At 39.4% G+C, this 132,778-nt stretch overlaps 1 protein-coding gene across 5 annotated transcripts; it reads right to left on the reverse strand.

Moving 5' to 3' along the window:
• Positions 1–18,142: 18,142 nt before the first annotated feature.
• On the reverse strand, positions 18,143–116,523 carry KCNC2 (potassium voltage-gated channel subfamily C member 2). 5 transcript variants are annotated; one of them, XM_030238050.2, is made up of 4 exons: positions 115,851–116,523; positions 27,061–27,991; positions 24,518–24,685; positions 18,143–18,710 (listed from the first exon to the last, which is right to left on the reverse strand). In XM_030238050.2, exons 1-4 carry the CDS (start codon positions 116,481–116,483, stop codon positions 18,601–18,603), a joined length of 1,842 nt encoding a protein of 613 aa, XP_030093910.2. In that variant the 5' UTR covers positions 116,484–116,523; the 3' UTR covers positions 18,143–18,600. The 5 variants fall into 5 exon arrangements, with proteins under 5 accessions (XP_030093910.2, XP_030093911.2, XP_050839951.1 ...); XM_030238051.2 differs by lacking the exon at positions 18,143–18,710 and adding an exon at positions 19,773–19,834; XM_018910433.3 differs by lacking the exon at positions 18,143–18,710 and adding an exon at positions 20,311–20,663.
• Positions 116,524–132,778: the final 16,255 nt, after the last annotated feature.

Raw genomic sequence — 132,778 nt, forward strand, 5'->3', positions numbered from 1 at the left:
TCAAAGTCTAGCAATTAGCTACAAGCCTAAGAGCTAACCTCCTGTGCCTGCAGAGCCGTGGCAGTGGTACCCCTGCCTGGCTGCAGCCCTGGGCCCGTGGAGCTCTGAGTCAGCTCACAGGTTTGCATTTGTCCTTAGGCTACCCCACGGCCAGGGGAGACCGCAGCAAATCCCCAGGTGAGGGATCCTGCAGTGACAACACAGCTCACTTCATACACAAGCCCTGGAGGGAGGCAGGGCTTTGTTAGAACATCACCAGCATCCCTCTTACAGGCAGCAGTGCACGGTCTCATGTGCACACAGCCACTGCCAGGCTGCATCAGGCGTTCTCACCATGTGAAATGGCTCCTGAAGCTTCTTTGGTCCCTTCCCAGCACTACCCATTTGCTCCCACGGAGAGGAGTTTAATAGCCCAGTTACCACCTGGAGAGGATAACAGCTGTGCAATGGGACATGCAGAGCCAGTGGGACTCTTTTTGGAGGCTGAGAAATGGGGAATTGAAGCCAAGAAACAAGCACAATGCCACACACTAATATTTCCCTTTGCAGAAATCTAAGGAGCTGTAGAGAATTGTAGATTTTAGAAATGGTTATCTCTTTTCAGGAGCACAGGATATTTTGCTGCTGATGTAAAAATTCCATTTATGACTGCTATCTTGATATCCAGCTCCTGTGTGTTGTTCAATAGGCACCCCTCAGACTACTTCCTCAGGCAGTCAGTAAAACAGTGAAAATCCCACAAGTCACGATTTGCTACAGAAGCACAGACACTATGAGCTATACAGCAGCTGGAAGGAGTCCATAAAGTACATCAAAGCATCCCTTTTGAAGTTCTTTGAGAACATGAATGGCAAGCTAGTCCTGAACAACTTTGCATCCAACCATGGCAAATGTGAGATTGCTTTACTTGAAAGGAACAATCTAGCCAAATTTTCTTTCAAACCTCTGAAAAGAAAAAATAAAATTCATGTGAGTAAGCATTTCAGAAGAATGAGTCTGAGCCAAATAATCATCATTCTGACATTCATAAAACTCACTTTATTAAAGACATCAGCACATATTACAATACTAATGCAGCTATAAGAACTGGGGAACAGACTGAGCCAAACATATCCCAGCAAGACAGAAGAAAACCTGGGAAGACAACTCAAGCACTCTAACTTACAGGCCTCTTGTGTATCAGGATACATCTCCCCTTTCAAAGAGCTGTCTTGCTATCTCTGCACTATATCCCTGGGTGTCACAAAGCAGGCTGCAAGCCCCAGAAACCAAGAGAGAAAAGCAGTTTTCACCCTAAGAGTCTGATTGCTTTCTCTAGAGGTGAGCCCATGAAAGGGCAACCAGGTTACATCTACCTGCAGGGCAGACACCTTCCAGGCCCCATCCTCATCAGGTCTGTGCAAACTGAGCCAAGATCTCGTCTGAGGAAAGACATGAACAGACAGGAAGTCAAACTAAGAAGGAAAGAAAGAAGGAAAAAATACTACCAGTAAGGTAACAGTGCATTTACCACAGTGGACTGTGAAGGGGTACACAGAAAAGCAGATCTTGGGCAACTGATATTTGATTAGTATAGAATACAGAGTAAATTTTAAGAGGTTGCATTCCACTAATAAGGTTAAATTCAGAATTGCACTCTGAACAAGGTAGAGAAAGCACAGCACCAGCTCTTCCTTAGCTGCTGTAAAAATGTTTCTAAGGAAAGAGATGAATCAGTGATCACAGCAGCAAGCCTGATAGCCTGTGAGTTTCCCTTATGACTGTCTGAGAGTTACGTGCTTTCCATGCCTGTGAATCCCTTGTGCCCAGCCAGCTATTCCCCAAAATAGGCCAGCCTTATCACCTCTTTTTTTCCAAGCTAAATTTCTGTTCATGAAAGCCAGCTGTCACTCAGGTGTTCCTATTAAATTTGCAGTTCAAAATGGTGTGAGTGCTTAAATTTACTAATGTTCTATTTGTGGGAAATAGCTCTATGATATTCTAAGGAATCGTATTTTAGTTTATAAATATTTTATTTATGCAGCTTCTGAAATATTACCTTATCAGCTTTTTCTCTATGATACACACCCTTATCAAGGTTTTAAGATCAAAATATAGAGAGAATGCAATGTCTTTCTTTAGAGAGCATAATGTGGGGGCAAGGAAGCTCAGGGAAGTCTGAAAGGATGGATACTCAAGGACATGGGTGACGCACTTCCATGGGCACAGAGGCAACTTACAGTCCTCAAAATTTGACAATCATACCTCCATCCACAAATCTGAGCACATGAAGCCCTCATTGCCAAACTGGGGAAGGATTGCAGCCTCCCAGCTGCTGCTCTGCCAAAGACAAAGAAAGCAGCTGGCACACCCAAGGCAGCTGGGCAGGAAGCTGTACAGATTTACTTGTGGTAGTGCTGGAAAACTAGACCCCTTTGGGATTAGGCAATATTAAGAGATGTCTTGGAGGCTCCGGGGGTTGGATGTAAGTGTTCATGGTGGAAGGGGCAATTCAGGTGAGTACCTAAGTCCTTTCATGCCCCTGAGCTACAGGTGAGACCAGAAAGGGGTACGGAACAACACCCTGAGGCAACGGGTTTCATAAACTGTGGATAAAGGTATGAGATTTCCCAAAGAAAAATTTTGTTGGACAAAACCTTACAGATAATTATGGTAATGAATAACCCAAAGATGTGCAGTCTCCAGAGCCATTCAATATTTAATGCTGCTATTTTCAGGTTAATTTATGCTGGTTGTTTGGGACTTTGTTCCTGCTCTCTATCACTAAGCAAAGGTGACAGTGTCTTTCAAACCTGCCTTTGAAATACAGATTTAGTTTGAAGCTGCCAGAATTTTCCTGAACTGGTTAAAGATTTCCAGCAGATATCTGTGAATCATGAGAAGGAGCTGAATCACTTTACTGAAGAATTAGAAAAGGAAATAATCTTTAGCAGTTTCTCACAGAAATACCTAACAAGATCTTTATCTGCTCAAAGGGCATTACTTTGAAATCTGGATTTTGATCACAAAAATAATTCACTAAGACACTCAAAGACATGGTTTAAACACATCTGAAGTCAATGGATCTTGCATGAGTGCATGCATTCTAGTGTACCTACTTACTTTGCTAGGAAGGGATCATTTTTCAGAATGAAGGTTTAGCTATTAGCCCTGACATTCATCTCAGTGGTCTGCAGTCATGACCAAGAGATTCTGGCAGAAACATGCACAGTGAAAAGCACTCACACATTCAATCTCAGAAGCAGGTTGCCTTATACTGGAAAAAGTTAAATGAGCCAAACCTTTACAAAAAAGGATAAAGCAGACAGCTTCCAGATTGGCTGTGAAAACTGATAAACAACATGGGGTCAGGACTGCTGTGAAGAAAAAAATCCATGGTGGAAAAATGCAGAGGTTAAAAGATTAAAATTCTGGCACCCTCACTAGAGTGTGTGTCACCCAGGAGAGGAAGGATGCCAAAGACTCTAAATTAGAGAAGTGAAGGATTTGGGGCTAATTTCCTTGCTCAGATTGCCAGCATTAAGAGCAATTACAAGGCAGAGGCTTTAAGTGGACTTGGGCTGAAAACCTAAGCAAGAGTTCAAGCTAAAGAAGTCCTGAAGTTTTGTGACAGCAGAATACAATGACAATGACACAGTAAGTGATAGTGAGATGCTGTAGAAATTCTATCAGGTGCTGGAGGACATGTAATTGCATTATGCCAGTCTCCTGAGCAGGCTAATCAACCCATGTTGACTGATTTCATTAGATCTTGAAAACACCAGATAGCACTTTAAACACCAAGACGTGCTTTGTAGATAAACTCTCAGCTTTCCATGGAGAACTGGACAACTTTTACAACACTGTGAAGAAAACCTGAGATCAGAATGTTTCTGGATACTTAACCATACAGATAATGAAGACATTTGCAGATCATATTAAAAATACTGGGGCACTTCCTAGCAGTGAAGTATGACCAGGAAATGACCAAAGCATTCCCATTTCCAAAGGGCAGTACTGACTCCTGCACTTCCAGACATGGGAGAGTTGAAAGTGCAAGAGGGGCCCAGAGGTCACAGATACCTGTGCTTCAAGTGCAGCCAGCAAGGACCAGTACAAGATTCTGTACTGTCTGATGAAAACTGAGCCTGAGCTCAGTAAAAAGAGTGAGGCTTGGCAGAAGGAAACTGAAGCAATTACCATCCTTATTTCATCCTTAATGCTACCTGGGCTGTGTTCTCAGCCCCTTGCAGAGGTCTCAGTAGTGGAATTTCTTTGATTTTTTCTTGTAACAGAATAGTCCATCATTTCTAAATGCTTACAGGAAAAAAAAAATGCATTCAGAAGGCTCTGTGAGGGTTACTCAGGGATTGAAAAATTTCAGAGGGGAACCAGACATGTTTTAGATTGACCTCAGTTGACCGACCTCGGATGAACTGTGGCATTATGGAATGTCTAAAGGTTTCTCAATGTGGCAAAATACAAGACAAGACAAGTGAAATAACCCATATTGGTGGTACAGAGAAGGCAAAAAAACTTGCTGCCTGGAGCAAAGTAAGCATCAATTTGTTTAATCTGGTGGAAAAAAATGCTTTCTATTTAGAAATATTTTTCTAAACTAGCAGACATTCCTTTCTTGTCCGAACACATGCTTTCAAATATTTTGCATGAGTCATCACATATTTTGTAATGCATTTATTAGAGTCATACCCATGAGTATTTTTGAACTGACAAACACTTTTGTCATTGAATATTACTGGAACCTCCATTTAATTTGAGTGAAACCCATCTCTGCACAAATTATGATTTGAATTCAATGCACTATTTTAACTATCACAAAAGAACAAGCAGGGCTTAGGATTCTGAATATTTACTGCACTGGCCTTTGACAAAAAAGGTTGTGCATGTACATGACTGTAGAAAAACAAACTTTCAATTCCCACAAAGTAATTTTTATTACAGAAATGCAAGTCCAGTAAGGGATATTATTGTTATAATCAATTACAGATGACCACAGACAGATGAAACATGGATCACTTACAAATACCAGGGACTCTGCACTCACAATAAGCCATATTCAGATGGGCTTTCATATGTTAGACAGTATTCCCAAATTCTATCAATATGATCATTTTTGGAGGAGTAATCTTATGAGAAGAAAAATGAAGAAAAATAATAAGGTCCAGAATGTATGCCTAAGTTTTAATTCAAAGATTTTAAATACACTAAAAGAATATATTCCCCCCCACCCCCACCCCAGATCCATTCCCAGAAATCATTTCCTGTATCCACTTATCAAAAGCAGTAAAAAAAGACTAAACTTTCTAGCTTAGTCCTGAATTATTATTTTGCCATTTATTCCTTTACCATTTTTCACTTTCAGAGCTGGGCAGATAATCTAGATTTCCCTTCATAGTTAGAGTTCTAGGACATTAATCTTTTCAGGAGCAGACTTTGGATGAGTGGATTGCAGTAAACATTTGAGACTCAGCATGTTATTTTTCTCTTGCATTTTTGCTGGTTTTTTCTGGTCTGCACAAAGACACCTTCATACTTAAAAAATGCCTACTCTTGGCACACTGCATATTAACCAGTGGCTTGTGATGCCTTTACATGATGGCATTCACTAAGGCTTTTTCCATCAATTACATTATTTCTAATCTTAAGGTTCAATCTTCTATTATAATGAATAGATAGCTATTTCATCTTGCACTAGCACTCTTCATACTTGTGCAATTTCAAAAGAGAATTTCACAGGGTCACTCTGGTTTGAAAACATGAAGGCAGATGCCATTTTGATGCTTTTTTGGGTAAAAGAACAAAAATGTGCTTGAGGCCAATCTGCAAACCAGTGTGCACTTCCATGTGAGTTTTCTGGAAAAGTCATATTTCTAAACTTATCTTGCTGCTGGTGAGGCATACATGAAATGTGGGCAGAAGCTCAAAGGCTGCATGTAAAGCAATATGGAGCATTCACAGCCCATCACTCTGACTGATTCTATCAAAACCATTTATATCCTTCCTCTGGTGGCCCAGAGAGCTACATTTGTAAGTGTCTTACATGCTGAGAGGCAGAGAGAGACATAAAACCACATAAACTGAAGAAAGATTATTGTCCTTGTACTTCCCCTTTTCCTTATTTTTTAGTTGCTCCTTTTGCAATTCAACTTTCCCCTGACCACGAGCATGATGCAGCAGTCTGGGTCTTCTCACACCTTCAGAGGCCAAGGAAAAAAGGAACCATGGGCATCCCATGTCAAAGGCAGGGATGGACCTTAATATGATGTATGTTGCAACTGGTCTCCAAGTTTTCTAGGCAGAGGGCCACAGCCAACTCTCTCCACTGGCCAGGAGTTCACCAGGTTTCTCCTTCATCAAACTGCAAAAGAACTCTTGCTGTAGCCAATTTACATGACATAATCTTCATAAAGTTATGAGAACAAGCTGCACTGAGAATTGAGCAAGATCAACAGAAAAGCAAATCTTTTTAAAGATTTTCACAGGTCCCCAGCTTGAGGGCTGGGATTTACCTTTTTCTCTTTTGACCCCAGACTACATTGACAGGTTTGTTGGCATTACTCCATGGCAACAACCCCACCTATGGTTGATTGGGGGTTTTTGTTCTGCCCTGTCAATGCTCCCCTCATCTTTCACCACTCCTGTCACTGAGCAGTGGGCACACACTGTGTGCCCTCATTGTTCCCATACCACTTTCATCTGCAAATTCAATTCCTCAGTTTGAAACTGTGCTCCCAGTCCTACTTGGCAGGAAGATATATCTTCCCTAAAATGGGATGGGCTATGATATGAATAGAAGAAAATAAGAGGAATTCTTTATTCATGTCAATTAGGAGTGTTTGAATAGCCTTTGTACCATTTGGGTTAGGTTGAATGTTTTAATGACTGCTGGGGTGTTCTTGTGAACATGTTGTATGTGCCACACATTTGCAGCAGAAAAAACTCTCTCTCTGCAGCACTCATTGTCTGCTCAGATCCATCCTGTGTGGAGGGTCAGTGTGGCAAGTGATGTTTAACCTCTGCTTGCTGAAACAGGACTGATGTGCTGCTCCTCTTCAGAATGTGCACCTGTTAGCAAAGGCTACCATGTCAGAAGCAACTTACCCAGAAACTAAAGCAGATCCAGAAAATGTGTCTTAAGGACAGCTGAACATGGTCTCAAGGAAAAGGACTAATAGATATGGAATATGGAATCTGAAAGCAACTTCGTTGAAACAGAAATTTGACAAAGACTTTTTACATAAGGTACTTCTTTCAGTTTTCCATCATAACTTGTTAAAATTATGGCAATTATGGTGGTTCATGGTAACACCACCTTACAATGGCATTCACTAAGTGTTTGATACAAAAGGGGGGAAGCCAAAAGGTCAAGAACCCTTAACTCTGAACAGGACCCACACAACACAACTGCTAGCATAATCTCTTTATTATTGTCCAGTAAAAACATTATGTTTTCACTTCTCCACATGCTAGAAGTTCAAAGTTAGTTCTAGAGAAAACTGTATCTCTCCAACATATAGCAGTCTATGCACTCCACAAGAGAAAATCATATTTTGATAGTGTTAAAAAAAGTTTAAAAAATTTCTAGTTTTTACTGAGATGGGAAAAACTAACCCAGTGTGATCAATATAACAAAAACACAGAACCTTTACACAATTAAATCTCTCTATTGAAGAGATTTACTTTTCTATTACTTTAGTTTTATTGTTTGTAAAAAGCAAATATGAATCTTTTTGATTAATGACTGAAGAAACAAAAAGTAAGGAAGTGCACTAATGGACATCTATTAAACTATATGAATTTTTCCAAAGTAATTTTTTTTCCGGGATTTCCTTGACAACATTATTTTAGGACAACTATTGTATTAGTGTTCTAAAGATATACAATAAAAAGATATAAAAGATATAAAGACATACAGTACTGCTTTGTAAGTATAACTTTTCATCTTTGTTACTTTTTTAACCAATCCTTGTTCAATTTTCTCCAGGAAAAAAAAAAAAAAAAGAGTGCGCTGGTAAATAAATTTGTAATCCAGGTCCACAGACAAGGGCTTCCAAATGCAGAAGGAGTGTGTCTGAATTAAAGCCAGTGGAAGGCTGTAAAGTGCCCATACACTGAGGGAAAGGAGCCTGTGGGGATGCTGCCCAAGAGACAGCATGATGAGAGAGCGTGTCCTGACCATTAAACTCCTTCCCCCAGAGCTGAAAGCCAGCCTGCCACAGCTTTGCTGGCTCCAGGCACAAACCCAGATTCAAGCTTGCAGACAGAGTCATGTCCTCTCTGTGCTTTCCAGGCAGCTCTGTATGATATGATGGTAGCCAGTGGCACAACACACTAGCCCAGATAGCTCTAAAAATTCAGTGCTGAGCTCTGAAACATGCAGTCCATCCAAATATGCACACATATTGCTCACTGCAAACACGCTCACAAGCATTACCTGCAGCAGCATCTGATGAGAAAGATAACATTCCCTTTCTTGCAGGGGGAGGAGAGGGTGATGACACGTTTGGGGATTTTTGCCTGCTAGTATAGCATGACTAGGAGTTAGTGGTCTCTGGCAGTGCCTCAGCACCCACAGACCCTGTGCATATTTGTCACCTGCATCTCAGTGTGGGGAGCCTCAGAGAGGTTATCAGCCACCCTCCCAAGCCACCTGTGACCAAAGAGATGAGTTGCTTCTTCACAGCACGTGTGCCTACAAGGAAGGGCTTTTCCCAAAGTTGAGAGTAATGTTTACCCAAATCCCAGCTCCCCCCTGCAAGAACCTTATACACAAAGCACCTTTCAAAAGCTCCTGAGATCCTTCCTTGAATATTCAACAATGAGTCTGTTGTCCATGAAGCTCCAGCATGCCAGTGAAAGGATAGAATTCTCCTTTAGTTTTGCTTAGAATCCTTTGTGGGGGGAAGATGGTCATTTGTATTATTTTGTATTGTAACTTACTTGATGTTACGTAAAATTTATTTCAGAAACACTGGTGGCCTTGTAATCCAATGAGGCTAAAGACCACATGCAGCTGTGTCAAACCAGTACTTGCATTTCAATACCAGCTGCTGTGCTTTTGATGTCTCCTTAAAACTGCCTTAAGTTGGTCTTGAAAGAGAAAATAGTGTTGCAAGAAAAGGGAAAAAAATTAATTTTCTACGTATACACTAAATTCAATAATTAAGCTTAATTGGATGTAAAAACATCCAAGCAAAACAAACAAGCCCTCTTATCACCTTAAATGCAACCATAAGCAGGTTCTGGGAGTATATGTAAATTGGAAAAACTCATGAGATAAAGAGGGTTTAATAAGTAAAATTCAAACTAACAAAATAGAAAAAATAAAGCCAAGAAAAACTATCATGGAAAAAAACCCCAAAATTATTGCTCATCACCAGCTGACCAATGCTGACAGACTCCAAGCAACAGCAGCCCTGGAGAGTTCCCTCCCTCACAAGCTTTTATAGCTGAGCATCATGTCATATAGTCTTGGACATTCCTTTGGTCACTTGGGATCAGCTGTCCCAGCTGTGTCCCCTCACACTCATCCTAGTCACTGGCAAGGTAGTCTGGGAAGCAGAAATGGCCTTGAATCCTGTGTTGGTGCTGCTCAGCAAGAGCTAAAACGTGGGTGTGTCATCAACACTGTTTCGTTTGAAGATCAAAAAAAATATCCCACATGAGCTGCTATGAAGAAAATTAACACAGTCCCAGCCAAAACCAGTGTAATCCCTCAAGCAAAACGCAAAATGGCAATTGCATCTCTAACAAATAGCCCTCTGGAGCCCACACCAAGCCCCCAGAGCTATCTAACAAACCCTGACCACTCCATGTTGGGCTGGTTGTGGTGATAAACATTGTCACCACCTTCATTGTGACAATGCATTACACAAAGCATCAGGAAGAAAACTGCATTAGGACCAGAAATGCAGAGTTTTTTCTAGGTTTCCAGCTGCTGAGGATGCATGGGGTGCAAGATGGCCCAGGAAGGAGAGAAGCTGGTGGATGTAGTGATGCCTAGGAAAGGAGGATCTCATGACTAGAGCACCCAAGGAGCAAATGCTTTTCTGGGCATGCATCCTGTGGGGGTGCTCTGTGCATTCCCTCAGTGTGTAGGAGCCAAGTCAAGCCCTAAAAGAGAAAAGAAGGGGACTGGGGAGGAGAGAGGCAGAACGTGGTGGCAAAGGGGCCAATGTCTCTGTCTGTGAGCAGGAGAAGACATGCAGTGGGTGATGCTGCACCCCACCAAGGTGTCCCATACTTGTGCCCAGGCCCTGGCACAGCTCTCCCCACTGACCTCCCCTCTGCAGTGTCTGCCTCCCTGTGCAACACAGCTCATCCCCTCCAGCTCTCTCACTCCCTACACCCCAGCATGTGAGGACCAGCAGGATCTGGCCACTGAGACTGATTTGGGGTAGACTGTTCCAAGCCCTCACAGCACAGTCTCCATCCAACAATCCCTGGGGACTTGGAGCAGACAGGCCAGTGCACAGACACAGGGACCATCCAGTCCACTCCTGTCCTCCTCCCACTGGGACCTGCATAATCCAAATCCATCCACCTACTCAATGGGCAAAAACACGAACTCCTCTATCTCTGAAAATAAAATCACCTACAGCTGAGCTCCCACAGAGAGATTTGGAGCAGATCCCCTGCCTCCCACTGCCTTGTGCCATGTGGTACAATTTGCAGCTTATACCAAGCACATGATATTGTTAAACACTGAGATGTGCATTATACAAATATTTCTGTGATGATGTGGCCACTCTGCAAAGCCATGGAGGCAAAAAGGAACGAGGAGGGGGCTGTGACATGCTTGGCACTCACTGCACAGCTCCACTTCCCTGCCAGCAGCCCAGTGAGTGAAGCCCACCACAAAGGGAGAATACATCCTTGTGAAATCCTGGGGAGAAGGGGACATAGACACATGCTGCAGCACAGCAGCGTGGTGGCTGTCACATAATACTGCTTCTTGGACAGGCAGCATGCTCCATCTGACTCCCTAAAACTTTTGTCAGGAATTGCACAGCTTAGTATCAAGGTTTGGACGCTGCTACTTACCCCACACACACTGCTGGGTCCCAACCAAGGCAGCTGGCTGCAGGGCTGAAATCAGATACAGAGCCCAAAAGGGAGTTGGCAGTGCTGCTGGCAGTGCAGCTGTAACACCAGGGCTGTGTCCTGCAGAGGACAGCCACACTGCCCAGTGGGCTGGGCTTTTTAGGAAGGCAGTGAATTAAATTCCAGTGCTGGCCACAGACAGATGCTCGCACCTCTCTGCTCTGTGTGCTGAAACTTCTAGAGGGACTCAGACAGCTGCAGTTCCAACCCCTTCCTTTAGCTTAGACATGGCAGTAACAGCCCCACTGAGTCAAAGCCAGGCCAGCAAATTTCCCCAGGGATCTACTGTGAACTACAGACCACGGCCTGGAGCATATCTGTTGCTAAGCATATGCCTGCCTGCCCTGCCAGCTGTTACAAAACATCTCATCTGAAAACTTGGATAAGCATATAACATAGTTTATTTAGTATTTTTAAAAAGACACGGGCAATGCAGGAATGATTGAATAAAAAAATTGCCTGTTACTGCCTAAAGATTTAAACATAGATAAGTGAAACAGGCTTCCTACTAATAAGGACAATAGAAGTCTAGAAATTATGGTCTAGTTGAAGGGTACTGAGGATTATGAATAAAACTTATGTCAGAGCTTCTGTCTAGGACTAGAATATAAAAACTTTTATTTAAGTAACTTCTTGTAGCTACCTTTGAGGAATGTTTAATTCCTGACATTAATTTAGCTAATGCATCTATTTTTGTTATATTTATCTTTGGATCTGAAGGAAATTCACTATTACAGTAAGTCTTAAAAAAGGGCAGAATCATATCAGGATTTGTCATTATTTTGATAGCTTATGATACATATTCTGCACTCCAATCATTCTGCTCAGTACTATCATATTGATTAGTAAATGAATAGTTCAGTGAATGTGTGGTTGGAAAATCTAATTTCTGAATTTGGTTTCTAAGCAATCATCTCTTTCTGGTTTTTTGGCATGTCCCTCTGCAGTGGCCCAGGCACTGGACATATTCCAGTTGCAAACTGCTTTTCATTGACAGCTGTGCTGCTTTTTAGACAGCATTTTGTGATTCCAGAATTTAATGTTCCCAACTGTGGCAGTGATACAAAAGATGCTGCAGAGAGCTGCAAATTCATTCCAAGCTGGGCTGGACCTAACTGCAAAAGACATCTCCAACAAGTTTTAGCTGGCTTAAAAAGAAGTCTCAGTCCTGTGCTCCTGTCCTTGTGATTCAGGTCCCAGTTCACTTACCTTCTCTCTTCCCAGCTGCTCTCATGCAGGCTACAGCTGCACTGTAATGAGGAGGCAGGCAAAGGAGCCATGGGGGTAAGTCCTGAATACAGGATGGGCAGTGTTGAAGCTAGGAAAAGTGCAGAAGACAGAGAGCAGTGAAGGCACATGCAAAGAAAACAAGGGAATAATCTACACAGTGGGTTCAGTAGCCTGCAGAAGGAAAAAAATAAAAGCAAACTGGTAACATGAACTCTGCTTAAAGCTTCTGACATAGCCAAATGCTCTTCCACCAAGAGTTCTTGAAGGACAGCTGGAGCTCACATGACAGGATGGTTTCACCAGAGATTTCCACCAAAAAATGAGAAGAAAGCTCAGGAGTTAGTGTGGGAACACGTTTATCCCATGTGCACCTGCGCATGAGCTGCCTCCCAGGCAGGCTCTGCTTGCACACTTTTTTTTCAGAAGAACACAAGTGCAGAAAATGAAACTGTTTCTGAGGCAGTGGAGGGGAAACATCCATGTCTTGGCACTGCACATCTGCAAGAGCAAGGAAAACACTGTGAGAGACACTGCAGCCGGGCCATGTTACTTCATGTTACAGTCCCCGTGTGAGGAGAGAGACAGATCTGGATATTTTTTTGTCGCCAGGCGCTCACAAAGATCAATTTATCAATTTGACCCATAATGAAAGAGGCATCTAAGACAAAGGTAACATCAGTTTCTAGACAAGAACCATCTGTCTTCTTTATCTCTGGAGAAAAAACCCAAGCAGCTTGCTTAGAGTTTGCACCAGGTGTGCACAGAGCAGAGGTGCTGCCAAACACTCTCCAGTTTTAGATGTGGCACTTACAGGTGATCTAGTGCTGGATTTGGACTTGCTGTGTAATCAGTAGGATTCAATGATCTTAAGGTCTTTTCCAACCTAAACTATTCTACGATTCTGTGATGTTGATGATAAACATCCTGGAAATGCCCATGCCGTAACAACATTGCTTCCCAAGACCTAGTCTTGCTTAAGTAAGCCAAGGACAGTTTTGCAATTCATGTTAGAGAAGTTTTTTGACGCTAGGACCTTGTTCAGATAATGTCCTGTATTGAGGAAACGCATCAGTAATTAAAAATGGAACTATTAAATTTGTGCATGTGTTCTTCTCTGAGCACAGTCCTCATGCTCTTAAGGTCTCTAATTTCTCCATTATTCAGAGATACAAAACATAGTTCTCAAAGTTTAAGTAGAGGTTATAAACAGCAGTACCTAAATTTTGTTGCTGTGATTTCCAAACAAAACTAAGAGGAGTTTCAGAAATGTAAGAGTTACAGTCAATGTTATGACACTGACATAACAAGGAAAGCTGTGTATTTTTACTTCAATGTGGTCACAGCTTCACGTGGCAGATTTCATAAGTATTTAAGAAAACCATGCTGTTCAGTGCTCCCTCTACCCCGCTTTCCAGTGTTCCAGTTCAGAAAAAAAGCCTTATTTTTTATGCTAGAAAAATGCAAAAAATTGCATCTAAACAATGGCATCATCTGAAGTCAATCAGATTACCAAACTTCATTGCACCAAAAGCATTCAAAGGCATGAAGAAAATAAGATTTTAAAACCTTGGTGCTGCATTTAGTCACAAGCAAGGAAATCCCTGCAAGGAACTGAAAATCCTTTCTATATTTAGCATCAGCTTAATAGGATAATGTGGCTACAGTTTAGTAGTCCTCAGATTGATGGAGTTTTGCATTGTTTCACTAAAAAGGCCAGGCTTCTTCAGGAAGTCTGATCTTGCTACTTTTGCAAATAAGCTGTCTTAAGGTAAAGAAGAACAACTTTCCTCTTTTGGTATTTCATTGTCTTATGCAAGTCTAAAACTGCTCTGAGGAGGCCAACACAAAATTGCTCTCCATGTTTTAAAAAGGTGCCCATACCGTTCTGCAAAACAAAGAGTTGTTAAGCTACAGCCATCTTTTACAGCTTCAGTATTTCCCAGGGTCTATCTCCTTCTGCATAGTACAATTCATGTTTACAATCCTATAAGAATCAGAATTACTATGCTTGAAAAAGACCTCTAAGATCATCGAGTCCAACCATTAACCCAGCACTGCCTTGTTCACCGCATCCACCAGTCCCACATCTACATGTCTTTTAAATACCTCCAGGGACAAGGATCCCACCACTTCCCTGGGAAGCCAGTTCCAATTCCAATTTAAAACAGTATTCCCTGACTTGCTCTAGTATCTTATCTCAAAATCCCATTTGAGGAGTAAACTGAGAGCTTCACGTGATAAGAAAATCCAGCAATGCTCTAACCAGATGCAGAACAGAAAAGGAACACATCCTCAAAGTTTCAGAATAGCCTAGCTGTGCCCTGGGTTTAATCTGATCTCCAGTCTTCCACCTGCAAATAATACAGGAGATGTTAAATGAAATGCATAACATTTTTTGTGCCAAATTTTCAGAAGGTATCCACCTCCAACTTCATTTTTTTAAAATATGCTAGAATATTGCCATCTGCGAATGTGAAGCTGTGAAAGCATGAATCTGAAATCTGTCAGCTGTTCATCAACATGCTGGTAATAAAAAAATGCAAGTAACAGAAGGTTGGGTTTTGGGGAGGAGGTTGCAGAGGGTGAGGGAATTGTGCCTAATTTGCCAGAAGGCCATGAGAAGCTGCACCTAGACCAAACTCGGGATGCTTCTGCAGGCTGTGCTGCAGAGCCAGGAGCTCTGCACCACTCATGCCTGGCTGGAGAGCACCCCAGCCTTCCCATGGAGACAGCATGTGACATATCTCTGTCTCTGGGGCTAGAAATCAGGCACCTCTGCAATTTCAACATGTCCCAGGGATATTCACTTGAGTAGGAGAGAAATGCTCGTAGTGGCACACCAGCTAGGTACCCAACACCCAGCACTAACAGCTCAGTATCTGCTCTCAAGCCAACTCTTGACTTTTAAACCCACCATTGTTAAAATAACTTTTCTCTTGGGCAATGAAATAAATGAAGTTTCTTTCCAAGAGGAAGATAATGTATTATAAAAATATTAATAATTCTGATAAATTTGACCTGGTAGAAACCTTTCTGCTGTTATGTATTTTTTTCCTCACTCAGTAGTCAAAGGCTTCATTAAGGAATTGTTCAAGCCATTGCTTGTAATACAGCATATTAATAAATTAATTTTCTCTTTCTAATAGCAGTTTTCCATTCCAATTTCCTTTATCTGACTTCTGCATGGTTTTTTTAGATGATAAAATGCTCTCTTTCATATAGTTAATTTATTCATGACTTTTAAAATTCATATTTCACATAACTATGCTGGCAAGTGTGTTCACACCAGATTGATCCCTCTCCCCTACAGTTTTCAGTTACCCATCTGAAGAGATTCCCTAAACTTCCCTCTCTTTTACAAGCTTTAATTCAATCCAGACCTTTTGTAAGAGAACGTTTATGAATATCAATTTTTTCACACATGAGAAAGCCCCATTATTATACAGGATTATATTAATTATCATTAGCTGCATGTTTCTTAGCAATTCTGGCACCAGTTTGCAGTACACACCTATAAAAACTCATAATGCAATGTCTCAAAATTTGCTGGAACAACATTTTTTGAGTGCTGAATGAGACTTCATAAGAACAATAAATGCCTTCAAAGTCCAAACATCCCATAATCTGCTCATCTCCAAAATATATCACAGCTTTTGATCTCTGCACAAACCCTAATGTATTAGCTCATCTTTCAAAAGGATGCCCGTTTTTGATATCTTGACTTTACAATTTAAAAAGGCAAATGAGTAACAGTTTCTCCTAAATTATCTTAGTAGATGCATTGCTTGTAAATTCACAGCTGTTTTCTAGTTTTGACTTCTAACCCTTAAGTTAACCCTTCAATCCTTAAACAAGGATTGAATAAGTTTTTAGACTCCTGAGTCAAGCTCAGAGATGGCCACAAGCAGCCTTTGGTGGGTATTTGATCTCCCTAGAATACCCACATAGCATCTTCCTGCTTGCACCAAAACTCCTCTCTAGGTGCTTCTCATCATTCACCTACTTTCCTTTAAAAGATGGCCAAAACCAGAAGTGAATGAGAATGTGCAGCCCAATCTTCATATTGTATCTGAGACACAGGAACTGCAGTACCCTGAAGAGTGAGGCTTATGTTCAAAGCCTTCCTCAGCCTGAGAAAGTTAAACCTTGGTGTCCCACCTCTCATAAAAATGCCCTTTCACCCTTTCCTGGGCCCAGAAACAGGTGAGGAACAGGAGGAAGCTGGTGATTAAGCCATCTTTTTCTTCTTAGAATAGTCAGAGTTGGGTTGTAGTTTCAAAACACACCAACAGTTACCAGACTCACCATCAGCTTGTCCTCCAAGTGTATTTTAAAAGAAAGAATTGAAACATGGGCTTGGTTCTCTAGCAGAAAAATAATACCGAGTCCAGGATAGTCTGGACTCAAAGTCCGGTGTTGGTGGAGATCCATCCAGGCTCCTCACCATCCAGAGACAGTAGAAGATGTCAGACACCATCTGGCCATCAGTGTCTTCTACAATCTTGACCAACAAAATGCCCCCCCCTTGTCTGCATCCCATCTGGGGATCACCAGTGCCCCTGTGTAGCACTGAGGACAGCCAGGCTCCTCTCTCTACATGCTTGGAGCAGACATCACCCTGAGTGACTGGGGCTGGCTGTGAGCCTCATGCTGGATGATCACTACACCTTTCTTCCCTGGGGTACAGCTCACAATCACAGCACAGGCAACTTTTAACCCTTGGGCAGACAGCACAGTGAGCTTTCCTGACATATCGTTATAACACATTTTCTAAAATTGAACACCTGTTTTCTGATCCTGTTTTCTGGAACTTTTCTTACATTACAGCACATATGCCAAAATACTGTGTTACAGCTTCTCAGATCATTTGTAAAACTGCACTAGCTAGCTCACTGCTCTCAATCTGCTTGTGTATTTGGGGATTTCTGGTTGCCACAAATACAGTATATTAGAAGCTTTAAGCAACCATTTATCACCTCCTTTTTTAGGTTTGACTTCACACCAGGATGCAAAAAAACTCCCATCAGACTTAAAATACCCAGCCTGACAGAAACTTCCACATGAGGCACAGGGTCATTAAAAAACTGATAAATTTTCAGTTGTTGCAGAAGCCAGCTTATGCTAGCTTTTGAATTAGCTCCTCATGCATTCCAGGAGGCTGGTTTGGGAACTGGGATGGCCAGTAGCAGGCAGGGACTGATACAGCTAAAGAAAGCTCACGAGCCAGTTCAGAAGATAGGTTCCAAGTTCCTCCCCAGGTCTTTTGCCTTTTATTCTCCGATTCAGGTATTACATTTCCACTGGTTTCCACCAGCATTGTGCATGCACCTTGACATGTTCACAGAAGTTCCACGATACAGAGTTTCACAACTGGGACAGGTCCCTACAATCGGGACACCGGGGTGACAAAACAGATTTTGGAGAATTTCCCACTGAATAGGATGGAGAGAACATGATTACCACATCGTAGCACTACAATGTCTCATAAACATAGAATAGACTAGATCCATTTACCACAAAAATCACAGAAAATAACTTATCAAAGAATATATATATATATATATATATTTTATGTAAAATATACATTTGTAGAATATAATTTTAATACAATTTTTATACTTGATGTTGGGTTTGCAACACTTCGAATTAAAAAAAAAAAAAACCACAAAATATTCTTGCTGCCAGAATTTTATTTCTGATAATACTTATAGTTTGAGGTAACAATGAAAGAAGACTGTGTGCTGTGAACAAAGTCAGTGATGTTTGTCTGCAGTCACATTTTTGTTATCAAAGTGAAAAGTAAACTTAGGACTTGGCATGTACACTACAATTCATACCAATTTAGGTCATGGCAAACTGAGAAAGCAAGGACTTATGCAAACCTACTCTGTTCAAATTTGTGACTTTTGCAATAGATGCCATTTGTATGACAGAAGTCAAGACAGATGTAGTTTACATCACTATCATTATTAAGCGTGTGTCTTTGTATGATCCACAGCACAGCTTACTGCAGGAACCAGGAATAATAAACACAGGGGTGGGGGTCTTTGCATGGAACCTTAGCAATGATGACATGAATTCAGCTTTCCTTGATATAGATAAAAACTGATTTTCCATGCACACACGTTTTATTTACACTGACTCATCAACCGCGACTAGTCACCCCTTCCTCTGGCAGCAGTAATTGCGAGCGGTCTTTCATCTTCTTTAACAAGCTCTGCTTCGCACGCAAAGTCTCAGTGACCTCCTCAAGGTGTGAGTCGTTTATCAGGGCCCATTCAGCAGCAGCAGTCTCTTTCCAGTACAGTCCTTGGTATGGCTAAATTCCATTGTCCCTTTTTCAGCAGTCAAAAATCCATGATAAATTCTGTACAACACTGTAGTTAATATAACAGCAGCACCAGATATTGTATTAATTCATTTGCTAAAAGCTGTTTGCAATTATCTCTCTATTGACAATATTTTACCAAAAGTAAATCAATGTACATCTCTAAATATCAGAAATGTATACTTTCATAACTACATTATTGTACAAGAATTCTGACATGCAGGTCATGCTATTGGGCTTGGCTATATACAGAAGAACATGTTACATGGTCAACAATAAATTTAATTTCTTTTCCTAACAAAAAAGTAAAACATGACAGTCAGGTATTATTCAACAATTTCAAGGATCACTTAAGATTTCAGTCATTATGGTCTACCCCGTGTAGTTCTAAAACTCTACAGTTTAAGGGTAATTTTTCCTCACCAGCCCAGAACCTCAAATTTGCCATTGCATTTGTCCTGTTGCATAAACAGAGGTTAATATTGAATGAAAAAGCCACTAGAGGAGATACAGTTTCAAAATTGTAATGAATGCTGGTTGCTGGGAGGCAGATTGATGCAATAGGCAACCGGTCAGTGCTGAAAAGCCGCTCAAAAAACCTTAGGAGTGCACACGAGTTAGTCTAGACGATACTAGCTGCACTTGAAAAATATGTATATTTCTATCTATACATGGATGTAAAGTCCATATGAAAAAAGAAAAGGAGAAAAAAGTGTTCTTAGTTCAACTTAAAAGAGGGGGCATTTTAACAGTATCTCTGTGCTTTATGGAGACAGATGGAGAATACAAGGAGACAGGTTGCAAAACAGACAGACAAACAACACGTAGGACAAAGCACCTCAAAAAACTTTGACTGAAGAAATTTTTGAAGCCCACTAGCCAGAGGTATAAGGCTGGTCAAAAACCCAACTTGAGAACTACTGCCCTCTTACAATGGTAAAAAAAAGCCCCCAGTAATTGCTTCAATTTTACTTGGTACTCAGCTTCTGAAAATGTTGAAGAACCCTGAAGTAGAGAAAATACTACAGTACCAAGCAGCACTTGCTAGCTTAAAATTGCAAGTCTGGATGGCGTTTACCTTTCTTGCATGTTTTGGGCCTTCCCCAAGCCATTAAGAAAGAGATCTGGCTTCTGCTTGCGTGTAACCAGTAATGACAACCTCTTTGCAGTTATCTGTGTGCAAACAACCGGAGACATTCAGAACTCTGATACAGCAATCCAGTACCGAAATAAGTTAATCGCAAAATAAAGTCGTTCATAAACAAGTAGATAGTTAAGAAATAAAGGAAAAGGTTAAACACAGAAAAACAATCCCACATGCAGACCAGTTTATCAGTGCTTTCATTTCAGCAGGATGGTAACAATGTGAGAACACACATCCAGAGCCCTCTGTGGTCTCCACGATCCGCAACACTGCTTGTCAGGTGATGGAGACAGGATGGTCCATGCAAATGAGCAGACCCTTCAGAGCAGACATCTTCAGAATGGATTAGAGTCACAAGAAATGGAGGTTCAATGGAGTGACTGATAATTACTTGGAAGCACATTATTTTAAGTAAATCTCCCTGAAAATATGCTTATTTATTGAATATATGGACAACAGCATCCACTAACTGTCCTTTTATTGCCACAGGAAAGTAGGACAATATAGTAGATAAAAGGAGAAATGCTACCTGAAGTAATCTTTAAAAGCCAAGGCAGGCAAAAATCTTCAGGTACCCAAGTGGCTTTTCTTACTACTGACAGTTGTATCATGCAGGAGTTAGACCATATTTGTGGAGCCTATGCTTAATGCTACATTTATTCCCAATATGTGGTAAACAGTATTTGATTTAATACTATGTAGCCGACTGACGCCATCTGGTTTACAAGATGGAAGGGATGGGAGACCGAGAGCGCCTTAGAGGACAAGGTGAGCTGTAGGGTGATGTTACTGGAGACAGTCGCAGAGCATTGCCTGTCAAGCCAGCTATGTTGTTTAAGCTTCGAGATTTTTCATAGCCTTGTATGAGAAAATGCACAGACATCAGTTGAATTCAGCCAAAAAATAGACAAAGACAAACAGTACAATGTAATGTAATCCAAGGAGCTATCAGGGACTCAGAGGGAATCTGCCTGCAAAAGAACTCAGTGCTGAGACACATTACTACCAAAATATAGTAATAAATAGAATTATTTACAAATTAATGCATCCACTTTTGCCCAAAAAAATTAAACAGACCACCACACAAGAGGTCTGACCTGCTCTTCCACATCCCATCTCACACTTAGTATCACACTGTGGGCTTCAGCAGGGTTGCACAGAGAGTAAGATAAGGGATCCCACCAGGGTGACTGAGCTATCTGGCTAAGCATAATCAAAAACTCATTAAGACAGACTACAGAAACTGTCAGAATTACATAATCTCTGCTACATTCAATTCCTAATATAGTACATTTTTTCTCTAAAATAAATAAACCAGAAACCAGATAAATTTTATACAGTATGTGTAAATCAGTTTTGCAGAGGACTGAATGATAGCATAAGAAGCTTTATCTTCAAAAATATTAACCCTTAGGCTTTGCTTCTAAATTTGAAGTCTAATAAGACAGCAGAGCTTGACGTATTTGTAAATGCCTCCTGAATGGCAATCTTAAACATTGAATTTGTGCTTCTTTTCCAGATGATTTGAACAAAATCAATGGTATTAATTCATATAAGCAAGTAGTAAATTATTAATCATTAAATGAGGCAACCACATAATGCTTCACAATTTGAAGGGAACATTGCACTTGCAGATATTTCTGTTCACATACACTGTGAGCTCTAGCTACCTACTTTTTGCTACTGTGGATTGTTTTCACTTCGTAGAGGCTATGCTGTAAACCAACAAAAAAACCATTGCTCTTCACTGCATCACTATCTTCATACTCAAACCTTTTCAGCAGCTGCTGAATAACCCCATTTGTTAGGAAACAGATCTGCTCATCAGCCTGAAGATATCAGCAAGGAAATACAACAAAGATTGAGCCAGGCAGGACCTTGCTCCTGAAGTGCATGGGTACATGCTTCAGTGCTAGCATGAGAAGTCTCACTGATTTCAGTGGTACTACTTATTTCTTTGAAGACAAGTATGCATTTAAGCATTTGTCAGGTTAAAATATTCATGTCTAATTGGCTTATAGGGAAATAATGAGACTCTTTTCCCCAGAAACCTTAAAATACCAACGACAGTAAAGCTAAACACCGCATGGAATGTCAGCAAGCTTTTTTTTTTTTCTTTCTGATTGAAACAGTGACTGGCTCAAATTCCAGGTCTCTAGGTAACAGACAGTTAATGGCATCTTTAGGAAAAATCATATCTTAGGCTCTCCCCTTACAACAATTAACATATTTCTTACCCCGAAATCTGCATACTTAAACCATACTTAAAGCAAATGTATAACCTCATGTCTGCTAAAACATTGTGCAATGTTCTCTCCAGATGGCAAGGGCAGGCTACACTGTGATACCACACAGAATTCTGATACATTTCTGAAACAGCCTACAATTTCTGAGTTTCTATCAGTATTTACACCGACTAGAAAGAATTAGGTTTGAAAAGGGAATTAAAGAGAAGCACAATGCTAGTGTATATATTTAAACTCCCTGTAAACATAAAGCTTATTAAAAAATCAAAATAATCAGGTAGCTTTTTCACATAGAAACTAGGAAAGTAGTTTTTAAGATTATTTTCTTGCTACTCTTCTAATGATAAAAGGAAAGAACTGAGAGAGGAAGGTGGTAATGATTATAAATAAAGTAGAAACTCCTCAAAAGTGAAAACCAGATGCACAAGATGAATAGTGAGAGATGCATGATCCAAAATCAGTACTTTTCAGGTATTTTAATGGATCAGGTCTGAATCAGTATCATCTTGGAGATGGAGATGCAAGAAGCTCAGAATAAATTATAATTGAACAACCAAGAATCAACCAAGGAACAAACCAAACAAGAAGAATGTATCAAAAGAAGGAAAGAAGGAGAGGGTAAAAATAAAATGTGAAAGTAGTAGACTTGATGTGTGAATGACATTCAAGCATTCAAACCCATTTGTATATTTGAAGATATTTTCTGCTTATGGGCTAACTTCCCCACTCTGTATAAAATACACTCCAAAGCCAGTGACTAAAACATTTCAGCCTCAACCGAGATTATCATCAGAGCCAGGCAAAGAGCACATTTCTCATCAAAAAACTGTCCATTCTGAACTCAAGCCCCAGTTTTCCAGTAAAAACTACAAAACCTACAAAAATCTCAAAAAATTCTTTTAAATCTATTTTTACAAATCAAAATGTTCCAGGATAAAATAGGTCTTACTGTTATATAAATATGTCTTTAGTAGCTGATGGGTAACTTCTTTTATTATTTCTGATCTGCTCTAGTCATGGTTACCACCATAACTTTGTGAGTGAACTCAAAAAGCTGATCATGCAAGATGCCATGGTACTCTACCTTTTTCAGGTGCACTTGACCTCCTCAAAGACTCTTAGCATTAGAGATATTTTAAATAATCCTGGTTGTTGAGAAGACAGTGAAATATATGCTCAGTGAAAAATGAAGTAAATTTGTGCAAAAACATGCTTGCAATGATTTCTCATTTAAGCTAAACATTATATACAGGAGTATGTAAAATGTCAGGGCATGGAATCCTACTCTGCAAATGCCATACACGTGGAACTGGTTGCATATCTGCCTTCTCAGCTTTAACCTACTGAGCTTATGCTTTGAAGTGCAAAAAGAGCATTGGCAGAACAACCCAAGAGAATTCCTTTAGATACATGGCTGGCTGGGACAGCTATGTTTGCTAAACACCAAGCAAGTTTGAAAAAAAAAAAAAAAAGCCAGAAAAATCTTGGGCAAAAATGTTTGTCCAGTGCCACACAGCTACTTCAGATGAACTCTGAGGTGAGCAACTACAGTTCAGCACTCAGGAATGCAAAATCTGTCTGAATGATACAAGGTCAGAGAAATATAATGCCAAGAAGCAAAATTTGCCAAGAAGCAAAAGCAGTTCCTATCTAAGGAAATGGGAAGATTACCACTGGCATGCTGATCTTAGGGCTGTGTCCTGATGTTAGGTTTGCAGCCACAGCCAGATGTGGCCTGCTGGTGTAGAAACAATGTGGGAGATGAAAGCACAAAACAGTTTTGCAAACTCCACCGGGGCGCTCCCATCCTACAGAGCAACAAGTAATCAGATTTGAAGAGGCTATATAACTAGAAAGGCATTTTTAACACCTTGCAAGGTTAAGCACTGTTTTACCACATAGCTGAATTATGAATTATGGCTGGGGTAGACAGTAATCTTTTAGTATCAGTGGCTGGTATTTCCAAGGGAAAAAAATAGTTTTTGGCATCATCAGCTCAAAATTTTGCTTGAAAGAAATCTAAATAGCATCTCAGGATATGCTTTTTTGTGTTCAGAAATGTTGCTTACTTCTGACAAGTCAACCTTTAAAGTGTATTCAGCTGTCAATTTTATTAAGAGCAGACCACAGATATAATATGATTAGTTTGTCTTTCAGAATGACAAGTTGTATTGAGTGATGAGTGGTTGAATGAGCGAGGTCTGAATTGCAGGTTTTTCCACTAGAGATTACAGGCAAATGAAGACACAAGCGAAATGAGGGTCCAACATCAAGCACATTTTTTGAAGACTAAAGGGGATGAGTGTTTCTAAAAGGAAAAGAATGACTAGGAGTAAAGAAAAAAAAGGTACATTGTGAATACAGTCTTTCCTCTTAGAGCATTGTGCACATCATTTTACTCTAAGGTTGTTTTTCACAAGCACATTGCTGAGTAACCTTTTATGATCTAATGAAAGAAGTCCATACCTTTCCTGATCCCTCCATCAGTAGCACACGTGTAATCACCTGTTGTCAGTAGGAAACATGTTCCCCCTCTTCTGTTTTTGTCTCTTGTACTAGAACGTCTGATGGGAGGGAGCCTTTCACCAGGTGAGAGTGGCTGCTCACTTCCTGCACTGTCTTCACCTGATAACACTGGTTAAAGCACCATGCCCATTTACAGACAATAATGAATGAGGAAATGAGACATCACAAAGAGCTTACGCTGAATGCCAGATATTCCCATCACTCAAAAAGTAGATATAAAGTAAATCATTAGAAGAAAACAAGATTGCAATTCATCATTAATCAGTACAAAATGGCAAAATACATACGTTTTGTTCAAGAATAAGTGATCTTTTGACTTTCCTGTTCTTCTTCTAAAATTTGTATAAAATTAGATCACACTAACATGAACTAAAAAATAACCAAACCAAGGCTCAGTTATTCACCTGCTCTGGACTGTAACTGGTCAGAATACAGTCAGCCTTGGATATTACAAACACTTATTTACTATTTTGGCTATCATTTTTGCTAAACAAGAGGTCATGTTAGGCATTTTTGTTTGGAATATATAGTTTAATGTTTTAAAGACAAGCCCTCACCCAGAAGGACTATATTTTCAATATTTGGCACTAGACACTTTATTAACACACTTGGCTTTCATTTCCATATTTATTACACTTGCACTGCTTGTCATCATAAGTACCCAACATTAAATGCTGTCTTGGTCTCTGTACTTTATTTGTCAAATGGCAAAACTTGTACCTCTCCTGATTTGTCACTCCCAAAGGACTCTCTTTTAAAATTATCTACCGTTTCAAATTCAGGCCACACTTCAGGAAAAAAAAAAATCTCTTCTCAGTACAGCACATAACTTCAGCTTCACCTTTGCATATAAACCTCAGCATGTTTTTTTTCTGAACTGGGAATGCAAAGGGCAGAATTCAGCCTTGAAGTTTTGCACAGTAATTCATAGTGACTCTAATAACATTCTCTATCAGAAATCAAGCTACAGTGCGTGATGTGAGCAGTGGCGCTACTGAAAAGGAAGATAACACTTTAAAATGGCTCCTTCTTGCATGTCTGCTTTCTCTCTAACTTCAAGGATTATAACCCCTTGTAAACAGAGTGTCTCTTAGTGAGAGACACAGCGATCACACTGAGCCATCTCCATTGAGAATACCTTTGGCAGGTCCTGATGGCATGAAAAAGTTGTTATCATTCACAGTTTAAAGATGCTATCTCAAAGTGGGTATCAGTCAAAGCACTGAAAAACTAACTATATTTTATTGTCAGTCTGAGTCTTTTCAAGTGTTTCCATCCTTTTAAATACATTTAGGATGTTCAAAACTGTGTTAATTTGGGAACAGTAACTCGGAGAGTGAAGCCGAGCTTCTCTGAACATAAATAATCTTCAGTAACAGAGCAACAGACCGAAGAAGGATATTGTTCAGAGATGGATTTTCCAGACTCTTCTTTTTAAAATCTATTTCAATTACTGAATTACACCAGTCATGAGTGGTTTTGCTATTATTATTCTTTAGCAGCTTTACAGCTGGAGTCTCATGACTGGTATGTGAGCTTTTAAACAGATTGTGTTTGGCTCAAGAATAAATACACTTATGAAACAAACAAAAAAATATTCTTGCTGCTGAACTATTTAATTATACTGAGAGGTAAAATTTACTCTTTAATTGCAACAGATTTGGAACATGGAGCAGTGGCTTGGAGGGACTGAGGCTATCATTTTGTATGCAATTTCACTGAGTAAAGCACAAAATACTCCTTATTCATCATTTGGAACTCTAACAAATAAGGTAATAGAAATCACAAAAATCAACTGTAATAGCGATGATGGTGCTAAGGGCTGTCATTTTCTTATTTCTTGACAAGATTTACATGAGCTATGCTAGTATAATTTAATGAATAGTAAATATCATGCAATGTCTCATCTAACACAGATGAAGGAGATTCTTTTAGCCAGGGAAGCAGAATGCCAAATGGAAAGAAAACTAGAAAGAAAATTTCTTCCTATTTCCTTTGAGTGCTGGGCTTTGGATGTAAAGCACCTGCTCCTTTTAAATGACTGCTTCTTTGTAGGATCTTGCTTAACAGGCCACGATGTGGCACAGGCAAAGCTGACACAAGAGACAGACACTGAGGCAAAACACCATGGAGTCCAACAGGGTGGGACACGGTGGCTGCTCAAATAGTCACAGTCATGCAGAAAAACAAGAAACATCCATACAACGCAACAAACAACAGGCAAAAGAAAAGGTTGATATCATCAGCAGGAAAGCATTCTCAACAGAGCAAGCAAAACTGTATAGACCAGCTACATAGAGGTTTGGGAACATCACTATACCTATTTTTGTCCTCTATGAGACTGACACACGCAAATGTTGGAGGGGAGAAGGGTGGGAGCTACATCTTCTCCTGGCAGAAAGACTGGCTGCTTTCTGACCCCTACCAAACATACTGGTCTATAAAGTGTTTTCAGAGGACATGCATTTCCAGTGGGGTCCTACCTGATGATCTGTTGTGTTCCATCAGCTGGTTGTCCTTGCCCAGGCAGATGTCACCCTGCGTGCTATTGCAGGCCATGTTCAAGTCTGTCTTGCAGAAGGTGGGTGAGCTGGCTTGAGGAGCAGGAGGGATGTGCTTCTTTCGCTTCCTTGGCAGTTTCTGCTTTGCCATGGCCAGGGAGTAGTACATCCCAAAATTGTTAACTATCACAGGCACGGGCATGGCTATGGTGAGCACTCCCGCCAGTGCACACAGGGCTCCCACCAGCATGCCTGACCAAGTCCGTGGATACATATCCCCATATCCCAGGGTGGTCATGGTGACTACAGCCCACCAGAAGCCGATGGGGATGTTTTTGAACTGCGTGTGTTCACTCGCTGACGGGTCGTTAGGCTGGGCTCCCACCCGCTCTGCGTAGTAGATCATAGTGGCAAATATCAAAACACCAAGTGCCAGGAATATTATCAGCAGCAGAAATTCATTGGTGCTGGCTCGCAGAGTGTGGCCCAGCACCCTGAGGCCCACAAAATGCCGGGTCAGCTTGAAAATCCGGAGGATCCTGACGAACCTTACCACCCTGAGAAAACCAAGCACGTCCTTAGCAGCTTTGGAGGAGAGCCCACTCAGGCCTACTTCTAGGTAAAAGGGCAGGATGGCCACAAAGTCAATGATATTCAGGAGGTTTTTGACGAATTCAAGTTTGTTGGGAGAAAAAATAACACGTACTAAAAATTCAAATGTAAACCATACCACGCAGACTCCTTCCACGTATGTCAGTGCAGGATCTGTCTCAATCTCATACTGCAACACAGCTTCTGTCCCGTTGAGGACCTGCTCAGTTTTGTTTATAATAGTGTTGAAAGCCTCGTGTGTTTCCAGGCAGAAGGTTGTGATTGAAACTAAGATGAAGAATAAAGAGGCAAAAGCGATGAACTGAAACACAAAGAGATAAAAGAGACATCAGAACCACACAGGTCTTCACATTACTACAAATTATGTCTGCGTTTATAGTAAAACTTTTTTATTTATAGTAAAACTTTTACTCATTCTTCCCCAAATGGCTGACAAATTCATATGCATAAAAGTTTCCATCCAGGCCAGACAAGAGCAGCAGACAGCTCTCACACACAGGTCAGGAGTCCAGGAGCAGGAAAGGTCTTGGCAATGGATTTTGTCAGTCACGACAAAATGCAACTCATTAGGGAAGTGGCAACGAATTCTTTAATCTGTGCTAAACTATCTGAAATTGCTTCAGTTGTCAAGGTTCCTTTCAAGCAGTCCCTGTACACACCAACCACAGCAGCACTTACACACGTCCAGCTCTCTCCCAGTGGAACATGTGGGCTGACCCTAACAGTCCTGAAATTATGGTTCAGAACTCACGCCCGTCTTGAAGAGCACCTCACAGGGATCTAGGAGAAGATCCAAACTCTGGGTTTCCTTTAGATTTTCAATGATTTACAAATACAGGGTATTTACTGATAGAAAATGCATTCTGTGTTACAGGTAGAGGTGGTTGCACAGCAGGTTTGTAGTCATCCATCACTGATTCTCTCAGGCTGCACTAAAAGTAAGCCTTGCAGAGCCTCACACACTGTGGTGGCAGAGCTTTGTCACATTCTTAGGATCCACAATCTTGCTAACCAGGTTACAAATTCAGGGCAGTCCAAACAAAAAGGGAAATATAAATGCAGTTCTAGTAGAGGCACGTGAATTGATAAAATACAGGTAAATAACCTGGAAACAGCCATCAGAAAAGAATATTTAGGACTTTAAAAGGACAGAATGCCTGATCTTCAACTCAGCCATCACAGACAAGCATTGAATAACAGAGAACATCCAGGACAGGATCTCAAAAATTAACACTGAGCCAAACAGCTAAGCAGGAGAGAGATTTTCTTACTCTGAGGAATATACACCAAATGAAAAGGTGTTTTGACGTCAGCTGCTCCTTTGCTACAATATGACATCACAATGACATTACAAAATATTAGCTAGCATTCAAAGAGCAGTGGTGTGGTACATAAATAACAATAGTTTTAATTTTGAATTTCCATCTTAATACACATTTTATAGCCAATTTTATTCTGGGGGAAAAAAAGCTTTCTGGAGACATGATGATTTTTTAAAGTGTTAGGGGCCCAAGGAGGCAAAAACCCTCTTTAGATGTCTAAAGAGGGTTAAAAATATCTAGTAACTAGTTACCACACTGAAATCTTGAATGTCATTGGAAAAATCTAGTTGCAAGGCAGACAAAATAACAGCCATAAGCAGGAATGCCTCTGTTCTGCCACTTTAATCCAAGATACAGCATTGTGGCAAGACTGATTTTGTGTACATTGGATATCAGTGACTGAGTTTAGTATTAGCATTCATATTTAGTGCTGTGTGCCACAGGAACTCATTGGGGCTCGTACAATACTGAATGCTGGTATTTTTCTAACATGGAACACTTGTTAGACAATAAAATATTGTCTCCACAACCTGTAAGGAGAATTCCTTTTATTCTGGAAACAAGCTTAAATTCGCAGTGCAGGTCTGGCAAATTTATTACATTCAGATTCACGAGCTGGATCTATGAAAAATCCCACATAACTACCTATATCAGATATTTGCAGGTTATTTATGGCTTCCTTTTCCCAGTCAAGGAAACAAAAGTTATTACACCATGCCCTACAATTGCAAACACTCTAAATCTGTTACCTTTCAAAAAGTACTGACTCAGAGACTGAACTGAACACTTATCACCCAGTCTGGACTTCTAGCCACAAGCTAAGCAAACAATCTTACACTGTCTGATTTTTACTGAACAGGCTTTTCTGCCTTTGCCTTCACTACAAAATTGCTGCATGCTCATAGCTCACAGCACCTGACACCAACAAACACAAAAAAGCCTCAGCCTTGTATGAGACAACTTGTGAGAGTCAGCAAATACAACCACATTTATAAAACCTAAGTGAATTAATCTCAGCAGATCTTTGCAAAACTTCTCCACAAGAGAGACAGAGAATGTATCAGACTCTAAGCCACTGGTGGGCTAAGAATGACCCTTGGGTGTCTCCTAGAGCATCCTCCAAAATCCTTCTACACCGTCAAGGATGGAAAAAGCAAACAAATCTTTGGAGGCTGAGTCACTGAAGCTAAGTCAGCAGCGTAGTTTGTAATTTGGGAGGGAACTTTTGACAGATAAAATTTTGGGCAACCTCTTCAACAGCAACACTGGTGATTTCAGACAACTGTGAATTTTTTTTTGTCTAAAACTACATTCAGCCTAACCAAAATAAAATTTACCAGCAACTAAATAATTTAGCAACAACTCAGATAAGACAAGGATTAACTGTGCATTCAACAGTGCAGTGAACCGAAGAGTATGTAAATAATTACCACTGTTTTCTGGACTGTATTTCAGAGTCCATTCAGGTTCAGAAACCTTCTAAAAAAAGCCAAATACCACGAGAGTAACTACAGGTACAACTGCCTGACAAGCTATCTATTACTGTTTTGCTTAACATTGACACTGCATTGACATTGCACTTGGCAAGGTAGATTGAAATTTTTAGCTGTGCACCTACATTCAGTGTTTGATTATCCCTAAAGGAAAAAAACATTCAGTCATGCCCAAAATCTGTCCTAAAGACAGTCATGTTCCAGAGGTTAGAACAAAGGCAAGAAAACACTATCAGTCTGGTGACAGATTTCTTGGTAAGCCTGCAATAAGCATTCATAGAAATGTAAAACAATAAGATGCACATATTTTGCCATGCATATACACGCCACCACTGATTTTGAGCAAACACACACATTCCTGTTATCTCTCATTGCATTTGGTTTTAAATTGCCCTTGGATCAGGACAGAGCTCGCATAGCACCTAGCAAGATGAAGCCTCATCCACAAGAGACCCACACTGTTGTTGCAATAATTAGAGGATTCAGAGAACATGCAAGAAGCAAATGCAAGGACCAATGCAAGCAGGAACATTGTGTCAGTCGAACAAAAAATGCCTAGGGATTAACCTTATATTAACAAAGATGATTTGTTAGTATTATGTTACATATCAGGCAGTGTGTTGAAAAGATTTTCATACACAGCTGCAATGATGGAAACTAAATGAAGTCATGTGCTATCCCCATTTTATGCTTTCCTTCTCCTTCATCCTAATTCCAGCTTCTCTAAAGTAATTAGCCTCTAAAAATACCTCCATTTTTGTCATGTGGGCAAACACCACATTTCAGAAAAAGCCAATACACATTTGAACTCACAGATTCTTTGGTGGATGTGACCAACCAAGTTCTATTCCTCAGTCCTGCAATAGTTCCTCAGTCCACAATAGCTAGGGTAGTGCACACAATTTTCTGTTTGTTTCCTTTTTACTCTTATGAAGCACAAAAATCTAAAAGGAGTTAGCTTGATCATTATTTCAGAAAGGTTACACCAAGAGACAATTTTCTGTTTGAATTATTAGCAACCTTTCACTGTGAGAAGTTCTGAAAACTTTGGTTTTGACTAGTTGCAAGACAAGTTCAGCCTTGGTAGAGAGCAAAACATCTTATTCTCCCCTTTTTTAAACTAAAGATTGTAGCCCTAAAAACATTTTTTGACAGTCTTCAAAAAAAAAGCTGAAGAAAAATTTTCAAATAGTATCCAAGTAATTATGATATTTTTCTCACTTCTTAAAAAGGTTTTTTGGGTTTTTTTTTTAAGTAATTGCTTCTTGTCCGCTTCAACGGATGTGATAAAATTAACTTTCTTCATTTAGGTTTTCTTTTTTCCTCCTGAAGGAACCATTTTTCTAAATGACAGAATGGTTGTAGACACACTCTGGGGCCACTGTTTTGAAATTGAAATTAACACAAATTGAATGAATAAAAAGTTCAGTCCATTTCTGCCAGAAGAGAGCAGTTAAAAGTTACAAAAATGTTCAGTATGCAATAGACAGCATGTAGAGCATTCCTCATTGAGCAGTTAAAGCTCTCAGTAGGCTGCTGATTCCCTCTGCTCACAGTTTGAAGGCAGTGTGCACCCAATTTTGTTCTTGTGTGTCATTCAGACAGCAGAGATTCCATCTCCCAGCTTGTCTAGTTGACAGGATCACCAGCCAAGCTCTGTTGCTAAGTTCTACTAATGTTCACAGGAAGTGGATTAATCATCTATAACTTGATTTTCAATGAAGCACATAAATCTAGTGTGAGGTGCCTGCAGATACCTTGTTGGAAGTTATAACGAAAAATTTATGATTTTTACTCAGAATTCATTCAGTGTTTCATGGGGGACTGAGTAGCTCAGAATTTAAAGCAATTTCAAAACTGATCACCAGCTCCAGAGCACCAAATTGAGGAGTCTGTAGATTAGCAGAACTTTAATGAGTCCAAAGTCATGTTTTACCTTGCACATGGCTCCTTAAGTGCCTTGAAAAGTTAAGGTCACTAAAAATTGTGGCTGCAAAAGACCTGACAGCAGTCTTACCTGATAGGCCATGTCTGGATTTCCCAGTAGGAAAAGGCACAAGGTCAGAGGATGCTGTGGCTCACATCTGACCCACAAACACACATTTCCTTTCCAAGCAAACCCAGTCATGGGACTGGTCATTGTCCTGGGATGGAGCCAGGGCCTTGCTGAGCCATTCTAAGGCTCAACAGCTTAGACAGAGCCCAAACAAAGCAACAGTGCAGAGAGAAATTGACCCTCACACTCAGTGTACTATACATAGTCATAAAATCAGACAGACCCTCGTCCATATTTAAAATAAGTTTCTTCTGTCCATCCCATGCCCTTAAATAAGCAATTATTTCTACTCAATTATTTAGTGCTCCTAAATGGACAGGTCATAGTCAGTGAAGAGGTTAATGCACAGCAAAGTGTTAATAGTCACAGTCATCCTTACTTCTTGCATCATATTTAAGTTTTGAATGAAATCTCTCACCATATTTCACTGTTTTCCCAAAAAAATATAACCCAAAAATAAATATTTCCAAAAAAAATAGATATATGTATCTTGTCTGGATACAACTTGTTCTGGGGTTGGATCTCAACACCTCCTCTTTCAACTCCCCTCACTGTGTAATGTATATTTTCTATTGTGAGCATTTAATAGCAGCTTTTAAGAATAATTTAGTTTGAGTTACATTCCAGGACACAGAAGGTTTGCCCTTGACATACTTGACAATGGAAAAAGAAAATGACTGAATATTTAACAAGCCCCTGAAAATACACTTAATATTCTCTAATGCAGGTACAGAACTGCCTTTAAAGAACTAAGATCAAAATGTTGCCTTAAATGCATTTCTTCACAGGCACATTATGAGATTTAATACATGTGTGTTGCTAGAACTTGAAATGATTTTAAAAAATCAATATTCCTCCCCACCACTCTCACAGACTAAAATACAACTATAAAGCATCCAAGAAAAGAGACTTTGATGTATTTTTTCCTAAAGAAACTACCTCAGAGGGCTTGCTCACTATTATAACCAAAATCCTACTTTCATTACAAAAGGTAAGAGCTTACCGAACAACTTATTTCTTCTGACCAAAACAACAGTGGAGGAGTTTCTGCTCATGGGTTCTTTGCTTTCCCAGATCATTCATGTTAACTAGAATCCTCAAAACTGGGAAACTTCTGTTGGGCAACAGAAAACTGGAAAGCAGTATTTTTTTGTAACACCATACTCATTTTGATAAATAAAAAAAAGTCCAAACTTTGGAGACTTAAAAATTATTCCCAGTGATGTCTGTTGACATCTGTTAGTTTAAGCCTCATCTTTTCATATTTCAGAATATAAAACAAATTATTTGAAAAAATAACTGATTGAGTTTCTTCCTCACACTAAGCCTCTGACCATAAAAAGTAAGCTGATCTATGCATTACATGCACCCAGTCTCACTGACTGCAAGAACTTAGTCATAAATATGCATTACAAAATTTTACTTTACAAGTTTTCTTCACAAGTATTTTAAGACTCATAGAGCTATTTCTTAGGCTAAAACAGTTAATAGTTGCTATACCAAAATTATATACTTCCATCATAAACATTATAAGCTGATATTGATTTTTTTCTTTTTCTCTCTCAAGGTTCAGGAAAGAAAAGCATTTTTTCCTATAAATATTCCACAATTTTTTCCTGTAATATTTTCCAGAAAGCTTTTTTATTCTTTCTGGAATTCAAACTATCAGTTTCTGAAATCCCCCCAGCTCTGCAGGGGGACTGAATGAGACCCAGTCAAACTGGGAACAGAGCCAAAATCACGTACTGCTTCTAATCAGTCCTAACTAACTTGCAATGCTGATTTTTTAATCTAGTTTTATAGCTGCTTAGTCATATAAAACCAAAGTCTCAAAAAAAAAAAATCCCATAAAAAATCCAATACATTTGAGGCATTTGGGCATTCAATGAGAATATGACTCAACTGTGAATGTTACTTATGCAGAAAAAGAAGTTTCATTTATAAAGTACATGGCATGCTTCACTCAAAGTAGCAACTAACCTTGGCAATGAAATCACAGAATTAGATACCACTTCCAGCTTTAAATAGAGTTCTTTTTGTTTAGATTTGACAGATTTTCCTCATTTCTGATTTCAACATGATAGATTTTTTTCCCTCTGTTCAATTCCATCTGGCTATCAGGAGACTGTTAAAAATCATAATGTGATTTCAGAACGAGCTCCTGTGATGAACTTACCTCTCTATATAGTTTAATGCTCTGTGTGGCAGAACTTGGAACTTTAATGTGCATTTTACATAAACCCAAATACCTCACCAAAAATATCATCAGTCTCTTCACAACTCTTTTTCTCAAAGCTGCTATTCTTCCTTAGCTGTGAGTTGCCTTTGGAAAACTATCATTTCATGAAAAACTAAAAAGAAGGCAAAGTCACAAGTTTTTATGGCATGATGCATTTTCAGTGCACTGTATCTTGATATATTTAGTAAGAAAACAAATATCACCAAAGGCTACTAACCAGCCTACTGACATTTAAACTATAAACTCAAGACAAACATACTATCAATTAACTTCACCACTCATAAATCATAATCTCTCACGTTACTTCTCTCCAAAGATTAAGGAATTGATAGAGACATAGCATTTTAAATAAACCATCAAAGGACAAAAAAAAAAACCATGATAAATGAAGTATCAGGCACTAAGACCAATTTTATGTCTTTAAAAATCCGTAAGACATCCTCCTTTTCGGGAATAATGTAGAATGTCAGCATTAAACTGGTTATTTTAATGTCTCCATAAAGATTTAACAGCCCAACCTCAGCACTCTAATTGAGAAACTCTGGCCATGACAGTATCTCAACCAACATCAAGCCACAGTTAGAACAGTTCCTGCCAATATTTTTGTTTTTATCCTACAAAAGATAGGTCTACTCTTTTCAAATCCCCAGTACAGTTCTACCTCATTTGTACCCTCTCCTGCTAACAGCATTTGGCATTCAATTTAGCAGTTAAACTGCAGCTGTTCCAATTCTACACATAGTCATAACTGAATGAAAAAAAACCCTGTATGTCAATACATTTTTATTGGTACACTGTCTAAGAACTGCCTATAGCTAATATCCTATGTGTAGATTTATAGTGCAGTTGTATTTATAGCTAAGTGGCTACTCTCTGTATGTAGTAGGGAAAACACAAATGTTCTCTTGCTTGCTCATTCTTTTCTCATTTGTTATAGTTTTAAAAAACTGTCGTTCTTCATTACCAGCTGGAGCACCAATAAAAAGGTTATTAATGGATCCTTTCATATTTAGAAATCCAGGCACAAAAGTCACTCTAACTAAGCTGTTAGGTAAATCAGCAGTCTAACACCAGTTTGACCCAGATATATGTCTGACTCAACAAATCTTAGTCACACCTACATTTTAAAGCAGATCATACAGAAAACCAGAGTTACAAATCATTCTGGATTTTAATTGCATTTACTTGATATATATCTTTCTAAAGAATTCAAAAACTGATTTACAAAGCTACCCTGATTTAGACATATGCTCTCCTGCTCAGCATGGAAAACTTTTTCCTCTGCTAAGTAACTGGAATGAAGACTTGAGCATGAATTTCAGTGGCAGGACCACACCTCATGCAGTGGGATTCCCGAGGACAGGACTGATCTGCTGCCCAGGACATTCCCTCGTACTCCATCCCGCACTGCCTACCATCCATGAAGATTACTAATTTCCTAAATGACCGCTGTTGTTTCCCACTAGGCAAATCAAAATCATCTGACTTCACTGTCCCATGAGCAGCCAAGTAAAACATGTCACACCAACACACAACATACATCCCACTGCACCTACTGCCTCTTGGAGACTCAGCAGAAGCCCTTGAACAGCAATTACACTGCCTCCAGAAGCTTCCGCTTCCTTTCACTTGAATTTATGAAGCTGGCTTCACTTGTGATTTTTCTGAGCTGTGACTGTTGCAGCAATGGTTTTGGTTTAACATCTAGCTGTGTGCATTATTTTAACTAGACTTGGCATTCATGTTCTAGCAATCATTTTTTAAAAAGGCACAGCAAGGCTCACTTTGCCCTTGTCTTACTGAAAAGGTCTGCACGGCTATGCGGCTTGATAAGCAAACCACTGCCACTCATTCATTAAACATTGCTATAAATCAAACAGGCAAAATATTTATAGCAGCTGCAAAAATGCAATGGATGTTCTTCCCAGAGTCAAAGCAAAGGTGAGAAAAAGAGGAATTCACAGCTTGTATCCTGGCCTGGTATAAGACATTCAGAGGTTTCTTATTGCTAAAAGAACATATTCCAAAATGAGCTAAAATTGTCTGAAGGGAAGAAGAATGCAGATTTTGAAGTGCGCATTTCAGCCAATCCCTAATTTACATAATGTGTCAAATTAGCCTCTCTGTTTGCTTTGTTGCCCTTCTCTAGACTACCTGCTGTTCACATCATGACAGGAGAGATTAGGCTCTGGGACATGGCAACTTGAAATACTGCACAGGCAGTATCTTTCTGCACTTGATTTATCATGAGAAGTTCTCATTTGCCTCAATGGGTCAAAACTGGAAAAAAAATCTTCAGTATAATACTATTTATTATTAATAGACTTTTACACCCATGCAGACAAATGGAGAAAAGAGAGGCATTCTTAATATAAATTAATGAAAATCCTATTATAATGTAGTTTGCCTAGTACATAAATCTCACATCCATTAAAATTACAGAAACATTTTCATCTGTATCATTTCCATCTCACTTAAGCACTCAGGCTCATTTATGTCTATGTTTCCTCTCCCTGAAAACAAGTCTGATGGCCTAATTTAAAATTACACTTGGGTGAATTCAGAAGAGATTTTGAAGCTTGACGTCCATTAAAATTTGTCATAGAGCCCATCCCAGATTCCATCAGAGAAGCCTTTTCACTAACTCATGTAACCTCTTTTTGTTATCCTGAAGCTAATCAAAACATTCTGGAATTACTTACTAGTTTTCCAGGCCTGTGTCTTTCCTGTACAACATAATAAGACTTCTACTGCCAGTGCTGGAATGAAAACTACTAAACTACTTCTTAAAAATTGAAGGGACAGAGCCATTTCCTAGCTACTCAAAAGTGTATGCAAAATCCTCAAACTGCTGATTAACAGGTCTCATTTGACTGGAAGCTTTTCCTTCCATACACTATTCAAGTAGCACTGGGTTAGTTTTTCATAGTAAAAAAATAGATTTGATACTAGCTAGTACCTTTGCTTCATGATTGCAACTTAGTTATGGGAAAGCAAAACCATAAGGAATAGGATGCCCAGAGTATGGCATTGCCTAACCCTTAGTTGCTTGGTAGGACAGTCCTAATGATGAGCTTCCAATGCAGCAGGCTTTGTGGAGTAATCCAGGCTTAACAAAAGCAAATCATGACCACAGAGACTTCTGCCTGTGGCTTCTTGCAGGAACTGCCACAGTTGCAATCCTGTAGAGAAAACCTCCCTGCCACTTGCACTAGCAGGGCGACCATCAGCAGGAGCAGCTTGACTCGTGGCAGAGCACACAGTCCCAAGACTCAGCAGTCTCCAGCCCCCTGGTTCTACCTTGAAAATCCTCTTGCAAGTACAGATTTTTTTTCCTCCCCCCTCAGATGTCATGAGTTTAACTCTTTCTGCATTTCCAGCTCCAATGTGTCCCTGCCCTGGTACTTTCTCTTCCTGTCCTTCCCTCCCTTTCTCAGCCCCAGCTCTGTTCCTCAGGTTCACTGCTGGATCCCAGATTTCCTTCCTCTCTTCTTCTGAGCAACCTTATTTGTATATATCTTATTTGTATATCCAAGTCCTATATCTCTAATGATAATTATTCTTTAGTTCCATATGCAGCTCTCCTTCCAGAGCTGATGTGCCTCTGCTCTTCCAGGCCCCAGACTCAGCCTTCATCTCACATGCTACCTGGCTGTTTGTACCCAGGCCACTTGCTCAGTTACTTTGCTCAGTTTGTTAGTCTCAATCTCCTAATCTTTCTACCTCACTCCACATTTCTGGACCTTCATGCTCTTGTCCTTTACATAAATCACAAACACCTTCCTGTTTTCCATCTCCAAAAGTAAGGGATTTTCCTTCTGCTCCAGTGCTGATACCACTCCATGGTCCCCTGGTCCAGCCATCCACTGTCACATGTCTTTTCTCCTCATTTCACAACCTCATCAGGATTTTTATGCCAGCCTACACTCCCTGTGCAGCTTCTGTGACTTTATATTTGTATCTGAAGGGCACATGTGCCTGGAAACTCATCTGATTTTTCCAACTGAATTACTGGTCTAATGAAAGATATTTTTTCTTTCAAACCTGGTTTGACTTTGAGATCAAGGCTTCCTCCCCTGCATCAACTAGATTCCAGGAAAATGGAAGGGAGCATATATGCTGACCCTAATTTTAAAACCCTACCTTCTAATAAAATTAGAATAGCTCCTCTTCAGAGAAATATTTATGTATTTCTATAGGTAAATCACTGGACAATGTATAAAATAGAAACAGTATCTCATCTTTACCCTTTTCCCAGGCCAGACAGGACAGCATCCTTGCAACTTCTCCATGAACTCACACAACCCTCTGAAAAGTCTCAGTATTTTTTTTTTAAATAAATATTTGAGATACTTAAATCAATGCACCTTAACACTATGGTACAGGTGAAAGAGTACCAGAAGTACCTGGAGAAAAATTTCAGGTCAGAAGGGTGTTTTTATGAGAGAGGGAAGGGTAAGACTGCTGAAACTCCTGAGCTTGAGGTATGTGAGTATGTTTCAAGTTCACAACACAATCACATAGATCAAAGCTAAATTTAGAGACCGTGAATTATTCATTGCCACTGTAGTCAGCTAGGCTTATCTGAACCCTGAGAAACCAAGCATATCACCCCAGACAACACGAGTTCACATGTTTTTTTCAGATCTTTTGGCTCCACGGTGCAAAAAAATTGCATTGGTCAACCAGTTACTCAGAATCTTTTGAAGGATTTTTGAAAGATAGGTAAATAACTATATGTAGCCTGCTTCTACTTTTTAATGCATTAAAATTCCATTTAAACTTGTCTCCAGGAATGAAGAAGTGACAGCTCAATTGAGCAGAGAAAGCAAATGTAAGAAAGAGAAAAGCCACCAGTGAAACAGTTATTAGGATACTCAGACAACTGTGACATTCAGATTTCAGTCTCTGTTCAAAGCAGACACTTGAACTGAGATGAACGATAGTTCAAGGCTCTCCTCTAGAACCTGGGAGAAGCATATGAAAGAGATTACACAAGTTTATGAGAGGGATTATATGACACTGGGCCTGTGATAAGAGAGGATTGGACTCAGAGACCCAAGAGGTTCCCCCAGCCCCTTGTCCCCGTGAATATTTCCAAATCCAATTTACATATCTATTTAATACACAGATTATGTTCTAAGCTATTGCCATTGCAAGCATTAGCACCGACTCTGAATAGCACCATTTCAAATGTATTCCTCTTATTTAGCTTAAACATTCTCTTAAGGCTTCATCACCAGTTTGCCCGAGGGACTGACACTAATACTGACACTCAGGGCTGGACTAATCAGCACAAGGACAAATTCCATCAAGGCTGTGCATTATCCTGCTGAAGATTCCTTCATTCAAGAGCTTGCTGTTGATGAGCAGAAGCTTGCTAGGAACAGAGGGGAACCATACAGGACTTGCTTTGTGACCTCAGGAAAACCCAGGAATGAATTCCTGTGTCAGATCTGTCAAGCCACCATGGCATATTTCTTCACAACCAGGTTCTGATATGGACAACAGCATTCATCCCAATCCAGCAGGCTTCAGAAGAAGCCTTCCCAAAATGCCAGGGAAAGCTGCTGTCTGTCTACTGCTTGTGACAACTCATTTCTTTCAGAGGTATAACAGCTATTCAGAAAATAAATCTTTGTCTTTTTGCTTGTGATTCCAAATGCCACTTATTTTTTTAACTTACATTATTAGCTTACTTAGGAAAAAATAATACTGAAATACACACAGCAGACCTATTCCAGGATCTTTTCATTACATTCTCCACACAAAGGAGTGTGGGAAGTAATATAAACTTAATATAACATAGAAATTGGATGTTCTGGATGTCCAAAATTCACCTACAGTAAAGTAACCAGCATTAAGAAGCACTCAAATTATCATGTATGGGTCAGAGTGAACACACCATTGAGCTGCTTGGGGGAGATGTTTTTCTGTGCAACTAGGGTTTTGGGCAAGCTAAAGGCAAAGAACTCTGCTCTGGTTATCTTTACAATTGGCTGGTATTTTTATTTATTTATTTATTTATTTTATTTATCATTTTGGCTGGTGTCTTTCCAACGATTGTCACAACAATGAAAGGCAATATTTGCAGCATTCAGTGGACACTTTGCATTAGGGGAGTTCTCTGGAGAGCATTTCTGTGGTGAAACCAGAGTTAGGAAATCAGGCAGTAAAGGAGAACTTTGACATGTCTGGAGACCTTGCCAATGATTATGCACAAAGGGGACCATGGGAGAATGAACTGCCACTGCTCCCACTACCAGGCAGATTATGCTCACTAGAGACCTTCTGTGAATGTAATCTGCAGAAGGAGTGGCACGCAATGCTGCACTGAGGCACACTTTGCAGTTTCTATTTCCAGTTTAAGTTCTGCATGGCTTATTTACTGCTGGCACTTTCCTTTCAAGACTAGTTACATCTGCCTGCATACTTCCCGTTAAAAAAAGAGCAGGTTACTTGTACATGGAATTAAAAGTGATGTCACTGATGAAATATGCATGTAACATACCAGCAGAAGGTGGTCACTGGTGGTGTTCATGGGGCAAACCAAAAAAATTAGCAGGGTGCCAGTGTACTTAACAGCCTCCTAAATCCACTTCTTGACCATTAAGACTCTTTGTTCCTTAAGATGTTCCTTCAGAACTATAATAAAACTGCATTAAAACATCAGCTGTGGGGTTTTTCTGGAGAGGGGAGAGTTGTTTATGGACTGAAACTACTTGGACAGATGATGATCATTAAAATTGTTTAATGCTTATCACTTGCAGTGTTCAGGATTACTTTGTCAAGCAAGAGCAGAGACACATTAATTGACTGTATGTAACAAACCATAAAGACTGTGGGAAACAGGAAAACAAATGCATGAAAGGATTCTTTCTAGTTTGCAGCACACAGCAGACAGTATTCATTTTTAGGAACAAAAGGCTGATTCTTCCTTTACTGAAGGAGATGCTACAATATAAATGTTAGCCCAGTCAGTCAGATGCTTCCCCCGCCCTCAACAGATGAAGAGCTCAGAACAAAATCATTCAAGACTTTGTGTGCAAGATTTGCCAAGTATTCTATGTCTATAATTATATTTGCAGTACAGGTTACTTACAAATCTCTGTGTTTGACCCACAGTTTTACATCGCTGCCCTGGGGCATGTCTCTCAGTTCAATTATGAATTTGGCCCCTGGGGAGACACAGGGTGCCAGGTGCTAGGTGAGCAAGGTACCAAGACTGAGAGTATCATCTCCACCCAACAAATGGAAGAATCTTGTGACTGAGGGAACTTTATCACTGCGATAAATACATTCATCTGATCTCACAGCAGCTGTAGTGACTCCCATCTGTGAACCCAGTCTTCTCTAGAGGAAAACAATGAAGTTACTTTCTAAGTTAGTACATAAAGAGTCAGCTATACTGAATACTTTTCATCCTCCCCAGCTGAAATACTCCAGAAAGATTCATGATACCACTTGTACTGAGTGGGCTTGGATTTTGAATCCCATGTGCCCATAGTTCTTCCTGAGTCTGAGCTCAATTCCATCCCACCAGAGAAAGAGCAGGCAGCTCTCAGGCCACAACACTATTACAGATCGTACCAGTACCAAAAAGAAGGACTATTTCTAGCTTCCTCATATAGAACAGAGATAAAAAACATTAAAGTTCAGATAAAAATAACCTGTCTCCCACATCTCTGCAGTCTGGTTGCATTCGAGACCTTCAGGCCTCTCACTTCTCTGTCACTGCATTCATTTAATCTGGAAATGAAAACTCCCTAAACTGTGAATGACATGAAGTTATAAGTGAGGGTGTTTGGATACGTCACTGTGCTTCAGTTGTTGTTTTTTTTTTCTCTTGGTCCTTCACCTTCATTCAAGTAAAATTGAACCCTCAGTTTCTGCACCAGTACCACACAGGGAGGACACAAAAGCAGTGCCTGGTGAAAGCCATGAGCAATTCCAGTACATTTCCAGCTCACTGTGAACATTTGGAGGGACAGCACTCTGCATGGCATGCAGGATCTTTCACTGCCAAGTTCTTGTGTGGAGACAAAGCTTCTGTCTCAGGCAATACAATGGATGCCCTCAAACCTACAGACACGAATAACTCTCTTCTAGTAATATCTTTCTTTAAGCTGAATGTGGACATTGATACAGACTTAATGCATGAATAAAGCACTTAAATATTTCAAAACTTTCTGTGGCAGTGGATCTTCCAAGAACACTAAAAACTGTCAAACCTTTTCCTCCCGTAAGTCTCAATATATTTCTGGGTGGGAGGACATAAAGAAGTGTTATACAATACCTGGAAATGTTCCAGTTTGAAGAATTATAATGTCTGGTCAACTCCCTTAGTTCTAGCACATCCTCTGCACACTGCTACTTCAATTTCTAGAATCATGTAATACAAGAGGTGAAAAGCTGCTATTATTAAGACAAAAACTGCTCATGACATTTTCATGGGGGATTCCAGTCTCCTCAGGAAAGAATTTAATTTCTTCTCTCCCTCTCACCCCCCACAAAAGAGGTGTCCCACCAAAAAAATCCAGTATCCAGGAGTCCAGATGCTCATGGGGGTGATGGAAGATCATGTTAAAGTCTCTCAGGAGTCAATGTGTGCCCAAACTGCAGCCTTCCAAAGTGAAAAGTCCACCCAGCTGAGAGGTCCACCCTTCCCTGCCTTCCAAAGAGCTAAACAACTTCAAACCACAAAATTTATTTCTAAAATGTTTTTGTTTTCTAGTCAGCCATAACCATTATTTTATCCCAGTTCCCAGTGAGTAAGATTTTCTAACTGTAGCACCCCAACATATTCTCTCTCCATCTCTTCTTTCTGCATCAAGCACCATCTGAAGTGACAGACAGGCAGACAATGCACCAGCCTTTTCAAATCCTACTGGGAAGCACATGTGAAAGAGAAGTATCAAAACCATCCAAATCCACACACAAAATATAATAGCAAGCAATTAATTAACCTGTCAAGAGAGAAGCAGACATTACTGTTCTGATGAGCTTTTTAGATTGTGGGTTGTTTCCTCTTGCCAGGTGCAGCAGCTGCAGTACTAGAAGGGGGGAGCTCACAAAAATACTACACTGCCAGTCCAGAACAAAATCTGGCCTTCAGACAAATGGCCTGGCCAGGCACTCAGCTCAACTCAATACCAGAGCTTCACTCCAGAAGAAATCAGACAAAGCAAGGGTGAGCCTTTTGTATGGGTTTGGGCTTTTCATTTTCCATGCTGTACAGCTGGCACCAATACTATTTCTATTGAGAGAAAAAAAAAAAAAAAAAAGAGCTATCTGGAACTCAAATGGAACCAAATATATGTAGCTATTTAGGCTCAACTCTGTGAAATGCTGAGCACCTCCTGCAGTGGAAACAGCTCTCACTGTTACCCACATTAACACAAACAGCTTTCTCTTTTGGCCCAATCTGCAAAGACTTTCTGGGATTCAGAAAATTCTCTATGTTACATGAGGTTACATCACTACCAAGATTAAGAGGGTTTGTTGAACTTGGCCATTACACAAGCCTCCTTATTGTGGGGCCTTTCTTGTTCATAAGTTCACTGTAGTTTATTCATAAGGTGAATGAGTAGGAAGCAGCCAATCCTTCAGGTACAGATAATTGTGGTGCAAAGTGCAGATAGCTATTCATTGGTGGAGGGGGGAGAGTGGGTGGGTTTTGGTTTGGGTTTTTTCTTTTAGATTTCAGCCACAAAATTTCAGCTGAATCTCAATATCAATAGGCATAATTTTATGTGTATCTGTTCTTGAGGAACAGATACACATAAAATTATGGATAGCAAGAGCTTGGGAAGCAAGAAATATTGCCTGTCTTAACAGACTACCAATATGGAACAGGTTATGAGAGTACTTTTGGAAAAACAGAGTGATGACCGCAACTGAAATACATGTCAGGACAGCTAAGGTGGAGTTTTGATCACTGAGCATAGATCTACATTTTAAAATAAAGGAAGTTTCATTTCCCATGTCACATGTAGGGATTTCATCAAATATTTTGGCTACAAAATGCTATCATGTCATATAATGCTTCAGATGCAAATTCTGAAAATGTATGTTTCAAAACTTCACATTAACAGTTTCTTTCAAATGCATGAAAAATTCTGCAAGATATGACCAGTAAAAATATTCAAATGTCTATTTTAAATCCCTTTCCATCTACCACTGGCTAACAACCCAAATACTCAGATGTTAGAAACTGAGGATGAAGCCTGAGAAGGTTTTTGTGCACTTGTAGATAGAACTGAGCCCACTCTAGATGAACCAACCACTCGTATATTGCCTTATCCACCGACACAAATCCATGACCACACTGGACAACCAGAACAGGAAAACTTAAAGTCAATACCTGTACTGGTCGAGTTAAAGTATTTTTTATTTTATTTTGCCTAATCTGATAATAGCACTGTCTGAAGACATGATAATTGTTTTCTGATGCTCTCTGTTACTGAAATATGCACATTGCAAGAGGCTAAAGAGGCCACAGTGTGGCATTGCTATAACTGATTTGACAGTGAGGTACTTGAACTTTCCAAGGAAAGCACATGTGGTAGGTGGAAAACTTCCAAGCAAAATGAGTCAAATTCTGTGTAGATAGAGCCAAATATTAAAACATTTTTGTGGTTTCTTGGCTGAAAAAAATGACAAAGCATAAAATTGGCTCGTGCAATATAGGGTCAACTTCCCTTTACGAACAGATGCACATGGACATCAGAAACAGCCCATTTGAAAACTTGGGACCCTGAAAAAACATTGAAGGCAATAAGGCAAGTCACATTCCAGAGCAAGAGAACTTTTACCAGCTCAATGTGCATATCAGGGAGGCAGGAGGCCATCAGGTGAGACTCAGAGTGGTATACACACATCCACACTATAGTGCAGCAACGGCATGCACAGACAAGGACATCTTTCCCTAGTTTCCTTCAAATCCAGGCTGCCTGCAATGCTCCCAGTATCAATGGGATACTTCCAAATATATAAGCTGATTCAGGCCTGTAGTCCTTTAGTGCCTGATCATCACCACACAAGGCCTGATTACAAATGCAGCTGCACTGGTGCAATAACAAAATAACTTAGTACAACACAGTGAAGTTTCATGCTGCTGGAATGGAGAACAGAAACCAACCAAATTTCATAGAACTGGGGAAATGAGAGAGTAAGCCAAAAAAGCAACCTAGGCTGCCAATGTCAGACCACCTGAGACAGTGACTGCAATTCAGAGTTTGCAATGAGGCACATGCTTAAGAATCTGTCTCAGATAGCAATAAGCTCATAGATTTTGGAAATGTGATGCTGACTACATGTGCCCATGTATGCATAAATTCACTCAATGTGCACAGACTGCTGCTGTACTGGTCTGCAGCTACGAGGGGCAATAAAGTTATAGAGAAGGCATAAAACAAAACCTGACATCTTTGCTCAGAACAGGGACTTTAGGATCTTTCTTTTACTCCAAATAAATCTGGAAGAACTCATGTAATTTCAAAGTGCCCAACAAATATATTCAGTACAGTCTTGTAAGATATGCAGACACACAGCAAGATCCTGATCTATGTGACAAGGTATGTGAGAAAGCTCCAATTCTCTCAGGTCCTGTTAAATATCTCCACTAAGCTAATGGCATGGTAGAAGTGTTCATTGAACTAAATCTGGATGACATGAATGCATCAAGCCTTTGGAATCTTTACATGCCAAACCAGTCAAATTTAAAGTACTCAGCTGTCGCTGTAAACCACGCATAAGTGGATAGGTTGGTGCAACAGAAAACATCAGTAAAATAAAACTTACCCATTTGTCCCCAAGGCACTTTTACATGCACTTTTACTTTTAAGACTATGACACTGGCCTTTTAAAGATGACTAGCTGGAATGACTTGTAGGAGGCAAACAGTTGATGCTATTTCCAAACATTATTTTCACAAAGTGAATCCTAATTTCTAAGAATAGTGCTAATAATTATGCCACATAATGTAGCTCAGTACAAATGAAAAAAATAAACACAGCCTTATTCAACCTCTGGTGATATTCTTATCTTAGATGCAACAGAAGTTGATGAAATGCCAGCAGAAATGTTTTGAATTAAAGGCTGATTAGAAGGCTCATTTTGATCTTCAGCATGAATTTACTCTGAACCTCAGGCTAGAGTTGAGAGCTGCTATCAAATGTGGGCTAACTAACTCACGGAGGAGAAAGGAGGAGGAATTCCCAAGTTAGGAGTGAAAGGAAGGTTCACATACTTGATACAGAAAAATAAAACTTTTTTTCAATTCAGTATCCTTTTCTTTACTTTTTAGTAAGTTACATGCAAACAGGGTGATTTCCTTCAGAGGCTTGCTGCCACCATGAAGAATTGAAGGAGCACTTCTTCAGAATTTCCTGTTTCTCAGGTACATGTAATTTGGGCAGTTGGTCTAAATCACAGATAAAAATCACAGCGAGGCAAAGGTTTAAATTTTCTGAAGGTCTTCCTGTTCTGTGTGTGTAAGTGTTCTTGTGTGTGCTTGAATATTCTGTGCAGTTCTAAAATATTTTAGATTTTTCAGCCTACATTCTTATTAAGGAGAAAATTCTAAGAAATGAAGAAATTGTAAGAACCAAGAAAAGGTAATAACACATTTCACATTTTGACAACTGTAACAGATTTTCTTACAATTGCAGAAATACAAAATAAATTCCAGCATTCAAAAGTTTATTTTCTCAACCTGGTGGACTCAATGAAGAAATACAGAAGAAGGGAGAACCCACCAGGTTCTCCAAAAGCAGCACTAGATATTGGAATGAAACATTAAAATAGGAGCCAGTCTACCTGAGGGAACATGTCAACAAGTGGGAGCTGGAGGGGACCTTTAAATGAGCTGGTTTTAGCCCAGCAGTGTAGAAGTCCAAATAAATATATACACAAATAACTGTAATTCCTTTTCTTAGAGCTGACCTTCAGTCAGATGATTATTTACAGTTTTAACCCTGGGACAAGTATCCGAATTCCTCAAGTAGACACCCTGGTTAAGGAAAAATGGGACATGGACAGAACATATGTTCTGATCACTAGTACCTATTTAACATAATAAGCCCTTCACACATATTTAGGCAGTCACTTGTGCCACAATCAAAACCAAGTTTTCCATAAACATCAACCACCTCCCACAGACAGACTGGGTTTAGATGTGTAATTTAGACTCAGACTACTAACTGTGTGTAGATGAGATCAGACACTTTTAGTATTGCACAGGCGTGGCTGCAGGTGGTGAATTAACACTGAAAATTCCTGAGGAAGGAGCTGATCACAATTACCATAACTGGAAAACACTGAATGAAAGAAGTGTTTCCTTCTGTTGGTGCAACTGTTTTGGGAATTGCTCTTGTAACAAAGGACAGAAAGAAAGAGCTGCTCCTTAGAAAACAGGATTTCTCCCTGGCAAATGTACATAAATGAAAATATGCCATTGCTACAGGCTGCTCTGTAAGATCCACAGCATGCTAGACGCTCAATTCCTGATGGTTTTAGAGTACATCTAAAGAGATATCATATTTTCACCAGGAACGTTAAAAAATCATCTTGTCTTTAACCAGATCATGCAATAGGCAATTAATTTGTCTGCTTTCCTAATGAAAAGGCAAATAAATATGCCATAAACATTCCATCTGCAATCCTTCTCTCTTGCCAGTATGCAGTTGGTTTCTCATAGCAACAACAGCCGTGCCATTGTCAACAACAGGCCACTTGAGTTACTGCAAGCCTGGACTAATTCCACTGAATGTAACAGTCCTGTCTCTTCAGTCCTTCATCACAGCTGTGCCCCTGGTGCCAGCTGGAAAGGCTGGTTCATGGGGGTTCAGCTAGCCAAAGGGCAGCAAGCAGCCCTGGGCATAAGGTCCTAGTCCCGAGTGGGACATCCCAGTCCCTCTCACCTTCTCTGGCTCACCTCCCTCAGATGCTGCTCCCATGGCGATGCAGGAACAAGTAGAGATAAAACCAGATAGCTACACGTGCTCCAGAAAGCACTGAGAAGAAATAGCTATGCAATAGTGAAGAAAAGGGCAACAGAAACCCATGTGGTTCAGCAATTTCAGAAGTCCAGATTCAAAGTGGTGGGTCAGGAGCAGCATCTGACCCCCCATCAGCTCACTGTGATGATACTAAATATTTTATCTTTGTAGCCCCTACTACATTCTTCCTTTTGGCCATCAGTCATGTTAAGTACCTGATTTCATTCTGCACATTATCAGGCCATTAACTGGTAAAACAATTTTCTGCCCATGACCTTCTCCTTAATATGTAGTTGACCTTGGTCAAACTCCCAATTAAAGATCCTTCCTTCATCAGAAAACAGTTTATATACCATGTTTTCAGTATAACAGCACATCAGTCAAAATGCCAGCAGTCACTAAATGCAGGTTTCACACTCCACACTAGGTAGCTGTTTGTTTCTCTAGCTGCCTATAAATTTCACAGCAACTAATAATGCATGAAAGCAGCTAAATAGGAGGAAAATTATAACAATATGAACTATAATGAACATTTTACTGCAGCTTACATTGCCAATGCCTGGAATTCTGGAAATATTACTGTTCAAAACACTATTTTTCAAATAATTGCACATAACACAGTGAATTATTCCCTCTTAATACTGGACTGTGAAAGAAACCATCTAGATAAACTACACACAGCATTCCAGAAGACACGGATTTAATCAGAAATCAATCAGCATATATTCCCTTTGAATTTAATAATGAAGAACTGTCAGTGCAAGCTGAAAATTTCCCAAGTTAGATTTCACCATAGTTACTAGCCTGTTAGAAGAATACAAAATATGATCTTAAAAATCCCTGTAACCAATTGACTACATGTGTCAACTTGCCTTGAAAGATTAACTTAATTATGTAGAAAGGGGGAACCAGAGCTTGTAGGATTGCTGGGATTTAAAACTCTTTGATGTATGTTTCTTAAGTGCTGAAATAGGGCAGTTGAAACCACATATAATACTATGAAAAAGTGCTTTGAAATTCTTTGAAAATATGAAGTGCTACATAGCTGCTATTACAATTACTGTGTCTAAAATGTCCATGCACAAAACATCTTTGAATGGCAAATGTTACAAAATCCTTAACCAGGCTGGAAGCTATCTCAAAGAGGTGCTTTTAAAGGATGTTTTCCAACATCTTGTAAGTTCCTGCTATTGTAGAAATAATAAATCTCATCCAAGTTAGTGGAAAATAGCCTTGCATTGAAAATCTAGCACTTGCCTATATTTCTCAATTGGCATCTCTGTGCCAATTCCTTCCAAGCTAAAAACCTCTACCTTTGTCATGTTTCTAGGTTAATAAGGCCAAATTCAGAGGTAACAGTCACATGTGACCATGTGACTTACAGTCCTCAAAACTATCAAAACTATGATATAAAAGACTCTCCTTATCTGTCCTCTGAGCTTGGAGGTGCACAAAATTACCAGCTGACTCCTTATTGAGTCTTCATGATTTTCTAGGAAACATAGAGGTTCTCCTTATTAAGAGCTGCCCCACTTGGGGAATTTAAAGGTCTGTGTTCTCCTTAAGCTCACTGGGGCTCCAGAAAATAGGTATTCTCTGACATTTACAATGAGCCTACAGAATTCCCACCTTCTAGCCTCTTTTTATAGCCAGCAGAGAGAGTGGGGCAATTCTGAGTCACCATTCACCTGGCCCATGAAGAGGTCTCCTTTAGAACAGACCCCAGGGCACGAGAGTGGACACTTGACTGTGGACTATGGAAGGAGATCAGTCTGAACAACTGATTTGAGAAAATGCGTCTTCACTTCTAATGCACTTGGGATACAAATTCCATTGAAACAACTTGAGGATACTGTTCAGAGAGCAGATTTCTTAAGACAAAAGACTGATGGTGACAGAAATTGTACTTAGAACTGTTAGGCTTCAGTTACCCTCATTTTGAGGAGAGAGAGAGCACAGATATAAAGTTTACATAACATGAGGAGAATCTGAAACACTGAATATGAGATTTTATATGGGAGAGAAGATTCAAAATGTTTACAGGTATTAAATTTCATTTTAAAAAATCAGTGAGATTATTTTATCTCTGAAATAATTTCATTATGACCAGACAGCACCACATTCTTCACATATCTTTAAAAGTCCATTAATTTTTTTTTTAATTTCAAATCAAAATGTTTGCCTCAGATCCTGAAACACAACAGAATAATTTCTGCTTGTTGCATCTCAGACTATACAGAAGCTATAAAATTATGACCCAAGAAATTTCTGCACAGTTAGGCATTAAACTGTAATATAAGAGCAGGTTTTCAAATACTTTTTCCCAATGTACTGTTAAAGCCAGATCAAAAGAAGAAATTTTTAGCAAGAGAATGACATTGCAATTTCATCAGGAAACAAAGTGTGACATCTTAATTTGATCTAGAGATACAGTCTATTTGGTTGAATGACTGGCCAATTTTTTCTATTTAAAAGCAGTTATACTACCTAGGGTAGAGAAGCAAACAGTTATTAGTAAGTCTACAAATGAACCTCTGTCTTAGGGCAACAATGCACTGTAATGAACAAATATTCCTATTTTAAATACAAATTAAGAAATATTTTGCTGTAGAGAAACAGCACACAGGAAAGTTTAAGAGAGAAGTATCCTTGATACAATGTGATTTAAAGAGTGCTTATAACCTCAGGGACCAGTGACATTTCCTGTTACACTAGCAAAAGTCTAATTAACAGGGGAAAACCCATTAAACCAGAGATTTCCTGGCTATTGCTCAGGCTAGACATCATGACTAGAAGAACATGAGTTCTGAAGGTCTCCCCAGAGACAAGACTGGATTTTCAGAGATCACTTCATTAGAAATTCAAAGGTGCCTTAACACACACACTCACGTGAAACCTTTCAGAAGACCTCAGGGCTGGCAGTGGGCTCTTCAGAGGCACTGGGAGCTGCTGAGAGCAAGAGAGACTGCAACACAACAAACCTTTTCCACAAACATTAGCAAACCATCACAGCACAGCTCTTTTGCATCTTTAAGTATTAAGAAACTGACAGTTAATAAGGTGAAATGAGTTTACTAACAGGAGGCTGGAGTGAGTTTCCCACCCATGCCATGCTCTGCAGCCAGGTGTAGTGCCCTCACTAGTCACTCATATCAATTTTCAGAAGAATGTCTCTAACTCACTAAAACTGCCATCATATTTTCTGGTTTACCCAAATTCAGTCTAATCTGGCTACTTCCCACTCTGACTACAGAACTACTAACAAAGCCTAATTCTCCCTCATGTTCCCAAGGTAGAATGCCACTAAATTCAAAGATAAAAGTAATCATAGAACACACAAATTCTTTTATGAGAAAAAACAAACAAAAAAAAAAAGCCACTTTCTTTTTCAAAAAGATTCTTCATGTTTTCTCCACTATATCAATGCTTTGAAGATATGAAATGCTACATAGCTGCTATTACAATTATTGTATCTAAAATAAGCTATTATGGTATCATAGAAAAACTAATTTAGAAAAAAAAGCTTTACCACAATACTCTAGCTCTATAAAAAATGCACTATTGAATGTTTTTATGAACTTGTTTCACAAAATATATATATACATAGCCAGGATACAGAGAGGCCCCCTTCAAAATATCTGATAAATGAGTCAGTAATATTCACAACCAATGTCCTGTTTCCCAGATGTGTTATCATTACTAATTTTCCTAAGTTAGATATATTTTACTGTAACATATTCTGCATTTCTTGTTTGAGGACTTTATAAGCATATAACAACAGCAAAAATAAACAGATTAATAGAAAACAGTAGCCACTTTAATATACCACAACAGGTGGATGATTATTTTGCTGTTTGGTGAACTTTTCCTGGGTAAGAAACAGCAACAGTTATAAACTAAGATAAGCAGATTTATAAGCAGTGAGTGCAAGCATTAACTGAAATAATGTCTGTCTGGATTGAAAACTTAAGTTTTCAGATTGCTGATCTTTAGAATCACTGATAAATGCATCTATTTATACTCCTAGGTTTTCAGCATATGAAGAGAAAACTTTGCCTTGTTGCCTGGCAGATGCACCTTTAGCCTCTATGTTCTCTTTTTTGTTCTGGAACATATGAAAAAAAAAATAATAATAATAATAATGCAAGTTCAAAAGAAGCAAAAATGCGCTGTTTAAATCTTCAAAGCTTAGAAATTATTAGCAATTAAGAATTAGAAGCATTTAAATTAATTAAATTCAAGTAAAAATAATAAAGTTTTGGCAGCCTTTGAAGGCATTATTTAAATTCATCCTCTAAGAAATAAATATGGTTTTCATATAATTAAAAAGTATCTGTGATACTTTCCTTTTTATTTTTACATCCTTAGCCTGCACATATAAAGACTGCATCTTCCCATGGAATTATGAATGCAAGAAAAAGCAAGGAAAAACAAAAATCTAATGCTCCTTGGTTAAAGAGGAAAATCAAAGCAAAAACTCAGTCCCTGATTAACTCCTTTCCTTATTGCTTCAGAAGTAATAGTGAAAAAGAAAGCAAGCACTCTGCTCTCTCACTTGATTCCACCAGTAAGTCTCCCAAGGGGAAAGGATGTCTGACTCATAAACTAACACCTTGGGAGTTCTCAGAATTCTTAAAGTATTTCTTTGCCTTACTCTTCTTGTCCTTCATCCCTAGATATCACAAAATGTTAAAAAACTGCCTGAGTCCTCACAGATAGGTTTACATGTGAGTTGAACTGCTACAGCCTTCATTTTTTGCCATTCACATACCAAACATGGATTAATTATCAATATGCTGTAGAGACCTAGAAGCAACTTCAATTTAGGGAAGTAAATGGTGGTACAACATTGTTTGGTTTGACCTTTAATTTTGCTTTCAGATGATGAAAATTTCTTCAGTGGCATTTTCATTGTAACTGTAAAGTTCCCATACATTTATAATTCCATGAATTTTTTTCTCTCTCCAAGAAGGCTTATCTTTATCTCCCTAGTATGGACTGTGTCCACGTCCTCACAAATATTTAACAGTAATTAATTAGACAGAGAACCAGGTACCCTCCTTCTGCAGATCAAAAAATGATCAAATTGTGCTTGCCCTTGAGATGTTATACATCAAAGAGGCTCTTTGAGCATGCTAAATGAACAAAGATCAGAATGATGAGCTCACATTTCACATGAAAAGCTATGATATTTGCAGCATGCTTCATTGGTTTACTTACCATAACCTTTCTCACGGTTCATGGGGTTGAAAGTGGCATTTCTGACTCGCCACCAAAACCAGCAGGAAGCCAATGGAAAGGAAGAATTCCATCATATAATCTAAAAGAGCATTCCTCCCCTTGTTTCATCTGCCACCACTCAGTTAGAGGGCTGAGAAGTCTCTATATTTCACTGTTCAAAGCTCAGAAGATAGTTGTGACAAAGCCCTCCCTGAACCTTCTCAGTGCTTTCCATCTCTGCAAGTCAAAAGGGCAAGTTTATTCGTTGCTTCACAGGCAATTTCTCCTCACCTTCATGAACCTGCCTCTTAAAATATGGAGGGGGGAAGAGTAGAGAAGATGGAAATGATAAATTTTTCCTAACATTCAACAAAACCCTGTTTTTTACACAGTCCTCTCCAGAACTGTATTTTTTTTTTTTTTTTTTGCAGGGTTCTCAATGTAACATTGGTATTGTTGACAGTCAAGGAGCTGTGAATAGTTAAAAGAAGGTCAGAGAAGCCAGTAGGAAGGAAAAATGCAGCAAAAGGGGCACTGCCACAGAGCTGGAGGGTGTAACTATCAGTACAAGTCCAGAACTGTCATTTTGAAAGTTCGTGCTATGAGCAGTCAGCAGCTTGGGTAGTGAAGAGCACGTCCCATGAGAGAAGCACACAGGAGGTGAGGCACACTTCAGCCCACAGAACACCTACACGACTGCCCATGACAGGCCAGCCTCTGGCCTCAGAGTACACTACCATGGGTGAGTAAGAAAATTCTGCAGCAAGGTTTGCACTTCACAGTAGGTGCTTCACAGCATAGGAACAGCATGGGCATGACACCAGCTGGAATGGCTTACACAAGAGACCACTAAAGTCAGGACATTGCCACTCTGAGAACATCCAGTTGACTAAGGGGCTGAAACTGAAGATGCTAGATGGGCAAAAGAAGTGAAAGACAAAATTAAAAGGAGGCAGGGAAATGTTTTTGCCATTGACTATGAAGGTTACATATAAGATACCATTAAGAAAGAGTTTCAAAAGACAACAGATGGTTTTTTGCACAATTTCAATTCTACTGGACTCTATTGTGGATATATCATATAACTATTGTTCCATTTGTCATGTAAATGAGGAATAAAGGAAGATGTTCAAATACTTGCTTTGATTGTATTACCTTTTTGGTATTGAAATGGTTGCTTTACATAATTTCATATGCCAGTTGACTCACTATGATACTCATTATGAAATAAAGTATGAAATAATGAGTTATAGAAAACACAGATTTCTGCAATGGTCTCTTAGGACACATGCTTGGGGCTAGCCATAAAATCACCTTTCTCTTTGAAGGCTTTGGTCTTGAATACTTTCTTCTAAATTATTTGTGAAGGCATTGACATACACACAACTGCAAGGATTAGAAAGTTATGTCTCCATTCCTTCCCCATACCCTCTCTGTGTAAAAATATATAACATGTATTTGAAGTGACAGTATGTACACCATCTCAAACTAAATCATTTCAAATTACCATCTCTGTATAGACATGCATAAAGGCATATTTCTCACTTCCAAATAAAACTTCTTCTGTATGTTCCAATACAATATTTGCAATCCTAAAACAGTATCCCTTTCTATATGAAACAATTTTCTCTCTATGCCTCTACTGTATTAAGACCGATCTTCCAGTTAAAAAGAGAAAGCAAAGAAAGAAGAAATGCCACTGGGCTGATCTGAGTTATCAAAGAATATTAACCAGGATGGACCCATAATTTCACCTATTAAGTAGTTCCTATGTACCCTCTGCAACCCATGGAGTCAAAAGTAGTCTTCCTTCCTAGCAGGAGATATCATAATAGGCAAAGAAGTCTGATATTGAATATGGGGAAGAAAAGAGACCCAAAGCTGCACAGTTTTCTTCACCTCCCTCTGACTATTTGGGAGGAGCTGAATCTGCTGGCTATCAGCTGCGCTTCCAGCAGGGAAGGGCGCATTGACCATCCCCTCACCTTGGACAGTGGCTGAAAGCCACAGTTTATTTTTAAACACTTTAATAATAGAAGCTGAAATAACCTTCTGAGGTCTGAGCTGGATCCAGCATGCACATCTGATGGCACGATAACTCACAAGGCCGGCACAGCTAGTCAGAGACACTTTGAAATAAACTTGATTGAAGTCACCAGCCAAGTGCTAGGTGCATTTTGAAGGCAAACCCCTCAGGCTGTGTCTTCTCACTTCTCCTCTGCCCGAAGCACCGGCTCAGTGAGCAGGCTCTGAAGCAGATGCAGCCAAAGCACAGTGACTATTAATTGTGAACAGCAAAAGCCATCACAACAGCCAGGGGATGAGAAAAACCTCAGAAGTGTTAGGCATGAGGAGCTGCTAAAGGAGAAACACAAAATAGCTTTAGGTTACATTATTTCCTCTCAAAAAGCATAGAGATACCACTGAACCACTGAAGGTAGAATGAATAAATGCAAGAAAAAGATCCCGTTTGTGCTCAGGTCATTGGTAGCAACTTGGTTTGCACAAGATACATGATGCTACATATTTTGTGAGCAAAGGAAGGCTTGGTAAAAAAAAAAATCCATAACAGCAGCCACAAAGCAGGGCTTTCATACTTACAGCTCCTCTGCTCTTTTACGTGGACACCAGTTAACTTTCAGCCACTTCCCTCTGTGCATTAAAAAGATTTACCAAGGAATCACCCATTCTCTTCACATACAACAAAAGGTTCCTCAGATGATCCTTTGAATTTGCCAGTGTTTTCATCAGAAACACTGCTTTTCTGACTTAAATTTTCCCAGCTCACGCACTTCTGAAGTCATTCATTTCCAAAACCAATTCACAGCACAGCTGCACAAAGCTTTGCAGCAAAACTGCAAAGGGAGAAAAGTCAGAGGGGAAATGATGGGTCCATGACAAAGCATGAGTGCCACAGGCCAATATCACATATGGCTTTGTCTGATAAACCCTTGGCTGTGGCTGGTTATTGAAATGCCTGAATTTGGGTGATGAAATCTCTCTTCCCCCACAACTTTGTGGTTCGAGGTGGAAAATGACAGCAACCTAAGGGCAAACAAGAGTTGCTGCATTAAGAAGCTGCTCCTCTCTCACTGTAGGCGGCCTGTGCCTTTCCACAGCAAGACACATCCTGAAACACCCAGTGATCCACAAAAAATGATCCATTTTCAGCAATAAAACTTCCAGCAATACTTACCAGAATAATCAATCTGCCACAGAATGATCCATACTAGTTTTGCAAAATACTGAGCATGTTACATTCCCTATATTGACAAGGATGCTAAACAGTGTTGCCCCCTACAACAAGCACTTAAAGCCAGTGAGAAATTATAATTGTCAAAAGGAATGTGATAGAACAGCATTCATGAACAAACAAATGTAACCAGACTCTTCTTCCCTCCAGGATAAACCAGATATGATTGTGACCAGGAGTCACAGAGGTCTTAGTCCTGATTTAATGCAGTGAAAACATCATTATCTCACCAGGCTCTAAGCAGAAGAGATGGAAGGACAGAAGGCTACAAAAAAATCACTCTGAAAACTGCACAGGGCATCATACAGTCATTTACAAAAGATAATTATCTTTCCCTCTGCTTCATGAAAGGCATTTTTCCTTAGGTGTACACGTGGGGAGATAATGCAAGTTCACACAGCTCCTCTGGGTTTCAGTCTTAGCTGCTAACACTCAACACACTCAAACTAAAGGCCTTCAAATGGGAGATGGACAGCTAAAGTTGCATCTTTTTAATTTTACTTCACACTGCTTCCAGCATCTAAGGCAACACCTTAAAGGTTGTTGACTTGCCTTAGCTGTAGAACTGGAGATGGTACAGAGGAGAGAAAGATTTTCTTTCCCTTGCTAATGAAATTCACTAAAGCCTTCATTTGCATCAAACTGACTTTTCATTGATGAGTAAAGAGGGAATATTTTAAAAATCCAGCTCAAACAGCTTATTCCAGCAATGGAAAGTGACAGCATATGCACACACATAATCACATGGGAAATAATAATAGTACGTCCCAGTGCACTGCAGAGCATAAGAAAGCCAACTGCCTAAGGGATATGTCAAGAATGATTTATTTGTATACAGGGCTCTCTTTCCATGTGTCACTGCCGGATTTCTTCAGCAGAATCACCAAACCTTGGTAGAAAACAGCTATAGTTTCTTCCCCTTACAATTTTAAAATAATTTAAATAGTCCTTTAAGAGAAATATAGGATCTTCCTCAGCAGCTGAAAAATCGGAGGGAGCTGTTTAAACTACTTTGCTTCCAACTTACACTCACATATGTAATACAATAAATGTTTAGATTCTACCAAAAATACCAGTATTTTTATGTGAAAAACACATTGCAAATTCAGAAATTGATGGAGGACTTTTCCTTTCTCTCCTATAGTTGTTATCTCATGTGACTTTTTGTTTCAATATTTTCCATCTTTTGCAATGTGATTATTTGATTCTGTATATCTGTTATATAATTTCAAACCAATCAGATGCATGGGTAATATATCCATAATAGTTAAAAAGTTAATATCTTCTCACAAGACTACTCTCTCCTTTCTATCTTCTTTCACTTCTTTGTTTCCCTCATCCTCCATTGCAACTTCCCTGAAAAGTTTAAAGGAACCAGAATCCACTGGACAAGGAATTGGAAAACAGACAACATGAGAAGGGGTAACACCTGCTTTCCCTGTAATAATTCCTTCTGGAAGTGGGTGGTTAGTCAGAACTTTGACAAAGATTTAGCAACACTATCTGCACTATGAATTTTATCCAATGCACAGGAGCGAGGTGCTTATGAAATAATGGTACCTCATTCAGTTGTCTGACAGATAAGAGAATATTGTATTTGCAAATGCCCGGCAGCATTAACACTTGAAATAGTCAGAATTCCTCCAAAGGCAAAGGCATTGCTCCTGAAAAGGGTCCTAAGTGTTCCCATTACATCTTCCTGTGCTCTACCAGCCATCAAAGCCCTTAAAAACACAATCCTGCTTCTAATTTCTAGACTTGCTGAAATTTTGGAAAACATGCAAGTCCTCATCATATTTCCAGGTGACTTTTGAAGATCAGTGAGCTTTAAGTTTGGTCTGGCAAAGTCTGAGAAAAAATAACAAAAGCATTATGCAATAAGACCACCTACTACATGAAAGCAATGAGATGATACATCACTATGGTGAAACAGAACAGCCTGCAAGAAAACAAAGTCAATCTTAACACATTCAAAAGATGGCCTGTATGATACACATCTATTGGTAGCATCAAATGGAATAGATGACAAATGCATTGAACAGCTTTGTTTTCACTAATTTTCTTGTTACTTTTGGGGAAATGAGGACAAAAATTATGCTCATAAAATGACATAATATTGATCATATATCAATCTAGTCAATATAGATAAATAGAAATGTTCAATTCTTAATACCACACATCATTTTTAAACAGACTGCATTTGATATTCTCGTTGATGATCTGCCCACATTGTGCCAGAGATACAAGCAAACTACTGCTATTGTTTCCTTGACAGCATCAAAACTGTCAGCAAAGGAGTCTGTGGTCAATAGGAAAGAGAAAATTTGATGAGGTGAGATTCACATGTGTCTGAATCCAAGGGAAGGAGCAATAGTGCTCCTCTATGAAGTGAGTCAGGTAATCACATAAGGAATTACAGTCCAAGTGCATTCAGTGGGCACACAGGGTACGTGCTGCAGCACTGAGCATAGCTTATCCATGCGGGAGCTGCAGAGCTTCCTGATTCCCAGATCAGAATTTACAGACTTGTTCAGCAAGGGAGGAGGTGTGATTTACCAGAAAATGTAAAGAAGGACAGCACACAGAGGAGGACATCATCATGGCATCATTCAGAGAGGCAGTGTCGGGACATTGCTCCCTGGATGTGAAATGTATTGAAAGGCAGAAGTGGGAATCTCTGCATGAGCACCCACATCCAAAGTACTTCTAACTTTACTTCAACATATATGATGCAGTGTGATGTAGTAGTGACATATTCATTAAAGCAGGAACTATCATTGTCATTCTCCATGCTACACCACAGAAAAGAAACCAAAGATATAAACAGTAATTCAGGTTTACTAATGAGCTAGGGTTGTGCAGCGTAAAGGATTTCAGTTTCCCCACAGAAAAAAATATGCTGCATTCATTTTTCATTAGCCAATTTGCATAAAGAACAACAAAGGCATAAACAATAATCACACATTTTATTTCCAAAATGTTGTGGCCACAAGCTTTCCTTGCAAATTTTATAACCTGAGTTATTTTCCATCCATATTGGACAAATGAGACAGGGATGACTATGCATTCTACAAATTACTCTAGATAAACCTCTAGAACAAACTAGATGTTCTGAGCTAATGCTTTTTAATCACAGGCTTGCATCAGCAGCAAGGAAAAGTCACTCAGCTGCAGACAATGACTGGGATAGGTGTCAGGAGGCAGTCCCCAAAAGTCACCTTGCTTCTTGGACCGCAGAGGCTGAGCTGAAGACAGTGAGTAAACCTTCCCCAAGCCCCTTAACAGTGTCTGACATGCTGAAACCAGCAGCAATTTATTTCTGCCATGTTTCTGATGCTCTGCAGCCTCACAACAATCAGGCTGGGGTATGTTTTGCCTCCCTTCCATATGCCCAAATAACCTGAAAATGTTAGCTGAAAGCCTGAAAACAAAATAGATGCATGCAGCTCTCCAAAACATGCAAACATCACAGAGATTATGCCAAGGGTTAGCACTATAAATGTACCACAGTCAGGATGCAATCAGGCACAGGTTTGCTTTATTCATAACTGAAATGTCACCACACCATGCAAATTTGAGTATGTGATGAAGAGAGAGGTAGTGTGTGCAGCATTAGTTATGCTTAATAAGTCATATCCCACTCTTCTTAAGCTCTTTTAAGAAGCTTGGGAGACACATCTGTTCTTCTTGTTATTTGACTGCTACTAAGCAGACATTAAGGATTTGTAAATACTCAAATACTGCAGTTCACAGATTCTCTAAATATTTTCATGAACTGCCACCAATTCAGCACAGAAGGGTTCAGAACCTACAATTCAACTACTGCTAAGTTCTTTATCTCAGTAACTACAAGAGCTCATTCAAAAGTTAAGATGTACACACCCAGATCATTACCTAAATGATTTCTAGGCTTTACATTCAGTTTCTCTGTTTTTTTTTTTAATTTATACAGTTCTTGCACTTTAAAGGAATTTTTATTTCCCCAATAAATATGACATATTTTACATAGGAAGAAAATAAGCCTGCAAAAAAGAGACATTTCTTCAGAGACAAGCAAATGTACAAATCTCACAATTTTATGACTTCTACTATATAAGAAAATGCAACTTAACATGTGATTTTTGTAAAGTACTTGTGAAAATAAAAAGAGGAAATGGCCAATTTTTAAGAAAGTCCTTGTAAAATTTGCCTTATTCAGAAAAAGCAAAGTAAAAACCTCAATAAATCACTTAATACACATCCTAAATATATGAAATCCAAGGATTCCTACCTTCTGCTATTAAAACATTTGTGGCAGTACTGAGCTTTAATTGCAATGACAGCAGAATTTCACAAACTCTGAAGTGACAAGTCCCTGCCCCAAGAGCTTTTAGCATAATTCAAATCCAAGAAATCAGTAATAGCTTAATTGCTTCAAAATTTTAGACTAATATATCCATTTGATATAAGCATGCGAAAAATTTCTGGAAAAGCTTAAGAGAAAGTGCTATTTAGTTAATTCATTATAAAAATATACCTTTGTGTATAGTTATTTCTACTTGCACCAAGTTGGAGAGCCATCAAGCCTTAATTAGTTGCAATTTTCACAGAGCATGATCTGCAGGGACATTGGAGTAATTTTACATTACAGCAATTAATCTGTTAAGCCCTGTAGCTTTATGCTTAAAAAGTACACCATATCTACTACTCAAGCAGAATGGAAGGAGATGGCATGGATTATGTGAAATTGAAACAGTTACACAGCAGTTGATTCTTCCTCTGTCTTTAAAATACACCAAAATTACATATATGTATATACATAATATAATTTATGTGTTATAAATAAATATATGCATTACATAGAATTTATATACACACAACCCCTCACTCATTGATAAAGACAATGTCCCTTGCACTTTCAATGAGCTAACATATTCAAAACCAAGAATGTGGGTTCTCCATGCTCATTCTTAAAACATATTCCTAGAACCTGTTTACATGAAGGTTGGCACTATGGAAACTTGCCTTCCTCCCAGCTTATTAAAAGCAGGCTTTCTTTGCAGCCAGGTAGAGCAGGGCTTTGACAGTGCTCTAACACAGCATTTATCCAACAGGTCCTGCCAACCAGCTTCTTCCTTTTCATCCTTAGACCTCATCACTGAAATGATACTCGAAGAGTAAATCTGGAAGGACTACTAGCTCCTTTATTCTTACAACTAATTTTATGTGGAATCCAAAGAGAGGACAATTAGCACACACAGCATACAGCAGGCATTAATGATTAATTTTAGATGCCTGATCCATAGATATCTAAATCTAGGTTGTCTTTATAGCCAGGGGAGAGAAATAAGCATTCTTGGAAGACACAGTATCTTAGCCCAAAGATTTTTTTTCCCACCATTGCAGAAGGGTCCCAGAACATGTAAACTGTTGGACATACTCAGTTCTACAGAGGAAAGCTGGGAAAAATGGGAAGCTTTGCTGGAGAAGTCCTTTCTCTGTATGTGAAAGGTACACAAAGACAAGAGCAAGGAGAAGCTGACATGAAGGAACAAATCAAAGCAGTCCCAGGAGAAATTTTACACCCGTAGAAGCACCACAAAGGGCAAAGCACAATCTAAGTCCAGGGTGGTTTAACTTCAGCAGCTGCAGAGGTTCTTCTCTGTCTCCTCAAAGGAAAAGGCAATACAAATACCAGCAACCACCAGGCAACGTACCTGATAGAAAAACTGAGGATTATGGATGATAAAGAAATTGGATCCATTAGCATTTTCTTCCATTTCTAAGTAGATGAACCTTTTGGGCCTTATTGTGTTCCAGAGAGCACCAGATGAGCCAAATAAAGAAGGAGATTCCATAACACTCCTCCCACCAAGTAATGAAGCCAGGAACTATTTTGCCTTTTCATCCTGCCTCAGAACTACCCTGTGCAGTCACAACATCTGAGTGACAGGCACTTTGGGTGCTGATACAAACATTAGCTTCCATATTTTTATGAGCTGTGTTGTTAAGAGAAGTTCTTGTGCAATTTGTACACTAAGGTTACAACTTCTGTTCTTTAATTTTTTTGTGAATTCTGTGAGTTTTCACTTGCTACTGGACCCACACCATGCACTTCAGTGCTGGCCTTGAATTCCTCCCTAGCCACTGAGCTAACTAGCTTTCATCTGGAAGCTTCTCTGCTTGATGTGAGTTAAAAGAAAAAAATTCAATAGACATTTTAATAAATCACTAGTCTTAAGAATTAATTTACTGAAACTTTTAACTTTATTGGTTTAGCATGACCAATGCAGGCAAGAATGTAGGCAGATATTGTGCATTACGATTCAGAATGAAATTCTCAAAATCAGCAGGTAACCATGGAATGGTTGCCACACTGATTTATTTCAGTCTGCAAACAAATGCCTGGAGGTCAGTTATAGTTTTTTTAATAAGAGGGAAAGCACACATGGAAGCTCAGCAACCCAGTTTACTTTCTGGTTGGACACACCACATACATGGCTATTTCAAAAAGAACACTTGTTGTTAAAACATGGAAGTGCTCACAGTCCCATTTTTTTCCACAGCACTTGGGCAAGGAGAGGAAATTATTTCTTAATTCCTGCAGTATTTTTCCTATAGAGTAAAAACATTGTCACTAAGCTCAACTAAGATTACTCAGACTATGTGCATTTTCTTAGTGTTTTTTTCTCCCTGGATAATGAAACAGTTGGACCCATACAAACTCATGTTCCTAATGATTCTTACCAAAAATATCAGCAGAGACAAAACAGACATTTTCATGGGCTATGAAAAAATTATCACTAAATCATTTTCCCAAATTAATTGTATATTTTTGCTGCATCAACTCCTACATCTCTTTAGATGTCTGACTAGTTTTGCACTAGCACTTCACTCCAAAATGCCACTAATTTTTCAAAAGTCTTGAGACTGTATCAGCCTGCAGAGAGATGGACACATATTCTAACAAATACTCATTGAAATAATTCCTAGACATTTGTCTTTCAAGTGCTTTCTTAGGAACAAAAGAAGCTGAAATGAAAATTATGAAGTCTACATTCATGCATGTTTAACAGGTCTTTTCAACTCAGTTTCAATGTTTAGATATTTAGATGTGAAATCTGTTATGGAATTTGCATAGTCTATAGGCTTATCTGAGGGTGAACTAAGTATTTGGCATGGCAGACAGCCTCAGAAATATTAAGATGGTTATTCGCACATAACATTTACAGCTCATTAAACAAAGATTACAGAAGAGACAGAAAGTCACAGCTTCCATGCATAGTCCAAGCCTGAGCCTTGGAGCGGAATTTCTGCTAAAAGTAGCACTACCCTGCCTGTTCTTGTTTTCTTATTAGAAAGATTTTTTAGCTAGCAGAAATCCCCAATCATCATGTGTTTTTGCTTTAAGCTCAGATTTTCACAGGCAACATCTCACTTTGAGTCTAACTTTAGCCAAGGGTTACCTACCTCGTGTTCTAGTCAATCTTTGATTATTTACCACAAGGTTGCAGGCAGCATCTTTCCTCCAGCACTTACTGTCCTTATGTAGTGTAGACAATTAACATTTGCTTAAGGGACTTCAAGAGAGCACTCAGTCATCCCCTTTTGCAGTAGACAGCAGTTCAACTAAATATCAGCCCTCAGGAAAGCCTCAAAAAAGTAAATCCTAACTAAAACTTTTTTAAAACAAAAAAAATCATCCAGTTCAGTTTATAGGCTTAACAGTGTTTTAAAGGAGTCTTTCCCATCTGCAGAAAAGGCTCCTTCACACCATGTGACTGAAGATGGAGCTGGGAATTTTTCTGAAAATGGGTCCAGGAATTTGCTTTGACTTTCCCTGAATCTGTCATTTCCAGACACAAAATGGTTCTCCCTTTTTCCTCCTCCATTAGGTTTCCTCAAGAAGGAAAGGCAGTGTGAAACAAAGAAGGGAAGTGACTGCAGAGAGGGTAGCAGCAGCTGGAATCACTAGCGTGCAAAAGGCTGCTGAGAAGCCATGGGGAAAAGCCTAATAGCTGCAAATAGGCTTCATTTGGAATAACAGAGTCTAAACCTCAAGTGTAAAACATGTCAAGTTCTTCCAGCTAAGGAATCATGCACACACCCAAGAGACTGACCTTCTAGCCTGGATAGGTCTGCAGGTTGGATTGTACTGAGGAACAGGATGGATTCAGGTCAAAGAACCTGAAGTACCACAACAGCCAAGCTCAAATCAGGAGGAGGAAAGTAGACAATAAAGGTTGCATTTTTCATAGTATAAATCCAGGTAGGGCTAATACCCTTGGCTGTTTGACTATAAATCTGGTCACACATAATACAAGGAAAAACAAATCAGTACGTTAGGAGAAACACAAATACTTTTTTCAAGCATCACTCTGATCTAGGGATGCCTTCAGGAAAGCAATATGCTGGATGAGGAGTGCTGGATGAGGAACCAAGAGCAGAATTACTCTTTCACAGTCTTTGGACAGAGGCAGAATTTCAGGAAGGAAATTCTTATCCTTTGGAAACTCTTTCCACAGACTGTGGTGAGAGTGCAGACGCCAACAAAATACAGACAATGGTTAGATGGATTAGACCAGGCAAAGACAATGATTTACTCATTGTCCATTTCTACCACCAGTATGAAGAGTAACACATCAGTGACCCACATGCACAACACTGTACAACTTATACCACTGCAGGAAGAAATTGTGCACGGCCCCCCAGCCACAAGCCATGTAATATAAGAAATTAGGAATGAAATATCTACAAGAGAAATTTCCACTCAGTTTTATTTCTAACCTGTGTGCATGTGCATCATCATGACATCAGCATCATTACCCAAAGAGATTTACAAGAGGTTTATGCACGACATTCCAATGAACATACCTGCCTCTGCCAAATAAACAAGTGTAGAGCTGCAGGAATAGCTCCTGAAAGTTGTAATAAGGGTAGAACATGAACTATCAGAAGGTCTAAAGGACAAAAGTCACTGCTATATATTTTTTTTTTTTTCTGAAAGGTTTCATAGATTTCAGAGGTTCCATAAACAATTCTGTTTATTTCCTAATCTTCACCCTGGAGAATCCAGGAGACTGGGTAACTCCCTTCAGAAGCCAAGTTGCTGGAACTTAAAAAAAAAATCAAAAAATCCTGATTCCCCATGAGGTTAACAGAAACATGGTGAAATCACCGGCTCTCCAGCATAGGTAACAACCCTGAGACAGCATCAGATGTTTTTCAGTCCATTAGGAACAAAAAGGAAGAGAGATAATTGAAAGCCCAGATGTCTTTCAAGCTCAGTGTGAATCTGTTACTGTAATTCTGAAAGAGTAGGCGAAAGATGTTTTACAAGCCTGACACAAATTGCTAAGAATAATCCTACTCCCATTCATAAAAAATTCTTTTTTTCTATTTCCAATAGCTGTCACCCAGATATCTGCCTCCTAATTTTTGCATTTAAATTAGGGGGGGGGGGGGGGAACTTTATGAGAAAGCTGAAAATCTTCCCTTGATGGATTTCTTCTCAATTTCCCCAGAGCTAATCCAAAAACGTAACTACAGGCAACTGCCCATGAGTTTAGATTATCATTCAGTTAATTTTTCTGTGTATATTCATACTAGATGATGCATATGGTGTTTCAAACCTTTCTGCCTGGATAGTCTTCTAAAGTTTTATGTAACACGATATAAGATCAATATAAGATGGTTCAACCAACACTTCATAACTACCACTTTTATGGACAGGGTCTCTAGAAAGCATTTTAACTTGCATGATTTTCTATTTAAGTCATTTCTTTCAAAAGAAAATTCATGTAAGAAACCACATATGACTAGCTAATAAAAACTGTTCTAGTCAGACAAAGACCTTTAGGTGAAAACAAAGATGTTTATGTGCAAATAATCCTTTTTCTTTTTCAGGAACTATAGCTTTTCAAATTCCCATTTTGAAAAGCCAACCTGAAGCTCACTTGTTATGGTTCTTTTCCAAAGTCACTAATAAACAGGACAAAAATAAAAATTTTTAAAGCCAAAGTTTGAGGAATTTAATTTTTTCTTGTCTCAATTTTTAAGACATTTCTGTCTTCTTCACAGTTAGATTTAAGTAAGAATAAAGTAAATAATTCATTTCAACTAATTTTTACATAAATGAAACAAATGCCCACAGCTCTAAGAGTGGAAGAAACAGAGACAATTAATATTGTAATTAATTAAGTCATAGAGCTTCATAACACTATCTTTAGCCTCTTATCTACACCATGATTCTTTACCTGATTCTGATTTAGTTGCAGTGAGCAACTTAGCTCTGATAAGGCAGCTTTTTGCATCTATGAAGCAACACTTATCTGGGCAGGACTGTGAAATAGCTTTTGAAGTTGCCATGCAAAAAGTGTAAGAACTAACAGGTAAAGCAGGTAAGACAAGTAGCTAGGGAAATGCCTCAGACACACTTGATCGATTTTTTTCTTTAAGAGTTGACAATGTAGAAATACACAAAACAACAGATGTGTAGGGATGCCTTGTAAAGGACTGAGACTAGTGTGTCAACAGATCTAATAATCAAAATCACAGCTTCTTTATTCAAATTAAAAAAAAAAAAGAAAGAAAAAAGAGAAAAAAGAAGATTGATTGGCACATTCACTTTGATTAGCACCATGAGGCTGGGCCAATGCACTGGACTGATTCATTCCTATCATTCCTACTCCATACATTATAAGAGATGTGGACTGTATAACCTAAAACTCATTCAAAGTTACAGCCAGGCACAAGAGAGGCATCCTTTTTGGCATAAAGGAACAATATAGAATCACAGAAACATTTAGGTTGGAAAAGACCTCTAAGACCATTGAATCAAACCATTAACCCAGTACGGCCCAAGTCTACCAACAAACTACATCCTCAAGTGCCCCATCTACACCTCTTTTAAAAGCCTCCAGGGATGGTGACAATCATCTCACTGAGACACCTGTTTCAGTGCTTGACAATCCATTCATTGAAAAAAATTTTTCCTAACATCCAATCTAAACCTCCTCTGGCACAACTTAAGGCCATTTCCTCTTGTCCTATCATTGGTTGCCTAGAGAAGAGACCAATTCCCACTTGGCTACAACCTCCTTTCGAGTGGTTGCAGAGAGCTGTAAGGTCTCCCCTGATCCTCCTTTTGTCCAGACTAAACAACCCCAGCTCCCTCAGCCACTCTTCATCAGACTTGTGCTCCAGATCCTTCACAGCTCTGCTGCCCCTCTATGGAATTGCTCCAGCACCTCAATGACTTTCTTGTACAGAGGGACCCAAAACTGAGCACAGGACTTGAGATGCAGCCTCACCAGTGCTGAGTACAGGAGGAAAAGGTGGAATGAATTTGGTTACTACTTTGTTTCGAAATATTCTCCTTTCACTTGTTTTATGTATTCATATTTCTTAGCACAGCAAAATTAGTAACTACAACAATATACTAAGAATAAATTTTCTAACATAAGGTGTTTGTCTACCTTGATAAAAGCCTATCATTTAATTAAAAGAAGGCTGATCCTGGTACTTTCAGTATTTTTTCCTGGATGAAGAACTAATTTGGTTTCAGATTTTTCTTGATGGTATTTGTTCCCAGAGAGGTTACTCATGGCAAAGACAGCATCTTCCTGATGACTGATTTTCCACCAGAAAAATACACACGGTATTTAATTTTCTTTTCACTAAGGCAATAAATCCTTCGAGACACTTTATCAAGTAACATGCATCTGATTAATTCATTATTCACTCATTTTTAGCTGTTTGTTTCTTTTGCCCAGACTGGCTCTTAAATATTTTACCATGGGACAATAAATGTTCTAATCCAGAATAAATAAAAAGCAATGGTATGCTCAATCCTAATGGGATACTTATTTTATAAAATATACCATTTCTTTCCAGTAAAAAACAATTGAAGACAATTGTATTGAAGGATATTTACTTTTCACCATCTGCTCTAATGTGAAATTAAACCAGATCCAAATTTCAAAGCCAAACACTTTTTTCAATCATCTTGACCAAAGTATTTCCAAAGAACTTCAGCTCCCTATTAACCCAAAAAAATGATCACTGAAGAACTCTGAAAGCATTTCTAAAATCAAACAGGTAGGATAGCCAGGAAGGACAGACCATCCATAAAAAAATCTGTGAAAGTTAGTCAATTCAGGGGTTTCCAAATAAGCTTTTTGAGTTCAAGTTATCAGCATTTCTAAGTTTTACTTTCTTTGAAAATCTAAAATAGTTTATATTTTTAGATAATGACTGAAAATTATTGCTGTTGCACATTTCTGATAGGAATTCCACATTCCTTCAGTGTTGGAATGAACTAAATATAGACTTTCCAAGTGGTCTCTCTTATGTTATTGAAAGTGACATTAATTTCTAGTTTTTTCCACTATTTTTTATGACTTATAAAAGTTTTGACTTACAAAAATGAGCCACTCAACAGCTTCATGCTCTAGATAAAAAAGTAAGTAGCATGGTAATCAAGTCAATTTAAATAAGGTAAATTCTCAGGTTGAAAGAAATTGCAGTTGTTTCCATCTGACACATCCACTGGTCTCTAAAAACTCTGTGGCCTTGAATAAGCAAAGCTTACCTGAACACCTTTATCATGCCTTTTAAAGGCATGGAAACAAAAACATGCAAAAAATAATAAATGACTTCTTAAATCTTCTGCTACAGCAGCAAATAAAGATCATTCCTGATTTTTATTTCTTTGTTTCAGTTATAAGCTATCTCCTTTCCCTTCTAAAATAATTTTTCATTACTATAAATACCAGTTTTTTTCAAAATGCTCTGCCTTGCTTCTCTTTCACTGTTAACATGCCAGCTCACCACTAGCTTTAGCATTTCTGTTTAGGGAGACAAGAGTAAAAAAAAAGATCAAACCTTGTACCTTTGGCATCGTGGTCTAGCAAGAAAAACCCAGCAAAATTAATTGAAATTTGCCACCCTGAAACCCAAGCAGCTATCACTGAGCAAACCATCTCTGGGGCAAAAGAGACCAACAGAACTATTTGATTCTTAAAAATGAGCCTGAAGTGCACATCAAAACCTAACAATTCAGAGATTGGAAGTAAATTGTCTCAGTGTGCAGGGGATAAAATAGAATATTTTATGAACATAAATCTGAATATTTTAATGTAGCTTGTATTTGCAGATTTGACATTACTGCATGTCTTTACTAACTAGCAAGTAAAAACAGCAAGATCTAGAGGTCATTAGTACATGTCAAATCTATCAAACCTACCACTTCTGTCTAATCAGTCAATATAAATTTAATTAGATTATTTTGCCTTATCATAAAAATCCTTCACAGTAATATCTGTAACCCATTTACTGCCTTTATCTTTATGGAAAGTGCTCTTCAAGAAATGGAAATGTCAAAAAGTGCTTATTTGAAGCCATTCCATTGAAACTACTTGATTCCATAGGGATAAAGTCAGTGCAGTGCAGTCATGGGTTTTTGTTGAGGTCACATTTAAGAATGGATTAATTTTATTTTGCTAGAGACAGGACCAGATCACACTTGTACATGTGGCCTGACACCACTGACACCAAAGGCAAAGACTGGTCTGTCTATTAAAGAAGGCTGGCTGTTCTCACTGAAAACACAAAAGCAATAGTAGTAGCAGTTGTATCATCATTATCATTTTTGCTGTTGTTTTTACTGTTATTTACACTATAAATCAGTAATACTAATCAGTATATTTCCACCTTCCTTTATAAACTCCAGAGAGGGCTTAAACCATGCAAGGCTTAAACCTTTATACATCTGCATTTCATTAGGGTCATTTTTCTGGACACGTGAAATTAAGACTGTAGCCCTACAAATTAGTCTACTGTTTTTCAAAGAAACATGTTTCTTTTCTGTATGGAAATAAAATCTTTTTCTTAGAGGAGAATAAATATTGGCAGACAAGGTACTGTTCATGTGTGATTTTTCTTTCAGCTATAGGAGCATATAAAAATGTTACCCACAGACCAAAAAAACCCAGTAAATTATACACCATATAGATATTTGAGAACAGCATCTTGCTTTGATACACAGAAGAGATCTTTAATAGACCAGATCACAGTCAAAAAAAAAAAAATTGTAAAGGCAAAGCAGCAGTAATGAAAGAAAAAAATCTGCATTTTTACGTGGCCAAAAACCTCAATACCAAAAAATATCATTTAAGAACTCCATTCAAACTTAGATCATCAAATCTCTTAATTGCTAAAGGAGATGCTCCAAAGAAATGAAACTGATTGAGCAATTATATGCACTATAATGAGCAAGCAGAAGGGAGGAGGAGAATTTGCCTGGGCTGCTTGAACTTTTGCATGCCCTGACTTTGGAAGTGTGCAAGTCTCATGACTTTCTTCTGCAATAGCACACAGCAGCAACTCTGAGCATCCCTCCAGGGCTTGTGCATCCCTTTGAAGCATCACAGACCTTTCTGGTGTGTGGCACTATTGATAATTATTTCTGAACAATCTTACAAATCACAATGTGACTCCAAAACTGACAACTGAAAATGAGTTATCTGCTGCTACACACAGAACAACTTAACAAATTTCATCTTACAGATCAAGATGACAGGAGCTTACCCTTTTACTAATCTGATCTTGTTAAGAGTTGCTGCTCAGGTCTTCCCCTACAGGTCAGCACCTGTACTGGGGAGGCTCTCCTTGAAAAGCACCTGTGAAAGTATTCTCACAAAAGATAACTCAAGCTGAAGCAGGAGTAAATTATTTTTTTTTTTTAGGTAAGTGTTCCTCACAGTCAAGATCTTAAGCTGTGTAGTATTTCACGGTAGTTATTTTGTCATTTTTCCTGTTGTTAAGAAAAATACATCTTTTTTTAAAATACAAGCTTGCAATAGGAAAAAAGGTTGTTTTCCTACTTTGCCTCTATATCTGACAATACACCATGAATTTTCACAGTCAAAAGCTCATAGGTAAATTTTCTATATGGACTCATAAGACAGGCCAGAAAGTCACCCTTCCCCTCACTTGAAAGGATTTTAGCTTGGCCAGCACACCTGGTATCAAAGGTTTTCTAACTTAATATGAGATATCACTTATCTACTTAAGCAGTTTTTAAAAGCCACTTTGAAGACCTTATATGCTTTCCATAGCTGGAAACCCTGACCCTACACCAGCACAGAAAACTGAAAATAGCATTTGTTACTCTTGCTGCCTAAAAATAGAAACCTCTTACTTACTATCACAAAACTCACGCTTATTTTTAAAAATTCTAGATTACTGAAATATTTATATTTCTATCTTTGCAACTTCAGGTAAAAAACTTTATTTTTGTATGTATATATGGAATTTGTTATATTTCATGCATATAACCTGGGTTCCTCTTGTAAGCATAAACCTTTTAAAGCACAGCTCTCCTTTGCCAGGGAAATTAATGTGCTTGATAAAATTTGCCAGAGCAAATTAGTTTAGTACTTACCAGTATGGAGTGATTTTGACAAAAATATAAGCAACTAAAAAAATGGAATTGCAATGAAAAAAATAACAGACAGTCTAACTGCAGGCTACAGCTATGAATTGTTTTGGTTCTCATTGTGTTCAAAGAACCTGAAATGATTCTTTGTGCTCTGAAAAACTATAGTGTTTGTTAGTAAATGAAAAGAAGGCATTACAAAAGGCTGCAATAAGAAAATACTGAAAAGAGAAAATGAGGCATTGTAGACCAGAAGCAGGGGAAGAGCTAATTATTGAACATGTCTGAGTAAGTCATCAATTCTTCAATATTTTGTCTGTCTATTCTGTATTTTTTTCCTAAATGAAAAAATATATATTTCTGGTTTTAAAAGAGGGATGGAAAAGCTGTGAAAATGAGAACTGACATCTAATTGACTTACTGGAACTGAATTGTAAAAGAAAGAAGAGAGCAACTCTTCTTTCCAAGTGAAAAAAGAAAGGTCTGATCACATGGCTTTTTCAGCACAATAGTAAATATGGCTGAGATGGGAGCAAATGAGAGCAAGTATGCTACTAACTACTCATATGCTTTTTCTTAAATAATTTTTTCCCCCAAAATCCCAAATGGAAAGTTTCCACATGGTACAGTAACAGGTGCAGCACAAGAACTAGTCAACTGTATCTATTTTGGGTTTTTTTTTTCCTTAGTTTGCTCCCTTTCCACTTTTGCTCTGGCAAAGTAATCATTCATCCTTAGAAAATATCACGTATACTGCAGTCATAACCCAAACTCTGATTTCATGGGTCTTGAGAGAAGACAGAATTCCACTCTATAGGAACATCCATGGAAACAATATACATAGAGTTTGGGACAAAACAGGAAGTTAAAGCCAGCTTCCAAGCTACTCTCTACAAAAGCCCACCCAAGTCTAAATATATACAGAAATAGTCCATTTCATCTCTCAGAATTAAGTACAAATTCTCTCCACAAACTGTCCATTAAAGAGCATCAACATGATAAATTATCACAGCATTATTTTCAACATGCTATGCACAGCTGAAGAGAAGGGATTTGAATAAAATCTCTGTCTCAGCTTTAATCACAGTGTCATTTCCTCAAAGCTGTAATAAGGTTCATTTCCGCAAAGCAGTTTTCTGTTTTCCCCCTTGCTTATTTTATCTCAACAGCAAATGCACAATTAAAAATCTCTTAGAATCAGACCAAATGTTTCATGTTACAGAAAGATTTAACAAATTCTATGAATTTCTCAGGTGAAAATTAAAAGGGAAAAGAATAAGAAGAAAACAAACAAACTCAACACAAAAGAAGAAGCTGTTCCACTGTAACTCTTGGAAGAGAACAGGTTTATTTTAAATATTCTAAAATTACTGGAAATATATTTTTTTCCTAACTATAAATGTTGCAAAATCACTTGGAATTAAGGTACTTCTGTATCCAGCACCCAAGGATAGCTAACTACATTAGCAGGATGGTTCACACAGCTCTATCAGATGTTTCATCCACCTTTGGATGCTAAATCCCTTGCAAATAGCAAGTGGAAAAAGCTTTGAAATACTCTGCTCACTTTAGGAAGATCTGAATCACCTAGGACCTTCAGTTTTGGCTGAAGGTCCTCCTTCAACCAGTACCAACCAGGGAACACCACCAGAAGTTTGGCTCTTTTCCTATGTCACAATTAGAGGGCTACACCCCTTGGAACAAACTGAATAAACAAAGACCATACAGACTTTGAGGCTGAACATGTACTTAAGCCCCAAGCTAACATGACCAAAGAGACTTCAAAGCTTAAACATTACAGTATAGAGACTGCTATAGACTGCTATTTCAGACTACTGAAATATGTATCCCACCCAATAAGATGGTGTGGGTCTATTTCATGTTAAAGTCAAGTCTCCAACAGAAGAATACAGGTGGTCTTGATGCCTGAAGCTGACTTACTGAATTTGGAAAGCAGTAAAAGAGATTTGCATTATGTACAGAAAAAGAAAAGACAGCTTTCTGCAATGTAGCTTTCTGCCTCCTAGCAAAGCCAAAAGAGGAGGGAAAAACTAGATTTTTCAAGGTGGATTAAGAAGAACCAGGAGAAAGGCTTGGCAGCAAAACATAAATAATGCAAGTGTGAACAAGGAAGACTCTGTGTCACCGTTAGAAACAGAGAGGAGGTTAAGGAGGAGTCTAGGCTTGGGGGGAAATCTGTAGCTGTTTCCTGGTGTGTGTACAGAACTGCTGGTAGTCTACAGACTGAGCATACGGGATGTTGACACCAGGTGCTGCCTGACTGTGTGCTCCATAGCTCTGCTCCAGAGGGCCAGCTCTGCAGACCCTGAACTGGTGTCCTTGAACTTCCAAACACCTCAACACAAAATCTGCTCCCTCAGATAAGAGAGATCAAGGGTAAACTGCGACAAAAAGCATTTTTATTTCTAATGCATTAAGCATTTGATGAAGCAAAGTTAAACTAAAAATTAAATTTACTGTTCCCTGCACCCATCATCTGGGATATGTAGTCACAAACTGTTCAAATGAAAGTTCTTCTACTGCTTCATCAAATTGAATAGAGGTGTTTTTTTCCTAAAGTACAATGTGGCAGAGTAACTAATAAACATCACAAAACCTCTTACTGGCTAATTTGTTGCTCCTGGGAAAAAATCTAAACACAACAAACATTTTTATATGCATGGTTATTTTCTATTTATATTTAGGTTTTGACTAAATGCACTAATCACATTTTAAACGGCCTGTTATGAAGAGAAGGATTTACTATATTGTGTTACTGTCAACACAGAGCAGTAAACCTCTCAAGTACACAAAATTCAGCCTTGCTCGTCTCCTGCCCTGTTTAAGCACTGTGCTGCAGCTCTGCTGAGGCAGGCATCATTGCTTTCTGATGACTCTTACCCACAGGACATGAGAAAAATCGAAGTTTCAATAATAATTTTTAATCAAGACTCACAGTCAATCAGTAATTTTGACTGGAAATTTTGAACATTACAGCAATCTAAGGCTTGTGAACAAAACAAAATCCTCTTGGCTGCAGGAAATGTCTCAGCTGTTGAACACTACAGTATTACTGTATAATGGCCAATGTGGAATTGGCCTGCTGGGTTTAGATTACTGCTAACGCAGCTGCAACTTAAAAATAAGGAGATAAACTAGCAAAAGAGCACTTAAACAGCACAGAGGTTAGAATCACAGAACTATTTAGGCTGGAAAAGATCTCTAAGATCATTGAATACAACCCTCAGCCTAACACTGGAGTTCACCACTAAACCATGTCCCTCAATGCACATCTACACCTGTTTTAAATGCCTCCAGGGATGGTGACTCAACCACTTCCTCAGGCAGCTGCTTCCAATGCTTAACAACCCTTCTGATGGGGAAATTTTTCCTAACATTCAATCTAAATCTCCCCTGGAACAACTTGAGGCCATTTCCCCTCATTCTATCATTGGCTGCCTAGAGGACAGACTGACTCCCACCTGGCTACAGCCTCCTTTCAGGTAGCTGCAGAGAGCACTAAGATCTCTCCTGAATATCCTTTTCTCCAGGTTAAACAGCCCCAGCTTTCTCAGCTGCTCCTCATCAGACTTGTGTTCCAGACCCTTCCCCAACTGCGCTGCCCTTCTCTGGACTCGCTCCAACACCTCAGTGTCTTTCTTATAAGAGCAGCCCAAAACTGGGCACAGACTCAAGCTGTGGCTTCAGCAGTGCCAAGTACAAGGGGAAAACCCCTGCCATGGCCCTGCTGGCCACACTATTTCTAACACAAGCCCCAGTACCACTGGACCTGGGCACACACTGGTTCATGTTCAGCTGCTGCCGACCAACACTGCCAAGTCCTTTTCCACCAGGCTGGTTTCCAGCCACTTTGCCCCAGGCCTGTTTGCTGCATGCAGCTGTTGTGACCCACGAGACACGCTTGCTACTTCCCCTGCTCAAGCCTCATGCAACTGGCCTTGCCCCATCTGCAGACCCTACCCTGCCGCAGATCAACACTCCCACCCAACCTGGTATCATCTCCAAAATAACTGAGGGTGCACTTGATCCATCCCCTCATCCAGACCACCAGTAAAGAAATTAAACAGGTCTGACCCAACAATGAGCCCTGGGCAGCTCCACTAGTGATGAGTTACCAGCTGGATGTATCTCCATTCACCACCGCCTCCTGAGCTTGGCCATCCAGCCAGTTTTTCATCCAGCAAACACTGCACCTGTCCAAGCCATGAGCAATCCCTTTCTCCAGAAGGATGCTGTGGGAAATGCTGTCAAAGGCTTTAGTAAAGCCCAAGTAGACAACATCCACAACCTCTCCCTCATCCATTCAGTGGGTCATAGAAGGAGACCAGGTTGGCCAAGCAGGACCTTGCCTTTCATTCACCCATGCTGGCTGGGCCTGGCCCCGTTTGTTCTGCACGTGCCGTGTGATGGCACTCAGGACAATCTGCTCCATGACCTTCCCTGGCAATGAGGTCAGGCTGACAGGCCTGTCATTCCTCAGATCATCCTTCCAGCCCCTCTTGTAGATGGGCATCACAGTTGCAAACTTGTGCTGATTCTACAACAATTTGTAACCGTATTTGGGATTTTTTTAAATATATTTAACTGGAATTTTTCATGCATAATCTCTTACTAACTGGACAAAAATGGATGCATCTTGTTTCCAAGCTACACCATTTTGCAAAGTAAAAACCAGTTCTATTGTCCTGTTTCAGATCAGTCATTACTTTTCCTTCTATTCTGGCCACAGGATGCTTTCATTACTTATGTGCAGGGTTTCAGAGCTGTATTGTTGGAAAAGCAACAACCAGGTCATCCAACGTTTCTCCCAAATATAGCACTGACGTACACAGCGAACATGGCAGCAAGGCCACCATGGTCAGTGGCAATGTTGGAAACAATTTAGATCATCAGCTTTGTTCTTCACTGCTGACTGTTCACTTGGGAGCACAGCACCAGAAGCAAGGCATGCAAATTGCCCAAACAAGGTGCACCAGCTCTGTCTGAAAGCCAGCCACAGGAAGAAGAAGCTGCACCTATGACCAGGTGATCTTTCAAGCTCTGCTGAAGCTCAGCCCAGCCTAGTGGTTGATATTCAGCTGAGCTCCTCTGCTTTTTATTCGGACAGTGCCCATTGCTGGCAGATGGCAGTTTACATAATGATGACAAATGTGAGTGAGCAGCTGTCATCAGTGCTCATCATTTATGCATCCTGCAGTATCAGCAGTATAATACTCCCCTTCTGAAGGGGGGAAAATATTTCAAATCCCCAAAATCAACACCTAAAATCACTCTCTCTGGCATAAAAATAGCAACAGGAAATAGTAATCACCAAAAAGTAGTGACTGGAGATCCAGGAAAAAGATATCCTTGACTATTTTGGGACTACTTGTCCTCTCCTATGGCTTATCAATCCCATAGGAAAAAGAAAAAACCCTCTGAGTATCTTCATTTCATTCCAAAGCAAAGCTCTTCATCTTAGCTCTAAATGCCTTCCTAAAGCATTTGGTAACACGTGGATGACAAATAGATAAATTATTCTTCCTAGCAGCTATTATTCTTCAGTCATAATAACCTCTATCCTGGTGGTAATACACAGGTAACTGTTAACATTGTCTTTGATGCCTGCAGGAAAGGGCATCTGCCTTTGCCCTTAGCAGTGCAGGAAATGGTTTTTCATTCAGGCTCCCTCCTAACAGCCACATTTCAGCATTTGCTGAAGCTTTGCAATCACACCAAGGTCAATGAACTGGCACTAGTGTATATAAAAGCTTACCTTAGCTCAACTTCTTAGCTTCTGACTCTCCTGCACCGTGAAGAAGAGGATCTATAAAACTAAGCACTAAACATTAATTTGCTAATACCTACTTTTCCTCTTTCTCTTTATGTACTGGTTCTTTTCATTAAGTTTACATGGTTGTTAGCACTTCATGTTTACAAGAAAACTCACAGTAATTTAACAGATTCATTCTGCCATCTTAATTGCTGCCTTTTACTACACTGCCAGAGACTGTAATACAGCTCCTTGTACTTTAGGGTTACTACTCTGAAATTGGGTTGGTGCAGTGTCCTTCAAAACCAAAACTGAAGATGATTTTTAAAAAAATCTTGCATCAAACTTTGTCCAGCTACAAAAAAGACACACATTTTCTTGTCTGTATGCAAACTAAATAAAGTTAGGCAACAGCCAGATAACATACCTGTCATCTGCTTCTGCTGCCTCCTATCTTTTCCAGTTCATTCCCTTTAAATAAAAAAAAAATAATAATAAAAAAAAGGGGCTTTGGTGCTTCATATTCTGTCTCTCAGAACATTAAAAAAAATGGATTTTCCACAAACTGCCACTTCAAGCCAAAATGGGTTCTGACTCAATACAATCTGCAAAATTTAAAGTGGTGCCAATACACTTCACATATCTCTCTCATTTTCTTCTTTCACCATCCATTAGCATGCAATATGAAATTCTGCTTTCTAATTGTACTTATACTTTTCAACAAACAGTTGTTTCTGTTAGCAAGTTCCATGAAAAAGTGCTTTCTTTCAGCTGAGAAAAAAGTTTTTAGAGCTAAATTTATGGCCATTCTGTTTTGGGGTTTTTTTTTTTTTTTGGTGTTTTTTTTTTGTTGTTGTTGTTGTTGTTTGGTTTGTTGGTTTTGTTGTTGTTGTTGTTGTTTGGGTTTTTTTTGTGGTTTTTGTTTGTTTGTTTTTGTTCCAAACCTAATCTGATTCTAGATTTGGCAGCTGAAAGCCACAATGAAGAACAGGTGTACATGAAATCACAGTTAGCAAACTGAAGCAATTGTAGCCCATCCACACACTGTGTAGTACCCAGCTCGCCCACAAAAGACATTGGCTCCTTGGTCCATTAAAATGCAGGAACTTGATAAGCTATAATTTTGCATAATTCACAAGCAAACAAATTCCATCTGTCTTACCTTCAGAGACAGTGTTGATTAGGGGGCATGAATGTAATGAAGTAATACTCAGTGGTACTCTGCTGGTACAAACATATGCTGAGGAAAAAGCCTAAAGGCTTAGAAGAGCTGCAAAGTTTCAAGCTTATGTGCAAAAAGAAAAAGCAATCAGGACTTGAAAGATTGCAGGAGGAGGAGGACTTGAGGAGTTCTGGCCCAGCTTGCGATACCATGGCAGAACATTTAATGCTCATGACCACCCTTAAAGGAAAGGCAGGCACACACAAAGAAGGGAAAAACACCAAGAAAAAGCAAGAGTGCAAATGGGAAAATGTAGTTACTTTGTGTCTTTCTAATTGCAGTACTCATCTTTCCTGACAGATCTGCAAAGCAAATGTCCCTCAAGGGAGGCAGGTGCAGGTCCATTTGTCCAGCCTTCTTTAGACTATGCAAGTTGGAAGAAAGGCAGGAGGTTCACTGAGTTCCCTGTTCCAAATACAGTTCAGCAATACACTACCTGTTCAACAGGCTGTCACAAAACCTTCCCTTCTCACCTCCAACTGCTCTCTGAGTAAACAAACACATTTTACTACACACAAAGCACAGGCACAAACCATCCTGAACTGCTCTCAAGCATACACTAACCAGTGTTTCAAATCCTCAGTTTCAAACGAGGAGCTATGGATATTGTAGGTATTTTCTACATGCATTGGCTTACTCCTTTTAAGGAATAAGGAGTATCACTTAGAATACTATTGCACATTTTAGGATTTACAGAAGGAAAACACCAGCTGATGACAACTCTCCAGCTGGTATAGACTGTCTCTTCCAATGATTTCTTCCCCCTTCAACAGCCATGAATTGTGCAGGTGCTCTTGGCTGTCCTACTGGATGTTTTCTGCTCCAAGGGACAACTTTGGAATTTGACACCAGTTACTAGCTCTTCCATTCTTTTTAAAAGACAGTTAGGAAGTTGATGGCCCCTTACAGAAGATCTCCTGGCCACCTCAGAGCTACAGCTGCAGACTGATTGCCTGGTTTCAGCACCTGTACTAAATAAATGTAGGCAGCTGCTGAAAGGTTTCCTTTTCTCTGCCTCCAACAACACTGCATACAGATAATTTCTTTATTATTTCTGAGTAATCATTGCATTCTGGACACCATGCATGTGACTTGACATCTGGGGAACTTGTAATGGCATGTTCAGGTACCTTCCCTGATATCTTGCCACAGAAAAGAGAACTCTGATTAACAAAGAGAAATGAGAGTGAGATGTAAGCTAAGCAGATTGATAGGTGGGAGAAGGGAGGGAGACAGAGGGAAGAAAGAAAACTTTTTTTTAAAAAAATGAGGGCAGAGTGCAACAGAATCAATAATCCTTGGGAAGAAAAAAAATACATAAACCAGTATTTTAAAACTGCATTACAATAATGTGAAGAGATCTCTGTCAACAAACAGCAAAATAAATTCTAGCATAGTGCCAAAGTAATTTCCCAGACAAAAATTAGCACGTATTCCCCCTAACATACCTATAGACTTGAAAGAAAATCTGCATGTCAGCAAATTTTACCAGCCTAAGGCTTTCCTTCTCCAGATCAAACAACATGATCCATCACAGCAGCACTCTGCACCACAGGTAAGAAGAATTCTTTTCTCTGACTTGTCTAGATTATCTACATAATTAAATTCATAGCAATTGTTATCAACCTACTATCTCTGTTGTTACTGTTTCTCATCTGACAGGGGCTTACGCAGCCAAAGCCTTTCCTATTTCTTCCCTCTGTGCCTTCTGATCTCACAAAAGATTTATTTCTACCTGTAAATGATATTTCTCTTCAATCTGTATTCTAGCAGAACTACAACAGCCTGAACACCAGAACTAGGACAAACAGCTTATATAGGGCAGCTCACTTCTCTCCAGCTAGTTGCTGTCAAAAAAGCCATTTGCCAACATCCCAGGCTTCTGCTTCTCCCCTCAGTTCAGAAGGTTACAGAACATTACAGTCTGCAGCAGCAAACAGGGTTCAAACTGCATTTTAATACTGGAATTCAGCATTACAGTTTCAGAACTCCCTTTGTTTTTATTTGTTGCAAACTACCCCAAGACTAAAGAAACAGTCACACTTTGCATCTTAGCTCTCATCTTCACAAAGGGAAACTCCAGCTGATGAGGTCTGCCTCAGCAGCAAGTGGATGGGAATAATTTTAGAAGTGTTTTGGGAGATAAATGCTGATTCATCCATATGAAAACAAAGCACACAAATAAAAGCAATAAACAACAACAACCAAAACAACAAAAACTCTTATATGTTTGCTACATACTTACTTTTCCTCTCACAGAATTAAATATTTATGGCCTTTCCAAAGCTAGCTGCCTACTACTCAGGAAAAACTGTTAAATATGGAGCAGGATGATACGCTGTGTGAGCTTCATACACTTAGATATTCAATTTTTTATGTGATGGCTTTAGGATTTTCATGTATTTCACAGTTTTCTGCACCTCGGTTCTTTGCCAATGCCTGTCACAAAAGGCATTATATCACATGGAAAACAGACAAAGAAGGCTAGTGAATTTCCTCTGTCTTTCCAACTCAAGCAGAAACCCTGCTAAAAGCATCACAATTTATGTAAGACAGCAGGGCAAAATGCAACTAAGGAAAGCATTTCTTTGGAAGAAAATAAATATTGTAAAGTAAAAAATAAACAGCACGTGAAGAAATGTAAGCCGAGAAGAAAATTTTAGCAAACCTTTAGTTTGAAAAACTTACAGAATTAAATATCTTCATCCTAATTCTGATGTGAATTTCAATTGTATGAGGAATACAGGAGAAATCTGCACTTCTCCCATTACTATCTATTATCTATCCATACATGAAGTCCATGATAAGTACTTTAAATAAACTGGTTATCCTATCAATGTCCAGAGTGGCCCCAAGATCTGGCCCTCCCCGTGACCCCAGTGAAGGACCAGCCTCAGGCCCCTTCCCAAGACATCTGCATGTGCAAGCCCTGCAAGCTCACATCAGCTCACAGCACACTTCTCTGTCAGCCCAAGAGCTCCTGTGATGCTGTCTCTGACACCCCAAACAGAGCCAGAGGTGACAGCTTCCAGCAGTTTTATAGTTAGATGGCATGGTGGCATACTGCAAACCTTCTGAAGGCAGCAGCTTCATTTCCAAACACAGCCTGGACCAGTGCTCCATTCGGAAGGTTTTGAAGCAGCTTTTTGTTTCTCTTGACAAAAGAAAATTTCTATAATAAACACCCCCCATAGCTCATAGACCAATCTCCCACTGCTCACAGATCAATACCATTTAGGTAAACAATTCCTTCACTGATGTACATAAAAGAGCAATCATTAGTCAACTCTTTTAACAGCTGCAGCCTACGAAATGGCAAGAGAAATTTAAAATAACTCATTAAACATGGGAATCTGTTAATATGTTTGAATAAAACACCCACTGAATTAAAAGGTACAATATTTGCGGACTATGTCAACACAAAGTAAATTAGCAAATGCTTAAAGGGACTGAATATTAAGTAATTTAAAAAACCAAATATTGCACACTGGTAGTAAAAGTATCTTGAATGACCTTTGTAGGTATTTCCTACACGTGAAAGTTGCCATTTTTTAGAATTGTAAAGAATGAGATATTTTTCTATTTGTATTTTTCCAAAAATATAGTTTCCACAAAGCAATGTTCTGCATTATATTCTCCACTCACAAAAAAAGACGTTAATATTATTAATGAGATAATAAAAATCAAATACTCAGAAGACAGAAACACCAGACTCACTTGTTCCAGCTCCATTCAAGGAACAGAACATGTTGCTCCACCATCAATCCTAAGCCCAGAGGTCAAGTAGGCAAGTGTTACTATTGCAGGCAAGTAAACAACAGATATTTATTTAAATTTTTTTAAGAAGTGACCCCATGCTGCTGCTAACAAACATTTTACCATACTATTTAAAAGAAAACAAACCCTTTCCAAACAAAAAAAATCTCACACTTCTGTCCTAGAAGAGACCCGAAAATCAAAGGAAGCGACCCAGACTCCATTCTACAATGGAATTAAGATGATAACACACCAAGCAACCAACCCACCCACTCCTGACTTTCAAACCTGGGTGAGAATACTCCCCTACCTTTAACAGTGCTGGAATGTTTGAGCATGCGAACACGACAAACTGTTCAGGGATCAATGACATACTGGTACTTCTCACAGCAGCAACACCCACCACCAGTTTTTCCTATCTATCTACCTCCAGACATTCTTGTATGCTTTAAAAAAGGAAAAAGAAAAAGAGAAGGAAAATGGAAAAGGAAAAGGGAAAAGGAGAAAGAAAAGGAAAAGGGAAAAAGAAAAAAGAACAAAAAAGAAAACCCCTGGGGAAAAAAAGAGAAAAAAGAAACAAAAAAATAAAAAGAAAAAAGAGCAAAGAAAAAAAAGAAGAAAAAAAGGAAAAAACAAACACAAAAAGAAAACCCCTGTAAAAAGGAAATGGAAAAAAGAGGAAAAAAAAGAAAAAAAAAAAGGAAAAATAAGAGAAAAAGGGAAAAAAGAGAAAACCCCTGAGAAGACAGGATACACACCAGAAGGTGGAGGGACAATTCCAGTAAGCTGTGGGCAATGGCTCATACACAAAGGATAAACACTGTCAGTACCAGTCATATCTCATTTGGGGGTATCATCAAGCTGGACTCCCACAAACTCAGACTACTTGCTTCAATTTCCAGCAATATTATCACCCAAGTCCATCCATACATTACCAAGTTCTTCCTTAAGTAATTTTTTTCTTTGTGGTTGGATAGAATGAGTTCTAGTTTCAGCAAAGCCCAAGCCAGCCTAAATCAACACTGATTTTGTCCCTAGAGGCCACAAAAAGAGCCATACTGCATAAGAACAGTGACCAAAAAAAGGAAGACAATGATACATCGTTTCTCCTGGCATCTGCATCTGAGCATTTCTCCCTTTTAAGCACTGCCACCCATGGCTGTCCTCTTCATGAAAGATCCCCAACAACCCCCAGATGAGCAGATAATCAAGGATTGCCTAGTCCTGCTTACTTCCTTATAAACAGGAAGTTTTCACTCTCCTCTCAGCATTTACACACATGCACAAGGGAATAGGTTGAAGTGTAAGGGCTGTTTTCAATCTGCTCTTTGGAGCCATTTCCTGTAATCCCAAATCCTGACACAGAGTTATAATCAAACAGCAGGCAGTTTAAAGGAGCAGATTTTCAGGCTCAGCAACCAGACTGGTTATAATCCAAGGCAATGCTTCATGATACCTAATCATATATTCTGCAGCTTCTGAAGAGAGGGGATTTTTATTTCCCAAAGGAACTGTAATTATCCTTCACAAAGCCTGCAGACTTCTTACAGTACAACAGCTGCAATCTCCTGTTGCCTTAACTCTTGGACAGTCTGAGTGTATATATGTATGTATGTATGTATGTATTTTTTCAGGGAAAAAATCATCTCAAAGCATTTATGCCCCACTAGAGCACCAAAAAATTATTTATATGAAGGCTCATCCCCCTATACAAATCTGCAAGCTTAAAACAAGCAGACCGTGATACTTCTACCAGATTCTGCTATTTCCTCTTAAAGTAATTATCAAGCCATGATTTCTACTTATCTGAAAAGCAAGTACACAAATTTTATTTGTAATGCTGTTGGAGAGGCAGGACGATTTCAGAAATAAATATTTTTCTTTTAGCAGAGAACATGAACTAGTTAAATCAGCAAACCATGCATTTGAATGTCTTAATAACAGAACTGTTTGTTTTCCACTAAACTGGCCTCAAATTTAATGTTTAGTTGGAAAGGAAATGTGGCTGTTTCTCTTAACCTGAGCACTTAGAGGAGGAAAGCCTTTTATCCTTTCACCATAATGCAAAGCCTCCCAGAGGAAAGACAATTTATGGAAGGCTGGGGCTGCCTGCTGGGGTGAGGCAGCACGGCAGCCCACAGGATTCACACAAGCTTTGAACCCAAGCCAAAGTCATCAAGAGCTTTCCATCAGAACAAATCAATTAAAACTGAATCTTGTTATTAATATACCTTGCCCATGATACTTCTGAGCAGAAAGAATGTAGTGACATCCTGAAAATCATTACTTATAAGAGAAGCACCGACATATCCTTAAGTGTTTGAGGACAGGAGTAGCAATTTGATTGCTAAATAAGCTTTGAAGAACTGTTGTAGTAGCTTAGGAGCAAGGGTAGAGAGTAGTGGTAGAGTTATTAATGCCACCCACAAAAAGTTGTCCTGACAATATGATTTTTTCTCATGATCACAGATGACCCCAAATACAAGAGATCAAAAGGCCTGAGCTTTGGGAACAGACACTTGCAGTCTCTGAGTCCAGTCTGCTTCAAACTGCTTAAACTTTCTACATAATGGGGAAATGGCTCAGCACTGCAGAAACTATACACAAAAACATTTCTTATTGAGCCAAGATGGGTTTTTATTGCTAGAGTGCTGTGCTCAAGGTTCAAGCAGATCTATTAAAATGTTTGCCACTGTAAAACAGGAGATTGCGTATGCATTGCTCAGAGTAGGCAATTATAAACTCATGAAGGCTACACAAGCTCCAACAGAGAAAAATGTTCTCACCCTTTGGTATGGCAGGCAAGATTAGTAAGGTTCTTCTCCATGTTGTGATGAAAACATCTGGATGCTTTCTTTCCCACACTGCATTTCTTCCTTGCTGAAAGTAAAATACCCCAATATTCCACCAGCTGAAAACTATAACCAGCTGCTTGTGCAATAAGAAGGTGCTGCTTCCTCTGAAACAGAAATTTACCTTTCTTCCAAGTTTACCTTTCTTCTTACTCAAACAAGTGATAATTTATTTTAAACACCAAAAAATCATCAAAATGCAACACTAGTAAATCACACCAAATGGAACATTAAGAATACTGATTTCCCATATGGTCTTAGAAAAAAACTAGATCTTTATCTTAGTGCTTTAAGCCTCTCCATACAAAAAACTAGATGCAGGTAATCACAATGATTCAAGCCAAATTTAGGGCTGTCCCAGCTCTGTATCAGTGAAAATGAATGCTTACAAAAGCCTGACTCTTCTCATAACTGCCCAGAGACAGGACAAAAGAAGCTGGCACAAACTGGAATACAGAAAGTTATGTTTAATGCAAGAAAAATGCATTTTACTGCAAGAATGGTCAAGCACTGGCACAAGTTGCCCAGAGAGGTTGCTGAGTCCCCATCCTTTGATATCCTCAAACAGGATACATTACTGAGCAACCAGTTCCAGGCTGCCCTGCTTCAAGCATGGTTTTGGACATGACAATCTCCAGAAGCCTCTTCTGACCTCAACCATTCTGTGATTTGACTGGAATTTATTTGGATCATTGATTACTGTAGGATGTGTGCCATGACCTCAGCCCTCCTGCTGGCCTGAACAGGGAAGGCAATAAGCAAGCCTGTTGGCTCAACTCTGACTTAAAAGCACCTTCATGATCTTAACCGGGCCAGAACTGTACACACGGCTGTGTTTCATGAGGAAAATGAAAAAAATGTGGCTCAAACTCCTACCAATGTTAGAAGAAAATAAATACATTATCAGTATTGCAAAAAGACTTATTGTATCGTCAAATTATACAAGTAACTACCAAGATAAGAAGTAAGAGCATGCAATCAAAATCCTAATCAGGTCTAGGAAATACCTCCATCAGTTGTGACAGTGACATTTAACAAGAAGTTGATATTACACCTAGAATTGTTCAGAGTCTCATAAACAGCACCATATTTGGCTTCCATCCCACATTAAATTAATTTTTAAAGGTTTGCAGATAGACCCAGCAGAACTCCTTGCCAAACTTTTAGGCAAATGCCTCTCATGCACTTTATTTTGGACTAATCTAAAATAATCATTTCATGACCCCTAAAACTGACAAAATTAAAATATTCTCCCAAGCTGATTTTGCACAGAATAGTCAAAAGAATAAATATTTTTCAACATCTGATCCATACGCAAAAACCTAAGAACATGAATCTCTATCAAAGTTTAGCCTTGGAATTCTTGCATACAAAACTGAGACTTTTTTTCCTACTGAATAAAGGATAATGATACTGAGGGAAAAAAATCCTGAAATAAATTAAAGTAATAAGAGCTTTCTGATGCATTCAGTAAATAAAAAAGACAGGTTCTATTATGGTGTAAACAAAGAGTTTCTAAACTAACAACTATCCATTACACCCAGTTTACAGCAATTTATAAGACAAGTGATAAATGACTATTGACCTCTGTCAAGCAGAAATGACAGAGCAGTTTAATAAGCTGAAACATTATTGGCATTCAATACAATCTGGCACAAATTCTGCATTTTCTCCTTTGAAAACCACAACTCTGAGCCTTGGAGAACATCAGCAAAAAGAAGCCAGAATATCATTTAATTCTTCCTTTGGAATAAAAGAAGTCACATGTGACAACAGTTTTATTCGTTGCATGCAAGACAAAGACAACCAGGTGACACTTCTCTTAATTCCAGAAGTGTGGATGCAATAGATCCATGACTTCCCTTCTCAAATATTACATTCTCAAACATTTCAGTGCTGAAAAATTCAAACCTATTCCAAATATTTGCATCTGATCCAGACCAAAAAAAAAAAATCCAACTACCACAGATCAGAAACTCATGCTGCATTCAGAACACAAGCAAATAAAACATGCGAATAATCCCTCCTGCAATTTCACTGGAGGTAGTACTCTTCTGACATGTTTCACAGGCTTAAAAATGGGCCAAGAGGAATCTCGTGCAGTTCAACAAAACCAAGTTCTAGATGATGCACTTGGGATGGAGCACCTCTCCTATTAAGAAAGACTAAGAGAACTGGGTTTGTTCAGCCTGGAAAGGAAAGACTTCCAGGTGACCTAAATGCAGCCTTCCAGCACCTGAAGGGAGCCCACAGGAAAGATGGAGTGAGATTATTTACAACAGCAATGAGTGGCAGGACAAGGTGCAATGGTTTTAAACAGGAAGAGATGTTTAGGCTGGAAATCACGTAAAAATTCTTGACTGTAACAGTGGTGAGGCCCCAAAACAAGCTGCCCAGAGAAGTAATGAATGCCCCATCCCTGCAAGTGTTTCAGCTGGATGAAGCTCTGAGCAGCCTGGTCCATGGCAGGAGTATTGGTACCACATTACCTTTAAGATCCCTTCCAACACAAACCATTCTATCACTCTGTGATACTGGGAACACCAGACCATCTGCCCCTATCCACAGAGGGCATTCAGTATTCCTCATGTTTGGACCTAACCTCACTATTTGTCTGCTGTCTAGGCTTGAAGACAGTGATTAATAACATTACCTTATAAAAAGGGCTTCTCCAAGACTTTTACCAACTCCAATAATCCCATCAGCTTCAACACATCAGAGGTTCTTACTCTGCCTCATAAAGCTCTGTGGCATCCCACCTGACATTCAAATGTAACAGTTTTAATTTTCTGTTCCCTCTTGACACATTTGGCACTTTGCATTTAACATTTCCACCACATGGGAAAAGGACTCTGGCAGGGTTGATCAAATATATCAAGTCACAGCAACTTGCCTTTCTCTCTCCCTCTGTTCCCTTGGCACTTCATCTGCTATTAAAAAAAAAAAGATAATTTGGAAAACCCCAAATACCTGATCTGTTATGGTGGAAGTTTAATTAGACCTAAACTAATTTGAAAATGCCAGCAATATCTTTTTTGAAGAGCATTTAGGTACACTCCATTTAATAATAACATGACATGAAGTAAGTAATGAAATTATGACTGTGGGAGTAAAAATTGTTTTAAAAGAAAGACTATTACTCATACTAAATACCACACACTTTTAAGTGACTGGCATTGCATTAATAATTATAGTAGTTATCACTCTTCATTGAAGAAAAAATATATTCAGATTACTAGCTCTATTTAACATAGCAAAAAGAAAGACATTTAACAAATGTTATTGTGGAGTTGGGGTAGTCATCTGCCAGCCTCTATTCCCATCATTAGTAGTCAACTTGTCACTAAAAGTCACTAAAAATACGGCTCAGTAAATTGTTAATCACACTAACACACTTTATCAATAATGCCTCAGATAGATATAAACAGAGAATTTAAGAAAAATTATTTTTTCATCTCTTTTTGTTCTTCTCACCTTATTCTATCTGTTCCAAATTTTAAAAAAATTAAACATTTATTCTAGTTTCCATTGTTTTTATGACAAGTAGAGTTTCCATATAGAATAGATGGACATAAAAACCCCTGCTGTTTCAAGTTCTATTTATTATCAGTAATAGATAAGCCAGAAGTGCCTTTACTTTGGCAGACTTCTTCAAACAATCATTTACCATGATTAACCAGGTTTCCTTGGGATTGAAAGATCTCTCTAGTGCTTTTCCCACTTGTCCATTAGACTGCTTGGTACTCTTTAAATGCCAGAAACTCATGATCAAAAGAATGACTGCCTTGGATATATCCTGAAACTATTCAGAAAGCAAAACACCCATTTCTACCAAGAAAAATTAATACAAATCAACTGTGAAAAACAGCTATTGATTGCAGCCAATGCAATCTTGTTTTCACTGGTGCAAGATCTGATTCTTTCAAAAAGAGTGCCAGTTTATAATCATACTAGAAATGCTATGAAGCAGATCCTGTCTAGCACTCTACAAAATTTGCCTGGAACAGCTTGTTGCTCCTGTGATGGCCAGAAGGAAGAGCAGAGGTGCTGCATTGGGCCCTTTCAACCACACACAGGCATTTTCCAACTCGCCTTTATGCTCTTACCTCACCACAGCTACTACTGCTTCTCCTTCTCTGAAGAAGTCTCCTTAACACAGAACACAGCCATGAGGTTCATTTTGCCCCAAAAATCCCCCCACGATGTAAAGTCAGTTGAAAAAAATCCTTATGTGGGTCACTGCTCACCTCCCTCTCTACTGTTGGTTCAATTGTATTCAATATCCAGATTTACCCGGCCAATTATTAGTTTCCAAGGCAGCCAAATCAGCCAATAAAACAGGACACAAAGGTCTTGTTTCAAACTCCCAGGCAGAAGACCACAAGCTGAACTATCACACTGCCCATTTCTGCATAGCTGTCAAAATAATCCTGGCACTGCTCCAGCTCTGGGCTCATCTGAGCAATCCACATATCAGGTCATACAGATATCAGGGGCCACTTGATACTTTCAGTGCTTCCTTCCTCCCCCTCCCCTTCTCATTGAATTATTTGCAGCTTTGATCATTCAAAGATCTTGTTAAACTTATATATTCAAGACACATGCTTCCAATACTTTAGCATTTCTTTCTCCCTTTAGGAGAATTGCTCTGAAAGGAATTTTTCTATGACGCTGTGAGTTCCAGGGAAATATGCTGTTGTATCTCTCCAACCTTTCAGTACCATCAGGAATGTAGCACTCCTGGTAAAACACCTGCTGAAGACAGTTAACAGTAAGACAGCAAAAGTATTAGTAACAAAATGAGCCTACATGGTGGGCATATGTGTCTGCTGATGCTCCTGCACAGGAGGCCTTCACCTCAGACTCTGTCCATCTTCATTACTCTATCAAACAGATCACTGGACTGAGTTAACTTGTATTTCAACTCACACTACAGTGACTGAAAAACAGCACTCAGTACAGAAAACATAAGGACTGGGAAAAATTTTGTTAATAATAAAAAAAATGTAAAATACTTAAGGATAAGGATTTTTTTTTTTAGTAGTTATTCCTTCACACAACACAGCTTCTATGTCATACTTTTGTAAAAGGCTCCTTGCACAGGGAACACATAGCAGTACATTCCTCTTGTATGAAACTGCCAGCAAGTTGTACAAGCCCTTTCTCCTCAAAAGCCTATTTACCTGCAACCAGTACCTACTCTTGCAAAGAACAGTTCTGGTCTAAATTTCTGACTCAATCAGAACTTTTTCACCTTGCTGAAAAATTACCATTTACTTGAAATAGTACTTCTCCTGCTTTTGGTTTTAAAGTGAAAAAGTCATTCAACCTTTGGAAATGAAACTGAGACTGATGAGCTTCACCAATGAAGCCAAGTCAAAACTGAGTGCTGTGTGAAAGATTTCATAACACATGTAAAGAGAGAGCATGTAGGCTGGAGTTCCTAGTTTCCCCATGCAAGGGAAAGGAAAATCCCTCATTGCAGGGCTACAAAGTCCTCTAGAAGGGAAATACTCACACAGTTCTGCAAGCTGCCAACACACCAGCCAGCTGGGACCCGACAGCAGAATCTCACACCACTGGCACCAGATAACTCAGCCCCTGCAGGACAGCTGCCATTGACAGGGCAGGGACAAGGCTACACACCTGTACAACAGCTCAGTGACACCTGGACAACAGCACTAATGCAAACTTCTCGGTGTAAAGAACATCCAGCATGGCATGAATTACTGGAGCACATAAAAATAAATTTTGTGTAGGCATTCCAAATAGCAGAGACACCCTCTAAAGCTGGTTTGGTTGGGTTTTTTTTTTTGTTTTTTTTTTTTGGTTGCAGTGGGTTTTTTCCCAGGGGTGTCTGTAAGGATAATACTTTTTGATGAGGAAAAGCCCTTCCCTTGCCTGCACGCAGTCATACTCCATTAATTCAGAATTGTTGCTGTAACAGCAACATTAACTGTTGTGATTTCTCATATTGAAACTTCTGTCATTCTCCTCCACTGAGAAGACTCTGCATTGATACAGTTTATTTAGATCTTATTTATACAAAGGAATTCCATTCCCTTTCTGTTGGCTGTTTTTGTTAAAATTCACTTATTAATTCAGCAGAACAAAGCTCACCTTAGTAAGTTATGCACATTAATAACAGTCTATTATCCGTGTCGCCTTCTTATGAATCAATTAAGTTTAATGTCCAAACTTCAAAATGAGCAAAAGAGACATATTTCTGCATAATGAACTCTGAGAAAAAGTCAACAGATGTTCATAAAGTCTCACTACATCTATCTACACAGGCTTTTAATGAAATATATTCATGTTTATATAAGAAATCTCATCTATATTTTTCTAAAATTTGCCTCTACTTGAGCCTGAGATTTAATGAACTCATCAAGACCAAAAACCATACCAGGCTTTGGGTTCTTTTTTCACATCTCTTACTTCTATTGAAATTCTTAGCCCAGATTTCAACTTCTCCTTTCCCAGGACAACTATTATTCTGAAATTAATGAACCTTCTCCTGACAGCCACACAGAAGTTGTCTGAAGTGCACATGGCTCAGGCATCCTGGTACACGTTTCAGGCAGCCTGAACCCACACCACCAACTTCTCTGACCTGAGCAATCTGTTGGTTTTGCTTTGGGTGTTTGACATCCAAGTGTGGTTTGCCCTTTAATGCTGCTACTGTAAAAGTCCTCCAGAGAGCTCTAAATTCTGCCTGCTTTCTTCTTGGTTCCCCAGAAAGCCTTAAATGCCTAACCAGAGACAGTCACTTCAAAAACAAAAATAATGGACTTCTCAGTTTGAGGAACACACAGAAAAACTAAATGCTAAAAGAGATCAGTCCATAATGGACATTTTTCTGGTTTTATTTGGGGTTTAGTTTTTTGTTTGATTTTTTTATTCCTCAATATCAAAATATTAAAACCTATCTTATATTTTTTTTCTGATTTTTAGTGAGATTTCTACTGAATATGACATTTCAGAATTATTAGCTGATGCCCCTTCCCATTACTTCTCCTTCCCCAGACCTAAATTATCCAACAATAACAACACAAAATTTATGAATACATTCTATCTCCTCTAAGCTGCAGTTTGGACAAACTTATTACTAGCCAAGTAATAATAATTACCCAGCATTTCAGCTGCCTTTCATGCATTTGAATAGACTTCCACCTATGAAAGACACTCACTACTGGTAACATCAGATCCCTGATTCAGAAAAGTATTTAAGAGCACAAAAAAGGCATTTTCCTGCATAAGCACTAACAACAAAAGGCACAACATAAGAAGGCATGACAAATTTGGAAAAAGAAACAGTTGAATATAAAATATACAGCAGATAAAGGCTGGTTGATGTCAAGGTTTTGGAGGGTATTTCACAAGGTTTCTGTTATTATTTTCAAGTCTTTTAGAACCTATTTTCAGATCTCATTTCAGGTAAAAAAATCTTGCTAGCATCTTCCATAAGAAGACAGATCTCTCAATTAAGATGAAGTATTTTTGGCACAGGCTCAGACTATAAATGTTTCTATTTTCCCTGCACTTATTTAGATCCCTCACTGGATTATTTATAAACTAGTGCAAGTCTTTCATATGGACTCTAGATACAGAGGTACAAATTGGCAGGCATGTTCTCTTCTGCCAAACAGGCTTATAAATCTTTATTTGTGTGACAGAAATCCTAAATGATGACTCTGAATTTGATGTGGCCAAAACAATAGGATGCTGCACCTCCTTAGTCACCTCTCAGACTCATAAAAAAGCCTAAAGCCTGCTTCGTGCCTAGAAACCCTGGAGCAGGAGGAATTCATGACTGCCCATAGAGACTGCAGAGCAAAAATGTTCCAACCTCCCAGCCAACTCATGCTGGTGAGCTATTGCTCTCTTCAACATCACTATTTTTACACAGTTATTTAAATATGGACACAAATAACTTCAGTCTCCATTCTGACTCCATAATTCTCTTAGCTCACAACACTTCTCCCACAGGAGTCATAGGGAACTGCTTTTGTCACTTTGTGCTTTTAGCAGCTATACAGATGGACAACATGGAGTAAGAACACATTTTAAAAAAAAATTAATCAAGACAACACAAAACCCTAACCTATAATTTGAAACCACTCTTTTATTATATATACCACTGGGAAATGCATATTTCTCAGATCTATGTGACTAGATATATATAATCTCCTAACAATTTCTACCATTTTTAAAACTCCGACAAAATACTCTTGCAATTAAGAACAAAACATGCAACAAGCATGGATGGGAATGAAATATGGATTTTCCCATCCAAAACATTTATTTATTCTACAACTGTCTGGCTACAGAACTGCAACTTGAACTTTAAATCCTGAAGTGTGTTGGTAATGCCACAGAATGTAGAAAGATGCAAGGAGAGAGGAGCAAATCTTGGTGTTTCATGCTTATGGCTTCAGCTCAGTATCACTGGAATCTGCTCTGGCTAAACTAAAGCACTGAACTAAAATTAAACTAAACCTATACTAAACCCTTCCAGCTCCAATTTAATCCAATTTTGCTCTCCTTGGTACGGGCAGTGGAAAAGCTATGATGAAAAGACATTTGACAGGAATTTAGACAATGATCAAATGGTTTATGCAGAAGATGCAATGAGCCTGGCCCACCCAGAAAAGCACCACCACTAAACTATTCCTGTTGCTGGATGACAGCCACCAAGGCCTTGTGAGGAGAACTTTGCTCTTGGCCCTGAAGAGCCACTCAGAAGGGGCTCACCAGAAGGAGGAGGGCACTAATGCATTGGCAAAGCTCAAGGGACAGAGCTTTGTGTAATCTCAGGAGGGAGGAACACTGTGGTGGTTTTACAGCCCAGGATAATATAAATAGGTATTTTTTTGTTCTCTTGTTTGTTTTGTTTGTTTGTCTTTGTTTTTTTGGCTGTCAGCTATTGTTGAAAGGGAGTCATCGGGAAATATTTATACAGCTGTTCAAGACACAGGTTTTGTGCCTACTAAGAATTCTACTTTACAGAAAAACAATTCACTTGTTCACTCACAAAACCCTGTAAAGCACAACACAACAGCCACATAGATTCTACAGTGTTGTCTTCATAATACTAGAATTTCACAATTTAATTACTGAAAGCATTACTTTTTTATATATCCATCTATCTGAATATTTAGTTTTAATCTAAGTCCTTAAGTTACACTCTTTTGAAGTTAATAGACTTACATATTTTATAAGATTACATAACCAGAAAAATAAGCTTTTTTTTTTCTTTTAATGTGCCAATCAGCTAAAGGGTTAATTATGCTGATGATTATTTGGTCAAATCAGGGCTTCAGCATCTACTGAAGCAAATGAGACAGTTCATGCCTCTTGACATTAATGCTTACCTTGCCTGACTCCTGACTAAATAAAATATTACTTTGGACCCAGAATCAAACATAAGCTCTGCAACAGCCAAACCTTGGAAGTTTGTATGTCCTCGGGTCCAAATCAGGATACAGAAATTTCTCTAAGTCAGATCTTACAGTAAGCATAAATATTTAAAAATGTAATAATTCTTACTTTACTTGGGAACAAACTTAATTAAAGAAATACATCAGTATGAGGTTAATTTACCAAATAAGCATCCACCATCCAGTAAAGCAGCAAACCTGGCTCTCACAACTCATCTCATTTGCTAAAAACTATAATACAAATAGGAAACAAAAGATGTTGAAGTAAAGCTGAGCAGCTACACATTGCATGAACAGGTTGGGGTCCCACTGGCAAGAACTGTTGCTTTGAAATTTAAATCAAGGATGTTTTTGGTTTTTTTTCATATTTATGACATTTACAATGACATGCAGAAAAGCAATCTCTTTCTATAAAACTAGGAGACAGTCTTCTCTGAAATGGGTGAAGTCATTAACTGCAGTTAAGAAAACAAATGTTGGCTTCCAGTTTCTGGAAAAACAAAGCTGCAATAGGGAGCTGCTCTTCAGAAGCAGTTTTTCCATGACTATTTATTCTGGCAGTATTTGGAGGGCAATTCTTGGTCTTTGACAGAAAGTCTGCATTTGTACTCTGACACTGCTGAACACTACACAGCAAACTGTCCATAAAGACCAGTGTGCACATTAGTAAACCCCAATAAAAGTCAGCTTGGATGGATACCAATCATTCTGATACCCACAGCAGTCTTGAGAAGGCAGCTTAATATGTGTAATGAGAAAATCAAGGTCATCTTTACAGCACCTCCTTGTTATTCTTCATTTAATCACTGAATCTGTTCCTTTCATCTACTCAATGGCTTTGGAAGTTACAAGAATAATTTCACTTCCAACAGAGGCAGAATAGATATAATCTAATGAAAGGGAAACCCTTTTAGCACAAAATAATACACAGTATTCCCAAATGAAAGCAAGTCCCAGTCCAACCTGGGATCCTTGCTTTTCACACCAGATACTGAATCCATTGCAAAGTTTTCAAGGAAATATAAGGACACGAAAAACTAGTAACAACCTACCAGTATGTCTTTACTATGCAATGGAGTTTGGTGAAGAAACTGTAGAGGCAGCAACAGCCCTCACAGTCTTAGTGAATAGTATCACCCAGCACTACAATCTTGTGTCTTAAATACACACATAGGATGGTGTTACTGCTAAACACAGAATTTTAGCATTTCCTAACTCAGGGTGCTAACTGCACCATTTTAATAGGTGCCTTTTACTGCAATTTCTCATTTAAAGGCTATATATTGTGAGTATTCACAAGACCCACAAGAAAGTATGTGTCCATTACCTACAATGACAAAAAGATCTTCTCAAGATCTTGGTGTTTCTGTTCCCCAGGGAGAAAGACAGAGGAAATTATATAAAAGCTGAAACTGTATAACCTACTAGCCCACATTCATTTCCTCAAAGTAAACAGGGATACACAGCAATGCAAAGGAGAGAGTTAATGAAGAGGGCAATAGGCAAGACTCAGTCCCAACAGTTTCTTATATCAAAAATTAAAACAGCAGAACTGAAATTTACAGTCAGGGAATTGTTCCAGATTCATAAAATAAAAAGAAACTAAACCGAGCTACCATGATGCTGCATAAGCACTTTGTGCCTTCTACTTGAACATCACTTCAGCACTGCTGAGCAGGTGTGTGCCTACTGCAGCCTCTTCCCAGGCTTCCTACTGAGCCCCTGCTTTACCCTCCCTTTGAACAGAGACTATTTGACCCTATTTACATACCTTTCAGAATCAAAACGTGCTGCCATCCATTCTGACTGTGATTGCCATTCTTTCATGTAGAAAAACAACTTTTATGGTTGCTGGTGTTTTGGTCTGTCTCTTACTCTGTCACCAAAAGTAAGGCCTGAAAAACAAAGCCGTGGACTTCCACAGGTCTACCCTGGCAGCTGTCCACAGCAGCCCTCTCAGTACTGCTCTCACTGCCCCACACATCACAGGAAAACAGACCTCACCCTGTGATCCTCCTGGGTGCAATCCACCACAAAAACACAAAGCTGCTACTTACTACAAGAATTTCTCTGCTGATTCTGAACAAATCCCAGCTCATATAAATCCTCCTGTGTGATGCAGCCATCCCAGCCTCTGCTCCCCGGACTGGGAATGCAGAAGGTGGGGTATGCCAAGGGAAATGGAAATCACTAATGATGAAGTAGTGGATTTAGAGGTCTGCCCCAACAGGGGTCATGCAGATAAAGCATATCCCAAGATAATTCAATGGCTCTGTTGTGCATTTGGGGGGCATGGCAAACAAGGAGGGAATTTAGCACAAATGTGAAGAGGGAAAAAAAATCAAGTGGTGGTTATGTGATGGTATAAATTGCAATAAAGTATGCTGGCAGCTGTCACAGTTCCTACACATTAACATTAAGAAGATATGCTAGAATAGAATAAAGATGATTTTACTGACTTGATGAAAACAGAACATCCAAGCTCTCTAAAATATGCTAAACTTTGATGAGGTCACAAACTTGACAGCAAATTGCATTAGGAACTCATTAGTCTCCCTACCAGGGCTCATGATGTGCAATCCAAAACACACACAAGCAGGCATATGGCAACGACAGTCTGCACAAATATGGAATCTACAGCTGGAAGAGGATATGGCAAGGACTGGAAAAATAAAAGTACTGAACACAAACAATGAGTATCTCAGAAGTAGCTAAGAGTCAGTTCAACCTGATTTCACTCAGATCCTTTAACTTCAAGAAAACCATTCCTGGTTTTTTTCCTGAGATGTATTTCAGACATTTCAGGCAGTCAGAACCAGAACTGATAGTTCAAGGCATGCAACAGTGGTCTCCTAGAATATCTTACGAGGGTCAGAACACTTTAATAATGCAAGTGACCCTTACAGAAATCACAGAGAAATTTCTCCAGTTTACCTAAACTGATTTGCAAAGTAACTTATTTACATCAGAGACAGCCTCTAGTACACTCTGTTAGGTGTGGGGAAAATGAGTCTGGAAGCCAAACTAAGCTGAATGAGTACTGGTCACTCTTTAACCGATTGAAGTGTACTCACAGAAACTTGCTACATGGATTTAGGGAAATCTGCTTTAGCTAACAATGCAGTTAGATCAGTGACAATTCTACATTTAGGCCACATTGATTAGCTCACACTAGTAGAGCTTATGAGAAAACAAATGCAGTCCAATGAAGTAGAGAGCACAATTGCCCATTTTTGTCATACATAGAGCAGGATTATATTTAAAACACTGAAAAGAGAGTTTGCTGTGTCCAAATGAATGCATCTCTCTCAGCTATTTTCAATCATCTAGGCCCGTACCTCAAATTATTAAAAAGATGGGCAACTTAGATTCCTAATATCAGATGCACTAAATTACACCTCCAGGCCACAGAACTGAGAAATTCTATACCACAACACAGAGAGAGCTTTTCAGGCAGACTTTGTGTAGAGGATTCTGTAACCAGGATATAACAGATCTGCAGACAGGATTAAAAACTAGATGAAGTTCTCTCGCAGTTTTAAGATTAGGTCTACCTGTGTTTGAAAAGAAAATAGTATTTTTCATTATACTTAACATTGAGCCTGTCTATAGAGATTTATGGCTTTTTTAAACAATACTCAATAAAATGGAAAAAGAAGGGGGAATGGACTTTGCCCATTTATTCTGTATTCCAGGATCAGATATCTGAACTCATGAGATACACTGCTAGCTCTACAGATATAAACCCCACACTTACAGGATGAGTCTTGCTGATGAGTCTTTCTACAGAGGAGCAAAGGGTTACCTAAATTTAGAGAGTCCTCAAATAATGAAGAGGGAAAAAAGGGAAAAAAACAAACAGAAAAATAAGCGAATTAGAAAAATAAGAAAATAGCCTAAAGAAAATTAGTTTGTTCCAAAATGTAACAAATTTATGAAATAAGGATGATGATGATTCATATGCTTTAATTAAAAAAAAAAAAAGTTAAGAAAAATCTAAATTTAGTGGCGAAGTAGAACTGTCTCTGACTCTGCACATCTAGGCAGAGTTTTCCTTTCCACACAATTATCAGTAAGACATTCTAAAGTGAACAGTGAAAGGTGTCATAAAACCATCATTCACACATACCAGTTTTCATACATTTGGTTGTTCCACTTCTTCCTGTTTGTTCCAAAATAATTCAAATTTTCATGAAGTAGTCTGATTATGAACACAGACAAAGCAGATTATCAAGACTGTCTGACACTTTAATGCCATCACTTATAATTCAGAAAAAGGGGCATTACAAATCTCCAAGCTTCGTTTTTGATTTTTACTGTCCTTCCTCTCCCAGGGTCTTCACCTGGAGAATGGACACATTGAATGGAATTGAATGAACACATAAGTTTCCTAAACCTAATAATAAAAATTAAAAGAATGTATCCTAAAAGTAGAGTCAATTTTGGTTTTTTTTCCAAACTTACAAAGTGGCAATAAGAATTTTTTTATACAGTGTTTATGATTTTTAATGTCTTTTTATATTCACAGCACCACAGAAGAGGCAGCTTGCTTCACTGTTCACTTGGCATGCCCCTCTAATTCCAATGCTATGTAAAGAAGTCATGCTGCTTAGTGATCTAGAGCTGGAAGCCCTTTGCTTGGCTGTAGGAGTCTTACTTTATTTTCAAGGGGAATTTCAGAGTGAACTGCTTCTGCTATGGATTAGTGCCACAAAAAGTGGAATCATCATTCTTAGTACCAATGTTCTTTCAACAAGGGCCCTAAAATAGGTTGTGAGATGTAGAAAAAGCCTCCATTTGAGTGTATCAGCTCAGAATGTATAAGACAGTCCCTTTAGGATAATTTTATTCAAGGCCATTTTGTAAAAACTAATGAGTTTCAAATTAAAAATAAAACTCTATGGCACTTAGTGGTTTTCCTGAACTTCAAATATTAAACATTTATCTTATTAGCCTCTCTTCTTCCTACATGACCTATTTTTTACTTTCCTGTGAACTGAAATAAAAAACAGTGTTCAGTTTTCTTGAAATTCACCATTTAAATAATATTCTTAATATTGCTACATACAGGTTTATCTACATGTCACAATGACCTCAATGCCACATATGTTATAGATTTAACTTCAAAATCTCTTATCTAAAAAAGTGATACATACTGCACAACAGGCACCATGTTTAATAGAGAGTTATTAAGCACAGGATCAGGATTGTGAGCTATGGACTCTACAGAAAATAAAAAGCAAATGCATCTACAGGATCCCATTCTAAAGCTTACAGAGGTGCACAGAAGTTTTGCCATTCAGATAAATCATCAGAGAGATACAAGGTAAATGCAAAGATTTAATATATTGCTTTTCAAATGTAAAAAAACAACTGTTTATTTAAACCTAAGACAAATGGACACTGAGGCTTCTCCCTGCCCTTCTCCTTTCTCTTCCCCTGCCAATACTTTAATCAGCTGAAGAATTCCCAAGGACTGTGATAAATGCAAACATTTCACCCTACAAAACTGTTAACGTGCACTATTTCTTCCCTAGGCAGCAGAATAAAACAAATCCAGAAGCAACTATAACCAACACAACCTACATTTCAGGGCATCACCAGTTCCTAATTTCTGGAGCTTTACTTCATTTAGTCTTGAAACAAAATACCCCTCCCCAATAGGCCTTTTCTTTTCTCACTCTTGACCTTTTCATTTTATTTAACTGCCATTTCAAATGCATCACTTTCCTTCAGTTTCCCCCAGGTTAGATTTCCCCTCCAAGATCCTCCTTCCTCAAGATCTTTCTGCATTTTTTGCATATTGGTTTCCTATTTACCGGCACACTTCAATCCCCTAGCACGTTTAATTTACCAGTCTGACAACACTCACTCTGTCCAGTATTCCCTGCACATGGTAGGAAATCCTTTCCTGACTCAGAGGTTGCCAGACTAATGCAGGAAGCAGTGTACTTCTTTCAAGCACAAAAAGCCTTGGCTCAACAGAACAGTAGTATGAGCTCCAATCTTCACGAAAAGCAAGGTGAATATTTATCTAGGTAAGTCTTGAAAATCTGTCCATTTATTAGGGTTTTCACTCTAATAAATATCACAGGAGTGAAGGAGAGCCTTCTTAACAACTAGTGCCAAACTTAGTTTAAAATGCACTGCAAATCACTATCAAAGCTACCAGCTTCAGCTTTTTCAGGGTCAAAGTAGTCACTCATGCCAGCAATTTGCAACAACAACTAGAAATAGACAGAACGATTTTTTCATATTAAACTACTATTTGGAGGAAGGTATGGGGATTTTTAAGATACACAGTGAAACCAGATCTGTCCTTAGACTCCTGGTTCAGAACCAGCTTTGCCAAATTCAGAACCACACACAACATCAGCACAGTAGGTGAACAAAAGAGAAAGTGCATGGGACAGACATGAAGTTATAGTGCTATAAATTTTCTCTTGACAAATACTTTACTGACTGGGAATGTGCACTAAATTCTAAGTAAAATGTTGTATGTTGGTTTAAGTTCTGGTATTACTCCAGGTTAGGCATCAATGCTGATATCCAGCCCTGTATTACACAGCAATTAACACACTAGAAAAGAGTTTTCAAACCTCAACAGCCTCAGGAGAAAACCCCACAATACAGCCATTCTCTGTCAAAAGCACAGGCAGCCATCATTTCAGGTAGAAAAAGAAACTGGGCCCACTTGTTTATCCTGCATCTTGTTTGTGCCAAAGCAATTAACTGAATGAAGAAATTACTTGCCTGTCCACAATCACAGCAGACTTAAGGCTTGCCAGCTGCTGTCTCCTGGAATTCATTCAGCCAATACTGCCACGTGCTTCAAGCACATCCTCAAATCTTGGCCAGATATAACTCAATGTTAGTTTTGTTTTGCTTTGCTACTACCCAGCAGAAAACACCACAGTTAAACTATTAATGAATTTCCTGTAATAATTCAGTAATAGCTCCCTTAAAATGTATTTCTCGATATCGTAACTCAGTACAGCTTCCCCTTGTGAGGGAAAAGAGAAAAAAAATCAAAGTACAAGTGCCCCTAGGAATCTTCAAAACAACACTTCAATTTTGATGGCAATGCTCTTCCTCTTCATGGCTTTCACATTAGATAACAATTCACATTTCTGATCAATAAGAAAAATGTTTGGCATTGTTTTACAATAAACTGTTAAGCAACACGTTACACATCTTGCTCATGAAAATGCATTCACCATATATAGGACAAATTCATCCAGCTCTACAGAGAGAACTTACAGCTACAGCTCTTGTACATGAAAAGCAGGACACAAAGATGTTGTTTTAGAATTAAGGATTAATTTCTGTTGAAAAACTCTTACAACAAAATTTCCAGTAACTCAATCACAACACTGCTGTAAGCTTAGCCAATACTGATCTATATAATTAAGTACAAACTATTACCCTATTAAATTAAAATGCAGCAAAGAATAGCAACTAGCTTTCAGTAACTAAGGCAAATGCTCCTGAAATACAAAATTAGTGCCACTGTAAGTACTGATGACACTGACCATGACCTTGGAATCTTACCCTCTTTTTTGGGGGAGTTTCAAATGGGGTCAGAATGGGCTTTTTTTTCTGTATTCTTCAGGTGTAGGATATAAGCCTTTTTCTCCGAATAGACTCTTCCAACTCTGCTCTGCAAACTATTATCAATGCATTGAGGATTTCCTCTCATACTCATTAATGCATACATTCAAATGACTACACAGTCACACTTTACTTCTACCATAGAGCCATTGAAAGGAAAAAAAAAAAAAAAAAGAAAAAAAGAAAGAAAAAAGGGACTGTTAAATTATTACATATGCTTACATTTTCAGGCACAGAAACCAGCAAACAATCCCCAACCTTCTTTAAAAATTACCTTAGCTCTCATTTACACTATATTTTTCAGTCACAAGCAAAAATTCAATTCCTTCTTTTTTAGAAATTCTTTTCTTTGAGCACTAACTGTTTTTTAATTTATTTATTTTATTTTGTAAGGTAAGAGAGCAGTTGTATCTTCTCAGTTTCCAGTCAAGGGTGAAACACACCAGACATAAAGCTGGATTTCCAGAACTCCCTGCGATCACTTTAGTTCCTGATCCCTCTCCAATCTCAATGTCCCTCCAAGCCTGACCAAATGAGTTCATTGTCACATAATCCCTACACCATTCCCACCTTTCACTGTATTATGACATTCTGCGTCTTTGCTTAAATGTTGGTTTCATAGTTTTATGTTTCTTATTAGTCAATAATCCTCACAAGAAGCAGAGATGTATGAACTTAACTTGAACTGATCCTCTATTCTTTTCAAAAAAAAAAAAAGAACTAAGGGAAAAAAAAGTCAGATTAATAATAAAACAGGCTGTAATACTTCAAAGATGAAAAATCACTGTGTGTGTTATCAATATGACCTGATATAAATGATTGCCAAATCTGATTTTATTTAATATATCCCCTTACTAAAGCCAAAGGAGGCAAAACTGCATCTCTGGGAGACATGACTTTCTTAAAATGTCTTATAAAATATCATAAAGTATGTATGTTTTGACAGTCAAGAATAACTTTATTCAGCCCTGAGAGTCACCAATGAGACAGCAGTCCACAGAAAATAAGATGTCTTAAGTTATATAACTCCTTCAGGCTTCTCCCACGTTCAGTGGGACAACATTTATAACAAATGGAACACTACTCCTGTTACCAAACAGGATTACTGTACACCAATATTGTAATATATATGCATATCTAGTAAGACTGATCCATCATAGCCCAAGAAAACAAGATACTCATACAGTCCACAAAACTCTACTCAAACTTACAGCCAGGAACTGAATTAAACATGCAAAAGCAAGAACATTGAATTAATAATGAAACAGAGGATGCAGCCTTCTTCATTAAAATCTTCAAGGACAAATTGGGAAATCAAAAAAAATGAAAAGAAACTCTTCCTGACTATCATATTTACAGGTTAGAAACACTTATGTATTAGATTGTTTATAAATGTATCTGTGTGTCCGTGCATGCACATACATCTATACACACACACAAAATACTTGCATCCACGTTTGTATATGCATGGATAAGAACACCTGAAGTCTGAAAGCACTAGGATCCCAAACATTCTCCCTCCTGTCTCACACTCACATTTCACCCCATTTTCACATTTCTTCAGTGCCCACAATCGTCACACTCCTTGTCTGAACAGAAGAATTGCAATGAAAATTTAGGTCACACACTTTCCTTTAGCCTCCACTTTTTCAAAGACTTTCCCAACCACAGACAAGGCTTGGGTTTCTGGAGGCAACATATTACTCACCCTGTGATTACAAAACTGTAGCAATTACCTTGTATTTTAAAATTGCTTGGCCAGTAAAAAAACAAAATAAGATGTGCAAAGTTTGTTCATTATAGTTACTAACAGACATCTCCCGATCCTTATTTGCAAGGAGCATACAAACAGCAGCAGTCCAAAATAAAATTTTTATATTTCTTCACATTTGAGAAAATTAGCTTTTCATATTTGAAGAGAGCAGGTATCTTTTCAAACAGTAATGTCTTCATCTCACAAATCTGTCAGGACTGCATTGCAAGAGAGGTTGCTCTAATGAAATACAAACCCAACACAAACTACATCTTCATTTCTCTAGAGACTAATGGGTACATTTCTGCTACCAAATACTAAATTTAAATGTCTTTCAATTGTTGAGAATACAAAGTCATTGAAATTTTGCAGAGTTTTCATTTCAGTAAGTGAGGCAAGCTATCACACTTCCAAAGAAAAACTGCAAACACAGCAACTAAAGTAGATAGGTATCTCCAGCTATCATTGCACTTCAAGCCATAGCAAAATGGTAAATTTTAATACAAAAGCATTGGAAAGGGCATCGATTCAGAAGTACTAGAAGAGCTAGTCATTGCCTCAGTGACAGTGCAAGATGCTGAATGCAACACAGTGCAGCTGAAGAGTGAAAAGCAAGTAAGAAGCAATTCTGAGAGCCTTCAGTCATAGTTCTAAGAGACACTGCTGTCACAGCTCCTGGATGGAGGCACAGACTGTACCTACTTAGCATAGCTGTTTCAAAAATGTCATAATCGAGTCATTAGGCAAGTAATTTTGAAAAGATCGAAAGATCAAAGCTCCCATCTCAATAAAAGATTAGGGAAATGGCAATTGAAGCAAGAAAAAAGTTTAAGTAGACAAACCTGCAGTTCATAAAAACCCAGCATCTTCCATCCTTAAAACAGTGAACATAGTCAAAAGAAATACATGTGCCACCTGAAATATCTTTGCCAGTTTTAAGGTTTGACTGGCTATATTTGACAAACCAAGACAATGAAAACACGGTCTTTGCTTCAGTCCATAACAGCTCTTTTTTTTTCCCCTCCAAGACATAATTTTCCCTGTAATTAAATATTTATTTTTCATTTTTAATTCCTCCATGTCATTTTTTCTGTTATCAAAGCACCAATTTCAAAAATGCAATGACTAACCAAGGAGACCTTGCAGCTGCAATGCATTAAACCAATTTTGTTGACCACTCACAGGTCACTGCACTATTAGTTTCACATGCCCATTTTGGAGACAAATGACAATTTGTCACAGCCATTTCTCTTCCAAGCTGCACAGGTATACCACCTAGGCAATCAGGAAAATAACTCTGTCTTGCTGTCAAGAGTCTCAGTTCTCAAATTTGAAACTATATTCAAACAGTCTCTAATACAGCCAGCAATAAAATTCACTGGCCAAAGGATTAAGATGCCCAAAGAATTTAAATCAATTTAACATACAGTATTACCAGATAATGAAGAGATTGTGAGTTATACAGCAAAACTGATGTTCAATACCTACACTGAAATCTTACCCTGTTTGATTTTTACCCTAAAAAAAAAAGTTGATGTCATTTATTATATGTCTTGTACTATATACACTTTTGTTTTTAAACAATGAAAATATGGAACACCATCATTACTAAATAAAAAGACTTGATTTTCCATTGTAAGGGAAAGAAAGTAAGGTTGGAAAGCCAGAACTTACTTCTTTAGAATAGGATAGATTCTTTCAGTTGGAAGGGTCCTACAACAATCATCTAGTCCAACTGCTTGACCACTTCACAGCTGAATCCACAGTTAAAGCAGGGTTTAAGGGCATTGCCCAAATTCCTCTGAAATGCTGACAGGCTTGGGACACTGACCACTTCTCTAGGAAGCCCTTTCCAGTGTGTGTGACCATGGTCTCAGTAAAGAAATGGTTCCTAGTGTCCAGCCTAAACTTCTGACACAGCTTTGAACCATTCCCACATCCTGTTACTGGACACCAGGAGATCAGCACCTCCTTCTCCACTTTCCCTTCTCAAAAAGCTATAGAAAGGTGTAACTCCATCCCAACTGAGTTATTTATCATTTCTTAAAATAATTTTGCAGACCAAGGGAAGAACATTCAAGGCGAAATTCAGATGTGCTTGTGCATCAATTACATCCTAAAATTCAAATGAAAATCTGATGGTAGGTGTCAGATCTAGAACAGCAAATGCAAGAAAATTTATTTCCCAAATGAGACCAGAAACCAGGAAGACAAATAAGGCTCTTCTCCAAACCATATCTGGATTAAACTTAGAATACTGAAAAACTCCTGTCACAAAAAAGACCTGCGTAACACTTTTGGATGATGCTAATAAAAATATCAAAATTATCTCTTTCAGCTTTTAACAATTATCCTGTGAAAATGAGGATACTCCTGAAACCAATTAATCAACATAATTGCCATTCATATTAGTAGGATTACCAACAGCCAATAAAGACTATTGCTCACTTGGAAAGTTCAGAGAATTTTTAAATACTTATGTAAAAATAAGGACTATTGAGGACATCCTCTATGATATTGTCTAAGAACTAAAGAAAATTTATACCCAGACATTTGCCTACTTCAAAAACATTTTTATATTTTCCTGTAATAGTTTTTATATCTACATTAGTAAAAACATTAAAGTTTTGTTATTGCACAGGCTTTATGTAAAACATTAATTACCACATATTTGATTATCCTCAATCTTATAGTTCACAGCATAAAAAGTCTAATACATTTCGTGAACGTTCACAATCTGAGAAATTACTTAGGCCAGCAGGAATGTGACTAGAAGCCACTGTTATTCCCCCCACCCTTTAAGAGTGCCCAGCAGCAGCAGGGTGCTGTTGGGGATGGTTAAACTCTTGCTCAGGGCTGCAGCAGGCACCAACACAGTCCCCCTGTAAAACTGCCAGGGACTCAGCCTGTGCCCTGCACAACAACAACAACAACATGTACCCAGCACTTCACAGCACTGTTCCACAGCCCCCTCTTTCAACTCCACTACATTTCATCTTCCCCAATGCAATTTTCTCTGCCATTAACTGACTTTCAGCATTTGATTTCTTTTGCTATAAAATCCCAGGTACTATCAGATCCCTAATACTGGAATAGCCTTGTGCTTTTATCAAAACAAGCATTTTAGCAGGGTGAAAGTCATTGCCAAAGAAGAATTATTTCTCTTAGGGTTAGAGGTAAATGGTAAAACAGAAGTTTACTGCTAAATATCTACTATATCTTTAGTACCCTAAAAATTATCCAAGCCAAATGCACAATCTTCAAGGGATATTTACCCTTTTATAAAGATTAGGCAGAGTGGAAACATTTAATTCTCTACGCTATACACTAATGAAAATGTAAACACTTTAAACTATACTTACTTAAAACTGCACTTTTTTCAGAAACAAGCTTAGATCATATTGCATGTCATACTTCATGCATATTAATGAACTCTACCACACTATTCTGCATTGGGCTAAGAGACTGTTCTCTGTTTACAGCCTTTTGCTGGAATATATCAAAGAACCAATATCTAAGTTTCACCTAGAAACACTAAGAAACTACAAAAGGCTGTCTGTAACACGAAAGAACTGAATTATCACACTACTGTAATAATTAACCTACTGGTACAAAGACCAAAGCCACAGCAACACCTCAGAATTTTCAACTTAAAAGCAGCAGGGGGAATAACAACACACTACTATATACATAATTAGATGATTTGATTTTTAAGCTTCAAGCCACCACTTCAGCCAGGAAATCTGTAAAGCAAATCACAAATCACAAGACATTGTATTTCATGTGATTAGATGGCATTCTATTTTTAACACTTCCGATTAACAGATGGAAGTGGAGTTTTCCTTTCATAACTGCTTTAGTCATCATAAAGTACCAATAAACAAATTAGTAAAATAAAACCAAAAAAATCCCAAAAACATGTGATTCATGTTCATTCTCTACAGCTATTTCTATAGCACCTGACAAAATTACCATTTAGTTGTATCAACATATACACATGTACAGGGAAAAAATGTACCAGATCATCAGTACAACTTGAATACCTTTGATCATGTTGATAAATATCACCAAGCTAAATTTATACTACTATGTCCTTGCACATTACCCCAGTTGAATATTTTGTCCACCAGAATAAATAATTTCTGACGTGTGAAATATTCTCATGTTTCAGCCCTCGTGTCAGGGAGAAGGCTCTTTGGAGGTAAGAGCACACGTAAGACTGGATGCAGTTCCCCTATTTCCTCTCCACATAAAATCAATGAGTAGCCTTGCTTAACACTTCTTTAAAATAAAATTTTTATTCCTATGTAATTACTGATTTATACTGGAAAAATGTGTGCTTCTGAAAGAACAAGAGTCTGTAAAGGAACTGCATAACTATAAGAAATACACTAAGTAGACTGAAAGCTGACAGCTTGATATTCTGAATATTACTATACCCGTATTTTATTTGCCTAACTAATTTACTCACAATGAAAAAAAATTCCACCACCAAAACTCTGCAGAAATCCCCACAAAATTTTTACACTGAATCAGTAAGTTTATGTAAACCATGCTGACAGAAGTGAGGTCTAAAGAAAAGTTTAAAATTAAAATTAAAAGAGAACACACTACCTCCATTGGGTGCTAGAAATAGAGAGCATAAACCCTCTCTTTCCAGTCATGGCTGAAGGAAACTTTCCTTCCCTAAGATGAGCCACCAATCTGAATCACAGGACGAGCAGGAACCATCTCTGGAGAAATGAACAGTGCTGAAACAGCACTTGATCATGAGAAAAACTTGTTTCTTCCATCTTAAAACTATTGGACATCACTTTTATAAGAGATTATTAAAACATTAAAAATTTATAGAGGGAGCCTTTCCTCTTCTCTTATTCTTCTACCCCAGTTGCAAGGCACCTCCATAGGAAGAGAAAAATCACATTCTGCCAATGATCACTGAGGGAGAGAAAGGCAAATTTTACACAAACTTCTCTTATAGTATATTAAAGTCCCTACAGTGAAGGATAATAATCAAGGATATGGAACTTGTCTGAGTTCTGAACTTTTTTTGATTATGACTTCACACAAATTCTCCAAATCAAGCAAAAATGCTGTTTTCTTCACAGGGTATTGATTAGTATATTTACTTTGGACTAAGTACCAAACACCTTAAAAATAAAAGGACCTTGAAGATACCAGTTTTCCTGCATCACTTATTTCATATTCGGACTGCATCACATGATGTGCATGACAACGTGATTCCTCATCTGACAGTAGCACTGAAACCTATACAATATTCATCCCAAGTTGTGAGCTATTCCTCCCACCACCATCTTAATCAGTTTGAGAATAAATTCTCATCCTCAAAGAAAAGCATTTAAGAATTTTATCACTGTAAACAAACATGACAAATACTACATTCTATATTAAGGCGATAAAAAAAGAGAACACTGTCTGCCAGATTTCTCATTTTAAAATAGTTCTCATTTTAAAATATTTCTCACACTGTTACTATATTGGGCTGTGTCTAATTAGCTGATTTCCACTTCCAGTTACACCAAAGCAAATTCAACCTAAGTCCATTAACCAAATTATTTTAGAATCACTGAAGGACAATCTGGCTGTATGCACATGCACATACCTAATAGCATCTATTTCAGAAATGATAGGACAGATCATCTCTGTGTCAGTTATGTCAGAGCCATGACAAAATCCTTTTCCCAGATGAATAAGTGACAGTGAGAAGGCTGTTTTCAATGGGAAGAGGAAGCGAAGAGCTGGCTTGTTTCCATGGAAACACTAGCAGCATCAGGCAGAACAGCTGTAGAGGAAGAGGCAGAAGTTAGGAAGGCAAAAATCTTGCTGATTTTACCTCACTGATGTCAGTACCATCAGAAACCATTTACACTTAGGGAAGATCAAGCTAGTTGATTATAAATCATGTCTAAAGCTAAAATTTCCTATCAGGACTTTCAAAAGCCAGCATGCCAGAAGTAAATTAATAAAAATTACTTACAATGTGATTTGGGCAGCCCATGTTGTATGCATGAAGTTACAGAGTGTATGAATATCTAACAGTAATGCAGTATGACTTTTGTCATTAGGAACACATCTTGATGTGTCTTCAAAAAAGACAGCTCCCATAGCAAAAATGCTTCAAGCAGAATGAGTGTTTCTCACTAATTTAACGGAACTGACTATTTTCCCCACATGTAAATAAATCTAGTGTTTTGATTACCAGCAAAAGGAGTACCCTCTTTGAGGCATCAGCCTTAACTATTTCCTTTGTGCCATTTTCAGACAGATGTCTGCCTAACTAATAACTGAATGGTAAAATCTAAAATATACCTGCTTTCCTCATTGAATAAAAGACAGGGTAAAGATTTCCATTTATGTATTACAGGGCTTCCTATCAGTTAAGATAGCTAACCTTTGCTATTCACTATTCATCTACAAACATATATTCTGAGATCAATGTACCTTTACCACTCCATTCACAGTATTTCAGATTGATGCAGCAGTGTTATTTCCACCAAAAATAAAACCTGTCTTTCATCAGAGCAGGCAAAGCCCTAAAAATATAACTCACTTCAGTCATTCACCATAGTACATGACAGGTTTCCTAAATCAAGGCTTTCTTGACAGGTATCAAAACAGGTATCTAGGTACCTGGAGAAAACATAAGCAAGCCACCCAATAAACACATAAGTTATCTTTGTTAAGAATGCTCTCCAACATAATTTCTGTATCTTTAGCCTCTAAAGGGAATCTATAAAATCATATTTTTCCCCTCTCCCATCCCACTCATTTCAGCTGATTCTTCCCTCACTGAATGTCCAAAGCTGGTGTAGATGCAATGGGTCACTGAAAGGAATCTCTGACAATTTAACATCATACAAAGCAGTAGATGGGGGTGGTGTTTTTTCCCTCCAAAAATACCACCCACTGCTCAAATACAGCTCCCCATGTCACTTTGAAGCAGCATCAGTATTTTTAAGAACACTTTCAAGATACATCTTCATGCCTAGACCACAAGGTTTTTGTGGGTTTATTTGCACTGCAGTGAATATTTACTTACAGCAAACTTGAAAAATACTTGCTTATTAGGATTTATATTTCCTTGTAAACCAAGTAATGATGATCTTTCCTAGAGATAAAAACCATAGCAAAGGGGCTGTGTAAGTTGCCTTCAGCTGCTGCAAACAGCAGTGCCAGCTCAAGTGCCCTGGGCCATGCTGACTCCCACTGCTAAACTACCCCACTGGCCCCTTAGCCACAAACAGATTTACAGTCTTCCAAAACATGAAGGATATATAGCTATGGACCTGGTGGATTTCAGGGCCATTTTTGCATTCCTGCACCCAGCACAGGAGTAATACATAATCCTTAGGAAAAATCAATGACAAATACTAATTACTTCTTTAAACAGCATCATTTTTCAACTATTACTCAAAAGTAAAAAGGCTTTAGAGGTAATTACTTTGAAATATGATATCTGAGATGAGCACTGGCATTCCAGTTCCTGCTGGACATCTGCAGACACTTTGAACTCAGCACTTAATAGTGCCTCTTGTGCTTTCTTACAAACTACTTAGATGCATCTTTGCACTTTACTAAAGCAAACAAGTACCTGGAGCCACTGGCCACCAAAATCACTTACAGATACTGACCAACAAAGCAGTGCACAGGTTGTTGTCAGATAAGAATCAGGTCTGTTTCAGAGAGGTTTTAACCAAGGCACAAAAATCCAGTGGCCCAGCGCTCCTCCTCCTGCAAGAGCACCTTCTGCCAGTAGATTTCCACATCTACATTAACAGCCCTGTGTCAAACAGCCTTTTGTGAATGATCGTTCCATTACGCACGGAGGGAAAGGGGTACGGCTGTGCTCTTTCCATTCATTTCACGGTCTATGAAATCCAAAACGATAATATGACGACAGAAATAACATTCAGACCTAACTCCTGAACTTGGGAAACAAAGGGAAGCGTTGCAGGTTTCAAAGCAATCATACATAGATGGATTATGTTTCATATTTACAAGCCCCGTGTTTAGCAGATGCCGCTATCTGACTACCAAACTGCATGCACTAGAAGTTGAATTTTTTTAGAATCTCAACTAAGGCAAACCTACTTGTCAACAAACTAGTTCCACTATTTATATAACATCACTGGATGGTCTTGCTAGAATAATCTTGTGCGTGCACTATCCCCAAAGAGGTTACCATGGCAACTTATATTTGAATTTCTATAAATTTCTATTTTTAGAGATCACAGTTTTGAATAAAGAAAATCACAAATATTAAGTACCATTTCATTAACAGAAAATATTCCATTTTTATCAGCATCGTAATTCCCCAAAAAAGACACTAGTGAACCTAAATCAGTAATACTAAAAAAAAAATAATTATCATAGTTCTTAGGAAAGTTTACCACTAAGCAGCCCCACCATAATCTCAGTGGTGTATGAGTCAGTAACTAACACTGTGAGGAAAAGATTGATGTTCACAGAGTTTTGTCTTGATTTCAGTAAGCCCAGGATTTCACTCAAATGTTTTCAGAGTTAGTCATCATCTCAGCTGACATAAAACAGGAGCGTATTTGCCAAAATACTGAGAAAATAAGGGCTCTCGTTTCAGGTGTGGAAAAACATAATGTCTCAGTTGCAAGCTAAGGTTACCATCACCTTAAATTACTGTGTTCAAGAGTGCTTACTAAGTGCATGCGAGTCCTTAAATAGAAATTCATTTTCATGCTTTAAAACTCAACAGAATTCTCGAAATTGTCTCCCCACCTGAAAGATCAAGTACAGATCTTCAGGAAATGAAGACAGAGATTTAGACACTGATGTTATAGTTCTGACACTGCCTTATTCTGGCTGCCTGGGTTTGAAATCAGAATAAAACCAGTTAAGTTATAAAAAGGTAAATACTCTATCTTCTAAGAGATTAATATTGCTGTGCTGCGATTTCCTACTGTAGTGTTAATTACAGTATTCATTTTGCAAACTTCAAAAATCTTCACCCAACCCACTAATGGTTCAGGATGAGCTAGTACAGATGGAAAAAATGAAAAGCAAGTGCCTACAGCTTCTGTCAAAGACTGGACTGAAAACTGAACTTCAACTCCAAGGCACAACAGCATGCCTACCTTCCTACTTCTCCTGGTATCTCCCATTGAACATTTACTCCGTACTCCTCAGGTCTCCAGCAAAGTTGAGCAGGAAGATTCTCTGTCATAAAAGCTGATGACATTGTCAGCAACTTTCCACAAGAGAGCAGGTGAAAGAAAACCTGCAGGGCAATCACCAGACACACTACAGTCTGTCAGGTAACTGACAGCCAAATTTTCTTTAGGATTCCGACAGCTGAGATGCGAGATGTGGGTATGCACTGAGGAGCAAAGATAGACACTTCTGGTAACTTTTCTTCAGAAGCCATTCTTTATTAAAAACATATTTTAAGATTCAACTGGAGCCAGCTGTTGAGGGAAAACATACTGGTAGGCAACCTTCAAAAACATAAACAATGTTGGCACTCAGTAAGTGACAGTAGTAAGTGTGAGGACTTGTACTTTCTGTTTAACTTACCTCAATAAGCTCATAATGTGAGCAGGCAGAAACTGCATCATGGCATGGGGTACAATTCCAGAAGTCACTAAACTTAGTTTAAAAATTAAGCACACATCTAAGAGACTGCCAGCAGAATAGGTGCAACTGAGTAGGAGATGGCACCCACCATAACCCACTTTCTGCAGAATGAGGTTTAGCTCTGAATACTTTGTGGAAATCCTGATAATACACCACAAAATACTTATTGCCATTTTATAATCGAGCATTTCCTGTTACAAGTCCTTTGTCTTTCATTGCAGGGAGGATTTGCTGGTGGTTGCTATTCTGGTTAAATTAGAGACACCACTGCATATTTCTCTCAAAGGAATTACACCTATTTGTTTGCTCCAAAGCCCTGAGTTAGAAAGCAAACCCTCATCACCACTGACAACTGCAATGAAAAGACAGAATTGAAATCTAACTGATCAAAGTATAAAGTAGTGAGCATAAAAACCTAAAATCCCTATCTAAGTAAAAGAAACTCACTGGCTCAGTGACTGAGGGACTAGGGACTTACTCTCTTGTCCCCAGTCCCTCAGTCACTGAGCCAGCCAGGGTCACCCTGAGAAATCAATGGAGGAAGAGCCAGGGTGACCCCCTGTCACATTTACTTTGTTGAACCAGGATCACCTAGCAGTGCAGACAGAGCAAAGCTCAGAATGGACAGAGGTCGCTCTCCGGTGTCACTGCCACCACCTGACCCCAAACCCGAGACCTCAGGCCACCTGCCCCAGCCCCAAACTCACGTTCAGGCAGGCGCTTAGGGAGGATGAGGGTGCCTTGGGGCTGCTCCTGCTCACACTCACACACAAACAGCTCCACCAGCGAGTCACCCCCTCCACACCCCACACAGGCCAGGGGTTGACCGTGGGCTCCCTTGCAGGCTCCTCGGGGCACAGCTTCCACCTCACCCCCGTACACTCCCATGGGAAGGACGGCAGCGGGACCCCCGTGCTGCCTGACATTGCCTGCAGATGTGCAGGGGACAAGCATCACCACCCCACGGGGACCCATGTCCCCCCTTGCAGTGGCCCACCAAAGCATCACTTCTGCACGCACACCCCAAGCGGGGCAGCCTCCCCGTGATGCCGGCTCCGCTCGGGGACCCCAGCAGCCCCTCGGCCTCCCCAGCGCCCGGTGGGAGCGCCGGCCGGCGGCGCTTACCCTGGCGGCACGGGAGGAGTAAGGGTCCTCGAAGAGCGCCCAGACACGGGGCTGCAGCCGCCGCCAGCGCCCGCCCTTGCCCTCGGTGGCCGCCCCCACGTCCTCGATGCCCAGTCTCTTGGCGGCCAAGTCGTCGTCGTCGCCGTCGAGGGGCGGCTCGCCCGTCAGCAGGTCAGGTGCTTCGAAGATGTCGAGGGCCTCCTCGGCGTCGCGGTGCTGCCGGTAATTCATCCAGCAGCAGGCCTCCACGTCCGTCTCGTCGATGCCCCAGAAGGCGAGCTCCTCCTCGAAGAGCGGCCCGCAGACGTCGGCGGGGCAGTGCAGCTTGCCGGTGCGGTAGTAGTTGAGCACATAGGCGAAGACCCCCGGGTGCCGGTCGAAGAAAAACTCGCTGGCGCCGCCGCTACCCCGGGGGCTGCAGCCGCTGCCGGGTTCCGGGCAGCCGCCCGCCGGAGGCGGCGGCGGGTTGGGGGGCGGCGGCGGCTCCTCGCCGCCCGGGGACTCGCTCTGGGACTCGCAGGCGAGCAGAGCCAGGCGGGTCCCCGGCAGGGTCTTCAGGGTGCTGCGGTAGGTCTCGTGCCTCGTGCCCCCCACGTTGAGGATCACCCTCTCGTTGTCCTCGAGCTTCCCCATCGCTCCGAGTGGGACATGACTGGGGAGAGCGCGGGAGGCGGCGGCGGGGATTGGGAGGGGGGCGCGCCGGTCGCTGGGCGGGGGGCAGCCGGTCGCCGGCAGGTCCGTGGGGAACGAGCCTCTGCCTTAAACGCAAACAGAAGAAATCGAGGAGAAGCCCCACAAGCACCACCGTAGGAGGACCGTTCCCCGCGCTCACAGCCTGTCCCAGACACCTCCCACGGACCCGCACTCCGGGAGAGCCCTCCCGGCCCGGCTAGCCCCGCCACCCACCGCCGGCCAGCTCCGCACGCTCCTCCGCGAAGGGCTGTGCCGCCTGCTCGCTCCGGGCACAGCTCCGGGCTGCCTCCCGCTTCCCCTGGAAGCAGGCTACCGAAATGGCACTGCTACTGCTTCGACCGCGTATGGATCCGCCACCGTCCCCACCCCCTTCTCCCTCGCGGGGCTGTGCGAACCGAGCTGATGGAACAGAAAGTGTACGCTTAATTATTTAATGGGCATCTATCTTTTATTGTCCTAACAGCTAAACGAAGGGGAAAAAAGAAGGCTTAGATATTTTTCTCTTCCTCCCCACCCCCACTGTGGGAGGGAGGAAAAGGTTGCTTTTTGGGAAGAAATACAGAGCACCCCATCAGCGCAGGCAGCAGGCATACTCTAGGAAAAGCTGTGTGGAGCTCGGCTCTCTACTTTCTCCGACAAATCACGAAGGCGAGCGCGCATCTCGGGGAAGGGCAGGTGGGATCAGCGCCGCCGCGGTGCCTCCCGCTCCCCGCCAGCCCCGCGCTCCCTCCAGCCGCCCCGCCACTACCTTTGCCGGAGGAGCGACAGCGGCTTCTGTTCCCGGGCAGGCTCCGGCCCCAGCCGCTCTCCGTGCCGCCCTGCCAGGCGAGACTACTTGTTGTCGGTTCGGGTGTTTCTCCGGTTCAGGTGGCTGTTTCACTTCCCTCCATGCTCAACTCCGACAGGCGTAACAGCGGCTCCCACCGCCCGCGCGGAGATCCCGCTCCCCTCATTTTACAGGGGGGACGCGGCCGTTCCACGTCGGGGCTGGGAGCGGGGACCACCGGCGGAGCGCAGAGCCATGAGCGAGGACCGGACGGCCGTAATTCCAGCGGCGCTCCAGGAAGACGAGCCCAAAGGTGAAATCGTACCTCATTTGGGGCCGCAGCTCCGCCCCGGGGCGGGAGCAGGGGCAGCCGAGCCGGCCCTCCGCACCCCTCCGGTCCCGCGCTACCAGCCTGGGGGGCGCAGGGCGGCGACAGCGAAAACAAACGCTGCATCTTTCCGAAAAAGACGCCACCCCCGCTCCTGATACATGGACATTTCGTTCACTTAAGTAAAACGCGAGGGAAAGGAGTGGGGCTGAGTATAGCTCTTTTTCGGAGAAATGCGGAAAAATCAGCGGTAGCTACAGGTGGCTGCGGAGAGGAGCTGCTTGGCCCCCAGGAGAGGGTCACAGAGCGCCCGCGGCAGAGAATGCGCGGGGTGCCCGGGGACCGCGGCGGGGAGGGCCCCGATTCGGGGGAGCCCCAGAGCCAGCTCTTGTGCCGGCTGGCAGCGGGGTTTGGGGATCCGGCTTAAAGAGAGGGCGTCCAGTCTCCATGTCGGCTAAGAAAAATAAAGAGCAGTGGGTGCACTTCAGATTTCGTGCGCTGCATAGGTGTGAGGTTGGGCGTGGCAGAGGGGATGGAACTTGAGAGTCCCCAATAATATATGAGGGTAACCAATGCCTGTGCGCTATAATACATGAGAGAGTCCCATATCTCTGCCTCCAAGCCAGCTGAGTTATTTACTACAGCCTACACTGCTGCCTGGTTTCAGCTGGGTTGGTCAAAGGGAAGGAAGCTTGCAGTCCCAAAGAGAAGAAATACATCACGAGAGGCGATCCCTCTTGCCGCTTCCTCAACAGAATAAAAAAGTCTTCCTCCACACAAAGGGTTCCCTGGCCTGAAGGAGGGCAATGAGTGGAATAATGGTAACTGAAACGTCCTCTTTCTGCATCAGAGCCTTCAGCTGGGCACTTGCTGGTGTCTGGAGGGCAAGGCTCTGCTGGAAGCAATGCTCTGAGGACACTCTGCTTAGACCAGATTGCTTTAACCCAGATCTGTCTATATGTGGCATCCATGATGTAAACACCGGTTCCCAAAGCAGCAGTAACTTTAAGAAATGGGTTTTGGAAGCTTTCTCCAGATGTACATTTTGAAGTTCCTAAAAAAAAAAGAGTAAAATCTATCCTGCCAAAGCAGATATAATCAGTTAGTGAAAACCCTTGGAACCAAAATTAATATTCAATTACATAGTTGTAAATGCAGTGGAAAAGGTTCTACCATCCTAATGCCACCTATGGCCTCTTATGCCATACTTGATTTTCTTTGCAGATGGGATTTTTCTGAAAAGGGGACACAGAGAAGGAGTAAGGCAGAAGGAATATTTGTTGTCTTCTCTCTGACTTATGAGAGGTTTCTGGAGAAATGCAACACATTAAAGCACTGCAACATTCATCCATTATGGAAAACCATAGGGTGGCAGTAGCTGCCAAAACACTACACAAACTGTATCATCACAGAGTACCAGGACTTCCTTCTGAACTGTCATCATCTGCTCAATTCACACATCCATGCCCAAGTTTAGAAGCTGACCCCTTCAGAAAAAAACCATACAAAACAAAAACAAAACAAAAGCCCCAACAACACCAAAATCAACAACCCCCCCAACCCCAGCCCCACTAACCATCCCCCCAAAAACCCCTCACAACCCACCCAAAATCCTAAGAAACCTGAGACTAACAAGGATGGCATCTCATAAACAAAATCTTTAGTGTCATACCTGTAATGCCATTGCCATGAAAAAGGCATTTATTATGAGCAACTGGTTGACACTTCCAACTTATGAAGCATGCAGGGGCTTTTATTGCATGGTAGGAATAAGCAACAGAAGTAATTTTTCTAGTTGGTAAAAAAAGGAGTGGTCTCTTTCAGAATATAATAGTCCTTCAGTCATATAAAAAATTTCACATTCTATAACTTGTCTGCTACTAAATATAATGCTGTTAATTTCTCTGTCATTCTTCCTTGTAGTTTCATCATGTGGCAGACTTCTCAATAAAGGATGAAATTATGTTAAATGTTGACTTTCCAGAGCTGAAATTTTTTTGAATCACAATATTCTACATAGACATAGTGACATTTATGAATTAATTTCCTCCTTACAAAAGTTGGACCTGAATTTTTGCACTCCTCAGTGCGTCCAGTAAGAGTGAAAGCATGAGACATATGTAAGAGAGAGAAATGTGTCTGTGGAGTGAGCCTTACCATGAAATATGTCTGCAAAGGGGCAAAAAAACCCCAAAAAACCCAAAAACTATTTACACACATGCTCAAACATTCATTTAAAAGATAAGTGGAAACATTTCTGTAGCTCAGAATTTGGGGCTTTATTCGAGGAACTGAGTGATACTGAGCAATGCACAACTGATTTTTCTTGCTGGCTGATAACTCATTTACAAAGGGAAAGGTCCTATGTTATGGTTTTCACCAGCAAAGATATAAAATTAGATGTAATGATCACTGTGAGAAAACCAGGGCAAATGAGCATTTTATTTACTAGGAGCAATCAGTCTTTGTGCAAGCTTGAGTACTATAATGCAAATTCATTGGGTTACCAGCTGTCTAATAACAAGAGTAAAAGAAGGTAGGGATTTGCACAAAAGAAAAGCAAATTTGAGGACAAACACAGTTTACCTCAGCTAAAGTCATGCTCTGAATCACCTTCTGGAGGAGATCTGTCCATGTTAGCTAGTGGGTCCCTGGGAAGGATAACCTGGCCAGATAACATCTGCCATCCTGAGGAGGACACGAGGGGTTTAAGCTACCAAGTTTTTCTAGTGCAGATCACTATTTCATAATTTTGGTATGATGTTGAATTGGGAAACAGATCAATTTTATAATCAAAAATTTTAACTGAAGACAGTGCAAAGATAAAATATCTATTTATATGAATCATTGAGTAATTTAATTAAGTATCCACTGTCATTAACATTTTATTAAGCCTCTATTTGTTTCTTTCATGTATTTTGTTATTTTCCCTTATTACTTGTAATAATCTCTACTATTTACAATTAAATGTACTAATTCATTACACATCTTGCAGAACATGACAGCCACTGAAGTACACTGATGATCAGTCAGAATCTTACTCTGAAAGTTCAAAAACCCCTGAATTAATTGATTAAGCAAGCATCTCTGAAATAGAACTGTAAGGAGCCATGGTGTAGTTAAATTGGATGAAGCTCAAAACAAAGCTAGCAGAAATATTTCATTATTTTTAAATTCCAGTGCAGGATTGCATTTTTAGGGCAGTTGAGATATAAGCTTTGTTTGATAAATAACACAAAATTATTGAAAAACATCTTATTGTAGAGAAATATGAATAAAAGTAAGGTTGGACAAGACAGGCATACAAAATGTGAAAGCTGTGATGAAGTCAGCCTACTCTCAGTCCCACACTAGCACACAGGAGTTCTCCATATGAGAGGCTTTATACAGACAGGTGTGCTTCAAATGCTTTCTCCTACATTTCAGCTCCCTGTGAAATTCTGGGGAATGTGGTATCTCTCATTAAAAAATGAAAACCTGGAAAAAGTTCTTATATATTACACTTATCAAGGAAATTAAAAAGAGTCAACGCAGGATTGGGGTCTCCTGAGAAGAGATGACACAGTAGAAAAAAGTACAGGTGAGCACTAATTGCATTGCCTAATTAGGAATCCCCAGTATGACCCAGGATATATGGTTAAATCTTTGCCTTCCCTAGTGGTGGGGTTGGAATTCTAAAGTACATTAAAACTGGCTTTGGGTTTCTCTCTTCAAAAGAAAGGGAGAGGTTGGTGTGTTCAAGGCTGAAAATCCCCCACCTCAGGATTGTTTTGCCTGGGATGCTACAAGAGCACACATAGGCAATAGATCACCTCCTCCAGGCTCATAAACATTCAGATGCAAGGTACCTGTTCTCAGAGGTACCTGCTCTCACCTGGTGAAACCTTCCCTTAGAAACTGTCAGCATTTGACTGTTCCTTTAGATCAGGGGTAAATAGCACATGGCCTTTGCCCAATGTCAACTTCACCAGAATCTTCAAGTCACTGCCTTTTTCCTTCAGGAAAGGACACCCTGGGGTGTCCTTCCCCCCCCAGTATTACTGGCAGAGGTATTAGCAATGCAAGATGGTGGAAGGCAAGATTACTCACCTCTTTCTGCTGTGATTCAAGTGTGTTCGTCAGTGCTGATTCATGATTGTGGGATGCAGATTTTCTCAAGAGCTTTAGGATATTACATTCTTCTTATAAAAGGAGATATTGCCTCAGGCTCTGTCCACACTTACATTTTTTAGTGTCCAGGGCTAAAATAGTTGAAATGAATTTTTTATCTATCCTGAAAATTTCCTTCGATTTCAAGGAAAGGTCAGTGATGTGTTTTTCTCATTTTTAACTAGCCAGCACATGAAGCCACTTCCAAGGGTCTGGCACCTTTTAAGAAGACTGTCTTTTTAAAGATCATTAGGCAGTGAGAGCAGTACTGAGCTCCATTTACTCCTGCCATTTACTCCTTAGTTCAAGTGTAAATACATGGACTGAGCTTCTTCCAGGTGCTTTTACTACTTAAGGAGACTGAAGGAAACAGGTCTTGGAATGTCCTGTCAAGCATACAGAGACCCAAGAGACAGGAAAATGAATGCAGTCCCTCCAAACAGCTCTCATGTACAAGGTTTCCTCATTCAAAAGGAATAAACCTTTCAGTTTCTATTGAGAAAGTGCAGAAAAATGGAAAATGGGAAATGCCAAAGCCTTACAGCATCTTGTCTTACAGCATGGCCAGCAGACAAGTTAGCCTCCACCAATTTGGAGGAGTTTCTGTTTCCTGGCAGTGTAAGGAAATTTTTGGGCAATTTACTTCTAAAATTTCTGTGATTTTCTATTTTTTATCCCTCTCATTAATTTTAACTGAAGTTTTCGGGCAACACATAAATAATAAAGCTTCGTGTCATTATAATGAGGGCCTCATCTGGTTGCAAGTCTTAAGCATTCATATAATAAATAAACAATCACCTAGATTGCAGGACAATTAGGTGTCTTCAGCTACAGAAGAGCGTGCTCTGAAAGCACTAAACTTGTCTAAACAAAAGTGTCTTAATATCTAATTTTAGAAGTCTCTTCAGAACAGAGACCAAAACTCCCAAACCAACCACAACCACCCTAAACAAAACAAAAACATCTGTAACACACCTTGCACTGAAACATCTGTCAGTTTCATCTCATTGGCAAAGACTGTGTTAAGAAACAGCCAGTTTATAAAGAACTGTATATGTACCACTAAACAACCTTGCAGAGAAATTTAAAATGATATTTAGTTTCTAAGTCTTTGAAGTGATCAAACTGACTTGGACATATTTTGACTTGTAGGGAAAAAAAAAATGGAAAAGAGACCTTTACCTTTTTATTTTGGTAAATTCTCTCATCCAGCATACACTCTACCTACTACCTAATTGATATTCAAACAGTTATTGACCAGCTAGTCTGTGTTTTTAAAAGATTAGGTCCATTCAATAAAATGTTCTGGAAGGAGTCTTATGTTTCAGTTAATGCTAACTTTTACTAATCTTCTAAAATCATTTCAAATCTGAGACAATCTACATATGATAGTGATTTATTTGAGGAAGTCAGCACACCCTCCCTCACAAGCTACCAAAAGCAATAGAAACACACTATAAGGACCACAGAGGTTTCCAGGTGACTGGCATTGTTACACCTAGCTTCTGTTTTTCACCAAAGTTCAGCTGGAAACCTCATCTATCATCTTCCTCCTTCCCATGACTAGCAATCCCCATTCTTTTCATTAATTTTTAGGAAGAGACCATAATACAAATGCCTCAAGAATGCAGGCAGATGCTTTAATAGATCATCTTCTGAAGATGTTTGATCATTGAGGCAACCCTGGAGCAGCAGCGATTTAATTGATTTTCAGTGTCTAGAAGATACTTTGTAATTATAATTTTCTACTCTTGATTCAAAATTTAATTAATAATTTTGTTTTGCTTTTGTCTGCCCACTGTGAATAGCTATAGTTTACCTGTTAGAAAGGCAACTCCAAGAGTTCAAGGCACAGAAGTCTCCCACAGAGCATCACTGACTGAGGCAGGCAGATTTGAAATCAGATGCCTGAGCAATGTGGGAAGCAAAGAGGTTTCTTCTTAGTTTCTGCAGTCTCAGATGGCAGACCCACTCTCAGTGCATGCAAGCTTGATTAATTTTGACTGCCTCCATTCAGCTGCAGTCAAGTTTTTCCTCTCCTAATTTTTTTTGTGCTACTTTGCAGACAAGATTGCCCAAATCTGGACTGAGCTGTCTACTGCCATGGAAACAGAACAGCATTCTCAAGAGATAAACACTGCATCTCCTCTGCCTGTGCTTAGGTCTTGCTTGCCAAAGTTAGAGGTACTGCTACAGATTTCTGCTATGACCCATAAACTGGAACCATTTCCCTACCAGGCATGGGAGAGCCAGATAGGAATCACCAGATCCACTGTAGGTAGCATCATTAGCATTTCCTTCTCAGAGACAAGGTACCAGTGAGCCTTAACAGTGCAAGGTCATGCTGAAGTGAGAAGTCTTCCCAGAAGCAGCCTAACTAACTGTGACTTAGTAGCCCTTCTTAGTATTAGGAAAATAATACAACATTGAAAAAATGCAGGTTTCTCTATGTCTTTGAACAAGTCAGGTTATAAACTGAGTCACAGAGTCAAACCATGTTGGTCACATTGACTGTTCCACTTAGCTGTCAGAGGACATGCCATGTCTGTGCTGATCCTGCAAACATTTCAGCAACATTCGATACCCTTGAGGTCTTTTCCCAATTTGTTTGGAACTGCTATTCTCTAGAAGAAGTATGCTTTCTTTAAAACAAAAAAAAAATGAGCTAGTTTGGACAAGGTGGGTAGGTGCAGGCTGAGGGGCTCCTGTTGCAGCAAATTCTATTAAGTATACCACCTGGGTCAGGGGCAGGAGGTACAACAAAACCAAGAAACACCAGCCACAGCCACCTACCTGTCCTGTGCCCATGGGTGTAAGTGGAGATGTGGAGAAATGTGCCTGGACTGAAGGAATGGGGCCATCAGGGCACAAGCAGTCTTATCTGAGACACTGCACACCTCCTGCAGTAGGAACCCAGAACAGAGGCAGGTGTTAAGTCCTGGACTGATCTGATCTGTCCAATCACAGAAATGGGGAAATGGGGATCAACCTCTAACATCTGTGTCCAGGGAGAGTGAATACCCACATCACTTTCGCTGGTCACCATAGCTGTGGTGATTTCCATAAACTTTTACATATTCAGAAAGAGAATTAAATGTGCCATAAAGTTCTGGAAGGCTCTGCTTTTTCTTTGGAATAAGCAGGCAGCCTAAAGAATGTGACAAGAGAGGTACCCTAAAGCAGCTGCCTAAAGCAGCACACACCTGCCAGGGACTAACTGAGACTTTGTCACAACTCCCATGACACCTTTTATTAAGAGTGGGTTGCTGTAAAACCTCCATTTCCCTCCAACTTGAAAGCACACAGGCTAAAATGTCCTGGAAGTTTATAACTCCCATTTAAGAAAACATTTTCACTTCAAGATCCCAGGTCATATGCAGCAGCATGGGTACAAACTTCCTACCGGCTTCTGGGGGGAATTCAAGGTGCCAGTTTTGTAACTTTCACCCTTCTACTTAGCTTGCAATTCGGCCTTTAAGAGGACTGGCAGAGAGACAGAAGTCAACCAGCTGTAGTTGGGAACACCATTTGAATATGCAAGACAGCTGCTTACAAGGTGTGCACTGGGAAGCCCCTTGCTGTCTTTGTGTTCCACTCAGGTCCTCATCTGCTTTTTCTCCAGAACAAGGTTCACAAGAGCACACCCACAAAGCCAGCAAAATCCTCTCTATTAGATTTTTTTTGCAAATGTTAACAGTCAAAATAGAAGAAGTATCCTCATATCATGTAACAATTTTTTTTTTTTTAAACTTTATTCAGCCAGGAAATATCACTTGGAAGATTCAAAGTGCCCTCTCTAAAAAATAATGGCTTCTAAAGATCTGCTTACAAATCCCCTAAACAAAGAAAATCCTTGTAATATTTTTAACCCCTACCTATCTAGGGACCTACCTTAGTGTTCCTGCTAGACTATGCAGAGTTGAAGTTTTGCTCTGACTCTTCAATAATCTTTTCATACTAACAATTGCTGCCATAGGTACTTGTTAAGGAAGATGCAATTTGAGATGCTTGCTATTACATTAGAAGTGAGCTGTTTGTATCATTCACACAGTATTCCCTGTCTCCCATCCTCATGTATTCCCCGTCTCATATTTCTTTTCCAATATTTTTCATTTTCTGAGGCAAGGATTATATCCCAATGTAGTAGTGTGTGTTGTGTCTTGCTCTGGCCATGACACTTCTTTTAGGCTCTTCAAAGCTAGAAAGCACATTAATGAAACAGCCACAGACATGTCCCAGCTCAGAGAGATTCAGCAGCAAAAGGGGAGGCAGACTAGAAGAAAAAATGCAAAAAGAGGTGCTCTGACAGCAGAGCTGCCAACTTAAATATACCTTTAAATTTCTCCCACTGCTGTGACTAAAAGATTGTTACTCCTCCTCCATAAAAGGAAGCTCTAATTTAAAATCTAGCAGTATCATAATTAATGTGAATATTATGCTAATCCTGGGGGGAAAAAAAAGGGCCACTGCTTATCAGGTTCATTTACATGTTTTAATAACTCCTTGGCTTAGGCTTTTAATACTGATTTTGAAAATTTCTTAGGAGGTTCCATGTGCCAGCTCCCACCTTACAGCCACCCAGCCCTTCCCTTAGGCAAGATACATTCAAGATGGGCAAGAAGTCCTATGATTCATCATCTCTCCTAAAGGGAAAAGCATCTCCACATTCTGTTTTGGTGACAGGAAAAATCAGCTTCCTGCTCTAGAGTGGACATAGGGCATTTCCAGAAGCACAGCTATGACACCAGCCTCCATTTACATTTTATTAGATCACTAAACTGGCACCTACCATGCCAATTCTTGTCTGAGGCTTCTGAACACTTTTTATCAGGACAGATATTAGAAACCAGCAATTAGAACTCAGTCTAAACTCGTGTTGTCCTCATTCTGGGTTGATTTAAAAAAAAAATCTTTTCCCTCCTTATAATTGCTCATAGATATTTAACAATTCACAGCCTACATTCATGCTGCTGTCAAATAGTCTCTGCAACCCAAGAGCACAATTCAATCTAACAAAATATCCAAAACACTGTCTTTGAAGTTGCAATCAGAAGGAAGAGTTTGTAGTCCATGTTTATTTGGAACTAATACAGCTGCACTTTTTAGCACTCATTTTAGTGAAATAAAAATGCAATTAAGCCAAAAAGAATACTGAAAAGTCAGTAATCTTGACATAATCCTGACTAGTGTCTAAAGCAACCTTGTGGAGTGCTCCTTCAGGGTGAAAGGCAGTTCACAGTTTTATGTATTATTTATGGTAGTAACTTCACAGGGGAGGAGGAGGAAGGTACTGCAGACATTGATACAGTAGCAAGTTAACAAGGGGGCTGGAGAAAAATCTCACCTGGAAACAGCAGTCCTCCACTATGTTTACTGAATAAAACCTTTCACTTCAGCAGGTTAGAGGCAGCCTAACTTAAGTAAAAGAAGAACAGAGAGGAACAGGAAATATTGGACATCCTACATCTTGAACACTGCTCTAGAGAAGCAACCTTTGGCTTGTCTTACCTGCATTTCTATACATCAGACTGCAGCAAGGATTACTACACATCTCAAAGTCTAATAAAGATATTTTCAGCTGACATAAAGTATTTTCCATAGATTCCCTTTTCATATGGTATCAAAAATAAGCAATGGTAAAACCTATTCTAATAAATACCTGCATACATAATCATATCACATTTATTCAATGTGTAAGAGACTATTTACACACAACACCTGCCAAAAGCTGCTGTTAAACACCTTACATTTTGGGTTGGCTTCCCCTTACCCTTCCCCCTGCTCTTAAAAAAATAAGAATTAAAAAAAATAAATCTTTCAGTTCTTCTTAATTTTCCATTTAAAAAATCCATATTTATGCTGTGGATTTCACTAACAGGTATCCTATGAAGCTAAGTTGGGAAGGAGAAATAATACTTCTAGTCAGGTGAAGGTGATGCAAACCTGTTAGAAGCCTGAAAAGAAGCATAAGCACAAAGCTACCACAAAACTGAGACACTCACACCAGATTTTCCAGCAAGATCTCCCCATATCTCAAAGCATGGTAGCACTCACCATTTCACCTTAACTGAAATGATGCAAGAAAAATCAGTTCTTGAGAAGAAAATTTGTGAGTTAAAATCACAATGTAGGCAAGACTTATTGAAATCAGGTTGTGAAAGGAAAGAGAGCAGGAGGAAAGACATAAGATATGAAAGTAAGCTCTATAATGCAAGTACCTCACTGGTAAGACCTTAACCAGAGCATTGCACTTCATGGAGAACATTGAATTCAACACAAGCAAAGTACCCACTGGCACTTATGGGAGAAAAATGAGAATGGTCTTCAATCTGTCCTGTTAATGCAATTTTCCTAAACAGCCATATTTAGCAGACTTCAGATCAAAGGGGATGTAATAATAGTTGTCAAAGCTATTACATAAGGGAAGGATGGGATAGTGGAAACTGTAATCAGCTTAAACCATAGCAAGAAATATTCAGGTCAATCAGCAGGCAACTTGTACCAGCAATAGAACAGATTACCTGGGAATGTGGTGGAGTCTCCATCACAAGTGAGAAAGCAGAACAAGTGGGGGTTTTTTTCAGATAATACAGAATAATAGAGTAGACAACTGTTGTCTTAGATAACACAAGTTCTAGCATCATCACAGCACAAGGATTTCATATTGTCAGAGCTTCCTACCTTCTTGATGTTCCTCACAGGCAGCTCCTCCACACACTGACTGGTCCTGGTCCTGGCAGTAGTAATCTGACTCCTCCCACTCCTCTTTCCTTACTCTTATATATCACTAGTTCTAATTGATTACAGGTGTGGCCTATCAAGATCAGGCCCCGCCTCCAATCTTCAGCAACTGGTCCAGCTGCAACTCATTGGGGGACAAGATCACCCTCTACAATCACCCTCTGCAGACAACCTTGTAAAATCTCTTGCAGACAGATCTCTTCTGACTTTATGGGAAGGAAGAGTATTTACATGGACCAATACTACAGGGTAGGTTTTGCTTTATGACTGCTGTTCCAGAAGGAAGAGAGAAGTCAAAAGATATGAATGAACAAAAATATTAAAGACTAGCAATGCCATTGCAGCTACTATTTGCTTTTATGTGCCCTGTCTCCTCTCTTTTTTCCCAAGAGACTTTTCTTGCTGAATGTTAGTTCATATTTTGATTTATTTCTGAACATATTTTAGCATTATGGGTGTTACTGAAGAAGCTCATTTCCAAGAATGGCATTCCCAAAAGAAAAGTTTGGAGGCATACCAAGATAAAACTGGAAAGAGAACTTAGAAATCACATAGTCTCAAACAAGGGGAAAAGCATCAAAAAATAAACACAAAGAATATGGAAAGTTAATTAACTGGCACTGACTGATTCCCTTCTAACTGCACTGGTTTTAATAAATAAATAACTGAATTTTTTGGAGTGCCTGTTTCCTGTGGTTACTTGGATCTATGCAACAATAATATCTAGAACAGATACCTCTCAAAAGCACATTAAACTCGTAAAAGTGGAATATCTTGGTTTAAACTCAGGTGCTACATCAGGCACTTTCAAAATGATTGTTCTAAGGGAAAAATAAAAGCACTGGTTTAACTTCTGTGGCTGTTTCCTTTGGTCATGAAACACTGAGAATGGAGAAGAATTCAAGAATGTCTAGAGGATGAAAACAACTGCAGTATTCACAACTGAAGCCTGCAGTTAATCACTGCATCTGCAAGGCAAATGCTATTGTCAAAAGAAATTATTTCAGGGGAATAATTTTACCACTGTGAGTGCAGGATTTAATTCATGCCAAGACAAATCATAGGATCCCAGAATTAGACACAGGAGTGATTAAGTGTTCACTTACTCAACACAAGTTGTAAGAAAAAAAGGAGTATTGCTTTAAGATACATCTCCGAAGCTGTTATTTTAGCTTTTTCCACTGATATTAACCTCTGCTTTACTACAGCAGAATGGGGTTTCCCCATGTGAAGTATACAGCAGTGTAAAGCAGTTACCATTCAAGGCATGCTCATCCCAAAGCAAGTTTTGTGACCCCTCCTCTGGGCCACCCAGGCTGCTGAGGATCTCACCCTCAGCCCCCAGCCACCATTAGGGTTAGTGCTAGGCTTTAGAGAGTTACAAAGCCTACAGCTTCAGGGATGCCCTGGCTGGGAAAGGCATGCCAAAGGGAGCACGGCTTAGCATGAGCATTGCTCCTTTCACACCTTTCTAATTTGGGCCCCCTGCTTTCCTGGGGTCCTCAGGGTCAACCCCAAGCTGCCACTGTGATTAGGGTTGGCTATGGCTGACTGCACTGGAACTGACTGCTAGAAAGGCTATGGACTCTTCCTCAGGGGAGATATTCATGTTAGACGTGGCACAAAACAGAAATATGTGGGATAGCAGAGGCTAAAGTGTTCAAGGGCAGGCTGGATCAGGCTTTGAGCAACCTGGTCTGGTAGAAAGTATCCCTGCCCAAGGCAGAGTGTGTGAGAGACTGACTATTATAGCTGAAGTGTGATGTGATGGCTTCAACATGGTCATGAAGGACTTTTTGCCCATTCTGGCAAAACTGTATAAAGAAGCCCTGACCACTGAAGCCCACCCCTCCCCAAATATGCCCCCTGACAGGAACTTTGGAGTGTGAGTTAAGCAGCCTTAGGGAAATTGAGATAAGATAAAGGTGGCACTACTGTCCAATTATCTCAGGTCTAGGCAGAAGGAAACAAGGCTGAGGGAGAAGAACGAGAGGCAGGCAGCTTTGCCTCTGCCCCCACCAGTGTTTGTGCCTGCTGACCTCACCTGTCCCAGAGGAGAACCTCTCAGGTCTTTGTCCACTGGGAAGGAGTCCACCAAACAGATTCTTTGAGATGACTCAAAAGGGCAGTTTGAAAGCTGTGTTGAGTGTCTAGAGGGAGAATTCTCATTAGTCAGATAGCACACCTTCTTAAAAACCATTTTTTCTTCTTTTTTCAGAATTTCTCAGCTTCCTTTTTTCTCCTAAAACTGGGAGCGGAAATTGCAGAAAAAGGTCAGAAAAAAGGAGTTTAAAAAGCATACACAAGCCAGCAAAATCTGTTAAAATATTCAACATCTTTCATGAAAATGGAGCAAAAAAAATCAAACCACAAAGAAATTGCTATTACTTTTCTTATGTCAGAGCTGCTTCTCTGGGGAGATTGGACACACTAAGTTCTGACATTGGCAGCAAATGCTGATCCTGAAGCTTCTGTGCACATATCCAGTTAATTCCACCCAATATGGAACACATGAGAGAGGAGGAAAAAAGTATCCAGAAAAGAGGTAGTCAGATACTACAAATTCTGGGTAAACACAACAGATGCCCTAAAAACATTAAGTGACCTGTGATAAGCATCTTTTTTTTTTCTCAAAGTAGCTTTTTTGTCAACTTTAGGCCTCAAGTTCTTCACAGTCAAAAATGGATACCACAAAAGTAGAGGAGTCACAAAATAAAAATATTTTATAAGGTCATCAGGCAAGTAATGTCTTACCACATTTCTTTCCTAAGTACCTTGGTTAATATTTTGAAATGTCCCCTGTGAAACAAAGAGGCCAATAGAACTCTTGTATCACTGGAAATGTCTGATGGTTAAAACAGAGCAGTTCTGACTCAGCTTTTCAAAGACAAGATGGTTAACATGAAAAGCAAGTACTGAACTATCTCAGTCTCTGAAATGCTAAGTATGAAGAAAAAGGATAAACTATTAGAGTAACAGCAAGGAGAAAAAATAATGTTTCTACCTTCCTTTTTTCTGCCATAGAAACTTACCTGTTTTCTTCAACACATCAGGAATCAGTTCTAGGCTTTTTTATTATGTAGAGATAATGTGCTCAAAACCAAACCAAACCAAAAATAAAGCTGCAAAAAGAAAAATAACCAAACAAATTTAAAAAAAAAACACAAAAAACCCTTCACACAATAAAAAAATGCACAAACAAAAACCAGAATAACCAATAATCAAAAACCAAATAACCAAAGCCCATAAAAACAAAAACCCAAACTCCAAAAGTAAACAGCACGTCCCTACAAACACGCAGTGGCAGATACATTTTTAATCTTTTTGTTGTTCTGGTCACAAAGATGCACACAATTTGATCACCTGGCAGTAACCTATGGAAGATAAGTGAATTTTTGAGTGTGAATCAGTAAAAATGCCTCCTCTCAGCAGCAAAGCCAAGCCTGGTGAGGATTCTGTATTTCCATTAGCAGACAAAGTGAAGCTGCTGCAGCTTTGCTCTTTGTTTGCCTGTGCTTCAATTTCTGAAAGTGCTCTTAAACATTCCAGCTTACAGTGCCAGTGCACATTCACTTAATGAAGCAGTAACAGACTTAAGAATAAGGAGCTAAATCACTTAACTAATTTCTGCTTGTCTTCTGGGAGCCTGCACATCTAATAGGACAAAATACATTCACACCATAATGCACTTCTGATGTTCTCAAGTACAGCAAATTGCTATAACTTTTTATAAGAACTGTAAATCATGGTGGCATGAAGACAACTAGTTTATTAAACAGTGAATTTCAGTGAAGAATCTTCTTTGAGAACCCCACTTTGACTAAGAACACACTCTAATTTGGAAAACATGGGCAATTCTTAAAAAGATAGCAAATGTAGGAAGTTTTATTTGAAATGCATTTAAAGGCAGTAAACCCAGTAAACATTTCCAGATGGTTTTAAAGCTACAAAGCATTGATTAAAGGAAAGGATTCAGGTTAATGAAATGTTCACAAGTACATAAGAGCAAGTAAGAACACAATTATTCAGGCCATGGAGACAACTCTTAATGAAAAATCAGATACCACAGACCTTGGTTTGAATAGTTACTGTGTTTTTCTACTCAGGGTAAGCATGGTGGGCAAAACTTTGGAAGAATTTGGTTTGAATTCTTTGCCACCATCTGAAGTTTAGACAATGAGACACTGTGGGCAGATAAGACTGACTTTTGTGAATGCCATTAAAAATTCATCATTGACATCACATCTGATG

This window comes from Serinus canaria, chromosome 1A (genome assembly GCF_022539315.1).
Source record: "Serinus canaria isolate serCan28SL12 chromosome 1A, serCan2020, whole genome shotgun sequence".
NCBI classification, from domain to species: domain Eukaryota; kingdom Metazoa; phylum Chordata; class Aves; order Passeriformes; family Fringillidae; genus Serinus; species Serinus canaria.

Excerpts from the sequence above, each read along its gene's own strand:
- KCNC2 (XM_018910433.3), bottom strand. The coding sequence starts at position 116,483 with ATGGGGAAGCTCGAGGACAACGAGAGGGTGATCCTCAACGTGGGGGGC. Across the intron at positions 24,686-27,060 it reads GGAACACAACAGATCATCAG|TGTTATCAGGTGAAGACAGT; the intron begins GTAGGACCCCAC and ends TGCTTTAACCAG. Across the intron at positions 20,664-24,517 it reads TGATGGAGGGATCAGGAAAG|GCTATGAAAAATCTCGAAGC; the intron begins GTATGGACTTCT and ends TTCTCATACAAG.